Source organism: Thermobia domestica, chromosome 6, assembly GCF_964235325.1.
Source record: "Thermobia domestica chromosome 6, izTheDome1.hap1.1, whole genome shotgun sequence".
Lineage (NCBI taxonomy): Eukaryota > Metazoa > Arthropoda > Insecta > Zygentoma > Lepismatidae > Thermobia > Thermobia domestica.
In genome coordinates this window covers 242854207-242992256 of record NC_137459.1, presented here as the reverse complement: position 1 = coordinate 242992256, position 138050 = coordinate 242854207, and the positions used below count along the sequence as shown (strand labels likewise).

The following is a 138050-nucleotide window of genomic DNA, read 5'->3' as shown; positions in this document are numbered from 1 at the left end:
TCGTATATGGCTCGTTATTCGGATAACATTCTTCACAACCCATAACTTTATGTAACAAACATTCAAAATCAGCATAAATCACAAATGGCATTTTCATTGTGTATTGGTAGTTTTTAAATTCAACACATTTACCTTCTTCAGGCATTATTATTTTTACTGGCTCATTTAACGAACAATCTTGCTCATGTTTATTTAAAGCGTGTTGGGAGTAAAAGTATAACAAACATTTATCACATAAATATTTTCGAGCTCTCTTTTTAGTTAATTGTGTACATACTAGTCTGCTTAAATCCTTAATCCAACAATAATGTGTTTTAACTTGATCTTCATTTTGTTCTTTTATATATAATAAATTAACATGATTTTCTTTCTTGTTTTGCGTGTGATATAGTATGTAGATTGAATAGTCTTTATCATACGCATTGTAGTGGGCCGCAGATTCGCAAACTCTTTTTGCGAATAAATATTTCTTTTTTTCATTTTTAAAACTGCAACAGAATTCGTATTTCATTTACTTCTTTTAAAATACAAATTCGTGTTGAGTGTTCTTTTTTTTCTCTTAGTTAGAACGAAAGACTTCTTGTCTTCCTGTTCTGAGTAACCGAGTTCCCCCTTCTTGATCTCAGGGTCAACCGTCTGGTAGATAACGACATTCCCTCTGTAACAGGGAAATGTCTGGCTCTGTGTCTGATATATATGTATTCTTGTTATTATTATTATTATTATTATTATTATTATTATTATTATTATTATTATTATTATTATTATTATTATTAGTGGTAGAGTCCATATAATCTGTATGTTTAAAATCTTTTCATTTTTGCTTCTAAAAAGGAAGATTATTTTTCTGTCCTCAAACTGCAGATGTTTATATATGTTATCTTAGAAGGGTCTACATATAAATTATAGTAAGAAGGCCCTTGGTTCAATACATATAAAATCTTTGTTTCTTAGTATTTAAGACCATTTATGTTTTACATTTTAAGTGATTCAATATATGAATTTTAAATGATTCAATGTATGAATATTGTAATATCTCGATGTAAACTATTCTGCCAGAGTTTGGGGATGACACGTACAAGAACACGGAGTACATATACACGCATGCGCACAAACATAATCTTCTCTTCTCCTTTAGCGCCTCCCAAGGCACTATTGTAAACCAATCTTGGTGTTAGAAGCATGACGTGTTCCAATGGCTTTTCTCTCCGCCCCTCGGAGAAGCACTTTTCTCAGCTGACTTTGCCCTTAGTGTCGTGTGCACACCAATCAGCCTTCCTCTCAGATTGTTGGCTGCTCTCGGGTTCCTCCCCAGGGAACTTTTGGACTACCACGCATGTCCAACCTCTGACCTCACGGTCCGAGTGCACTGTTTGCATGCGTTACAACCATGCACACGAGACGTAAATTGGTGCCGTGTGCACAGCTGATCGAGGCCTTAAAAACTCATGTTTTTGGCTCGATCATCGGACAACGTCCCTCTCCTGAGGCCCCTCAAGCTCGTACTATCTAGACGGAGTCCGCAATGTCTTAGGTACGAGCTAGCCCAGGATTTCCGAGTAAGTTCCTAGTTGTCCAAGCCGTCATTCTGCCTCTACTCTCTCGGCTTCCACGGAGGCCAACCTACTCTCTTGGTTCCATCCATACCTTATCCTAGTGGCTAATTTGGCACTCTGTTTCTGAAAGCTTGACGACAGCCAGGTGTCTGCCCATAATTGCTGGTCGGCTTAAGAAACTGACGGTCAAACTTACCTCCTTCGAACTTGGCAATCTACTTCTGACAGCTAGCGCCAGCCGGGACCTGTGCGCCCAGAAACTGCTGGCGAGCTTAGGAAGTTGACGGTCGAAGCTCTGTCACTCCCCTATTTGATGCGTGTTTTGACAGACTCTAGGTTCATTGCCTAGCTGGGCTAAACACACGACCAATCAAATAGTTACACCTTTGCACCTAACCTTCTACTAGGACTGACTCGTGCCCTCCCAGTCTAGTGAAGTTTTATTTTATTTTGTGCTTCTCAGTGCTACGATAAAAGATTGGAACTCGTCACGTAAGTTATACTATTTACTACACATATAGTTACACTTAGCGCCCCAAGCTCGTGGACTTGTAATAATCCTAGGAACAATAAACTGCAGGCTTACTGCAAGGAACTTTATTTCTGAGTTTTGCTTTCAAGAGATATCCCAAAGGATGGGTAACTATCAAGTTTTTGTCGAGATAACGACTCCACCGTTCTCTAGTTAGAAGTTAAGTCTTGGCCGAGGCCATCGCTACCTTGTAAACGCTAAGATCTTCAGATTGGTTGTTAGCCGAGTTCCTCTTCCAGTATAACTTTGCCGCTTGAGTTATAATTGGTAGTTTGCAGAAACTTTGGTGACCAATTAGGAGTATTTTGGTTAATTACTAAACTCTCTTGTGTGGGTGCCGGTCTACGCAACCGCATACCGCCGGCCCGCCACAGCATAGACATTTATAGAAATATCAAGTATTTTTTCAGCTTTTGGAATATCGCTTAGTTTTACAGGATAATGAATATTTTTCAGTTCAGATTCTAAGTTTAATAAAAGTTCATTATTTTTTGGTACTCGTTCAGGATGTGAATTTGTAGGATATAAGGCTCTGTATAATGAATATAAGAAACATTTTTCATCTTCATTCTTTACATTTATGACAGCCTTTTTGTTTTGAATTTGTTTAGGTAATTCTATGTATGTCGATCCTCTAAATGGTGTATATTTGACGATTGCTAGTTGTAAAAAGTTAATGTTTATAAGAGCCCAGCCAGAACCTCTAGCTTGGAACTCATCCATTCTTGTTCTTAATCTTTGTTTCATTTTAGTTATTTCTTCTTTTAAATTACTTGATTGATATATTTCTTGGTTTTCAGTGTTAAAATAGAAGTTTTGAGTTTCTTCACTTTTTTATATGTACAACTTATATAAAGATTAGCTTTTAATGAACTATGTTTACTTAAGCTAATTTGTAATCTGTTTAATATAGCTTTAGATGTTGCAGTAATATATTGTTCAAGTGGATCTTGTAGTTTGCAATCTGTTGTAAATCTCCATGTTTCTAATCTTGAGTTTAATGCAATGTTCTGACGTTTTACATCAATTGGTACTGATTCAACTTTGATTTTTGGTTCTTCAATTATTTCTTGTTTAAATGGGAATATATCTCTAATCTGTCTCCTGCTTTGTTCATCATCATATTGTTTAAGAAGGTTTATTAGTTCATGTTTCCTTAATCGGGAATATCTTCTGATCCCCCTCTCTTTACATCGTCGCCTTAACTCCACTACAGTAAATCTAATATAATTACTCATCTTTTAATATATAGAAAATCTTACTACTCAATTTTTTATCTTCGCCGGATTATTTCTGTTCATTTTTGTACTATTTTTACTTCCATTTATTCTAATACAACACTTAACATTGTACACTCCTGCCATTGTCTACATATTACGCGTTGTATTAGAACACGACTTTCATGGGAATAACCCATCAAAGTTACATATACACATATTAAATCATTTTTGTAAACTTACTCATCATCGTCATAATCATCATCGTCATAATCATCACTACCATATTTATATTCATCATCACTACTCAAATCAGATGTTTTTTGTTGCATTATTAATAATTCTTTTTCCTTTAACAGTATTTGTTTCTCTAATAGCGCTGCTAAGAGTTTAAGATCATGATGAATTAGTTTAAGTCTATCATGTAATAAATCAAAATGTGATTCCATATTTATTATATAGAAAACCAACAAAAATGAAATAAATTTAAAAAATCTAAGAATAAAAACGAACAGGTGAATATGACTAGTGCTAAGGAAATATTATCTTACAAACCTATATTTGATTGTGTATGTAAACATCTAGATATTGGTGGTTATAATGATGAAGACAAAATAAATTTTAGCGTGTCCATAGGTATGTTAGATCATTTGTTCAAGAAAGCCGCTAAAGAAAACAACTCATTTCTTATACAAAACATTCTCTATGCAAACGTTATGAATTTGTCTGATGAAATATTAGATTCGCTGACTGATGAACAATGGTTATCTATAGGCTATGATGATTATGAGGAGGAATATAACTATGATCACATTACAGAAGACTTCATACGCAAATATCAGGAGAAAGTTAATTTGAGTAAAATATGTTCATGGAAAAAGTTATCAGAAGAGTTTATAAGAGAATTAGCTGATAAAGTTGATTGGGAGAATATTTCGGAAAGCCAAGACTTATCAGAAGACTTTATAAGAGAATTTGCAGATAGAGTTGAATGGAAAGGAGTATCGTTAAATCAAAACCTATCTGAAGAATTTATTAATGAGTTTATAGACAAAGTTGATTTTGATGCTATATCTTATGGAAGCAAACTCTCTGAAGCCTTTATACGAAAACATGCAGATCGAGTTGATTGGTGGAGCTTATGTAGAACTCAGCAATTATCAGAAAACCTTATAAGAGATTACGCTGACAAAGTAGATTGGGCAATGATTTCAATATTTCAAAATTTAACAGAAGAATTTATTGCAGAGTTCAAAGACCGCGTTTATTGGGATAACATTTCAATTTATCAAGACCTCTCTGTAGAGTTTATATATTTATTTAGAAATTTTGTGGATTGGAGAGTTATAATAAGAAAATATCATAATAATTCTGATTTAGGTAGTATATTGAATTTAGCATTCGATGTTACAACAGATGGTTTGTTTAATGTTTAACTAATTACCTTTTATGACTATTATATCATAAAAGTCGTAACCTTAATTATTAATTACCTTTAATCTGTTCGAGCCTTTTATGGTTATTATTCCATAAAAGACAACATTTATATTTACATTACAACATTACTTTTATCTATCCAGCTGTTATGTGAATCATCAAAACCTAGCCATTTAACGTATACTTTATCACCTTTCTTTCTTAACACGTTTTCCACCAAGTATTCATCTTTATGTTTCGTCTTTAATAGTTCTGGTTCGTAAAATCTACCTTGCACAACTTGTTCTTCTAAATCTTTAATTCTATATGTAGGTGGATTAGATGGAATAACTTCACTAATAACAAATAATTCTGTTGACCAATTAGGTGTATATCCTTTCTCAAATAACCCGTTCGATTTACTTATACGAACATAATCACCTAATTTGTATTTGGGTTTAACACGCTTACATTCTTTCTTATACACTTTCTCCAATATTATTCGCTCATTCTTCTTATTAACTTCTATAGGCTTTAAACCAATTGTTCTATGTACTCTATTATTATACTCACTAACCAATGTTGGTAATATCTCTATCCATTTGTAATTCCCTTGTGTTGTGAACCTTTTCCACATGTTTTGTTTAAGTGTTCTATTAAATCTCTCAACAACAGAAGCTTTCTTACCACTATAGGTTGAGTAATGATTAATCTTATTTTCATCCATTAACTTAAACTCTTTATTGTAAGACTCTTTACCTTGATCAGTTTGTAAGTTACTAGGTTTTCTTGCTCCTAATATGGATTCGAAGGATTCTGTAACATTTTTACCACTCTTATCTTTAACAGGAACAGCAAACGCATATTTCGAGAACACATCTATAATCGTTAGCAGATACTTATAACCTTTATTTAATTTGGAAACACCTTTTAATACTCCACTATCCATTTCAACAAGATCATCTTGCCAAAGATCGTCGATACCTTTTATAACTACACTTAATCTGTCAAAGTTTTTTCTAGATGGTTTGTGAATTTCTTCTACAATGTCTTCTCTAACACCTTTACCATCATATAGTCAATCATTCTTTTTAACGAATTGAGTTTTAGTAACACCCCATACAGAACAAATACCTTTCTTTAGATATCTTTCATTCTTTGTTAGTTCAATTCTACCTTCTTTCAATTCAGAATCTTTAGATAGTCTAATTGTTAGCGATCATGCATATTAAAGTGTAATGGAAAACTTTCAACTAAAGCGTCATTTAAAAAAGAGTCTATAAGATGTTTATTAAGACTTGATTCTATATGCATTAACCTACATCTATAAAGAAATTGGTAGGCAGCAGCTAAATCATATACAAAAAAGGCTGGTTTCCCGCCAACATCTACTATCAATCGACAGAGAAATTCAACAATTTATTTTCGTGTAAGTAAATTAAATTCTTCTTTCACTGATTCAAGCTGTTTTAATGTTATAACATCTTGTTTATCGATAGCATTAGATACATTAACCAATCTTTTGTTCTTAAAATCAAACCAGGATGTGTAATTTGATGTAAAAACTTCTCTAGATTCTTCCATTATACTTTTAACATTACCAAAAATATCCATATTTATTATATAGCAAACATCTTTAGGAAACCTCTCTTTCTATGTACATTACAACAAACAATAATTGATCTTCTTCCATAGCTGAATTTTTAGTTGGTTTAATTGTAATTAGATCATTCTTGTTAAAGCTAAAAGGTAAATTTTCAATCAAAGTATCACCTAAATATATCTCTAGAAACTATTTAATTCCATGTGCATTATTTTTCCACTATAGAGAAATTTGTGACCATTAGAAAGATTAAATATTCTAAAGATTGGCTCCTTAACGTTTTTTGCTCTTAATCGGCATAATAGAGGTATGGTTTCTTTCTGCATAATCAATTTAGTAGTATCCATCCTAATCTTTTGAAAATCTTCTTTCTTTATGTATGTATCTTGTAACGTTTCTAATGCATCTTCAAATCGTTTTCTATCGTTCTCTAATTGAGCTTCTATTGATCTAAGTTGACTTACGCTAACATCATCATTTAAATTCTCCAACAATTTTAATCTTTCTTCACTAATATCAACATCACCTTTTCTATCTTTAACATTACCAAATATATCCATACTCATTTATTATACAGAAAATGCCCATTCTAATTTTTCAAAACATTTCTTTAACATCTCTATTTCTTTAGGTGAATGTTTAAAATCAGTATCAACATGAACATCATGCTTTTTTAACAGATAGTACAATACACATTTTAAGTTAATAAACAATACTCTTTTCGGATACAGTTTTTAAAGGTTTCGTATAAGTTTTCGAAGTCGTTTATAAGTGTTTCTTCCATATGTTGTAAGTTTAATGGTTTTTGATCGGTAACGTGGTAGTGTATTAAATAGACATCATCATGATATTTTGTGTATTTATTTTTCTTTAGTACTTCTAGAACATCTTTTGTTGATATTAAATGTTTTGGTATATCTCTAAATTCATCATTTAACACCTTGAACAAATCTTCAGGAATAATTCTATCCTGTAAAGCTTGCAAACGAGATAGCTGTAACTTAAATCTTTTTGTAGTATCATACCATGGTTTTCTCACACAAGCAGCTTTCATTTCTTCATTAGTACTGTAAACCCAACCACTCGCTACAGAACAATCATCACAAATGTATCTACTCATACCTTTTGTTAATGACTTACTACCACAATTACTGCATTTTAATGGTCTAGAGCTATAATTTGACAACAACTCCTTTAAGGTAACTATTGGATATAACTTTACCAACTCTTCTTCCGTATACAAAAATTTAGGTATTAATATTTTCCATAAACCAATAACATTATATACGTTGTTTCTATCTTTTAAGTCTATCTCACTAAAATCCCGAAAATGCCAATAAAAATTATATTTAACTAGTGCATCTAGTTCATCCTTATGCTTCTCAAAATAATCTAAAAATCTATTGCGTATAGCTTCCATATTTATCTCAAAACAAAAACTTTTATGGATATAAACCATAAAAGCACTTAAACTTAATAATATTTAATCATTTTTAATCATATACATAACATCACTAAAAGAATACCCGTGATTTAGAAGATTTAAAAACCTTAACACAAAGATGACCACATATAACTGAATTAAAGTCTTGTATTCGTTCATCATTGTAAAACAAGTTTTTGGTACCAAGATATTGTACTAGTTGTTTAGGAGGAACACCACCATAAGAATCAAATACGTACTTTATGTTGTTATCTTTCCAATAGCATATCCAATGAGTACCAATGTTTTCTGATTTATCGAGGTTAACTATACCACACTCATTTACATAGGGGTTTTGTGGAAGTTCGTCACTCATAAATACACCTCTAAATCGTTTTATCTTTAATTCTCTAACCAACCTCTCTATATCGAAGTTGGTCAATGGTTTTAGTTTTTTGACTTCTTTGGTTTACCTGCTCCCTGCTTTTCTTCCATAGCCATATTGTGCCTTTTTTGTTCTTCAAGTTCTTGTTTATTCTTCTTAGCATCAAGTACAGTTTTAGTAATCGCTACTGCACCACCTGCTAATGAGCCAACTGCTCCTAAAGCTGCTAGAATGGCCGGAATTGTAAAAATAAAACCACCCATATGCTCTTTCTTAATATTTTTCATTTGTTTAGTAGTTAAAGTTAAATCCATTCCTTTACCTTCTTTAATTTTCTTAGATTTATCGCTAAGTTGTTTCTTTGTTAATACATGATCAATATTTAAATCCTTTAGTTCGTTGTAAGGAACACTAAACATACAACCTTTAATAGAACACATCTTCCTATTTATTTAAGAGAAAATCTTAGTTTGTAAAAGTACAGTTGTTGTAGCTCCACCAAAATCAATTAAAGAATCATTCTCATCTGTTATCCTTATCTCAAAATTATCAACCTTGTCTTTGGATATAAAGAAAAATAATGGATAAGTAGGCTCGTAAATAATACTATGTTTAAACTCAGCATCTGTTTTAAATGATGCTATAATTCCTGTTTCTCTGTGTATACTCCGTATCTTTAACAAACATACCATCTGCTATATTACAATGAACATTAATTGTATCGAATGGGTGAAACTTTGGTATCTTATCTCCAACATGTTCTGAACCTTTAGCTAAGTTTTTTTCACTAAAACCTAATACAGTATTAATGGTATCTAAGGTTATATTACATCGTTCGTTAAATATTTTAACTCTATTTTTTCTCTATCCTCAGTAAATTTAATTTCTAAACTAGCATTAAAAGCATCAGAGTATGGAAGATTTGATTTAATGTATTCCTCTAATTCTTTTAAATTATATTGACCAGGTTGAACTATAAGTTGTTTTGTAACATTAGGAAAGCCAGGAAAGTCACAAAATGTTAGTTTATTATTTTTCTCTGTAATCTTTCGTGTTAGATATGTACTGTAAAACCCAACTAGTCCTATACTTAAATAGTTGTTACTGTTGTCTAATTCGTAATGGAGTTTCTTCTTTAAAACAGAAGTATCACTCGTTAACTTAAATACCTTAGCCATTTATTATATAATAAATGAACGAGTTTGATTTACCTAAAGATATTCCAAGAGAGAAAGTAATCAAGTTAATAGAAGATATCATTCAAAAGTTAGAATACAGCTTAAAGAAGAAAAAGAGAAAACTACGAATTGTTAAATATGCATACTACACTTTGATTACGTTAGCGGTTATACTTTCTGCAACAACTGGGTTTATTAATATTTTTATACCTGTAACAATTTACTCAATATTAACAACGTCTCTTGCAACTGGAAGTGCTATCATAACAGGTTTGTCTTCTAAGTTAAACATAAGCAAAAGAAAAGATGAATATAAAACCATTGTCACTTGTATTAATTCATTTAAACAACAGTTAGAGATGATAATAACATTAAATGGCGAAAAGGATAACGAATATATAAAAGATACGTTGTATAAGATCAGAGAACAACTTAAAGATATAAGGACCTAGCGATTTATCGAGTCTGAGTCAAAATTTTCTCTATAATAAATGAGTAAGAAAACTATTAATTGGGATATAAAAGAGATGATAAAAGAAACAACAGTTAAGAAAAGAAATGGAGAGCTTATACCTGATGATATTCGATGTCTTATTGTGGGTCCATCTGGGTGTGGTAAAACTTTTCTGTTATTTAACTTCTTATTACAGCCAGGTTGGTTAAACAATAATTACTTCTACATATATTCTAAAAGCATGAATCAACCAGAGTATGAGCAATTAAAAGATCGATTTGAAAAAGCAGAACTAAAATTCAATACACAAATAGCAACGTTCTTAAGCAGTAATGATTGTATTGTACCTATTGATGAATGTGAAAAATACTCTGTCGTTGTGTTTGATTATTACATTTTGGAGAATCAAGATACTGTTAGAAATTATTTTACAAGAGGTAGACATAGACATTTAGACTGTTTCTATCTTGCACAGACATATTCAAAAGTACCTAAACAGCTTATAAGAGATAACGTTAACTTCCTATGCGTATTTAGACAAGATGATACTAATCTTAAACATGTGTATAATGAGCTTGTTGGAGGAGATATGTCTTATGATAAACTTAAAGAGATATGCTCAAAATGTTGGCAAGAAGATTATGGTTTTATAGTAATTGATATGACAAGGAAGGTAAACAATGCTAAGTATAGGAACAAGATAAAACACTTCTTAAACGTTTGATGTTTTTTCACGTTTGTTCGTTTTAACGTTTGACTTTTATTGCCGTTTTTTCACGTTTATTGACGTTTTTTCACGTTTATTGACGTTTTAACATTTGATGTTTATTAACGTTTATTGACGTTTGTTTCTTGTTCTAAATAATAAATGGATGAGAAAGAAATTAATAAGAATATTAAGTTAAAGGAGTTCTTGATAAAGGGCTTCAAATCATGGAAGAAAGAAAGAGCAGGTATATACGATAAATTTAAGACGCAAGAACAACCTGTAATTGATGCTATTCAAAATTTAGGAAGTGAGATCAAAGAAGTAGCAGAACAAAATAAAAATCTAATAACTGAACTTGTTCCAGCTGTACATAAGACGGCTTCAATAGATCCTAGTCTACTAGAAACACCTAAAAAGATAACTTATGATAGTTCTCCAAGTAGTAGTGATACGCCTTTAACAGGAGAAATAAAACAAATGAGAAAACAAATTAAAGACAAAGTGGAAGGAGTAAAACCTTTAACAACAGCACAATCATTTGGTAAGATTGCAACGAAATATTATAGTAAAAGAAATGATAGTGTATTTGGAATAAGAGATGGAAGAATAATAAATAAGATAGGAAATTCTGAAGTTAAAGTGAGTGGTGATGATTTGATAATTAATGGTAAAACTTATAAAGGAACAAAAGGTCTATGGGAATTGTTAACGATGAATACTAATAAAACATTGAAGATTATGATGATGACGATTTTGAACAGTACAAGGAAATAATAATAGAATCAGATGCTGCCTTCCAAAAATATAATCGAGATAAAAAAGTAGCATCTAATAGAGGTTCTAAGTACATTAATATTATCAAGCCTATTTGGGATGATTATATTAAGCCAAATTTACCTCCAACTCCTAAAAAGACTGGTGAAGTAATTAAACAATATGCAGAGATACCTAAAGAATATATATGGATGGATGATGTGAGAAAGTTAATTGATCGGTTAATAGTTATAGATGGAGAAGAAAAGGCTGGTAATAATAACTTTTATAATGAGAAAGTAGGTATAGTGAGTATGATTAATAACAAGCTTTCACAATTTATTCATAATGATCCGAAAGGTATAGGTTATTTGATTAAGATCTTAAATACATTACCACCACGATTCTGGAATGATGAGAAGCTTGGAAAAGGATTAGTAAATGATTTGATTAATAAACTCCCATTTGAATTACATATTCCAGGATTTTTGTATTGTGGTCCGGGTTTTAATTGTGTGTGATTAATAACAAGCTACAAGAAAGATTAGAAAGAGGTGATAAAGGTATTAACCCATTAGATGAGGCTTGTAAAGAACATGATATATACTACAGAGACAATAAAGATACAGAGTCAAGACAAATTGCAGATAAGGAACTAGAAACTAAAGCATGGAATAGAGCATTTAGTAGTGATGCATCAATTGGTGAACGGTTAGCTGCTTTTGGGGTTGGTACTGCTATGAATGCTAAGGTTAAGTTAGGATGGGGATTATAAGTTTTAAATGTTATTATGTATGATTCTTTTATGGGTATATCCCATAAAAGCGTTGTTTCAAGATTTTCTTTATAATAAATGGATAGTATTGAGAGTTACGAGTTACAGAGTTTTAAAGCTAACACAAGAACATTTAATAATTTGAATGAAGCTAACAAAGATATTGAGTTTGATTTCGATGTGGGGGATGGGTTCATACATCCACACAAAGCAGGTTGTCATATGACTTTTGAAGTTGTTGGTGCATCAGTTGGAGGAACATTTGGTGCAAATGATACTATAAAACTTGTAGATAACTTCTTACCATTCTTCTTTTCTCAAATTGAGGTTAGAAAGCATGGCGTTGTTATAGATAAGATTGAGCTACCAGGAATAACATCTACAGCTATTGGAACATTAAAGATTTCCAAACCAGAAGTTGAATATCTAAAACAAGCAGGATTTGAAACAGATGATAGACTTGGTCTACGAAAGGACTTTAGTGTTTTGTACCCATTAAGATTAATTCCAGGCTTTTTAAGTGATTATAAAGAGGTAATGTGGAAAGGCGGATTGAGAATAACATTTACAAAAGCTAATAACAATAACGATGTTTTGTACAAATGGGCTGGAACAGGGGCAGGTGCAGCAGCTCCTCATGATGGAAAAATAACAATAAAAAGTATGGAGATAAGAATGCATATTATTGAATATGAATCTAATTATGAAAGCAAGTTAAAGTTGAATATTCTTAAAGAACCTAAAATCATGTTTTCATTCCATACTTATCAATGTGTTCAAAAGGCTGTTATAGGTTCTTTCTTGGAGTTCTATGTTACTACTCAATTTAATTCTAGACAATTTGATATGCCTGATTTCGTAGTTGTAATGTTCCAAACTGATAGAAGTGGTAAACAAACAGCAGATGCAAGTAAGTTCGATCATTGTAAGATAAAGAATATCTATCTTAAGAATGGGAGGAATGAGGTATTTCCAAAAGAATCAAGAAACTTAGATATTGCTAACAGGGATTATTTTAAGATGTACGAAGATTATACTGCATTTAAGAGAATAACATGTGGTAATACCGAAATGTACTATGATCCTAAAGAGTTTATAGATAACAGACCAATGTATGTGATTAATTGTAGTAAGAGGAAGAATGTGTCAGTAAATGAGAGAACAAACATAAAGATTGTAGTAGACTTTGCAGAAGCTGTGGCTGATAATACTATATGCTATGCGATTTTAATTGGACAAAGGAACTTTACATATGATCCTAAGAATGAGAAAGTAGTAGAAGAGTTTTAGATACATGTATTTTTTGTAATGTTTATGGAGGTTCTCCATAAACATTACAAAAATAGTTAAAAAGTTTATAGTTAAAGATAAAAAATTAAGAGCGATTATTGATTTTCTATATAATAAATACGATGGCGAGTCATATTGAGGTTTTAAATAAGCTTGGAAATCTTGAGGAAAAACAAGTTATTGGATTAAGAGAATTGGAATTAGATACAGAATATAAGATTGTGAAAATGGAAAGGATTAAAACTAAGTTTGGAAAGAGCATTTTAGTTGAGTGTGAGGAGTTTAAGGTCTTTCTTCCACCTAGATTTACAAAACACTTAACAGATAAAATGATTGATGAGATCGTTAAAGATGGAATAAAAATCAAATACACTGGTCTAAAAGATAATAATCCGACTGTAGAGTTCCGTATGTAAATTTCAAATGAGGATCGGTTTTGTGAATCCAAAAAATAATAAAGATAACTAGAATATGTCTTCAGAAGTAAAAAATGGAGTGGTTATTATGGATCCTCAAAAAAATTCATTCTTATTAATAATTTCAATGTAATTGTGAAAAATGTGCAAACCGAAGTGCAAGTTGTTTTTGATATTAACGGCTGTCTATTCAGCTTGAATTATGATCAGTGGACAGAGTTTAAGAAGTCAGTTTCCTATAGGGAACAAAGTTAGCAGAATATTCCATTATCAGTATCCGAACTTGTAATTTTAAGTATGTTCTAAGTGTATAAGTGTTTCTATGGTTTCATTATCAATATCCGAACTTATAATTTTAAGTATGTTCTAAGTGTATAAGTGTTTTTATGGTTTCATTACTATAAAAACTAAGACCTTTGGGTATACAGAACACAATGCCGTTTGAATTTTAAAGATACATGTATAAATAAGGGATTTATTTGAGTTTTTTATAATTATATCCTTAGAGTTATGCAATCTACAATACATTCGATAGATAGTAAATTTATTTGTCTATTGATTGCCGTTTGAATTTCGAAAATCGGTTAATATTTGACGAATTTATAACAAATTCAAAATTTCGGGAATTTTTACGGGTTTATTTGTGAGTTTTCGGGAAAATGTTAATTTTTAAAAAGTCTTAGAATTTTGTGTAGATTATGCTAGTATTTTTTATTTTTCAAATATCTGAATTTTTATTTTTTGCAGTGTTCCAACTCATATTTTTTTCTGAAATTTGCCAACTTTTTTATTTGATGAGTTAGCACATTATAACTATGGAGGGGTAAAACTATCCTCTTAAAAATATTTTGTGTAAACACTATAATATTTGGCAAGTGGGTTGGCAACACTGACATTTTTTCTTTTTTGAACATTGATGTTTTAGCTAAATTTGCCGGTTAGGTGAACATATTCAAACAGTTACTCACTTATTCAATAGATGGTGTTGCATATCATTTAGTTTATCACAGTTCTGATGCGCAGGAAACAGAGAAAGAGACTAGAGATATATTTCGTCACGGATTCAATGATGGCATGTATGATGTAGTCTTCTCGAAGGAGAGTACGTCAGATAGAGCGCCCTCTTGACTGCTAGCTAGAAGTTCTGTTGAAGAAAGAGGCTAATGTATATATGTAAGTTGGTGTGAGGAAAAGGAAAGAAAATCGGATTGGACGGTCCTGTGCTGGTACTGGAATCGTTCAAATGAATCAGTGACAGATCACCTATTCCAGTAAATGCTATTTTATTATACATTCCTTCTCATCGACTTTTTAAAGTTAATTTTTGACGGATTTTAATGATTCAAGTGTCAAATGAAAGCTTAGGAACTGGAGATTAAGATGCAGTAAATATATTTTATGTAGGATTAAGAAATCTCTGTCATAAAATGGAATAAATACTCTACCATGGGGGCATTATAAGATAGAAGAGAAATAAAATATATGCAATCCATTTATATAAGAAATGCCTAAGCAAAACATAATAAAATTAGACTACTTTCGATATTATTGCACAACATGTAAATCAATTGCAACGCAAACTAAAAAAGAATGTACAAGTGACTTCTGTAGCTTTGGAAGATGTAGTAGATGTGAAGATTATGGAAATGATTATATTTGTAAATGCGTAGAATAATTTAGTTGTAGTTTTAGTTTTAGTTAGATGTAAGTTTTTATGATTTTAAATGTCATAAAAGCCTATGCGATCTCACTTTAACATTGTAATTATGGGAATACTTTGCGCCGTGTAACTTTGTATAATTAGCTGGATCCTTCTGCACTGGTCAAAAATATATCCGAAATGGGTTGGTCTAGAGTTTTGGCCCAGAAGGAACCATGTCCTACTACTCTAGAATGAATTGTTCCCAATAATCTAGAAATAATATTTAGTAAATTTACAAAGCTTCTGAAATTAATACTAACTGCAACTATAACGGCAGTAAAAGGAAACAGGCGTTTTTCCACATCGAAAAGAATAGACGCTTTTAAGGAATTAAATGTTCCAAGAATGGTTATCATCATTGGTTATACTTTCCATCGAAAAAGACCTGATAATGGGAATACCAGAGTTTAACCAGCATGTATTAGACAAATTTACTCCAATTAAAGAGAGAAGAATGGACTTCCTAATTAAATAAGATGACTAATCTAATAAAATGTTCTGCATTTTTTATTTTTTTTAATCAGAATTTTATTTAATTTCACATGTCACATAGCATTTCCATCCAGTTATGCTGATTAGTCAATGAGAGCAGTTTATATCTTCTGTCTCCGATTGATCGTACTGCAACACCCGAAACCACAATCCATCGGGCGCCACTGATATAGGTGATCAGCTCTTGGTAGCGTTATCTTTTGTGATTGTAACTCTTTTGACAGCTGAGCTAACCCTTGCAAGATGTCATACATTAGTCCTAAATCCAGAATAAATTTTGGACTAGCAAGTCTTTTCCTCAAACCTCGAAATGTTGCTTTCATGTTTGGATCTATTGTGCTATCCTGCAATGAGCTAGTGAATTGAAGATAGAATGCTTCGAATGATGTTCATGTACTTGCAACCCACCATATCCCAAGAACTCGTCTTACTTTCAGAAACTTTACACCGAGCTCGTGACAACAGTCTCTTGCAGAATATATTTTTCCCATTATTTTTTTTTAAATAAGCGAATAGTATTGAACAAAGAGGTAGCAATACTTTCTTGCATTTAAGAAAAAGCTTAGCCCGCCACCAATTATTACAGAAAGAAGAAACAATATGCCTTTGGGATACAACCACCAAATATTACGTAATAAGTCTTTGTACTTGTTTTGCCACCTACTACTTTCATTGCATGGTGAAGCTTAACAAGGTGTCAGATCTCATTGCATTTTACAAAATACTACAAACTGTTGGTTCATTGAGTTTTATTTTTACGGAACAAAAACAACAAGCGTGTTGAGGCAGGGGCGTAAATAAGGGCTCCGCAGGCCCTGCATTGAGGGGGGTTTCAAGCCATCAGGGGGCCCCCAAATCGTGAAGTGGGACGTAGAGAAAGGGCCCCGCTCCACGCTGTCTGCGGGAGGGCCCACAAGCATTTAGTTACGCCACTGTGTTGAGGAATAGAATGGATATATGAATATCACAGTTAAACGAAGGTTTTACACTGATCAAATTTCAAAGCCACACGTACTTGGAGAGCTGAAGTAATCCTTCCATTCTTTCTTTGCCTTTCGCCCTCTCTCTGATCTTTCTTTTCTTTTGTGTGTATGTCCGTGTGTGAAAGCATGATAATTAGGGAAAAAAAGGATTGTTTCTCGTGATTCATATATTTGAACACCTACTAAGAATATAAGAGAAAAAATGTGATATAATGATTTTATCATTGGAGTCATGGCCCGATTAAATAAATAAATATAAACGAAACAAAAGTAGAAAGTACTATACATTTTGAAGCAGAAGGTACACTTTAATGATTAGGATTAAGCAGAGGGTATACGGCGTGTACCGCCGTGTACCCTAGACTACAACCCTGCCTTTTTCTCTTTTGCGTCAATACCTGAGTTAGAAACACTACACTAAAAGAAATACCAATTTAGCATTTAGCAAGAAAAAATACATTTACGCTAAATTCAGAACGATAAACAAAAACTAAATCTCTTGAGAGACTTATGCAGGCTGTCCAAAAGTTTAGCTGGAACCAAATCCAGCATCAAAATCAAACTATACGCATGCCCTTATGCGTTTAATTATCATTTCTTGTGCTAGAGTAAGTAGTTACGGAATTTTAGCCTGAAAATTACTGAAAATTTTATCAGATAAAGGAAAAATATAAATCTAAAGTTATTGTTGCGTGCACAGCATCTTTAGAAATATATCCACACATGTGAAAATATATGAAAGACAACTGTTCTCAAACAAATTCCGCCTTATGCAGAGTCGTTTTGACGTATGCTTAGCATCATACTAAAGCCCTGACTACTACAGGAAATATATGTTAGTATAACGCTAATCATAAGTTAAAACGACTCTGCATAAGGCCTATTGTGTCTAAGAAGACGGCAGACAGTACGAAATAGAGTTTAAATGCGGTTATCATGCAGCGACTGAGCAATATCGACATTGTTAATTAAAGTTCCAACAATGAAGCAGTTTTGCGCTACCGAATGAATTATAACTTTCTTACATTGTTGCAGTATAAACGGGACTTAGATCTGTATCTGAAACATTAATTAATAAATAAATAAAATAGGTAGTACGTAAAGTCAATCATAAAGAAAAATACGTTCTTTTCTATTGAAAGTAATATTCGAGAAATTATTTACATAACATATGCCTCCTCTTTAATATTTTTAAAAATTCTTTTTCCTCCTCTGGAAGCTAGACAACCCATAGAACGAAAGAATGGATGTGATTTTCAAACTTCCTGTTGTTTGTTTAGTAAAATTAATTGGCTATACAAGTCTTTCGAAAACCCTCCGTTTTTAGGTGAGACATACTAGTTCTCGCAGGTTGAATTTTCATTTTCAATCTGAGGAAAGAAAACCGGGACAAACAGGCGTCCCGAAAGCCTCTTTTGGGACAGTTAATTCTTTCACTGAAAATCGGGACGTCTGGCAACCCTATGCTTACCTCCATGTCATTCAACCAGCACTAGGAGGTACCACACAGGCACCCAACCAATCACCTCCCGTATTCAAAGATATCCCTTAATCGCCCTTTTGGGAAGTATCCCGAAGGCTTTCTTCCCATGATAGAGACGACAGGGTCCCAGCCCCTGCCTACCCCATTTTACATAAGAGCTATACCGTACATTACCAGCACCAATGGGTTATGTAGTCGATCTGCATCAGGCAGATATTTCGATTTAGAGGGTACGAATCACTCCCCTCCGGTAGGTTTAGCTGCAATAGGCTGCCTCAAAAATACCCGTGGTGAGGTACCATGCACACTCCTGGACCCAATGATCCGTTTGGGAGGCTGACAGTCTCTTCTGATCTCTTGCCTCCCCCAATAGGGAATCCCATCAACTCATGCACCTGTGCCCATTGCCTTGCTACATCATCCTACAAGGAAGAATGATGTTAAGAGCACAGAGCAATGTTTTAATTCTCTCAAACCAGTTTATTTATACAACAATTCACTTTATAAAACGTTCTACTCCGAGCGGGACACATGCTAGTTTGAGTCCTTCCTCCTTTCTCAGCACGAACTCGTGATCTGTCATGGCGGGATTAACATGACGAACAGCCTGTTTCACTACCCTCGCTTACAAGCATACTTGCCGTTACTGACGTGCATGCTCCCTCAAAGAACCCTCGCGCTGATCAGGGAACCACTAACATGACCTGACTCTTTTAGAAAGCATTCGTGCTTTTCAGTGGCCACCACCTAGCACAGGTTGGTTCCTGTTTTTTGCATTGTAGTTTTATGGCATATATGCAGACGCTATATTTATAAGTAAATTGCGAAAGAATTCTAATGTTTCAACAATTATTACCGGTTGCCCCTTCAACTTTGTCTAGGTTAAGTGTGGTATTGTTATTACACCCGCCGCAAATATTTTGGATGACAATAAGAAGAAAATTATTATTATTATTATTGTTATTATTATTATTATTATTATTATTATTATTATTATCTTATTCAAATCCACTGGCGTCTCTGGCATGTAAAATTTGGAGGGGACATCGAAGAAAGTGATTAAAATGGTGCTACGTAGCCCACCCTTTTTATTATCTTCGATTCCATTTGTTACCTTTCTACGTACCTTCACGGATCCCCTAAGGTATATCAAGAACCCTGATATAATCGTTCCATAGCCTGAATAATATATTCCAAATAAATATAATTATTATTATTTATTTATTTATTTGTTATTCTGTCGTTAGTAAATAAATTAAATTAGAATGAAATATTGAATATATTGTACTTCAAAATATTGGGGTACGCGACCCCCTCGTCCCCCCCGCCAGAGACGCCTATGTTCAAATCCTTGGTTCAAGTTCTCTTGTATAATTCTGAGTCGCATGTAGTAAAATTCGATCTTATTTGCCTGGCAACGCTGTTCCTGCCTTGTTCGCTTAGCTCGGCAGCAAGCAAACACAATCAACTATGCCCTGTGGCGGAGAAGAAGGTGTGGAAGGAAAGTAGTAACGGGCATCAAGACTGATACAGGTGCGGCATGGCAGGTGCAATATTGGAAAATCTAAGTGGTAGAAAACTAGCCGTTCTCGTATCAATATTGTTCATATGTCAATTAGTATGCTTCCTTGTGGGAGGACTTATCGGTAAGTGTCAACAGTCTTCAAAAATACATTGTTTACCTAATGTTCTGTTTACATGTACCGGAATGGCGAAATTACATGTCTTTTATTTAAAGCTTTGTATTGTATTAAGATGTTTGCGCTTCATATTATCAAAAAGAAGTAACGCGTATTGAGTCATCTGACAAATTTAAAGCCTGGTTCGACACGGAGTTTCCCTATATAAACATTTACTTGAGCTATTGTTTGATGCATCCGCTTGTCTTGTAACATTCGCTAATGGAACGAATTGGAGTTTTGGTGGGAGATAGGAATCGTTCTTTGTGCAGCTAGTTGAACTTCATAGTTCATCATGCTCTGTTTCTCTTTTATTTGGGAAGGTTCTAGAATCCCGGTTCGCACTCATGTGAAGGTGAGTTAACCGAGTTGGCTCTTTATCAAAGCTCAATACTCAATTCACATAGTACTTTGTGGTGGACAAACACCGTGCTCGTGGGTTTTCTCGGGGTTTTCCCACTTTCTTCATTCCACCATTTCACTCATCTCTCATCATCACCGTCTCCTTTAGCCTAACCGGCATAACCGTGGGACGTAAAGCTTAAAGATTTCATTTCATTTCAATTCAATTCACATAGTAAAGCTGAGCGAGTGATGGTGAGTGAAGGCGGGTTAGTAGCCAGGTTGATTAGTTTATTACAATTTAATGGATGTAGACCAGTGTTGTAGAACCTTACCCTTAAATTTTTTTAATGTATTATTTTGCTTATTAAAAAAAAAAAACGCGAATGGCATTTAGTATCTCCCTAACTCTGTAATTTATCTATTGTGTTGTAAATGATCACTTATAATACACATACTGTGACTGAATAATGTGCCATATGACACACAAAAGGATATAAAGTGGCTTGAGAATTTACCCAATGACAACTTGTTATTTCATCTTTAATTACGAACGTGTAATTTCTGCAAAATCAGCCAATATTATGCGATCAGCCGTACTGCTTTACGTTCACTTGAGTACGCATGCTAAGCTTTTGATATATAGTGATTCTGTTTAAGGGGTAACAATTTCTTTTGAGACTTTCAGTGAATTCACTGAAACTCCATAACACTGTTTGTTAAGGTGCACTTTTCTGTACTCACCCCTATTTAACATTGACAGTTTCAGTCATTTCATTATTAAGCGTATCAATAATTTGTACACCAGGGCAGCTAGAACGCACATCCATCATACACTCGTACCTACGCATATCTCATGTCATTGGTTTTAACATGTCTTGGAAATGAAGATTTAGATGTGCTCCTTTTAACATGAGAGTGATATTTTGATTGCAAATACATGCAAACTGTGTCGGTACCCGTGGACTCAACAAGGAAACACCATTTAGGTCTCAAGGCACAAAATTTGGAGGAACTTATTTGCATCGCGGGGCACATCGTTCAGAAATGAACGAACAGCTCTTTCAAATTACACAAAATTAGTGGCTTTTGTCTGCTTTCCTTCACTCATTCACTTTCACTAAAATGCAGTCATTTTCTTGTGCAAAAGTTCTGCTATTCCCATAGAAGTGGTAGAAGTCTTCAACGGCTTTCATACTTAACTGCTTGCGTCCTTTCTTCTTAAGGTCCGGAAGAACATCATGTTTCCTGATTAGTTCCCTACTGATTCGCACAAGATGTTTCTACACCTGTAGTTCCGTGCTAACTTTAGACTTCGACCAACTTTCTGTTATTAAACCTATAATTTTGACTCTTTCTTCACTGGTAGCAAGCGCGCAGAATGGACATGCCAAGTTCCTTTGCAGTTTGCTATTCTCTTACACTTTTCTCGTAATGCACCCTTCTGTTTTTCAGCACTAAGTCTATAGCTTAGATAGTGGTATTAATTTCTGAGCACAGTTAGCATTTGAATCGAGCCGAACTTTTATCTTGTCACTTCCATAAAAAATGCGTATGCTGAAATGGAAGGGGTTCAAAATTTATGATAAAAATATGTATCTCGCGAGCCCTTCAGGTTGGCAGATGGAACTCGATATATAAAATTCTTACTGAAAATAATTCTAGGTTTGTCCCTTGGTTTAAAAAAAAAAAAAAATTACTTATAGAGGAGGAATATCTGTCATATTTTTAACTCTCTATTTTGTATTAATAAAATGGCGAAAGTGAGTTCTGGTCTCCGGCTTTATAACTCAGCAAATTGAACACATCATAATGCTATTTCTTAGTAGTAAGATGTGAAACTTAAGATATCTACTTTTTACTTTGTGTATTAATTTTCTACCTTTAATTCTTTTATTTATTTTTCTTCTGTTTCGTAACCGTGTTTCCCTTTGGATGTCATAAGTAGACATCCAAAGGGCAACATGATTTTATGGAAAGTTGGTGATGAACATGACGTTGATCGATGATGATATGAACAGTACAAGTGACACCATAACGCGAGGACGTGGGCATAGGAAGCTGAAGCAGTTTACTAGTGACAGATCAGCGATAAACGTCTGTGGGATTTGCATAGTGCAAAAATGTGCCGACTAATTGCCAAAAAGAAGTTTCTTACATGACAGTGACAAAATTGAACCACTGCGATATGCAACAAGCTTACAGCACCTTTAGAACGATGTTAGTTTCCGATAAAAGCTGATTCTTGGGCTGCGGTCAACATTGGATGTGGAAGCAATTAAAGATACAAAATTATCCATTCTCCGGTGTATTACGGTGTGGGAAAGGTCGCACCGTAACCTCATTTCATGCGATACTTACATCAATACTGTAGAATTTATTTCTACCGTTCTTTGAAACAAACGAACCGTAGCAGGACGTTATACAATTCATTGATGAGTAGACATCATGTTATATGACTACTCGCTGGAAGAGATGCAATAGGTTCAAACTGTATCTTTGCCCAACAGTGCCTGAATTTGATTGCGATGCAAGTTGTGTGGCACCCCCTACAGCTAAATTTTCAAAAACTGTCCAACAGGCCCGCAAACTACGTACTTCAGTTGCTTGTGACAAATTGTATCGCGAATTACAGGATGTCACCGATGACTTATTGGTTAGGATGCCACATACGGCGTAAGCTTGGTGCTGCCAAAGCTAACTCATCAAACACTAACTCCAGCTTCAGAAATGGTTCCTTCTGTGCACTGGTATATAATAATGGCCACAGACTGACTTTTCTGATGTCTTTTTACTCGTGTCAGGTGGTATATATATTTGTGATTTTCTGTTATCCAGTTTTTTATGTGAAATCTGAAATGAAGTTAATTCTTGCTATCACTAGTTAAATCGATAAGTACAAATAAGTCAGCATTTAACTACGTTTTGGAGCCTTTCAATATTCAGTTCGTTATATTCACCCTGCGATTTTAGTGTTGTGTACCCGCGGAGTGAGATCCTTTAAATGCAGAATTCTATGCTCAAATCATGTGCAGGGGTTCATAGTGGCTCAGTGGCAGACCGCTTGCCTCTGGTGCGTGGAGTCTCTAGTTTGATCCCCGGTCAAGTAAGTTTGTAGCGGATATCATGTCATCAGTTTTCTCGGGGTACTCTTGTTTCCTCTGACATCTCATTCTACGAATTCTTCCATCTTTATTGACTTGCCGTGACCATCTTCCTTAGCCTAACGGGCATGATCGTGGGACGTTAAGCTGAAAGATTTCATTTTCATGTACAGTGGGGGCTTTGAGATGTGCATTTTTCATAAACATGAGTGCCCCTGAAGTACAAAAGTTCTTTTACTTTCGAGCAACGAAAGGAGAAAGCAAAATATGGTGATCGTGAAAAAATAGAATTCGAGATTTGAACAGATTTACACATTTCACAGCCCCTAGAAGACGAAAAGCCGATTTTCTGACATCTCTTCGTCCTGATGTACGCTCTTCTAGAGTTCATATTGTTCAATGTATCGAGACCAAAGTTTAAAGGCAAGGTTTTTATGTGATTCTACAGGTGGAGTAGGTCGAACTTTTTTCCTGCCCCTAAAAATAATGGTAGTTTATTGAAGAGTGAAAATCAAGATTTGCTATTTTCTCAAACTGCGCTAACGATTTTGATTATATTTCATAAATCAATTATTCAATAACGATCCCATATTGTGTTGTAAGTCATTTCTCTGGTAAATATGGAGAAGGGGTAGTTTTCTCTTGGGGGCTGATTTTTTTTTTTTTACGATTTTGTCAATAACAATACAGTCGATTTTGTTCATACTTCAGAAATAAGTTTCATTAGTAACCTAACAATATGACATAACTCATTTGTCCTGAAAAAAATGTACGAAGGGGTAGTTTATTCTTGGGGATGAATTTTTCGGTATTTTGTCAAACGGCTCAGATGATTTTGTTCATATTTCATAAATTAACATTTCATTAATATTCTTAAAATGTTGCGTAAGGAACTTCTTGGGAATATCCATAAGGGCGGGACAGGACGTTTGGGCGCAAAGCCGTTTAGGCGCCAGACGTTTGGGCGCGAGGTACATAGTAAAAATCACAATTTACGACATATAAAGTAAGCTAGGCACTGAAAACTAAGCGCCAATCAAGATATATACATTTCCTACACTTCTATCTTTATCCCACCTCATTTATCTGTATATTTTCTATCTCTATCTTATTTATTCATCTAAATTAAATAGTTTAATGCGTTTGTGGCATTTGTTGCCTAACCTCGTCATGGATTGATTTTTCGCTTGTTCACGATTCTTGTACTTCTGATCTAATTTTTGTATTATATAAGAAAGCTAGGAAATAAAGGAATCAGACGAACTGTTAATTTTCTTAATGCTAATTAAAACATTGATTTAATTTTTGTATTTTTTTAAAGAAAGTTAATAATTACATATTTATGAATATTAAAATTTGTTTTCTTTCGTATTACGTTTGCCAAACTCTTCTCTTCCTTAAGTCCAATAATGAACTACCAATAAAAGATTTCAGCGTAGTCGCTAACACTCTCGCCTTCGGTGCGATCGGTCCCGGGTTCGATTCCCGGTGGGGGCACTCGGTCGAAAAAGTGTAACACGCTCTTTCAGGCCAGCCACCCTGAATGAGGTTTTCCTGGGTTTTCTTCATTCACACCAAGCAAATGCCGGGGTGGTACCTAATTTATAGGTCCAGGCCGCTTCCTTCCTTCCCTTTCCCCGGATAGTGTGCTCCCTCAAACGTGACGGGTTAAATGGCCTTAGATGCCGAGAGCCCAGAAATCTAAAAATCCTATATCCTAATCGAGTTGAGGGAAAGATATTTTGTATACATGGTGTCTGACATATTTTGCATACAGGATGTCTAACACATTGAGTTTAGGAACTGTAGTATGCCGTATTTCTGGTATCACTTTTTTTTTTTATTAACATTCCAATATAAAAATCAAAACTTAACACACATTTTTTTCGTCCCATTGTAAGCATTTAATCTGCATTAAAGAAAGTGGCGAAAGAAAAAAAAACAACGATTTCAAAGTGAAAAATAATAGTTAAGTGTACATATATTGGTCACTTAGCCACTAGAAATGTGTTTGACATTCACACTTATTGCGTAACTACAGTAGAAGGCCTACTTTAAGTTTTTTAATGGAATAGGCTCACTATGTATGTAATGCAGTCAATCATATGTAGTCTGGTCGACTTACATTTGGCTTGAAAAGTTATCAAATAAAAAGCACACTTAACTTTCGTTGAAACTTAAATTTACAAAATTTAATTGTTAATTCAGTTTTTATAATTTTGAAATTCCAGTATTTCTAGTATGTAAAACAAAATCCAGTATAATTCAAGGACTTCCACTACAGTAGACACTTTGTGATATCTTGATTCGAACTTAGTACTCAGCGCCTAACATAACGACTTTTTAACTCGCGCCCAAACGTCCAGTGCCCAAACGGCGGGGCCCAAACGTCACGTACCGCCATAAGGGGTAGTTTACTCTTGGGGTGAGTTTCGTTACAGTTTTGTGAATAACGGCTTCTGCAAGTTTGCTGTTTTATATACAAATATTTCATTAATAAGCCTAACATATTGCGTAAGTTATTTCCTATGGAAGAAAATAGAAGGGGATAATTTACTTTTGTGGGTAAGTTTTCTTTGGATGAGATTTTCCGGAAACTCTCTATAATTTTGTTATTTCACAAGAAAATGTTTCGTTAATATCTGCAGTACAAAGTGATTTAGTTCAAGGAATCGAAGCTAGAAAGTTTAATGCATTGGCCCATACCTTTTATTCTGGTTTTGTTGTTACAATTACCTTGTCATTCATTTTCATTCAAAATCATCCATAGATAACAGCAACATCAAGGTTGTATTTGCCTCTAATTTCAGTGACGACTGTAATTACAAAATACGTGTACTGCAAGTTTACGTGATGATTCTTCGCATATTTTAATTATTTAAATTTCTTGTGAGAAGATGGCTTAAGAAATTCTTATGTTTTGACATTAGTTCTTTTCTAAGTTGTAGAAACATGTCAAATCGGTTTCTTTGAAGTTGTTTAAGATGTGAATATACGTTTCTTCGGCCAGGTTTAAAAGTTAAATGTTACAATGTTAATAAGAGCTGCTGTGACAATTTTACTGAAATTAGTAATCAGTACACTTCGTTGTGGTAGCATAGCAGAAGATTTTCTGATTTGTGCTCTTATGAATCTACAATAATTTACTTGTTTTAATTAATTCAATGCCTTTTGAAGATGGTTCAGATGGCTTTTTTTTTTTAACTAAGTCTTTGAAGTATATCATCAAATAATTTTCCTAGGTAACTGGATAGTTAAAATAGTTTCAACTATGATATGAATTTTATTACTGATGAATTTTCTTTTACCTTAAGTATACTCCTCAAATATATGTGGTGTCTTTTTACAAGTATATATTTGTTGGGTTAATTTTAATGCTACACACAAAGAACGGTAGAGTTATTAGTAAGAACAAGCGCACTTAATGTCACACATTTAATTCCTTTTTGGATCAAAAGATCCAGTATATTTCAGACAGAAATTTTCTTGTAGGCCTTATACTTGGAGAACTACATATAAATTGCTTTTTTTTCAAAGGGCATCAGTCAACGAATATAAAATTTAGGAAAGCAGCAAAAAACTGTCCCAATGAAAGTAAAGATTTCGTAGCCTCTAATGGTTTGGGCTGGTGATTTGTTATCTTTTACTAGGCATTTTAACATGATTATTAACTTTGCATGCATGATGTATGTTATGCTGTGATGTAAAATTTGCAAAATGATGCCCTTTCAATACAAAAGACGCAAATTATTTTAAAACTTGACAAATTTGTTTTATTACTAAACTACACATATTATTTGTTACAAAATAGGCATACTATTTAGTAAAGTTCATATCTATAAAGACTAGGCCATAGGCAAAACAGTTTTTGTATATACAGGGTATTTCAAAACAAAACCGATAACGTTTAGGAGTTGATTCATGACACCAAGATGAGACGAAAAGTATAGACCAACCTGCGAGGACAAATGCTCCTTTTCGGAGTTATAGGCTGCCGAAAGCATGAAGAAATGAACTTTAAGGTCTATAACTCCAATACTATGGGACCTACCATAGTCGGGTCAAGACTTCGTTTAGGAACTAATGTGTGCCCTATCCAAATATAAATGTTTCAGAATCTTGTGGCACTTCCGCAACGACTTTTATAAAGGTAGTTGATGAGTACTTTGTTATATGCCCGTAGCCAAACAGCCTCTATAAAAACTGTTACTTGAGTACCTTGGGATTCAGAAACATAGACTTTTGGATAGGGCACATATTTCTAAGTGAAGTCTTGGTCCGACTACGGTAGGTCCCATAGTTTTGGAGCTATGAACCTTTAAACTTCATTTTTTCATGTTTTCGGCAGCCTATAACTCCGAAATGAGGCATTTGTGCACCCAGGTTGGTCTATACTTTTCGTCTTGTCTTGGTGTCAGGAATCACCTCCGAAACGTTGTCGGTGTTATTTGAAACACCCTGTATATAGAAAAAGTAAAAACCTGGTTTTGTGCTCATCCCTAATAAAACACAGTTCAGAAGTCACATAAAGTGATTTGTTGAACAAAATGTATTATCTAAATTCAGCATACCTAGTTATCATCTTTGTCAGTTTCTGATGTCAATGACTAACGCAGAAGTTCACAATAAAGCTACGTCTTCTCCGCAGGAACATGTCTTTCATTTTACATTATTTAATGGGAACTTTTCCTGTAGGATAAACCTCGTGTGCAGGTTGAATCACGTGATGTCGCTGGAAGTGTCATTTGAAATATAGATATGACGAATGAGACCATGATTGTTGTGTAGCCTGTGACAATCTTTACTTCTCTAAAACGAAGTGAAACAGAGTTGATATAGAAAATGACACTCGTTCAGTCCCTGGGTTTGTTCACTTTCAATGGAAATAGGCATCTTCTTGTAGTAATCCATCCACCACTGTTTGTAGTTGTAGATGTCTCAAGCTTCCTTAACTGTAAACTTGCCAGGTTTATATGTATTTAAGTAGCATATATTTGTCCTGAATAGTGCGACTCCTTCACCGGAAATTATTCAAAATGGTTGCGAATCATCAGCTCGATGTCACGTGGAATGGCATTAAACACACTTTTCCCTCTTCGGTCTTCTATTTTCTCACTGATTTTAAGTCACGATTTCCTTTTACCTTTACATGCATTTGTTACTCTCCTCCTAGTCTCTTCGAGATTACCTTCTGTTGCTAGACACATGAAAAGAACGACATTTTCGTCAGATATACTTCAGAGAATCTAATGTGAATCACAATTGCCAGCTATTAACAACTTCCGGTTTGCATCAGTTTCCAAATTTTGTGTTTTCATTTTTCCGTATTACCAACTGGAAATGGCCTTTTTTTGGGGGGCCACAATCTCTCATTCGATTTAAGTTTCATCAGCACAGTATCATACTTATCCTAATAATACATGATACTGGCAAAGAAAGCAATGAAAATGTATTTACCAATTAATTGACGCTTCTGAAAGCGTTATCTACTTTTGTGCTAAAACGGTATCAGTCAGTGACTGATGCCCTTTGAACACAATTTCGCTTTTTCCCGCCTTGTTTTTGACCATTTCCATCCATCAATTTTACGCCTCTGTAACACCACTATATGGACATGTGGTCGATGATTATGAATTCGCACAAAACTCAATTTCAGTATAACCTTGACTGATGCCCATTCAGAACAAAGCGATCCATATAGTGCAGCGAAACCAAAACTGCCACTTAACTCAGTATGATGTCCTTATTCCGTAAAAAATACGAAATCTTGATTTAGGGGCCATTCAAAAATTTTGTGACTCCTGATCCAAAAAATCCAATATATTTCATTCAACCAAACGTTTTCTTGTACGTCTTATATCTGGAGAACTGCATATAGTGTATCCAAACCAAAACGACCACTTAACTCAGTTTGAGGTGCTTATTCTGTAGAATATACGGAAACATGATTTATCTGGACCCGGGTTCGATTCCTGGCGGGAGCTCATGTGGTTCGGATTCCACGTTAATCAGTAGGTCCACGTCTCATATAGCCTCGCTGCTGAAAGGGACGCTAAACTAAAATCACCTCACCTCGATTTATCTGGAGGCCGTTCAAAAATTTTGTGGCTCCTGACCCAACATCTAATTATTGACCAAGATCGCAATCTTTTGATCCATTTTTTTGGATCATTCCTAAAATTCTTGTTTATGACTTTTTCAGCCGTGTATTTCTGCTACAAGAGGTTTCAGTGGATAATAATTTTCTCTTTTTTGTAGCTCCTACTCCTGCTTTCGCAGACAACTTCCTGAGTACGAGATGTAAAGAAACTATGAAAAATAATGAATCAGTATGGTATTATCGACGAGGGAAGAAGAGTAATTGTGTAGTAGTCGAAGACCATTACCGTGACATGGATGATCAACAAGCACTGAATGCAACGAGGGATTACAATATTGTATTTACATTTCAGGTGAATTGCTATTCTATGGTAATATTAATAGTCTTGGTTGAAATTTACTTGAAAGTTACATTTGAAAATTCAATCTATAACCTTTAGAGATCTTTTGACTGTGATGATGTAAATGGGAAAAGGTTACGCTAATGTGTAATTACCGATAAGCCATGACTTAGAATAATTCGTTTTTTTTTTGTTTGTTTGTTTGTTTGTTTGTTTGTTTTATTACTGTTTTTAATATCAATTGAATGAATGTTCATTTATTGCTCGGGAGTTCAGTAAAAAACTTCCACCATAATGAAACTTGTTACAGTAGTTCGATCCATAAAATGCTGAAATTTACCTAGGGGCCAGCTTTTGAGTAATAAATTATATATAACTTCCTGCATTCTCAATCGGATCAACTTACAAGTTTCTCTGTACATGGAAAATTTTGAAATAAATTTATTATGTATGTAGTTCGCTTATATGAAGAACTAAAGCTAATAAGGCTCAAAGGAGTGTAGAACAACTCAAAGGAGAAAAAGGACGTATGTTACTTCAGATAACACCTATATGAATAAACAAATATTTTTTCATTGTGGGAGATTTTCATAATCACGTTGCCATATGTGATGCGATTTATTCCTTGTGTGTGTGTGTGTGCTTGAGTGCGATTGATAAAATAATCATGGGCTTCACTACTATTGCTACTCTTTGCCCATAATGTTTTGTAGTTTAGCAGATACCTTTGAGTCTAGAAATATGTGTGGGAGTATACTGTTAAAAAATAATAAAATATAAATAAAACACTGTTTTCATACTTGTGTACTTCCACCCGTATGTAGGTTTTTGTTTAATTTTATATTTCCATCGTTCTTTCTCAACACCGAGGCTATGTAGTAAGAGACGTGCAGTCTGTATGTAGTGCGTTCCACTAGGATTCGAACTTGGAGGACCCAATGTGTCAAAGATGGCAACTGCATGTAAGATTGAAGAAAATCCTGTTTTGCCCATTTCTTATAAGACTGTTTTACTTTAGTAAATCGCTTCTATATGGCTACCGTTGGTTTTGCAGAAAACCTGACGGCTTTTATAAAGGCCTAACGTTTCATATAATACATAACGTTCTGTGTCTGAATGCGTAGCGCATAGTTGCTTCTATAGCTTGCGAGCAACCAAGCATCTACAGTAGAGTAGTACGCGTACTCTATGCATGTGAGCATAGATTAGGTTCCCTTGATAGCATGTGGTCCGAATCTATGTTAAACGTGTAGTATAGCCTAAGAGACGCCAAACTTGAATCATACACATACAGAACCTAATTGCTTATGTTGAAATAGCTCACGTTGATATAATTGAATTTACTATTTTATGAATAACCATAGACCGTGTGTGTTCAGCTGTGCTTTAAAATTGTAAACGGGAAATTCTTTGTGTGTATTATTAATCTTAACAGTGATAAGATTAATAATATCCTTCCGGAGAACAAAAGCAATATCCTTTGTTTATTTTTTCTTTCTTGTGTGTTTTGTATACTTTGAGTGTCAAGTGTGAATTTGGAAAGAACTTGTTTACACACGTAGATAGACATATCTAAGGCACGTGTGAAACTGAAAAGATAGATACGTAACTTTAATGGCTTATCAATTGGTAAGATAGTCTTCTAACATTGATTACGTATTATGTCTACAGTACAGTATTACTTTGTAAATACGTACTTGTGATGCCGATACCGTGTTTGGTGAAGAATGAAATATGTTTCAATAGTGATAAAGACACTAAGCAGTATTGAAAATTCTATATCTATCTCACTTTTTATTTTCTACTTTAAGATTCTTGCTGATTAGTTACAATTAGAACGATCTGCATGTAATAAGAAGTAAGAAATTGTAGCACAGGAACAACACATATAGGGGAGGCCGGGGTAATAAGAGACACGGCCAAAAATACCCTAAATATCAAATCAGAATTATAAAGAAAATAAGTAATGACAACGTCAATACCTTTACTTTCCTACCCCACTTGTACTTACGAACTAATATGAGTTTTTATATTGTTACGCCATGAAAAAATACCTTCACTTTGAACTTACCATAGAAGTTCGTGACTGTTTTAAAGTAAAATTTTATTGTGAAAAGTGAGTTACAAATGTGGAAATGGCTGCTATGTAACTTTGTGACTAAGATTATGTAGATTGATGTGAAATTTTGAAAAATGCTGAAACATTGCATTTCAGGTCAATTGAGTGCATGTCTCTTATTACTCCAGTTCAACTTTGTTTATTTAGCGCATGTGACGAGTATAACCTGCTATTTTTTGTATATAGAAAGTAAATAGGAATATTGCTACTCTGGCAATTGTCAGAGTCTGTGCATTGATAGTGACAGTGGAGAATATGCTTTGGATCAACTAATTTGATCATCAACTGGTGAAAGTTTGCCAGGAGAAATTGATCCAACCAGAGCAGAATCTTGCTTAGAAATGTATTACGCTGTGTACTACGATCTTGACTGTTATATTGGGATGGTTATTGCTTTTCCAGATGAAGGACCGTGCAAGGTTAAATTTTTGAAAAAGGAACTAAGTCGTTTCAATTGGCCTGCCTATGATGATATTCAAACAGTGACATCCAAATTTGTGTTTCATGGACCTATAAAACTGGATGGAAATGGAAATGGGACATTCCAGATTTCCAGCGGATAGCTCCCAAAAATTCGTTCTGTTTATAGCAAAGTGAAAAAGGACTTTTGAAACTAAAACAGAAAGATTAAATATGACTCCTCTTCTTTTGGTAGGCCTAGGTGTTTGTAGGACTATTCTTAATATTTGTTAAACTCACGCCTATATACCAACAGTGCATTTTGACCTATACATTATTCCTATATTTGTTTAAGTGTTCCAGCTTAAGATAATAAGACCTACTTACTATAATTATATTACACTAAAGTTTAAATTAGATTTATGAGGTTTTTAAATGTTAACTTGGAGTTTACATAGGCTAGCATAAAATTTCCAAACTCTTTTGTACATTTTTCATGTGATCGTTCGACTGTACATCGTAAAAGGTTTAATATTCATCTTACATATTTTTCGAAACTGTAGTTTTACATAGGCTACATTTTGCATAAAATTTGGACATCAATAGGTTTACAACATTTTTTTAATATTCTCTTCGTGTATGATTACAATTTAATAGCTCTTTCAATCCATTTAAGTTAGCTAAAACTATTTTTCAAATGCGGTGTTTTTTCTTCATTTGAGAATTTAGGCACTTTTTAAGTTCATTTTCAACATTCAGAAATTTTCTTGTCAGCATTATTTTTTATTTGGTAGTGTGAGCTTTATCCATGACGTATTTAGATTCCATAAAACGCAACTATACTTTGTTTCAATTGTGTTTGATATTTAATACTCAGGCAAATACATTTTCCGAACGGACTATTGAATTTCATTTTTTAAATCTTGATATTTCGGGAACATACGTACAGTCCGCAGCAAAAAACCTGCAACGTGAGCATGTAAGTTTATTGTGAAACTACGCCTAACAGCGCAGGGAATCAACATAACGTCTAAGTGGCATGAATCATGCCAAGAGAAACCTCGGCGTCCTCCCCTGCACATTTATTTTGGAACAAAAGACTTCGTCGTTTCACAATAAACTTACATGCTCATGTTGCAGGTTTTTTGTTATGGACTGTACATATTTCAGATCTGAAAAAAGTAAATTGTTCAGAATTGTCTGAAGTTTTTCCTTAAACCAGTACTCATTTTCTATTCTGTGTGTATGAGTACTGAGAGCCCTTTTTTACCATATACACCACATGGCGCAGAAAGAAATCAGATTGGGGCCATATGTTTCATTGACCAATACATGTATCAGTGAATTGCCATACACATTGTTCAACATAATGCTTTACAATTGAGCAATGCATCTTGACAGCATCCGGAAAGTTCATTTTAAAAAGGAAAATAATCCCATTTTTTCTTTTTACTATCGAGCGACAGCAAGAGAGAAGAAATTGGTGATCGTGAAGAAAGAAAAAATGAATTGTTGATTTCAACGGATTTACACGTTTCCATAGCCTCTACATTCTGGAAAAATAACTTTTGAATTCGTTCGTTCTTTCGTTCCGATGTATGTACACTCACCTAAGGGCCATACCGTTCAAATTTTATACTCAACATATTATAATGTTCCGTAGTGGAGTTGTCCAATTTTCTTTCTATCCCAAAAAGAAGGGTGTGGCCCCGCGCAGCGTAATCGGTAACGCTCTCGCCTTCGGTGCGAGCGGTCCCGGGTTCGATTCCCGCTGGGAGCACTCGGTCGAGAAACGGTAAAAAGCTTTTTCAGGCAAGTAATCTTGAATGAAGTTTTCCTGGATTTTCCTAATTCACACCAGGCAAATGCCGGGATAGTACCTAACTTATAGGTCCTAAGCCGCTTCCTTTCTTCCCTTTCCCCGGATAGTGTGCTCGCCGAGGGCCCTCATGCGTGACGGGCTAAATGGTCATAGATGCCGGAAACCCATAAATCTAAGATCCTAAATCAAGGGTAGTTTACTGAAAGATGGGAATAAAAGTACTTCAATTTGGTGAGTACTTCAAATTATACGCCCATAGCCAAACTCCCTCTTAGGAGTTGTTGCGTGAGTACCTTAGGATTCTGAAACATGTATTCTTGGATAGCGCACATATTAGTTCCTAAGTGAAGTCTTGACCTGATTACGGTAGGTCCTATAATATTGGAGCTATGAACCTCTAAAGTTCATTTTTTCATGTTTTCGGCAGCCTGTAACTCCGAAAGAAAGCATTTGTGCACCCAGGTTGGTCTATACTTTTGCTTATCTTGGTGTCAGGAATCACCTCCCAAACGTTGTCGGTCTTGTTTTGAAACACCCTATATATGAATTATCGATGCTATTTATATCAACTAATTTGCTTTCTAGTTATATAAAAGACCATTATATTGTATTTTTGAAGTTTATCAACTTTTAGGAAAGTTTAAATGACATTTTTTGAAAATTTAAATACTGTAATTATCTTAATGATGAAGAAATGAGTATTTTTGGAGCTTAATTTTCTGCTGCTACAATTTATTATTAGTTTGAATTAAAATGTTAATTTGTTTTACCTACTATGAAACAGTGTTTTATCACCATTGAATACGTACTTCTCTCTTTTTCCAGCTATTACAAATTTTTAGGTTCTAAATGACAGTTTTCTGGTGAATTCAGATTTATCTATTATTCTTATATATCAGACAGACGTCTTACAAGGGACAGATCTTTAAAATTCATCCATAATGTAAGAGATAAAAGAGTAAGCTTAAACTTATTTTCAAAAGGGACTTCTATCAACCCTGCGGATTGTGACCGACGCTCTAAATCACGGGTTAATGCTTTATACTTCGGTGACTATTTACATTCACAGTGATAAGTCACTGTGATATGTACTATTTTGCAAATGACGCAAATGTTGATGACATTGAAGTAGTTAGTAGTTTGAAATGCCATATGATGAAGCATAGGACATAAATTTTAAATATTCAGCCTCAGTCTATTGTCGTCTACGTATAAGCAGAATGAATTGTAGGTGTGTTTAACTTTACCAACGTAAGATTACTAGTCTCCATTAGCCTACTAGGAATAACATTGAACGTAAAGTCAAATGATTATAGTTAAATATTCTATATACTAATCGTGGTATATGAGACAAATTACAATATCGAGTTGAATTTGTATTACCTGTTGGAGTATATAAATATAACTTGAGTTAATCCTTTATTTTCCAAGACAGACATCGGGACTCATAAGTTTTCACAAATAATAATAATTAAAAAAGTATCACCTTTAAGTGCCGCAGTTTTGGGAGATATTGCTTATTAAATTGCCTGTAAAGTTTAGAACCGTAACTTAGGGTGTGTCTAAATTTCGTAACGATCGAAAATATATGTATGACACATGACTGTGAATTTTGAGGCAAACAGAATGGTAAAACTAAGATTTAACGAAATTGTTCTTCGAACTTCTTTGCGGCTATATGGTTAGCATACTCACCTTCGACTCAAGAGTAGTGTTCGATTCCCTGTGAGAACTCATTTACTTTGGATCCGACGTTAATTCGGAGATCCAAGAGTCATTTAGCCTTAATGCTGAAAAAGGGACATTAAACTCCAAATAAAGCAAATAATTTATTTTCGTTTGCATTAATTATTATTTGTGAATTTTCTTTCGTGTGAGAATGCGTATTGTGTATTTTCAGATGCCAGCACCACGAGACAATATAGAATTAGATTATTCAAGATGGCAGCAAAATTTGATTGGTATTTTACAGCCGGAGATTGAATATATACCTAATCTTGAGAAATGTAAGTATATTTGTTGTTTTATGTATATTATTCTGGTCACAAGTATTTTCTGTATTACAGAGGCAGTTTCGCGTATGCGACTTAAGTAGTAGTTACTTAATTACGAAAATTCGTAGTATGAGGTGCGGCAGAGCTATATATGTCTCCCTTTGTTCAAACGATGGACCAGCAAGTAATTTTCATTGCAGGAGATTTCGTAAGAGAATTACGATGGGAGATCTTGTTCCATTCCTCTTTTATAGTCTTCCAGATTTCACTCAATTGTCACGGTTCTTGCTCAAAGCCTTTCTAAGCAGTCCAGATCCAAAGAAGTCCATTGGACTTACATTTGGAGATTTCACGGGTATTTCATTGAAAGGTATGGTTTGTATTCCATTAGCCTTCTTCATATCCTTGTAGGTCGATCTTGATATATGTAATGAAGCTTTGCTTGCTTTGATGGATGCTGACTATGTTGATCTCGTTTCTATACATTTCTGGTAACTGCTTGTAGATCGGCCTCAGGGTCTTCTGGTAGTACTGCGAGTTGTTTTGGTTTGTCTCGGTGACAGTAGCCCTTTCGGGAAATCCACTGCATGCTTACTCACCTTGAAGCGCTTCGCACATTTGTATCTAAACAACGATGGTCCTTGATTTGCCGCAGTCGGAAAACTAGAACTACGTTTCATCCAGTGTAACAACGTACCGCCACCTTTGGTTTGTCAAATACCGCTCATACAGCTTCAGAGCGTTACACTTTAATTTGCGTGTATGTTCAGCGATAAGGTAATGAGGCTAGTGTTGAACACCTTTTCAAGATTCAGTCGTTGGCTCAAGGTGCGATTGGCAGCCCCCGAAACCACATTTAGACGATTCATGTCTCTTTTGGTTGGAGTATTCTCTTGCATGACCATTTTGTGAACTTTTGCTGCGCGCTGATGGCGGCTTGTATGCATGGCCGTTTTCTTAACACCTTTGTTCAGAACTGAACGCTGGGCCACGGAATCAATCATATTCTTGATTAAAGTCAAGCTAATGACATAACCCTTGCTCTAACTCCCCCCAGATCATTGAAACAGTTAAACTCTGTATGGTGAGTGAGTGTCCCTGGTTCTATCCCAGCGCGCGCCCAGTGTGCTTGTGGTGGACGAACACCATGTACTTTCGTTTTCTCTACACTCTCTTGTTTCCTCCCACTTTCGTCATTCCATAATTATCATCCATCTCATAATCTCCGTCTCTTAGTTTCGAAGCATAAACGTGAGACGTTAAACTAAGAAAACTTTGTGTTATAAAGGATTACAACATACTCGTCGCAACAGTGGCTCTGTTTGGGTGTCATTTTCGGGAGAGAGAAAAAAAAAAACACACATTACACACGCCTCGCGCAGGAGAAAGGAATCGCGTTTGGTCAAACATACGGGACAGAACTATAATCTATCCTAATGGAAATGCAGTAAATTGTTCTTTCTTTCATCTTTTTGTTAGACAAAATGGAAACTTGTAATCCAAATTAACACATAATGAATGCACTTGGAATGCTGCATTTTGTAGGAAGTATTACTTAGCAGTGACAGTAATATGCAGAGTGGGAAGATGCATTCGATTTATCATATATAGTAGCAGTGATAGTTCTTGAATCTGCAAGAAATGTCACATTGTCTTTTGCAACCGTTGCCTTGTGCTTCTAAAGTGCTCATTATGATGGGAAGACATAGTTTCTCATTCCAAACACGTAGGAAGTATATAATCTGTTTAGACTGAAGAAACCCTGTCATTGAGTAGTCTAGTTTGTTTCCATGGATTCGGATGAATCATACTGGTCTTATTACCTGTGAGGCTGCCGAAATACAAACTTAGCGCCAAGAAAAACATGTAGGACGAGCACTGATATCGTTCGGTAGGTCAGTTGATGGGTAAGTTGGAACCATCATACCTCGTGTTGAGCAAACCACCATTACTATCCAGTCAACGTGCTCTGTAAATTGTGGGACTTACATTAAAAATTATTTTAGAAACTAAAAGAACTAAGAAATTTTGATGTGGGGTGGTTATTGAAATTAATTCTTAATTTTGTCGAAGAAATATAGTTTTATTTTGATATCAAAATATTTAAGTATTTTATGCTGAAAAATTATAACACCAGATGAATATTGAAAACTGAAAGATGAAAGTACACGTTTTGATAATTCATTTTTTTTTTATTGGGGGGGGGGTCAGTGAAAGAGCGCTTACCTCTGGTAAAGTAAAACCGTCCTCAGGTGGCTTCAAAGGAAGCGGAACACAATTGAAGAAAACCACATGTTTCTTTATTACATGAGAGGGATATTTCAACAAGTCCTTCCGTTTGAGGGTGGCCTTCCAGTTGACCTACTGAAAAAGAAAGCGATGTTGCACTTTTCACCCTCTTGCTTACTGACTCTTCAGTAGCCTTCGCAGCAACACAGTGTGTATGTGCTTTTTGCTTTCATTGCATCCTCTTCCTTCCGTCTCCCTTAGCTTAAAGGACATAATTATGGGATTTTAAACTGAAATATTTCATTTAATTACAATTCAATTTGCATATATTGTAATGAAAAAAGAAATTAATCATTAGTTTCATGACGAGTGCTTATTTTACTCTTAAATATAGCATGTTGTTAATATCGCATAATCTCCATAACGCTAAAGTTCGTACGAACCAAACAAGTTAAGTTGTTCGCTCTGCTCTCCACACGTATAGGCACCAGTGCTGCAAAAGCCCGATGGAAAAAAAAAAAAATCAATCTTTCGTTGCCACCCCCAGAAGTCCGTCCTTGAACCGCCCCTGTCCATACTATTAAATAGGATTCCTTAATGATTGTTATGTTAGCGATATTACCATTATTATTATTATTATTATTATTATTATTATTATTATTATTACATAATGTATCCATCGTTAATACAAGTTTAGCAACGGCAACAACGCATCACATCGACACTATACACGTGCCTTTTATGGCTTCTTTGGAGTGTTATTTATGAAGGCTGTTAGGGTAGATTTTCTGCTTGAGTACAAAGGAAGCCGGTTGGGGACCAATAGAACGTCTCGACTTTACATGGGGTCCTTAGTTCGCTTCCCGGCCAAGTAAGTTTGTGGTGAACAACGTATCCATGGGTTTTTTCAGGGTACTCCCATTTCCTTCCACATTCTCATTCCACTAATTCTTGCATCATTCACTTGCCGTAATCATCTCCGGGCATAATTGTGGGACTGTAAATTGAAATTTTTCATTTTCATTTCTTGCTTTTCTCATCACATAATAATAAAAAGATAATAATCAGGTAGAAAAATGCATATCGTATTGTGCAAGCGTTATTTTCATACACATACACGCACACAAAGATGCCTGTTCCGACCCTCTTAACTAGTGTTTATCTGTCTTACATCTACCTTTCTATATTCTTTAAAATAATGCAAAATAATTTTGTACTTTTTTATATATAATTTTGTAGTGCTTCAAATTTATGTTGTAAAACATTCAGCATTTTCAGTGTAGTTAAGCTGAATTGTGTGATGTTATAGTTGGTTTTTAGATGTATTTCTCGACAGTTGTTAACAGCTCAACGATAACTATTTCACTAAGTAGTATTTTAAAAGTATTAGAAAATTGTGCATTATAAATTACAAAATATTTTGAGTTCTGCAAAATTTTTGAACGTGCAAAAAAGAGCCGATTGTTAATTGTTACTACAATAAAATGTTTTAGCAGTTACGCAGTATTTTCCAGCATTACAGTGAATTAAAAATGAATTTAAAGAAGTTGTAGTAGCAAATAGGTGGCAGCACATTTTCTCTATATTTCCACTTTATTTTGTTTGGAATGACAATATTTGCAATAATTCAAGCAAATTGAATAGATGGACTTCGAAATTTTATCCAAGGACAAATTATATCAATAGTGAAATAATCCGTCAGTTTTTAACATTTTGTTTCTTGCACTGTTGAGAGAGCTTTATTGTTGGTATGTTTCTGAAGAGTGAAATTAAGAGTTCTCAACAATGAATAAATCAAAATAATAATAATAAAAAAAACGGATTATACTCTGATGATTGATTTACAGTGGAGCCCACTTATAACGAACTTGGAAATAGCGAATTAATTGATATTACGAACATAAATGAAATCCATGTGACCACCTATTTAAAACATGGAAAAAATGACCGTATATTACGAACAATATTTTCCGTAAAGACCGCTTATAGCAGTTTTCAGAACGGGATCATGTTTTCTTTTCTGCTCTTGGTTATCTCAGGTACCGCAAACTGATTTTCATAGCAGTTGTCGTAGCCAGACATGACTCAGTCAGTGTTGAGTACGTCGCTGCAGATGATATGCTTGTAGCTGAGGATCCCGATGTTGATAACTCAATTGTGGAAAACGTGAGTTCCAAGGAAGTGATCCAAAGTTTGGATAACTTGCAACCCTGTTTTTTCGAGTATAGCAACACGGTTGCGGACAATATATTTCGGGCATTTGAGGAAGTGGAAGTAGCGGTGCTACGAACAGCGGCAGTAGGCACGGTTTACAAGAAAATTACAGACTTCAAGCGTTCTTGAACAGGTAGGAAGAACTGCAATATGTACGATAGGCTAGATAACATCGCAGTTAATAAAATTATCTTAGGTGCATTAACTTGGAACGCAACCATCCAAAATTCATTGTTTTATATCTGGTCGTTTTGCACCTTGATTTAAAAATTTTGTACCCTCACCATTTACTGAGAAATTCAAAACTCAAAATGGTGTTCCAAGTTAATAGGATTTCAGCAACCAACTCAATTTAAAGATTTAACAGTGCCACAATCTCCTCCTAGTTTTGCACCTTCTTTCAAAAATTTTGTACCATCACCCAAACCGAGAAGAAAAAAATTAAAAATTGGAAATTTGACACACTAACGAAATTTAAGTTTGAACTTGCCATAAGATAGAGCATGTTTTGCACCCTCAGAAAATATCAATATTTCATTTTGTACTCTCAGTTAACGAGAAATTCAAAATTCCGGATTACCGTTAACTTGGAACGCCACCAACTCGTTTCGAAGAATTAACATCAGCTTCTACGTGTTTTGCACCCTCAGAAAATGTCGATATTTCATTTTGTATCCTCACAGTTCATGAGAAACTCAAAATACTGAATTACCATTAACTTCGAACGCCACTAACTTGTTTCCAAGAATAACAACAGCATTGTTCTCCACAAATTTTGCACTCTCAGAAATGCCAATATTTGTACCCTTACAGTTACTGAGAAATTCAAAATGTCGATTTACCATTAACTTGTAACGCCACTAACTTGTTCTGAAGAAATAACAGCAATGTCTTCTACAAGTTTTGTATCCTCAGAAAATGTCGATATTTAATTTTGCTTCCCCGCAGTTAAATGGAATTGAGAATTCAAAATGCAGAATTACGTATCTAAGGCGGGAAAGTCACGAAGAAAGGATTTTTTGTTTTAAAAAATCCCTTTCTTTCTCTTTATGCCCTCTTGGACTTTCTGTGTTAACACAGAGATCTGAAAAAATCTGAAGAATAATAAGGGATGCACTGAACGGTGAAAGAGTAACCCCGCCGAAAAATAGTGAAAACAGGCCTAAGAAAAAAGTTGACGTCATCACCCCCTGTGTGTTTACGCAGAAAGGCGTGAAACTATACGTAACGTGTTCTACTATGCCTCCATACTTGCAAAAACTGAAAAAACTCTATCTAAAAAACTTTGTCAGTACTTTTTTAATCAAATAATGAACATACTACTCTATCGTAGTTATAACTACGAAAGATTTTAAAAGGGCTAAATATATTTTCCTTGTCTCGAGGTCCCCTGCGTCATGGCTCTCTTCGTTGTCACCATTATTTTAGGGCCAGGTAAATTTATAGAATAATAATTTCACTTATCTTCAATTTAAACTGACTCACCCTGAAGTAGAGGCGGATCTCGAAGGTAAAAACTGGAGGAGGCTAGCCAGGACCCAGACTATGATGGATATATCATGAGTTTACTATAAACTTTAAAAAAAAAAATGTATAAATGAAAGCTTAAATTATTTTTGTCATACAAAAAACTGGGGTGCTAGCCTCCCCGGCCCTGGGCTAGATCCGCAACTTCCCTGAAGAGAATCTGGCTTTGTTTTCGTCGACCTTCTATACGATCATTCAACCTATCTGAACTTCCTCGTAAGAATTAATTCACAAATGCTGAGCATGCTTTGTTTTAATACACTGAACTTCGTGATATATCAAAATTAAAATGTTCATTTTCATCACATCATCTTGTCACAACTCTTTCATCACACAGTGGCCCCGCATAGTGCAGTCGCTAACGCTCTCGCCTTCGGTGCGAACGGTCCCGTGTTCGATTCCCGGGGAGGGGACTCAGGCGAAAAAGTGTAAAAAGCCTTTTCAGGCCAGCCATCCTGAATGAGGTTTTTCTGGGTTTTTCTCATTCACACCAGGCAAATGCCGGGATGGTACCTAACATATAGGTCCCAGGTCGCTTCCCTTTCCCCGGATAGTGTGCTCCCCAAGAGACGTCATCCCTCAAACGTGACGGGCTAAATGGCCGTAGGTGCCGACAGCTCAGAAATCTAATTCCTAATCCTCTTAACCTTTTATGACACAGTAATCAGATTGGGAATAACATATTTACATGGTCACAGCTCATATTTCGCACAACGCTTCCTAGGGCGGAACTTTACTCTGATCTTTATTTCTCTTTCTACAGAATGCTAAAAGGCGGTAACAAACAAAACCGGGGAAAAGTAATGGAGGTAAATAAAGTTGTTTTAAGGACAAAAATTACTCTGTAAGCACAAACAAATATTTTCGGTAAATGCAACAATGCGTGACTTTGTCAAAAGTTGATTTGTGTTTATTTTTTCGGTTATAAAAGAAAAAAATGCTTTTAGAAGCAAATTTATTACGCAACAGCTACCCTTATCTCTCTCAGATGTATATATTAAGGCGCTAAGAGCGCCGAGAGGGGAATTATGATGTTGTGTTGTGATAGGCTATTTTTTCCATACACCCATGCAATAAACAGTTAGTCTCAATAAAAATATTAACACAAAATAATTAGGGTTATTTTAAAATGCAATACATTTCCAAACAGGTATACATATTTCTATAGTAACAGTAATGTATTTTGTGTCTGAAACTGAAGCAAAATTAAGACACAATGTTGCACTTTTGCGTAGTTTTTTAGTCAGATTATAACAATTGCCCCTTTCTCAATCTTTTTTTTTTTTTTATTTTAGCATCATTTGAATTTTTTTTTAAATTCTCTAGTAACACTCTCCTCACCTTTTTATCTAATTTTTTAAAATGAAGTGGAAACACGAATAAACGGTTTTCACTCTTGAACAAAGGCTAAAATTCCTTGTTTTATTTTCCGCAACAGATCAAGGGCTATTAAATGTTGTTCGAATTTTGTTCAAATGCTACCCAAAGTAAGGAGGTTGTGTGTTATTTACTATTGTTGAATATGGAATATTAATGTAATATATTTACACAAAAATAATAATTTTTTATCAACACTTTATTTATCTTTTCTTACATCGTTTCATTATTTTTTCACTCCCATTTCTGACTATAAATTTCCACATTGTTCTCCACTGTTTATTACTACTAATAAAATAATGTACATCATCAGTATACTTAGTCGCATTTTAACGGAATATTGAACTGTCTTGCGATTAAATATCTTCGGAAGTGTCTTCGGTTTCGTATTAGCACAGTTTAATTTATAATTCTTCATTACACTATCCTATTACTATAATATGTTTTATTGTAGACTCACCGTGACTTTTGGCATGTTGAATTTTGATTAGTCGTTAACTGTGAGGATACAAAACGAAATATTGGCATTTTCTGACTGGGCAGAACACATAGGAAACGCTGATGTTATTTCTTCAAAACGAGTTCGTGGTGTTCCAAGTCAATGATAATTCGCCATTTTGAATTCTGAATTTGTGAGGGTACAAAATGAAGTGTTGACATCATCTAAGCCAGCAAAACTCGTAGAACACGCTGATGTTAACTCTTCGAAACTAGTTGGTATCATTCCAAGTTAATGGTAATTCGGCATTTTGAATTTACAATTTCTCATTATCTGTGAGGATACAAAATGAAATTTCGACATTTTCTGAAGTTGCAAAACTTGTAGAAAAGTCTGATGTTGCTAATTTTTCGAAACGAGTAGGTGACGTTCCAAGTTAATAATAATTCGGCACTTTGAATTTTAATTTTTTCGTTAACTGTGAGAGTACAAAGTGAAATGTTGATATTTTCTGAGCATGCAAAACGTACTCTACCTCATGGCAAGTTTAAAGTTAAATTTCACTAGTGTGCCACATTTCGAATTTTGGATTTTGAATTGTGAAATTTTATTTTCTTGATTTGGGTAATGGCACAAAATTTTTGAAGGAAGGTGCAAAACTAGGAGATAATGATGGTACTATTAAATCTGTAAATTAAGTTGGTGACTGAAATACCATTGACGTTAATGGTGACTGAAATACCATTAACAACACCATTTTGAATTTCTCAGTAATGGTGAGGGTACAAAATTTTTTAATCAGGGTGAAAAACAGTGCAAAATGATGAGATATAAAACATTGAATTTTGGGATGGTGGCGTTCCAAGTTAACGCACCTAATTATCTTCAGATGTAATGCCGTACTGCTGTACCTAGGTATATTCTTTTTTAAACGTATCTGCTTTTTATCCAATTCTTTGTTTTTTCCATGATTCGGAAAAATACATGAGTTTGTTTTAACAAAACTCAGATGTAAAGAACTCTTGTGTTAGTCCCTTAAATTCGTTGTAAGTGGGCTGCACTGTATCTTGTTTTTGTGAAAAGTTTCATAATCATCTCTTGCATTTGATTAAATTATTGAGAATATTGTCACTCCCTACAAAATATAGCAACTTCCGGCTTCTCTACATCCTGCCATCTTTTGACAATAGTCGTAGTCTAGCCTTTACTCTCACCTTTAATGTAAATGCTGTCTCACAAACAGAATTAGAAGCCAAGGGAAATTACAACAGGAAACAGTCCGTTTATGTAAATTTAACTTCTTGAAATGCTTGGTTTCCCTCTTCTTGTAAGGAATTAAAAATTAAACGTAGTTGCCAGTTCTCTTAATATAAATAATAAAACAAGAAACAATTAATGAATAAAGCTCTCTTCTTTCAGTGGATGTACCGATTACTTTAAAGGCGAGGTTGGGCTACAGAAACAAAGGAGATCCTCCAGATGCGTGGAAATTGTATGCAGAATCAGTAGAGGAACGAAGATTGGATTGCTCCATTGAAAAAGTAAATTTAATTTTTCGTTCTTATTTTATTTATTAAGAAATTAGGTTTTCCAAAACTGCTTTATGTAGTTATCCAGTCGGTCCGTCTGGGAGACAAAATAATTGAAGAACTACCTTTGTACTTAATGGATCACAACCAAACTTGGTCAAGATATAGAAGGTCAAAAGTTCAGAAATGAGTTTGCCTATGGAGGAGATATTCAATCGGGAAGTGGTAGAAATCAACCATTTTCGATTTTTACGTTCATAACTATAGAGCAAAAAGATGGTAATTTATAGCAAGAAGCTGTTTTCTACAATGGATTAAGCGTTCGAAGGATACATTTCATACCCATTCCTAACTCTAAAGGAAACCAGAATTGGTAGAAATCTACTACAACTTCCAGTTTCAATAAGCTACATAGGGCAAGAAGCATAGATGAGAGACCGACAAACTCTTTTTAAAATCGATTTATCGTTCTAAAAATATATGTAATCATCTCTTTCAATCCTTTATTCAAACCAGAAGTGGCAGAAATCAACCACTTATGGTTTTAACCCTGATCGTTGTATAGAAAGAGTGGCAGCAGACAGCGAGAAGCTCTTTTCTACAATCAGTTGTGTCCGAAGAATATATTCAATCTGTACTTTAATCTCTCTATGAAAACCGGAAATAGTAGTCCCACGTGGCGTAGTCGCTAACGCTCTCTCCTTGGTGTGAGCGGTCCCAGATTCAATTCCCAGTGGGGACACTGTCGAAAAAGTGGAACAGCTTTTTCAGGCAAGCTATCTTGAGTGAGGTTTCTCCTGGGCTTCCCTCATTCGCACCAGGCAAATGCGGGATGGTACCTAACAATGATTCCAGGCCGTTTCCTTCCTTCCCTTTCATCGGATAGTGTGCTTACCGAGGGACGTCATCATGACGGGCTAAATGGCTTTAGATGCAGACAGCCTGGAAATCCTAATTCCTAAAACTGGAAGGTAGCAGAAAATCAAACACTTCAGTTTTAACGGTGTTTGCTATATAGTACTGTGATAGAGTTAAGCTGTTTCCTGCAATCAAGTGTTCTTAAAATCCATTTCATCTTAATCCTTAACTTTCTAATAAACCGAAAGTGGTAGAAATACACTACAACTTCTGATTTCGTATTTCTCTACATAGAACAAAAACGATAAGAGAGAGCGAGAAGCGATTATTGGGAATCTATTTAGCATTCTAACCATAGGTACCATCGTCTCCTTTAACCCATACTCAAACCGGAAGTGGCAGAAATCTGTCACTTTTAATTTTAACATTGATCGCTACAGAATAAAAACCATAATAGATAGCGAGAAGCGATTTTCTGTAAACAATTAATCATCGCAAGAATATATTCCATCTCCACTCAAATCTGTCTACTTAAAACCGGAAGTGGTAGGAATCTATTAACAATGCCGGTTTCAATATTAATTGAGAAAACATCACGCCATACAAACCCAACTCCTCTACGTATTGTAAACGTGATATTGCTACTGGTTTATTTCGTTTACTGATAGATGACATATAGTACAAACTAGTTGAATCATACTCAAATCTTATTTCATATTGCTGTTTTTCATATTCATATTGCTCTGAGAGATATTTGTACAGGATTATGTCAACGGTCGCCTTTTTTTTTTAATGATCTTTCAGTATTTTTATATCTAGACTTCATTCTTAAATATGCAGAGTCTTTACAGCTTTGAATGTAGATGTTGATTAATATCTATCAGTCGATTATTTGATTCAAAGGTGAATACTAACTGAAATGTATTATGATAATTGTTTCATAGTCATAGTTATAGGGTTGACAGAAAGTAAATTTGAACCATGACAATAAAACAACTTGAAAACGTTCTCACACGTCAGTTATATAAATACAGTATATTTTCTTCCACACATACAAATTACGAACTTCTACATACACATGAAAATATACTCATTTATTTCCATATTCATACAGTAGAGACACTGAGTGTAACATAATATTAATTATTGAGACATTTATGTGATATGCCTCCACGTTTATACAGTAAATTACATTTGTTACATTGCTCATTAAGCAACTAGGCGAACAAAAGATCGTACTTCAGATGGCAAGATTTGCACGTTTCATATATTGATTATGCGAATAAGATATTAATTTTTAATATTAGCATATATTCATTATAAGACAATGAATGGTTGCGAATTGAAGTTAGATCTAGATTTACTGTCGTGAACTTTCAAGCAAAAATACAATACACCATTTACAGATATTTTGTAATTTCGGCTATTAGTACCATTAAGTTTGCCATTAAATTTAAGCTTTCATGTTTATAGCTTTTTTATTTGCAAATAAATAGAATTTTGTGTTAAGAAAATAATTTACAAGCAGCAAATACTGTTCTTACCAGGAACACTAACATCGTTTTGGAAAGGAATCTAAAAGCATTTATAGTTGCAAACACCACTGAAAAATACATTTCTTGTGTAGATAAAAATAACCTGTTTACACTTCAATATTCTATCTAAATCTTTGCTCAAAATTTATTAAATGGTAATTTAATTCAATTTTAAACTTAGATGTGTACATGTTGATTTTTGTACTAAGACATTTTACTTTTACATGTGTATATATTCAATTAATTGCAAGTAAGCAACAGTAAAAGTGCGAAATATCAAATTAATATAACAAAACCAAAACTATATTATGACATTTGGTATAATATATAGTGATATTCCAGGATTGAGTAAAAAAAAATTCCTAACTGGTGTATTATTGTATTCAGTATCTAATATTAAACAAGGTTACCATTATACTTCGATTCTTCTTTGAATTTTAAGTTTCTTTGTAAGGCACAATAAGAGTAATCCATATTTCTGTGACTACTGTTAGAAATATAAATTTTATTCATTTTTAGAAACGTCGCCGATACTTCTATAACTGCTTCATTGTACCACTTTTTGAGTTGGGATCGTTGCATCATGACTACTATCTTCTTAACATTCGTGTACCTAATGGCCAAAGTGGAAGTCAGGATTTATTCCATGCGTTACACCTAGTTGTAAGTATAACTCTTTAACAGTTTTTTTTTTTTTTTTTTTTTTTTTTTTTTTTTTTTTTTTTTTTTTTTTTTTTAATGATAGATTGTGTAATAGATAATCGGATTTGAACTCAGTTCATCACTTCTGTTATGAATTGTTTTGTCTGTGATCATGTCAGTTTTTCTTTTCTTATGTTATATTTATTGATTGTGCAAAATTGACGTAGTGTTATATAGTTGTCTTGTACTCTTAACCCATTTTTCGCAGCAATTTTATCCACTTTGGAAAATGGTTAAATTTTGCATATGTTATTGCTATAGACTCATATATTAGAGAAATGGAAAAAAATTCATCAATATACAAGAGTGATACCAAAAACGGGGTGTTGCATTTATGCAACGTTAGCGTAATGAGGTAGTAAAATCTACTGATTTTATTAAACGTGTATATTTATATTTGGAATACTGTAATGAAAGCAAATACACACAATCTTGATGTCACGCCGTCCCACGTGCCTATCTTTTCCCATTGTAATAATTTTATCAAGTGGGGACGCCATATATATTTTTGGGAAGTGAGGGAAAGACGTCCGCCCACGTTCCTCCTCACTTTTACCCCCTGTGTATAATATGTTCTTTTCTGGATCATCTTTGCGTAATGTTCTACTCAATAGTATTCAAAACATTTATTATGTAAGTATATACATCTGTTATCATGAATGTAATTCTGCGAACTAACCATCCATTTACTGATTATGGAAATCGGAAATCTTTTACACACTCCTGGTGCTAGGGAACAACACAAACTGTGCATTCATATCTTATTTATCTTTGGCATTTTCGGCATCTTCATCTTTTCTCCTTCTCAATTTTCTTCAAATAATGTTCAGCAACACCAGCTAGCCAAGATCCATAATTGAACCGGCTTGGTCTCCGAGTAGACTTCCAGTCATCCGAATTGTTGAGTTCAGCAAGTCAGGTGCTATTGATCGCCGAAAGGACAGTATCGACATTAGGGTGGAGCGAAATGGAGGGTCGATTATCAAAAGTTGTCCAACAAAATAGCACTAGGCGTCAAAAGTGTGTATTGACTAGTATAACATTCGTGATTTTTTTCATAATTTTTTAACTTCATCTTCATTGCCATCAAAGACCTTAAAATTTTGCAATTTTTATCAAAATTTGATATTTTTTGAAAATATTTAAAAAATTTTAAAGCTGCCCAATGAAATCGAACTAGGTGACAAAAGTTGCATAATGACTAGACTAACTACACTGTTCATGATTTTTAAAATAATTTGCATCTTCATTGTCCGCAAGGGCCTGAAATTTTGCAGTTTTTATGGTAAATTTCGAAATTTCACTTAAAATATTATAAAAGTTTTAAAATCCGCCAAATCACTTCATACTAGTTTAAGGAAGAGTTGCGTTCACTACTATAACACCCATGGTATTAAAAATAATTTTCATGCTTTATCTTATTGCCCGCAGGAACCTTAAAATTTTGGAATGTATACGGTAAATCTCAAACCTCATTGAAGACACTGACAATTTGCAAGAACCGTCAGATAATATCTGCTAGACATCAAGCCTTGTGCGTGACTATACTAAAATTCACCTTTTAGTTCGGAACAAAGCGGAAGTGAGGGGAAGCGAAGTGCAGCGTTGCCGCTGCTTAACGCGAGAGAATGGTGTCGTCTGCTTCAGACCACGGAGTTCCAATGTCGCACACTGAACAGGCAGTTAAAAAAGAAAATAGTTACACTGTTTTGTTTTCAGAGACTAATAAATATATATATATATATATATATATATATATAAGGTCAAATAATATTAATTATGTTCACACTGTAACATTAGTTTCGTAGTAAGTTATCTAACGTGAACTGTGAATTTCATAATTTAATTGCATTCTGTGAGAAAGTAAAGCAAATTTATGGAAATGAAATGAGAGAAATAAAAATAAATTCGTCGAAAAACTTACCATGTAAGGTCAGTCTTGTAGAATACTAACTCCGAGGTCCTCTTCGTCTTCCACTGCATTATCAATTGCGCCCTCCCAAATGTCACAATCCTCCTCCCCTTCAGAACTAGTTGACGTGTCACTCTCGAGATTTATTAATATCTTGTCGTGTATTATTTCGATAAGACAGTCTGCTTTCCACATTTTCTTTTAAACATTTTTTACGTGTTTTACGAATTTCTGCAGTCTTCAGCTGTAACCTTTTCCATGCCCTCCCTAAATAATGTCTCTATAACACTTAAACTAGTACGATTTTGATTTTCCTCTGCTACGTATCCTCTAATTTTTCTCCAAACCATCTCTGGCGGAAAGTTCGCAATGATAGGGGGCAGCCGTAGCACTTCGTAACCAGCTTCCTTTGCTAAAATGTCAATTTTATACGGTACTTCAATTACTTCAAATTTCTTCCAGGTCGGATCACACGCAATTCCTTTACTTTCTAACCACTGAACGATTACTTTTTTTGAACATGATTTTGTAGGAACTTTTTTCAACTTTCACGGAATGCGTTGGTGCATTATCCATTACAATAACTGAATTGGGGGGGGCAAATTAGGCAATAAGGTTTCTTTGAAGTACTTTTCGTACGCAGCAGCATCCAATTCGCCGTGGTAGTCACCTGATTTTTTTTACCGTGGAACAATTTGGCAGCGCCAGAAATTAGGCCATTTTCGGACATTGCATACATTATGATGGCCCTTCCTCCCTTCCCCGACGGCGGTTTGAGACCTGGAGTTAGCCCCTCCTTCCACGCTTGTTCTGCCGTTTTAATTGATGTGTCTTTCCAAGATTTTGATTTGGTTATTCCGGCATTCGCCCACGATTCATCTGTATAAACAATAGTTCTCCCGTCACCTCTATAATTTCTTATTTGTCTCAGACAGTCTTGCGAAGTAACGTAACGCAAGTAACGCGTTACTTTTTAAGTAACGTTTCCTAGTAACGCGTTACTTTTTAAGTAACGTTTCCTAGTAACGCGTTACTTTTTAAGTAACGTAACGCAAGTAACGCGTTACTTTTTAAGTAACGTTTCCTAGTAACGCGTTACTTTTTAAGTAACGTTTCCTAGTAACGCGTTACTTTTTAAGTAACGTTTCCTAGTAACGCGTTACTTTTTAAGTAACGTTTCCTAGTAACGCGTTACTTTTTAAGTAACGTTTCCTAGTAACGCGTTACTTTTTAAGTAACGTTTCCTAGTAACGCGTTACTTTTTAAGTAACGTTTCCTAGTAACGCGTTACTTTTTAAGTAACGTTTCCTAGTAATGCGTTACTTTTTAAGTAACGTTTCCTAGTAATGCGTTACTTTTTAAGTAACGTTTCCTAGTAATGCGTTACTTTTTAAGTAACGTTTCCTAGTAACGCGTTACTTTTTAAGTAACGTTTTCTAGTAACGCGTTACATTTTTTCCAAAGTAACAACTAACTGTAACGCGTTACAAATTTTTAAGTAACGTACCTAGTTTGCGTTACTTTTTTCGCTTTACATTTCGGATGAGTAACTACAATTTTTTTTTCCCGGAAACAAGTGTTTTTTTCCTGTAAGTGAATTTCTCAGAATGTAACAATCAAGCATGAACTACGTATGTCAGTGACCCACAGTCACAAACACACAGAGAAACAGATAAGTTCGTAGTGCCACTTGTTGTTTTTTGAAGATGAGGACAGCCTTAGGGAAATCACGTGTACTGATTGCAAGCACCTGGAAGATTTTGTCGTAGATTTTGACAGCTCCAAATCAATACATTAAGTGAGTGAACTAGAAGTGCAATGATACCAGTAGTCTATTTTACTTCGATTGGTGTTGTTTTTATAAAGATAGAGAACGAAAATATTTTACCGTTCGAACATTTGAAAGAATACTTTTTTCTTAAGAGCTGAGGATGATGGTGGAGAGAATTTAAAAGTAAAGTGTCTGAAGTGCCCCTTCGGAAATTATTTATCAACAACTAGGGTACCATAATAAACGATTTACAGTAAGGTGTTAATATGAATAAACTGTGTTCTGATGAGCAGGCCTACTTTATTACTAGAAAATAGTTTGCTGATGGTATGTAATATTGGAGTTATTTCAGATCAGTTTGCTTATCCTAGAGTCCCATTGATTATAGAGTTTGAAACTAGCTTTAAAAAGCATGTATCGATTTTAGAGTTACTGGCAAGTTTTGATTCACTCCCAGTTCATGTGTTCTCATTTTATTAGTTGTAATGTAGTTTCTCTACATTCTGTATTTTTAATTTTACATAACATTGTTATAATTAGTTTAGCAGAATAATAATAAGCAACCACTTTTTCTAACGCATAGGGATGAGCACGAGTCAAGCTAAAACTCGATTCGACTCGAATTCAAGTCAAGTTTCGAGTCAAGTCAAAGGTAATATCCTCGAGTCGAGTTCCGAGCCGATTCAGTTTTTCGCGTCGAGTTTCGAGTCTAGTCTAGTTTGATAAATGGCTCGTTCGTTTTAACTTGTCTTGAAATCATGGTCTGATTACACTGGAAAACGAAAGCCATGAGAAATGTAAGCTAAACAGTAATATGGAATACTTATAGTGCTGCTCGCATCTCGTCTCGTCTCGATAGCGAGACCACAAGAGATTTTTTATAACAAGGTCAGCTCGGCTCGGCTCAACTGAGATGGCTTGAGCCGGCTCACGTGGGGTGAACCGTCGGCTCGAGCTGGCTTGGTAGGGATGAGCCATCTGCTCGGTTCGGCTCAACGGAGCCGAGGGCTCTAGCCAAGTCGATTGGGTGAGCTGTTGGCTCGGCTCACTTCTCGGTTCGGGTTGATAGTGAATGAGCTGTGAGCCGAGCTGCTCGAGTCATTGACAATTCTAAACCCGGGCCGAGCAGTTTTGAAGATATTTGGCAAGTGCCCTATAACTTTTAAGTGTTTGGTTTGAGCCGGAATACTCAATCTAGACCCTCAACCTAAATTCAGAAGCTCGTGAACAATGTCCTTGACTCCTATACTTCAGGACTACCGAGGTTGGCAATCAACTAGTTTTTTAGTATTCAAATACAAATCGCCTATCTTTCATTTTTATATACAGTGTTGTTATAATAATAATAATAATAATAATAATAATAATAATAATAGCGGTAGTAATAGTAGTATGAAAAATTGAAGTATTTTTTTTTTCACATTTTTAAAGTTTCGGACCTAAAAGTAACGCGTTACTTTCGAAGTAAAGTAAAAGTTACTTTTTTGGGGCAAGTAACGCGTTACTAATGCGTTACATTTTTACAAGTAACTTACCCAACACTGGTCTCAGATACCTATGCCTCCATGGTATTATGTCTTTTCTATCAATCAACGACGATTTGCGGCCACGATTTATAAATTTAAACCCCATATCAATGATGAATCTTCGAAGAGTAGAAATAGAAAACTTCGGTAGGTCACTATCTTCATTTATAACGCGCTGAATTTTCGCTAAAGTAGGGAGTTCGTTTTTTCTATACATGTTATGAATTTTGCGCCGTATTTCTGCTTGTGTAAAGGTATCATATTTCTGTAGCCGAGTCACTTTCCTATCATTCGGTCTCTTCTTTCTAGGAGTGGACACTTGACCATTATTACTCAAAAATTCCCGCTTCACGTTCATAATAGTGGAGGGAGAAATGAGAGTTGCGTCAGATGTTTTTCTCAAAGTCTCTCTAACAGTTTCCATGCCCCCCTTTTCCCCCTGATTACGAAAGTATGTATACACATTTAACAAGATTCTTTTCTCTCCTGCAGTGAGAGGTTTACCTCGTTTCCGCTGCTGTTTGTAGCACTGAGGAGAATTTGAAGCCATTGCGATTTATTCGCAAATTGAAAATCAGAAAAAGCAATTAAACACAACAAAACAAAATGTTAAACACCACCGCAAATATACAACTAAATAAAACACTTGGCACACCACCGCTCGATAACTAAAAAGACACCAAAATGTCAAAGTGAATTGACAACCCGTGGCAACGTCTCCGGTCGTTGTTGTCGGATTTCCGCAAAGACTGCGTGAATGCATGTTCAAAAGCCATATTATCACACACAACAACACGGGAAATCCGACAACACTGACACCCACCCCTAAAAGGGCCTACCCCTCGGTCAATGAACGGTTGCCAGTGCATGACCATCCTTAGAATTTGGCTAAAAGGGTGTGCTGGGATTCATCAGAGATTGCCTTACTAGGACAGTGGGATATTTACGGTTTTGTTTCAGGGGGCTTTGCTAACTTTATTCCTTGAAATGTGAAAATTGTAAACCTCATATTCATGCACTAATATTTTTCGAGAACTTGTACTTAGCATTGTCTAGTATTGGGGGGAGGAGGCTGCTTTCTCTTTCGTTTGTGAAATATATACCAGAAAAAATACATATGTATTTGTATGTTATTTAAGAGCTAAAACACTAAACATTTCTTTTTTATTCCACATATTTCTGAAAATGAAATACAAATGTTGAAGACAGTCCTGCTCCTCTGATCCTCCACTACATTGTTTTTGAACTTTATAAATATCTTAACCACTGCTTGCTTTTTTTTTTTAAGTAGATTATGCGAACGTCCTTGCCCGTCCCACCAATGTTGAAAACATATCTGCGTCCATAGTGCCATATGAAGTCCATTTACAACGGAAACGTTCCCATATTATTTACTATACATTTTTCAGAAGTATTTGTGTAGCACGATCTTAATTGCCCAGCAACCAATGCTATAGAAGCTCTATAATATTAATAATAATAATAATATCCATAAGGTTGAAACTCTCACAGCTTTTTTGTTAGTTGCAGTTCACACTTCAGGTTGATATATTTGGGAAGAAGGAAACTTTTCTTGATCTGCTATCTCATGGCTAAGGAATTCGGTTGTAATTTCAAACCGATTCCATTTAAATAAAATGAAATGTTTGAGTTTTACGTCCCACTCTTATGTCGGTTAGGCTAAAGGAGACGGTGATTATAAGAAATGAGTGAAATGGTGGAATGAAGAAAGTGGGAGGAAACGGGAGAACCCCGAGAAAACTCACAAGCACAGTGTTTGTCCACCACAAATCCATACGCGCGAGCTGGGATCGAACCAGGGACCCCAAGCACCGGAGGTGAACGCCCTACCACTGATCCCCCCCCTCCCCCCGATTCCATTTAATCTGGGACAAAATGAAAGGTCGAGTGCAAATCACATCACCAGTCCTTCTGTGTGATAGTTATTTTTCAGTTACACCTTGAAGAATCCCTTTCAACGTAATAACTCGTATATTGTCTAAGAATTTAATGTCAAAGTGGTGCAGAGATTCTCGGTTTCTATAGTAGATGTATGTGAATCAAGTTCCTCCGGAGTCGCACGGCATTTTGGCAAATGTCATGGCAAAGAGTTGAGAAAACTGCAGATCCGCTTCTACGTAAATTAAATATAAGGAATAATCTTAAATAAGTTGTAGATATGTCAACAAAGCATAATCCCAGATATAAAATAATGTTTATTTCTTGTAATCACTGATATCGTTCAAAGCTTAAAGTGACACTGCTTCATTAATACTTGGTACAAAGAAAACTGTCGTCACTTCCGTTCTGATCCTAACCTGAACTTTTGTATAGTATAATTTCGATGATTTTAAAAATATTTTTTCTTTGTCTTCATTGCCTTCAACAAGTTTTAAAATGAGGTTTTACACTAATATCTAAAAATACATTGAGCATAATATTAAGATACATTATATAAATTTAACAATTTTGCATTGAATTTATTTTTGATATGCAGCTTTTTGCTGGTTCCCAGAACTCACCAGGAGGAGGTGGCTGCATGTAGAGTTCCGCCCATCCACCCTACCTTCGGAAATTATCTCTTTAACTCTTTGGTTTATATTCAGATTTTGTTTCGAATGTGGGCATAATTGACCTATCTAAAAGTATTACTCTGATAAATCCATCTCGAGCTAAAACACCCTTCACACGAAGGTTACACACTTCAGACGAAGCTTCGGTAACAGTTTTAACGCACTTCTCGATTGCTTGGGTATGACATGGCAAATGCAAAACAGACAGGAGAACAGATGAATCTTCCGTTATACATTTCTGTAGATCCTCCTCCAACAAATGTCATGTCAATGGTGGCTCGGTTACTTCGCGTTCTTTCCAGTTTATTAAGTCAGTATAATCCTGAGCACTAAAGTGTATTGATGGAATACTGAACTTACGTACAGGAGGTGTTTCGTTTGAGATTCCCGACCTTGTGTCAAGGATTCTACGCATAGCTAGTTTTCGAATATGCTTTCGATCACCGGCGAGCATACCAGTAAATTCTCCGGATATGCGAAGAAAACACTAAGATGAATTTCCTAGCTCCAATGAGCTTCAGTTCATTGCTTAAGTACCGTTAAAAGGCTATAGTACGATATAAGTTCACAGGAGCATCCTTGATAGCAGGATTACATTTAATGTAAAACCACATCGGACCATACACTTTCATGGTAAGTGTAACCAGCTCCTTCAAGTTCAAAGATGGGTTAGCAGTGCTTATGTACACTCTAAGCACTCAGTTTGCAGCAGCGCCGTAATTTAGATTTTTTTCTGAGGGGGGCGTACGGCATTAATACGCGTATTTGGGCCCCTAAAAAATTTGTTTTTCTAATTCTTGGGCCCCCTCTTTCCATCTTTCTCTTACTCTTTATGGACCCCCGGAGCCTGTAGGCCCTAACGCATGGCAAAGTCTGCGGGGCCGTTTGTTACGCCTCTGGACCCGTTCCATACATAACAAATTAATTAAGAGGACAATATTGACAAATTTCAAAGCCATACAAATAAATATTATTTCTAGGGCCCCTAATAGTAGATATATTTTTTACTGAAATGGGCCCACGACGCATTTTTGTTTTATGTATCTTTTGTGTGATGTTTTGTTTATGTAGGTTTAATGTAGTGAACCTGTTTGATGCTTCATTTATAATTTCACGTTCGTATCGTATATGGAGTAAGAAAATTTTGTCTTAAAATGGGCCCCTCTCGAACGCCTCTAAGCTTCCCTGGGGGGTAGCTGCCCCCCACAAGTTACGGCCCTGGTTGGCAGTAGTTATCCATCTGGCATAGAATAATTTTCCCGAACTTCTTGATACAAAGTTTGGTGAAAACTCACTAGCAGAGATTGCTTTGCAAATATCCCACATACTGCTAAGGTTTCTGACGTCTTTTTCCTTCAATCGCTTGAAAACTAACGATTGGTAAATACAGTCACCAGCGCATATCTGTCTTCAGCATTGGGGGGAGGACGAGTAATACCTTTTTTTTTTTTTTTTTAAGCGATGTTCAAAATATTTATGAAGTTGAAAAACGATGCTCTGGAGGATCAAGGGAGCAGAGTTGCCTTCAACATTGGGAAGGGGCATATTTGAGGCTTATTCTGGGGGACATCAATTTCGTGTCACTTTCTTTGTGGCAATCGGACACTAATTATCACATTCCTCCCCCAAAAAACACATCTCAAATCATATTATTAGAGGGGACAGTCCCCTACAATTGCTTAAACGTTTTTCTATAGTTCTCTAGAATTTTAATGTGGACCCATTGTTGCGCCATCTAAATGCTCTTTAATATGCCTTAGAATATATCATAAAAATTGCAAAATTTCAGGCCCTTGCGGGGGAAGAAAATGCAAATTATTTTTAAAATCATGAATGGTGTAGTCAATCTACTCATAATGCAACTTTTGTCATAGTTCGATTTTATTCTGAAGCTTTAAAAAAATTCAGTATTTTCAAGAAAATTCAAATTTTCATCAAATTTGCAAACATTTAAGGCTCTTGCGGGGAATGAAGATGAAGTTCAAAAATTATGAAAAAATTCACGAATGTTATACACAACTTTTGGCACCTAGTGCTATTTGATTGCACAACCTTGATTTTTTTTCGCTCCACCCTAATCGACGTCGTTTCATCTTCTTGTATTATCTGCCAAAGCTTCCACCCATTTACCACTACTACATCAATGAAGTTCATAAAAATTGGCCACCACCATTCTCCCCCCCCCCCCCCCTCATCAACGCGTATTCTTTAGGTTGACACCAAATTGTCAAGTAGGTCGACTCCTCCCATATTGAGTACTACACTGAATTTTATATACCATATTTCACTGACGTTGCATATATGGTACACTACAAATATGACACCAACATGGTAAACATGAAGTGCACATTTAGGCTTACTACTAATATAATAACAACTGAAGGACTGAATAACACGAGTCACTTGTATTCAAGCGTAGAAAGTGTTGCCAGAGACTATATAAAAAATCATTGGACGATGACCTCAAAATTACTATTTTAAACAGAACAACTCCAAAGACACTAGCATATATTGAAAATTCTTTACTTCAAGAACATAAGGTCCAAACTCGACTTGAAGCAACAGTATAACGTTTTTAAAAGATATATTAAAATTGAGTAAAAAAAAGACAAACCATATTAAGTGTTGCATATATGCAGCGTCAGCGAAAAATGGGTTAATGTATCCATTGTTGTGAATTCTCTATTACTCCATCGGTTTTCATAATTAGTATATTCAAAATATTGATTTTAAAAAATGTTAGTGAAATGTACAAATGATTTAAGTAAATGATACACAAATTTCTTTTAGGTTATTATTCAGAATGGTGGGTTCACAAAAGTGTGGGTGTCACTCAAGACTGTTTTCTTTCCATTCATCGTGGCCATTATGATATGGTTCTGGAAGCGTGTTCATCAACTTGCGCGTCCTCCGGCTCTTCTTGAATATATGCTGATGTTCCTAGGCAGCGCTCTAACTTTGCTAAATTGTAAGTACATTGAATATGAAATATGTAATCCAGGTAGTTTCAAGTAGCTAAGGACAGACGATTCAGTCAGTCTTGATCGTGATTACGTACAGTCATTTGCAAATCAAATAAAAGTAAAATCCTTATCTGATAAGTTTTCAGTATTAAGAATTAATACAGTTCGGGACAAATATTGGAATAATAATAATAATAATAAATTGATATTATTATTTCGTTTTTACGTGTTGCCCCCGTTGTGTGTATGAGTTTTGTAGAGCCATTAGCAGACATGGGTAAATAGACCCTACATGTTCTTTAGTCAGTAACTCAGTAATTACATGATTAATTTTAATTCAACTAACTTTGATGTAGAAAGTTTCCAAAACTATTTCAATTGGTCAGTTCATTCGGAACTGATTGTCAAAACAACATTTAGATCTATTTTTGCTCCTGACTTGAAAGTATTGTTCAAAATAAGCTGGGTCCGAATTTTATCGAGTTGTATGTAAGATAAGAAAGTGTACAACTTTCAGTTGGGGTCAATTTAGTTAACACAATTTTTAAGCAGCATTGTACGTTTGTCAGCAAACATGGCTATACACATCCTATATGTTCTTTTATCTATGATTTTCGAATAAATTGACCAATTGGAAGTAATTTTCAATAAGGTGCAGAGAATTGCGTTCTCTACAAAGAAAAAAAAAAAAAAAACCTCCGAAATTGACAAAAGAATGTGTAGTGCGTGTACTCACTTTTGCTTTTGACTACATTGGTGTATGCTTTTATGGGCAAATGGTATGTAGAGAATGTAGAGTATTATGTATATGTATGGATATGTTTCAGTGATTGATGGAATAAAACTTCGAGTGTGTTATTGATGTTCTTGTAGTTAGAGGAAAAAGTGTAATTCTGTTCGCGCAACTGTTTATCTTTTTGTCCTTTTGAAATGGCTCTTGACAATTACATTAACAAGTAAGCCTAAGTAAAGATCAGCACAACGTATTTTTATCAGGAATCCTTCGTGAGTGAGACAGCAGACGTATTGCATTTGTGGCCAATTAGTCTAGGTTTCGAGTTCAAATGGAGGACAATTTCTTTCGGATGTAAGCCGAGAAGAGGTTTGGATACCGCTTTAAGCTTATGTGACCCCTTCCAGCATAACCCGGTTGTTGCATAACACCAAGGCGAAACAAACTTATTTCTGTCTATATGTGATATAAATACATAGAGCAAATTATTTAAGCCAAAAATTCTTTAAAAAGTTCTTTTTTCCTCAATAAAAACCATGGCTTTTAACTACCATGTTAAAGGATATAGTAATGAAGACAGGTCGTAGTTTCTTCTATGCATATATTGTCTAAAAGAAACATGCAGGAATACTGCAACCTGAACAGATAATAGTTTCTATATATCAATATCATTTCCTTATTGACTGTACAGTAATTTTACTTGAATTTGGTTTCCGGTGAGAGTACACATGATGCCACGTCAAGTCCGTCATTGCTGAAAAGAGGGTAATAAACTTCAAACAAATGCCACAATGTTAAGAAAATAGACAACTTTAATTTGAAAACTCAGAAGCTAGAACCTTAAGACGGATAGCAAAGTTTGATACAGGATTTAATAATTATTGAGAAATATTATATCACGATAGTGTCACATACAATGGAGAACATAAAGCTAGCGCAAGAACTGTGGTTTATCATTTTAAATGACAACTTACCTTAGTTTTACTATAATAGAAAGTATTAATAATTACGTCAACTTGATCGATGTTGGTGTTTCCATGTTTTGTTTCAGTGCCCCTGGAGTACTTAACTTTGGCATTCGATATGCCGTTTATGCTTCTGCTGGGTGATATCCGCCAAGGAATATTTTATTCAGCATTGCTGTCATTTTGGCTAATCTTCGCTGGAGAACATCTAATGGTAAGCATGCTGAAGTAGCTTATGTACTATTTCGTCATGAAATATTTAATACATAACATGATATTTTTATTTTTTTAATAAGAGTTTGCAATTCTTTCAAGATTTAAAATTAGATCAGTAGCATTCTTTACATTTCTGGATTTCATATATGCAAGATGTAGCAAGCATATTTTATAATATTACCGCAGTGACACTCCTTTTAGACCATACTACAGAAAAAAGGTTATTGATTGTATAATTTTGGAAACAAAAGACCCGCACTTCCCTTACGGATAAACGCCTTCCGTTAAATTGCTTAACTGTATGGTATTTCGATTCTTCACATCCTTCTGAACATAAATCATAATGGGCACAACCTCCAAAAAGCCCTTATTAAGGCCGTAAATAGAGTTTCCAGTCAACTAAACCTTTAAACTTCAATACAGTTCTCGCTAACTAAATGTCACTTTCATTTGACAAATCTTCAAAAACTGAAGTTGTTTAAGATGCTTCAACTAATTAAATAGTTGGATATTTAGGATCTTAGAGGACTTCGTAATCCAAAAATGGATTTTAACACACTCGTGTCCAGAAGATAAGGGAGACCATGAGAAAATGACACAAACGAAGACTAGGGACCGAGGCTTACCTGGAAACTCGAATGTATAAGAGACTTCCAGGGAGCACACTGAAGGCCATATGACAGAGAAATACAACAAATGGCCATTGTAAGACCTTATGTGGGTTCATCCTTTCGAGTACACATCGGTCCCGTTTGACGTTCAGCACTGAATGTGATCACTCCGAGCAGCTCTATACAGATTGCACAGCGTGGTCTCACACTGCGGTGAGGCCATCCAACACTTTTATGGTAATGCATCCCAATCTTGCACTAACTCCCGTCGAAGGTCATTCAGTGTGTTTCGGTTTCCAATCGTATGTTCAAAGGTATCCCAGACATGTTCAATAGAATGAAGAACCTGTGAACGTGGTGGCCACTTTCATGTGCATTATATTCTTGTTTTCCATGTATTTCTTCACCACCTGCTTCCTATGCTTGCGTCATTATAGTCCATTAGAAAAAACGTAGGGTAATATCTCTCACATATTGTAGGGTAAGGTCTCGTTAGGTTACATCCGCTAAAGTAGTCTGCAGGAACACTTGAAGTGTCTGTACCTACAGCGTGATGCCAGCGCAGACCACTATCCCAACATCACCATACCGATATCGTTTCATAAAATCGTCAATGTCAAAGTCGCCATGGTCCACGCTTCTCACACTGACAATTCTGTTGAACGTGATTGTTATGTCTGTGTCAGGATTATAATCTGGGGTTTCATCATGTTAGAGGTGTGGAGACCAGGAACATGTAACCCCGACCAATCAGTATGATATCTATGTTTCAGAGAAAAATATTTCCAAAGCTCCATCTTGATTTGCTGTCGCCCTAGCGGTGGAATGCATAACTAAACATCAGCTTTGCCAGCAACTAAAACTTTTTTGAGTATTTCTTTCATTTAACATAAGTTGCATGTCATTCTGAATAAACAAACGTGAGTCATTAAACTTTGGAAAACTTTTCTTTCTGCTAAGAGCAAGAAAGTGTTGCAGTAGAAGTTAAGATGTAGTCCTACATGTCAATCTCAATTTAGTAGGTAAATAATAGAGCCTCCTGTATTCAAGAATCTGAACAAACTTAATTTCCTTTTCATCTTAGCACTAACTTCGAGGATGATAACACGAACTTAGATGTCGAAATATTAGCCTGCAAAATCATACTAAGTATATGGAAATAATGTTACAGAAGAAGAGTACATAATACATAGAACCTTTTCAGTATCAAGGCTATATGAGAGGGAATTTGCTGCTCAAAATAACTCAGCCACTACTACTGTTTTTATCTGCGGTTTTGTGCTTCTACTAGAAAAGAATTATACTGTGACCTTGAAAGGTATTAACATAGAGATGTGTTGTTCTGTGTATACGTATATAATATAAAATATCTTACAGTAGCCTACTAATTGTGAACTTCAATAAAAAGCGGGACTACTACTGGTTCGAATGTGTTCCACCATTGTGGCAGCGGGTCACAAATGAAATTGATTGTTTTAAGATTGATATATTAGACTTCCAAACTATACTGTGCGTAAGTGTTGGAAGTCTTACAGAGCGGCTTTGTTCGTCTATCGACAGGTTTCAGAGCAAAAAGCCGAAAGAGATATCGAAGAGCGTTTTTTTTTTTTCAATCAATTCAGCGTCCTAAGGATATGTTCCATCTCTTTTTTTAACCTATTCAAACCTAGAGTGGTTCAAATTAGCCATTTCCGGTTTCAACGTTCATCGCCATAGAACGAAAACGGTAACAGATAGCGAGAAGCTGTTTTCTTGCAAACAATTCAGCCTCTCAAGGCAATATACCAGGATTATCTGCAACATACTACCAAAATCGGAAGTAGTTCCATCTCACGATTATTTCCGGTTTCAATACTGATTTACACAGAGCAAAAACTGAGATATTGAGATTAGTTCTTTTTACGATCGATTAGTCTTCCCAAGAATAGGTACCATCTCCTCCGTTAGCTCTATTCAAACTAAAAGTGGTTCAAACTAGCTATTTCCGGTTTCAACGTTTGTTACCACATAACGAAAACGATAATAGAGAGCGAGAAGATTATTTTTCTGAACGATTCAGCGCTTCACAACATCATACCATGACTATCTTGAACACTCTACCAAAACCAAAAGTTGTTCAAATTTACTATTTCTTCCGGTTTCGGTACGAACTTCCACAGAGTAAATATGGTGAGAGATATTGAGATGCTGTTTTTTACGATCTATTCAGCGTCCCAAGAATACTTCCATCTCTGTTGTTAACACTCTATTCAAGCTGTAAATGGTTTAAATTAGTCATTTCGGAGTTCATCACAGTACAAAATCGATATTAGTGGGAAGCAGTTTTCTGCGGTCGGTTCAGGATCTCAAGAGAACTTAACCACAACCCCCAACACTCTACCAAAAGCGAAAGTGGTTGAAATTTACTACTACTTTCGGTTTTAATATTGATTTCCATAGAGCAAAAACAATGAGAGATATCGAGATCAGTTTTCTTAGCAGTTGATTTAGCTTCCCAAGAATAGTTCTGTCTTTTCCGGTAATCCTCTATTCAAACAGGAAATGGTTCAAATTAACTATTTTCGGTTTCAGTATTTATCGTCATAAAACAAAAATGGTAGTGGAAGTCAACAAGCTGTTTTCTGCAATCGATTCAGGGACTAAAGCATATGTATCACAACCCGCAGCACTCTACCAAAAGCAGAAGTACGTTGAGATTTACTACTTCCAGTTTCAATACTGATTGCCGTAGAGCAAGAACTGTAAGAGAGATCGAGAAGCGGTCTATTGCAATTTATTCAACTTCGCAAGAGCAAGTTCTATCTTATTCCTTGACTATGTATTCAAACCAGAAGTGATTCCGATCAATAATATGCGGTTTCAACTTGTATCACCATACAGCAATAAGAGTAAGGGATAGCGAGTAATGGATTTTCAATACGGATTCAGCATTCAAGGAATAGGGATTATATTTGATCATATTAATCTATTGCAACCAGTAGTTACAGATGTACTACTTCAAGTTTGAATATTGAATTCACATAATTTGGAAGTCTGCTCTAGTTTCACACTGCGAAAGGAAACTCACCTGTTAAAATATTTGTACGAAAATATTTTTCCGGAATGTTTTCTCTCCTTTGTTTACATGTAGTCCAAATCAATCCAGTGTCTCCAATGGGATTTAAACAGTAGCAAATAGAGTAGGGCACTGTGATGTAATATAATACAAAACCCAGGAAAACTCCATACTTAAGTATGAGAAACCATTGTACAGAAGACAAAATAAAATGAGCTAAAAGGAGGTGGGAGAAAAATAGACAAGTGCAAGTGCTTTGCGTGTACGACGTTCTGGTTTCAATTGGGGCTTACGTAGCTAAAACCTAAGTTCAATCTTAGCCTTAAATTTAGCAGTATCTCAGTTACAAAATCTGACATCTAACCGTAGAGAAAGACATGAATTAGGCTGACATTTCGATCAAAAGGAGCTGGACCTCCAGTCAGAAAGGTGAGAGTAAAAATTCGTGTGTCACTAAATTTTCTTAAGAATTTCTCTAATTGAACTATTAGGATGGAGTATACTGGCGCTTTTATTAATCCTAGTTAGGTAGTAGATGGAATAGGCAGTTCGACAGTCGATTCCCAGACCATCTACTGAGGTCTTGCATTTCATCATACTTCTCGCTTGCTTGCTAGTAATTATTTTTCACTAATTGTTGTAGATATTAAAGGTTTTCTCGAAGATTAAGAACGAAAATCAAAGCATGAAAAGCGAGCAATGTAAATACGAAAATTAACTTTACGTAAAAGTAACCTCTTGATATGGGGAACAAAACTGCTATATTTGTATTGTGGTTAGAAAAGAAGAAAAGCTTTTAGTAGTATTTTTATTATTATTATTATTATTATTATTATTATTATTGAGAATATGTAAATAGGACAATACCTAAATATGTGAAGCTAACTGGAAATCTGTTTCTCTTTCCATGTCTGGTCGGGATGGTATAGATACAGGTAAGAGAAATTAATTTTTCCAAAAAGTAGTTTTGAGTTGGAATAACTTAATTCGAAGAGGATTGAAAATTTCGGATATTGAGTAGCGTGTGCAACATCAGCATGTGTATATATATATATATATATATATATACATACATATATATATATATATATATATATACATACATATATATATATATATATATATATATATATATAACTTTAAAGTATAAAGAATTAACTAACTAACATGTTAAGTGATAATCTTACAATACAAATGGTTTGAAAAATTGTCAAAAAAAAACCTTGTTTAAATTTTAGTTTTTGTCTTCAAACTATAATAGAAGTTAAAATAGTGGTATGATTTGTAGCTTTCTTCATAAGATGAGCGAAACTTTGACTTTTGTGACCCAATTCACATGGATTCACCAGCCCTGCACTGAAACAGTAGTTGACACTATAAAAGCTTAAGTGTTTAATTTCTATTACACAACAGTAGAAAATGTGTCAGGTATGAAAATAAGTGGTTAATCTAGTTGGTAAGATAGTGTAGGAAATAGTCTACATAGTAGTTTTATTTATTTTTTTCTCTCTCCCTCTCATTATAGATAGGCGTACTCTAGCAATATGTTTTGTTATTTGTACATATTGAGATACACTAATTCAGTGGCCTATGGTACCAAAAGTTTCAATGTCTAATTTACAAGAGTTCTCTATTGACGTCTGTCCTTAGCCAACTGGATATAGTTTTTACTTTTCATTCTCATTTCTGTGAGATCCGCCTTCATATTGTCCTCACATCTACGCCTAAATCTTTCTATTGGTCTTTTTCTGATCGGGTTTCCAGTTAAAATTTTCAAAGCATTTCTGCTTTCTTCCACTCTGGTTACATGACCTCCTACCCCCCTGAGTCTCCTAACTTAATGACCTAACAATATTACATAAACGGTACAAATTATGCGGTTCCTTGTTATGGACTTTCCTTCATTCCTCGTTCATGTCCGTTTTGGGTCCGAATATTCGCCTCAGAATTTTATTCTCGAATACTTTCAGACTGCGTTCTTCCCTCAGAGTAAGCAGCTATGTTTTGCAGCCATACAATCCTCACTCTTTGACACACTCGTCTTATAGAAATATATGTTATACACAAGCAAACATTATCTCCAAATTTACGTGCTTTTGTAACTGACACCCTTGACAAAACCAAGCCGGTATTAATTGAAACCAAAATTCCATTTTTCGTAGTCTTACACGTCTATAAACTTACAAATTTTAAAATGGCTAACCTGGAAAGGAAGAAACAATAACAATATTCCGCTTACTTTAGGTAGGATTAAAAGACAAAAAGTACGGACCACCACACTAAACTTTCAACGAATTTCTTAAACTAAAGCACGTTATGCTGCAGTTATAACTGAAATATTTATTAGTTAAAATTATAGGCGTTTTAGAAAGGAAACTTCAACCGAAAAAAAACGTACTCTCGAAAGTAAACTACCACTTGTGAATATTTTCATAAGAAATAATTTACACAATATTATAGGTTATTAATGAAACGTTTATTTATGAAATATGAACGTAACTGACTGAGATTTTTTTAGAAAATTTCGTGAAAAAACAACCTCAAGACTGACTACGACTTGATTTTTTTCAGGAGAAATTAGTACTGTCACAATATTGGTTGAGTTGCTTTTGAGAAAATTGTCCTAAGAAAACTCATGCCCAAGAATAAACTATATCTTGTGAAGCTTTTCGAAAGAAATGAGTCATGCCACCTTATGAAATTATTAATGATATATGAACAAAATCGCCTGAGTCGCTTTCGAGTTAAAAATTCACTCCAAAAATAAATTGCCCCTTGGTTATATTTTCAGAGCAAATGAGTTTTGCTATATTGTCAGGTTACTAACGAAATATACATTTTTGAAGCATGAACAAAACCACTTTAGTCATTTTTGAGAAAAATCATTCTAAAAGAACTCACTGCCAAGAGAAAAATACCTCTTCTGGATTTTTCCCAAAGAAGTGACTTAAACTGCAATATAAGATTGTTAAATATTGATGTATGCAATTAAAGCAAAATCGTTAGAGCTGTTTTCGGAGGAGAAAGAAAAAAGCCATTTTCAATTTTCATCCTTCAATAACCTACATCTTAATTTTGAGGCTAGAAAGAAAATTCGAAAAACATCTCTAGGAAATTTTTATAAAACCTTAAGTTTAAAATTTGGTGAGGACACGTTGATCGGTACGACTCCTAGGCGACTGAATACATTTACGTCGGGACGGACGGACAGACATCGAAAAAATAACTTTTTCGGTAAGTAGGGGCCATAAAAGTTGTAAATACATTGAAATTATGAATTCGATTTTTTTAATGATCATCATACTTATTTCTTCAATCGTCGCTCGAAAATGCATATATAAATTACTATACAACTACTATACATGTGTATCACTGGAAGGTAAGAGATATTCCATTTACACAGCAATTTGCACGTGGGAAGAGTATAGTTACGTAAACAAAATGAAAGATATACAAACTGCTTTATGAACATGATCTCAATGTAGCATATGTAAAAGGTTGAAGATTACAGAACCATGGAAACGTGTATTAGTACAACCTACAATTATTAGACTTCCAAACTATGCTATAGAACGTCTTTGTCCTTTCATCCGTCTGTCGACAGGTATCAGAGCATAAACGGTAATAGGTATCGAGATACGGTTTTTACAATCGTTTAAGCGTCCCAAGAATACATTCCATCTGCTCCGTTAACTGTGTATTCAAACCAGAAGTGGTTCACATTAGTTTTTTTTTTTTCGGTTTCAACGTTTATCACCATAGAAAGGAAACGGTAACAGATAGCGAAAAGCGGATTTTTGACCATCAAGACCATCTTGAACACTCAAGAGCATAGCGTCACAACCCACAGCACTCTACCAGAACCGAGAGCTCCTCCGTGGCTAAGCGGTTAGCGTACGCGCCTTTGGCGCGGGAGACCCGGGTTCGATTCCCGGTGGGAGCTCATGTGGTTCGGATTCCACGTTAATCAGTAGGTCCACGTCTCATATAGCCTCGCTGCTGAAAGGGACGCTAAACTAAAATCAACTCAACTCTACCAGAACCGAAAGAGGTCGAAATTTACTACTACTTGCGGAGCCTTAAATAAAGTGAAGACTCATTCATCTGTAAATTGTGTTAGTACAACAAATTTGTTCCCTCTCATGTTCACTGACAGTATAAAAAAATAAAGAAATAAATACACAAAGACAAGACGACATGTGTAGTTATGGGGATTAGGACTGTATTTTCAGAATCTTGTCTGATCAACTCTGACATGCTACATTTTTGTGTGTATCTATCACCGAAGAACATAATTTAGATTTCAATGGACGGTTCCAGTGTGAACATGAAAATGCTGCGTGATCTGCAAACGTTTTTAAAAGAAGAAAAGATTGATAACTGCGTTAGTTTTATTTCGGAACATGTTCAATATATTGTACATGGTACGTACAGAACTGCTTAGAAAAAATGTGGAATACTAATTAGTTTCTAAGTACAATTTACTATTTGATGGAAGATTTTCCTTCGAGGAGAGTAGCCTTCCTAAGAATAACGGCATATACTCAATTTATTTAAAAATTTTGTTGTATAAGATGGTTGGAAAACAGTAATGTCATAAAAAGACATCGGTCTAATTTCACATCCGAAAAAGTTTGTTCGTGAGATTGAGAAACATCTTCCAGGAAGCAGAAACCTCGAAAAGATAAAGGATCATTTTAAGAGACCTTTTGCTGTGTGCATAACTGGAATTTCCGTTACATTTGACAACAGAGTTGGATTGATTTTTAACACATACCAGTCAAATGATGTGCTTTTGCCTTTTTTGTATAAAGGTTTGCCTAATGTTATGCATAGTGTGACATCGCAGTTCGTTGATAAAAGTGTAATCGGAAAAGCAACCAATCCCACTAAACTGATGGCCTTTGTGTAACCAACCCAACGAATGTTAAAACAGCCCATACCATAAACATAGGATTTGGTATCCCAACTTACTGTAGAAAGTTAAAAGAAAGGGATATTTTCCTGTTCAAAAATGAGTGTAAACAGATATTACAAACTTCGTTTGTAAAGTTATCCGACAAATTTCCTCTAAAATATGAAATGGTAAATGATGCGACATATCGCCTGAAGCAATACAGAGCTTTGTTTTCGGAGAATCTAGAGTTTGTGTAACTGTAGGAGAGTTTATTTGTAGAAATCACATGATAGAATCGACAGTTATTCAAGAAAAGGTGAAAACTTTCAATAAGAGACAAGACAAACTTGAAACTACTATCCTTTCCGTAATGGAAAGTTCAAGTGTTAATAACAAAAATTTTATTTAGTTTGTGAATATTTTTTTCTGCATGTACAGTCCGCAGAAAAAAACTTGCAACATGAGCATGTAAGTTTATTGTGAAACTACGCCTAACAGCCCAGGGAATCAACATAACGTCTAAGTGGCACCAATCACGCCACGAGAAACCTCGGCGTCCTCCCCTGCACACTTATTTTGGAGCAAGAGACTTCGTCGTTTCACAATAAACTTATATGCTCATGTTGCAGTTTTTTTTTTTTTTTTCTGCAGACTGTATCATTGTAATGCGGCTGTTGAAAAAGGTTTTTACTGTTAATCGAGAATGCTTGGTGGACAACTTTGAAGGAGCTTCTCTAATAGCACAAAGAAGAGTTTATAGTGCAGTTATATCATCAGGAGCAATACAACGTGTAAATATTACAAAAAGCCTGAGTCATGGTTTCACGAACTCTTCACCAAAAAGAAAAGAAGTTTTACAAGGAAGAAGACGCAAAGAGGATGAAATTAATCGTCAAAAGGAAGAAGTTAAGAAACTAAAAAATTTGCAAGAAAGGTAAAGGAAGCTTCTCTAAAAAACTCAAGAAGAAGCATCAGTGTTGGAAGCTGAAATTGAAAACTTGACAAAGAAAGTGAAGTCATAAAAGCTTGTGTGTGTTCAAGGTTAGTAGGTAGGGTATAAGATGTATATATATGTATATACATCTATATATATGTATATGTATATATATGTATATATATATGTATATATATATATGTATATATGTATATATATATGTATATATATATGTATATGTATATATATATATAACGTCTGTGTGTTTTACTCATGACTTTTTTTTAAGAAGGTCATGGAAGTTATGAAAATGACCGAAGTCAATCCGTTAGACATCAATGTAGAAACTCATGTTTTGCAAAATGTAACTTTGAAAGTTAGTAACATTGAACATTCCAGCATCTTGGCAATCTTTGTGTTAGTGTCCCGTTGGGTGATAGTGAGTAGTAGACGAGATACTTTAATACAGCTTTACGTGTGCAACAACAGCCCAGACATTCATGGTCTCTGAAATGGGATACCTTTCCGATTTTTCAGAATACCAAGTTGTGTATGAATGGTTTAGTTGGAGGAAATGTACCCAACAGTGCCCAAGGTGATGATAGCATGCAGAACTCTTGACGAAACATCGTCAGAGTAGAGTAATAGACGGAAACCAAGTCTCGGTGAAAGATGTCACGGAATATTGAAGAAAATTGCCACAAATAACCGTTAATTTCATGCGGAACAACTGACTGCACAACTCAGTTCGCATCTGGAACTACCTGTTACCACAGTGTTCGACTAGAGTTCCATAACTACAACATCCGCGGTCGGTTTTCGATTTCAAGACCTCTTACTTTTTTTATTAAACTGATGTTTATTGATCAAAGATTTTGTGTCCCAATATACTTATGTGTTTTATGTGCAAGATACAATATAATATAAATAAATACAAAACTACTGAGGAACCCGGGTTCGATTCCCGGTGGGTGCTCATGTGGTTCGGATTCCACGTTAATCAGTAGGTCCACGTCTCATATAGCCTCGCTGCTGAAAGGGACACTAAACTAAAATCAACTCAACTCAAAACTACTGAGAAATAGTGTTATTTTATTATCGACTTGCAGAACTTTGCCTGTCCGCGAATATGGCCAAGATATAAAATAGCTGGTATAGGAGAAATATAAAATAAATATTTTAATGCTTTTCCAAATGTGGCGGAAGTGATCGCTTCTTTACTAGCGTATTTACGAAAGATAAGGCTTTAACTCAACACTTCTATGAAGAAGGGGGGGGGGGATGATTTTTAATTTTTTGTTCATGGTCCTGATGGTGTGAGTTAACACAATACTTGGACCGTATAAAATCAAAATAAAGTCGTTGGTAGGAATGATTCTTTTATGCTCGTATGTGTGTTACTAACGTAACAAATATTTTCGTTTGTCTTATATATATGAGAGATATTTTTATCAAATTTCAAGAATATATAAATTATTTGGGTGATCCTTATTTTTCGACATCCAAGTTGTTTGACTCCATAAAATGGTTCCGTATCAGACCAAAGTAACTCATGAGAAAAATTACCTTAATAATATTAAATGTTTCGCCAAGCGTCTTCAAGTTATGAATGCATTTACAATATACAATAAGAGGCAAACGTACCTTGTATGTTTGGAAAGGCAGTTGAAGTTAACAAATAGTTATTATGAAGGTAATAAGTATTAAATGATTAGGAGATTAGTTGGAAGCAACATCAGATGTATGTTTGGTGTGAAAAGCTATCCAAAACTGTGACATGACCCTATTCCTATTAAAAACTGAGGACCTGAATACAAGATTGTGGGTAAAGATAAACGCCATGATGGTACTGTAGTTCTTCCTCCATTACTCCTATCCAAAATGTGGTATCACTCCCTCTAGTCGTTTCAAACTTGCGGTTACTTGAGGAAGCATTTAATATGAATTTCAGTTAATTTTTCTCTTAGGTTACTTTAATTTTATATGAAACCATTTCAGGAGTGACAAAAAAAAAAAAAAAAAAAAGTCGAAAATTAAGGACCACCCTAGGATATGTTGTATCTGTGTTCATCGATTTTGATTATTCAGTTTTTCTTTGAAAGACGATACTTTCCCGATGGTTCTATTTAAATTTTATCAGGATGCAATGATGGATTCAGAAACATCTCAACGGGTGCAGTGTGGCCACCGTAATTAACCGACATTAATATGCATCTGTTTACGCATAAAGTTGACATTTTGATTATTATTTTTCGTTTTGTTTGAAAGAGTATTCTTTCTCGGCGGTCCCATATATGCTTCGTGAGGATCTAACAGTAGTCTTTGGGTCTAGACCATGAAATTCCTCATAGACTGTGTTCATGTCATAATGGTGAGTATGATCACACATAACTTTATAATATAGGTGCATTAATTTTGTTCACTTCTTGTTTGAAAGAGTATGCTTTCGCGGTTGCTTTCATATAAGTTTCAACAGGATTTGATAATAAATAGTCTTTGAAGCTAGATCCCGAAACTCTTGAACAGCTGATAATGGTAATACCGTATGTATGTTCACGTGCAATTACGTAACGCGCAGACCAATCTATATATATGTGTGTAACAGTGTGTAACAAAAAGGTTGGGACAGTGGAATATCTCGAGAAATACACTTGAGATTCAAAAACCGCGAAACACGTATCCAATATTTTAGAAAGGTCTATTCAACTAACATAAAATGAAGTTGCCCTCCCCCTCCCTAACGGGGGGAGGGGGAAACTTTAAAATTTTAAATAGAAACCCCCTATTTTTATTGCAGATTCGGATTTTGCGACCAAAAATAAGCAACTTTTGCTGGAAGTACTTTTTCGTTATCTTTCTAGATGGCGCTGTAATCGCAAAAAATGAACATCATCGAACCGACATCATCTAGCTTTATGATCTGAAATATTTCCAAAATGAAAAAAATGTGACAAATCTGGTTACGCAAAAATGTACCCATATCAAAGGCCTATCAAATTCTGTGAACAACAAATGCTCCCAGGGGCCCATCATAGGGCCCCAGGGGTCAACTTGAAAATTTCAAATGGAAACACCATATTTTTATCGCAGATTCGGATTCTGCGACCGAAACTAAGCAACTTTTACTTGAAACACTTCTTCGGTATTCTACTAGATGGCTCTGTAATCGCAAGCAAATGAATATCATCGTACCGACGTCCCCTAGCTTTGCGATCTGAAATATTTCCGAAATAACAAAAAATGTGACAATCTGGTTACGCAAGAACGTACCCATGTCAGGGGTCTATACAATTCTGTGAACAACAAGTCCCCCCATGGGTCCTATCATAGGGCCCCAGGGGCCAACTTGAAAATTTCAGATTGAAACCCGCTATTTTTATTGCAGATTTTGATTTTGCGACTGAAAGTACGCAAATATTATTTAAAGTACTTTTCGTTATCTACCTAGGTGGCGCTGTAATCATGAAAAAAGAAATATCATGTACTTTACCTGGGATTGATGATAACCTAAATATTTCGAGAAATACACGTGCAATTAAAAAGCATGGAATACGTTCCACTATTTTAAAAAGGCTTAGCATAAAACAAAATTGGTTTCATTTACCTTTTTATGCGACCGTTGTGAACCTTTACGATATGGAAAGGAAAGTGTTCGTGCTTTACAACAAGGCACATCTTCCGTGGAATTGTAAAGATCAAGTAGACCAATATGTTCGTTAAATATCACGTGACACGGACAGATTAAATAAAATAATTATTTCACACTAGTACGAAAACGCACAAAAATGACTGAGATTTCACAGGAGAACAAATTTACAAAACGTGGATAAAGTACAAAGAAATTTAATTGATATACAGGGGTATTGTAAATGATCTCGATTTCACAGGTTAATAACTAACGTTTACTTACTCACAATGACATGCAGCTTATGTTAAACCAGAGAAAACTCAAGACTTTTTTTTTGTTTGTTTGTTTATAAACACATGTGTGTTATGCTACTTATCAAAGATGCTCAAGATGAGTGCCATTTGTTATTCAACATACATCAGTCTGATAGTCTAATTCTTGGCACACGCTTTCCTACATCCCAGGGTCAGTAGATCCACCTGCTTTTTAAATGCGTTCTCGAAGTTCAGTTAAATTATTAGGGAAGTGTGACTCATACACTTGGATTTAACATAACCCTAAGTTCGTTGAACACTAACTACTTTCCGGTTCACATGAAATTCGGTAGTAAAGAACGTTGTCCTGTCTTCGTTTCCTGCTATTTTAATTTACTGTTACGCTAGCTGCGGAATGCGTAACTACACATCAGCTTTACCAGCCACGTACTGTCTTCCCGTTTTTCTCGAAGAATTTGGTTATCGTGAGTCCCCTTGCCTCTCACGACTTGGTTGTCTAGAATTTGCAGATGAACAAAATGTAACTGATGTTTCACAGCATGTGCTCAAACTGCGCACTTTTCTTGGTCTGACAGTGAGCAATTCGATTGTAAAAAGATAAATACTGCATTCCTGATGATGTTCAGTTCAATAAGTACAACTTCAACAATAACCCTTTGACGAAGATTATGCAAACTGGTTGGCATTGTTTTGTTTACTCGGACTTTTAGAAAACCCCAGAAAAAATGTTCTAGTGACGATAAATTAGGGTAACAGAGAACGAGCGGGCCACTCAACCTCGCCTCTTCTGCCAATCAGTTGTTTAGGAAATTCCGTGTTAAGAAATTGCCGCATATTTATAATGTAGTGTGGTCTTGCACCATCTTGCTGGAACCATCTGTGGGCAAAATTGCCTTCTACAGTGTCTCATTGATGGAGCTACTTGATTTCGAAGCATCTCCTCACACAGTTAAAATATCAAATTGTCATTAATAAAAAGGGGAACAGTTATTGTATTATTTAGCACTGCTTCTCAGATATTCAAGTTTTCAGGATTTAGAGTGTGTTTGAAAGGACCAATGAGATTGCTGTCAAATCGAAACCTGCAATTATATCTGTTAATGTAACCAATTAGGTGGAACGTGGCTTCATCAGAAAATACAATGGTGGTGGTGGTGGATCATCATTGATTTGTTTCATCATATCTTCAGAAAATTCTTCATTCAGCTGATATATCAGATGAATTTTGTATGGGAGGAACTTCATATTCTTCAACATTCTTTTCGCAGACATGTGACTAATCTCATGTTGTTCAGCAGCTATACGAATGCTAAAGTGAATATTTTCAACAAATGAGTGCAACATCAAGCTGTTTTTCGCAGATTTCGGTCGACCAGGAATGTTAAACTCTTTTATAGTTAGTTTCCTCGACGCGTCTTACGATACACTCAACAGTAGATCTCGAAATGGGATTGTGTGGAACGCTAATTTTTTTCGTTAAATTCTGCACATGATTTTTCGCGATTGCCCCATCCTTGTATCATCGAAAGTGTTACAACTTTAGTTTCAGAGCTCTAATACAAACCAGTTGAAATAAGTCTTGAGTGTTCAGAGATTTTCTGTAACTGATTACTGCTACCAATATCTAATAGCTTCTAGGTTACTGGACCGTAATTTACGACCAACGATAAATATTTATAGAACATGCCATAGGGATGACACATACGTATGTCTTCTGGTCAAATGTTTTGTTCCACTAATTTTATAAAAGCACATTTGCTCTCTTTTCTACTAATTGATCTATCGAGCAACTTTACATATTCACATTTACTTTCACTTCTCAGATGGAATTGCATGCAATTTCAAATCAAATCGTAATTATACACATCTACATAACCATAACAACAAACTGATAGTTTCATTTTAAACTTTAATATATTCATCGATCAGCATTACGTGTTCACTTTCACTTTTACCTCTCGGGTAAAATCACATGGTATATATTCAAATCAAATCGTCATTATATCTACATAAACATGACAAAAATGAATAACTTAATTGTCTTTTTACACTATGTCCGATTATTAACCCTGGAACTCCCAATGGGGTCCAATGGACCCCACGACTATGTTTGGAGTTTACCGTTCCTATAAATTTAACTCCAATTCAATGTCAAGCTGTTACTTTTCCTATTTTAGATTGTTCTTTTTGTTACTTAAGTATCATTTTATTTCCTTATTATTTTTTCTGAAAAATGAATGATATAGCATTGTTTAACAGATTGGGTCCAATGGACCCCATGATTTTGGATTTTCTCTCTCTCATTTCTTAACTATTCAGTAGTGGCACCATGAATGTGCTGGTATTATTAGTTATCAAATTCTTTATTTCAGACCATACAATTGCAAAATTACAATAAGTTATAATACAAACATTGTAAACTAGCACAATGTACTAGCCTACTAGAAAAAATATGGTTTTTACAAGTTTCTTTCAAAATGTCAGTAAAATACAAATTGTAGCAGCCGATTTGACTGTTTTATTTTTTAAATTGGAATAACCTTTCAATGCAACATAGTCGACAAGACGGAAGTGCGATTCCGGAAATTTTGGTAGTATTTTATGTACTGACAATACAGTGGGAGAAGAAAATTACTTGTGAACAAGTTGCTCAATTGCTTCATCGGAAGAAAGTGTGCACTCTGAAGACAGTGAAGGGCCGCGGTGGCTCCGTGGTAGAGCGTTCACCTCTGGTGCTAGGAGTCTCGGGTTCAAACCCTGCTCCCGCCAAGTGAACTTTGTGATGGACAAACACCGTGTGCGTGGGTTTTCTCGGGGTTCTCCCGTTTCCTCCCACTTTCTTCATTCCACCATTTCATTCATCTCTCATTATCACCGTCTCCTTTAGCCTAACCGGCATAACCGTGGGACGTAAAACTCAAAAGTTTCATTTCATTTCATTTCTGAAGACAGTGACTACTTACCTTCAGACGACGACATTGAACCAGTTTTTTTTTTTTTTTTTTTTTTTTTTAACGGAATGACAGTAATAGTGGTTCAAATCTAAATTATAATTAGCAAGAGACATTGGATCAACCGAGTGCATCAGGTAATGAAGAAAGATTATATGTCTCAAAAAGTGGAGAAATGTGGTATGTTCTACCACGTACAGCGATTCACGGTAGAATGCCAAGCAGGAACATTGTTAGTGAAAAGGCAGCATCTTCACGCTTTACAGCTAGATAATGTGACTGAAGTTCATCTGCATTTCCACTGTTTTTTTTTTTTTTTTTGCCTCCCCTAGAGAAATCGATATGTAAATAGACAAACACAGAAGGACGGATAGTTTTTGGTGATCAGTGGAACGAAATGTGAGAAACCAAACTGAAGAAGTTCATAGGTGCATTATTACTTATTTGTCTGTATAAGTAAAAAATTGAATCTAACAATCAATTGTCGAGTCGCTCGGATGGGCGTCCAATATTTTACAAGATAATAAGTCGCAAGAGATATCAATACATCCTTACATCCTAAGAGTTACGCGATTTGATAATGCAGCCGAGAGAAGCAGAAAAAATCCTCCGATAAACTAAGAGTCAATCAAGGAATTGTTTGAACGTGGAATTAGTACTTGAGAGAAGTATAATATGTGCCACGACCAAATATGACAGTAGATAAGCAGCTGTTGACTTTCAGAGGCAAATGTCCTTTCAAAATGTACATAACTGCAAAAGCAGGAAAGTATTGTGTCAAAACTTGGGCTATATGTTGCAGTATAACAAATTATGACTGGAAGATGCAAATATACATGGGGAAGAGTACAGAAGAGTCCTGAGAAATTGAACAAGGTAAAAAAAAGTGGTCATGAATTTCTCGGAAGAAATTCAGAACAGTGGCTACAATATCACGTGCGATATTTTTCCCACAAGTTTAGAACTTGCACAAACTTTGCTTTCAAAGTCTTTGACGTTAGTTTTTACAATACGATGGAATTGAATACTTATATATTGTGGAATTTTCTTCACTCCGTGCCTTCAAGGAACAACTCAAGAAGTAAAATAATAATAATAATAATAATTGCACTTGGAAAAGTGTTAGGAGGCGTTCAATATGAAAACATTTCTGACATTCCAACTACTTCAAAGAATATAGCCAAAGATGAACAAAAAGCAGCTCGAAAATAAATGTCGTTGTTCAGTTTGTGACTCTGAGAAAAGCAGAAAAACTTGATTAACTTGCACCAGGTGCAAAAGCTGTGTTTGCAATGAACATTCGAAAGCAGTATGTGATATATGCTTAAGCTCTTTGTAATGAATACTTTACTGGCTAAATATATTGGATAACTTACAGTGTGTTTAAAAATTTGTATATTGCGAGTTATAAAACAGTTAAAATGTTTTCTTTATGCAAAATAATGTATTAGGTATTACATTGAAATTAGTAATTATATTTCCAAAAAAAAAAAAAAAAAAAAAAAAAAGCTCTTTTAGAAATAAAATAATATTCTTATCCAGCATGTATAATTATGTATTTAAAATATATAAACATTAAAATTACTGATCATTAAACCACTGTTTTACTATGGTGACAATAAAACCAAAAGGTTGTTGTTAACTATTCCATTTCTCGTTTACGTAGAAACAAGTTGCACTTAAATAATGCACTTTGCTTCATGGGGTCCAATATACGCCAGTGGTACTTAGCGTCAATATTATTTTCCGCGATTCTAAGAGTTAATTGAAACTTCATGTCCCAACGGAGAGCTGGCGTTAATCAACTTTCATAGTGTCCACAATCTCACAGAAAAATCTTGGTTCTTGAAAAATATTATTACAAACATGTTCATAACTTTATTTGTTTGCAAGTCTTAGCAACATCATCATACTGCATATCCCGTTCTTGAACCAGCTTTTCATTTATCAACCTCAGATGACGTACAATAATATTATTAAATTATTATTATTATTATTATTATTATTATTATTATTATTATTATTGCGATTTATGTATTATCTAGGAGAATAACGAAAAAATACTTAAAGTAAAACTTGCGTATTTCTGGTCGCAGAATCCAAATCAGCCTTAAGGTACAGGGTTTATATTTGAAATTTTGGGGAGATAAAGGCAACTTCATTTTATGTTAGTTGAATAGATCTTTTAAAATTATTGGACAAGTATTAAAATTGCAAAGTATTTCTCGAGGTATCAACAGCCTCAGGTGACGTACGTGCATACGATAATATTCAATTTTTTGCGATTACAGATCCATCTAGCAGAGTAACGAAAAAGTGCTTCAATTGAAAATTTGCTTATTTTCAATAGCAGAATTAGGATCTGCAATAAAGAAGGGGGTTTCCATTTCAAATTTGAAGCTGTTCCCTGAGGCCCGATGATGGGACCCCTAGAGCACTTGTTCACAGAATTTTATAGGTCCCTGACATAAGTACTTTGTTGCATAACTAGATTTTTTACACTTTTTGACATTTTAGAAATATTACAGGTCGCAAAGTTAAGGGACGTCCGCGTCGGTAGGCTGATATTCATTCTTTTTGCGATTACAGCACCATCTAGCAGAATAACGAAAAATTGCTTCAAGTAAAAGTTGTTTAATTTCAATCGCAGAATCAGAATCTGCTATAAAAATAGGAAGTTTCCATTTAAAATTTTCAAGTTGGACCCTATGATAGGATTCCTAGGGATACTTGTTGTTCACAGAATTTTATAGGCCCCTGACATGGGTGCGTTCTTGCGTAACCAGATTTGTCATTTCGGAATTATTTCAGATCGCAGAGCTAGGGGACGTCGGTACGATGATTTTTTTTTTTTTTTTTTTTTTTTTTTATTACAGAGCCATCTATTAGAATAACGAAAAAGGGCTTCAATTAAAGGTTGCTTAGTTTTTATTGCAGAATCCGAATTTGCAATAAAAATAGGGGGTTTCTATTTGAAATTTTCAAGTTGGCCCCTGGGGCCGTATGATGGGACCCCTGGGGGCACTTGTTGTTCACATAATTTTATAGGCCCCTGACATGGATGCGTTCTTGCGTAACCAGATTTGTCATATTTTTTATTTTTTTGTTTTGGAAATATTTCAGATCATAAAGCTAGGAGACGTCGGTTCGATAATGTTCATTTTGTGCTATTACAGCGCCATTTAGAAAGATGATGAAAAAAAACTTCCAGCAAAATTTGCTTATTTTTGATCGCAAAATCCGAATCGGCAATAAAAATAGGGGATTTCTATTTAAAATTTTAAAGTTGCCCCCTCCTTTTTCCGTTAGGGAGGGGGAGGGTAACTTCGTTTTATGGTAGTTGAATAGATCTCTTTAAAATATTGCATACGTGTTTCGCGGTTTTTGAATCTCAAGTGTATTTCTAGAGATATTCTAATGTCCCGACCTTTTTATTATTATTATTATTATTATTATTATTATTATTATATATAATATATATATATATATATAGATATATATATATATATATATATATATATATATATATATATATAGATAGATAGATAGATATATAATGGTCACGCATGCACGAATGTTTCGTAGGCCGATCTGTTTTATAGAAAGTGTTCTACTTTTAGTTTAGGTATGTAGCTGAACTACTAGAGTGACTAAAAAGTGGAGAAACTAAATAAACTTAAAAATAGTCGACTTCAAAAATACATTATAAAGCACAAAATAAAAAACTTCAAAAAATATTAATTGAATTCAACAAATGCGCTAAAAAGCAGAAGATAATAAGGCATTGAAAACCAGAAAATAAGCCATTACTGTTATCCGTAATTATATATATATATATATATATATATATATATATGTACAGGATGATGATAAACTATTTGAACAAACTTCGGGAACTGATTCCCGACATCGAAAGCAGCAAAGACGTCCTGTGAAACTTTGGTCTGTGAGGATAGTTTCGGCGATATAAGGTGCCGAAAGCGTGGGAAAATGAACTTCAGAAAGCTGTAATTCAAAAACAACGCAACGTAGAGAGTGCGGTTTAAAACATGACAGTCGAAGTTATACCTGCTCGAATAAAAAATGTGTTTCAAACCCCCGCGAGATGTGTGCAATGGATTCCCTATAATCTGGCAAGTAATCTCTGTTCCTTTGAGGAATCCCTCACACACATACATTTTTCAATCGAGCGGAGGTTTGCGGAGGTTTGAAACATACCTTTTTCAATCGAGCAGGTATGACTTCGAGTTTCATGTTTTAAACCGCACTATCTAGGATACATTGTTTCATTTTCCCACGCTTTCGGCGCCTTATATTGCCGAAACTATCCCTTACAGGCAAAGTTCCACCGGACGTTTTTGGTGGTTTTGGCTTCGGGAATCAGCTCCCGAAGTTTGTTCAAATAGTTTACCATCCTGTATGTGCCAAGCCAGACATTTTTCTTTTTCTTAACAGATAATAGTAATGAATTATTTTTCTGATTTTAAGCGCTTTATTATTATTGTTTGCTTCCCTTTAAGTGCTTTTTTTTGAAGTGGGTTAATATTTAACTTTAAAATTTAACAGTTAACTTTTATACGTATTGTTTTATTATTTAACGATTGAAATAAACTCTACTGGATTGTAAATTGTTTCCAGGGCCGTGTCTACATCAGTTTTCAAAACACTCGTCCACGATTACAGATATCGCATGTTTTTTTGAAACTCCAGCGAAAGTCTTCCCTCTTCCTTTGTTCACAGGGACGGAGCAGGACAAAAACACATCTTCTTGTTACAAATGATAATAGTAATGGTAGTAGCTTAGAATTTATTTTATTATTATAGATTTCTTCGCCCACCGTGTGTTTACAACTTCTTCATCCAGCATTTTCGTATCTCGCTGCTCGCACATTCTCCAATCTTTCACATTACACCTGTTATATCTACACCTTTCTCTTCTCTTTTTTCCTAAGTGCCTATTTACGCTTTCTGTACAAAGCGTATTTGCTTGGCGCTGTCCATTTCTTCAAGGTAGAAAGTGTAGAAAAGCAACTCAGAACTTCTCATGAGCTTTACATGTATAGTCGAATTTACGAGAACGGATACACGTGTTTTGAGAAACTCTGTACAAGTGGTTCCTAAACTTGTGGTTCGATGTAATAACGACTATACTATGTAAATTGGTGTCATCCCATTATCTCGTATGTTGGTACCTTGTATAATCGAAGAAATAAAAAAAGAAAAAACTTTATTGGAAGCTCTTGGGAAAACTATAAGGAAAACTCCGTCATATGAGTCTGCTTCCTAATTGCTAACTTCTATAAATTTCATTAACGTGATACATTTTTGTAAATTAGTAGCAAGCAGTTTCCCTTGATTTATTTCATGTTTCATATTACATGTTCAGGTGGTGCCTTCCATTTCTATTACAAATAAGTTTCTTTCGACAAGAAAATCTTTCTTTAAATCGCATTGTAAGCATCTACCATATATACTCCAAAACAAGTAAGTCGGAAGGTTTATTAATAATATTCCCTATTTAATAAATCTCGAAAGTAACAAAAATGAGTCTTTGTCACAAGCGTCCAATGTGAACCGGTCATTTACTTCGAAATTTCTCTCCTTTATTCAGTAACATGTGCGCATGCCAGGTTGATCCGTTAAAATGTTTAGTTAATATGAAAGCTGATTTTTTATTACTCGTTTCTAATTCCACGAGTATATACAGGGAGTAATTTGCAAGGGTTACAGAAAAATTCATTGAGTTGGAATAAAATCTGCGAAAACTGTATGCTTAGTGCACCTGAGAAACCCATATTGGTTTACAAGAATACAAATTGGTTGTTGAGAAGATACGTATGTTATACTGGAATATCAGTCGTCATAGCGGAGATAACTTCGAGCATATCAATCAGATTTCGCAACAGATGTTTTCCATGAACTGGACTGCCCCATCCCACCCCCTCTGACACACAGGAAAATCAGGCTTTAGATTTTGGTTTTAGCTAACTAAAAACTACATTACACATAGATCCGTACCAATTTACCATTAATTTTATTGAACTCAGCTTCTTGAAAACAGTGTAATGTCGTAGTACATGGCCATATAAGCACTGTGTTAAATGCCAGTCATTTTATGCAGACTTTTTAAGTTAACAACTCTATTTTTTAACTACTTTGTATTCTAATAAAAGCGAATTAGTGTAGCGTTTGAGTGCTTTTATATTTCTGAGCATAGGTTATTTGTGATCCATTCATAGGAAGTCCATGATTATCATTTAAATTGTGTTGCTCATTTTTCCTTCATCTACCTGCTCTGGCGATTCCTAATGTCAGGATTGCACCTTAAAAATTAGATGAGACTTGCGTCCCTGCATTCCTAATTCTTGAGATTTTTGCGGTTATAATTTTGGCTCTGATATGTATATTTTGCTACTACTAAGGTAGATATGTAGATTAATGGGGAAAGTTTCACTATCTAAACTAAGATACAACAATTTCTCTAAGGGTCGATAGTGAGGCATCAAGCATTTCAACCTGTATAATTATTTTGTTCCGTAAGTATTGTAAGGATCCCTACATCATAATAGAAGCATATGTCAACACAACACGTGTTATTGAGTACAAACAATGTAGCAGACGAGAAGTCAACACGGAAGACACGAAACCAAGACGACCGAGGAGGAACGAATCATCAAGAGGCTTTCTATAAAAGCGCAGCTTGAGGAGGACCTGGTATCAGTCTGACCACTGATCAAGTAATCAACACCTGCTCCGAGGTCGCATTGGACTAGGGATCCTCACTACAACCCAAACCTCACGAAGCTGCCTAGGGCTGAGGGGGTCTTCCTTCAAGATTCACCAAAACATTGCAGGTGCCTTGGAGACTGGCTTGAGAGAAAGGGCACCGTGCAAAACACCAATCTCCTTCATCTGGTCTATAATAAGAAGAAATCCACTATTCTTTGTAAATCAAAGACACTGTATTGAGGAAATTTTATAATAAATTGGTGAAGGGGAAAAGACTCGCTTGGGCCGTTATTTTGCCTCTACCTATAAAATCATTACAATATAGTATCTATCGGGTAATTATGTTTACTTTTTGTAATTAAGGTAGTTGTGTTGATCGACACAGCATTCTTTCATATTAGTGTGAGTACACCAGACATCACTTAAAAATGAAATTGATAAAAACAAACACTTATTATTTATCTGTGTTGCAGTTTCGGCAATACATTATTGCCTTAATCAGATAGTGTTTGATGTAGCGAACTATATACTACGAAACCGCAATACACGTTACTAACAATAAACGTTTGCTTTGATCGGATTTGCTGAAGTTATAGGTAGTTCTAAAGCTAGAATGAGCAATACTAAGACTATGATTTTTAAGGTTTTTCCTTGTAGCAAAAAGATCATAGTAATCCATCAGTTCTTTCAGATACTGTGGATTCTTAACATATATTCCGAGGACACATGAAGTGAATAAACTAGATGTTCAGGGCGTACTTGCTTATTGCCTCTCCTTAGGATACAACACTGCTTTCATCCGTCGTGCGTATGGTGCAATAAATCCCTTGATGACTGCTGTACCATTCAGATCTTCTATTCACGTAGCTTGGCTAGTGAGGAGTTCATGCTAGAGTCATTCGTTCCACATCATCTCAGTGAGGTTGAAGTGAGGGGAACATGAGTAGCCACACTGCAGTAATGTGAGCGCTTTATCGTGCTCTTGAAACCACTGTGAAGTGAGTAGGTTCCCCTTCCCTTTGGAAATGCTAGTTGCATTAGCAGTGTACGTGCCACCATATTTTAAATGTGAACTGCATCCACACGCCCAGCTATATTACTCAGGGGATGCACTCAATATCAGTCCCCATTATTTCATTTCTATTATCAGCTTGTACTCCGGTACATGACCATTTCTATCTTGAGTTCTCTTTGGTTATTTTTGTTCCTACCTTTTGTACGGAAGACCTGATTCAAGATGGAAGCTCATGTAGTTCAGATCCCACATTAAACTGGATCCACATATCGTATAGCCTCGGACCTGAACAAGATTGTTAAAATATATATGTTGGATAATACGACCCTTTTGCACTGACTGACTATCCAGTGTCAATAGTCTTCGGCAAACTGCAGATATTTCATAATTCCGGTTGGCAGTATGAGGACATCGGGTAAGTAACACATCCATACTGTAATTGGCGAATAATGATAAGCTGTTCGATGTAACGTCAGTTGTTAGCTAGTTGGCTCTCCTGTTCACATACTCAATCGTACTAAATCACTTACGTTTTTCCGATTTCACGACCGAGGAGTTTCGTGCTGGTTTACTTCTTTTTGTTTTTTTTTTTTTTTTTTTTTTTTCTTCTTCTGATCCATCTAGTCACTGTGCACCGTGATATTATCGGTCCTGTATATGATGTTGATATCACTGTTCTCTCAATACTAGCACATCCCATTCGAGCAATGACAGTTATTAACAGTTCAAACTCCATTTAATCTTTTGATTAGTCATATAAACCACACAACATGCACTACAGTTGGATCAGTCTTAACAAGACGTCTGTACCCAGTTGCTTCGTCAGCGTACATAAGCTTTTTATACCTTTCACTTTGTAGGTGTTTTCAATTATTTGGACATTCCCTATGTCTAATAGGTTGTTCCTTTGTATTTTTCAGGATGACCTGGAACGTAATACTCTGAAAGCTTACTGGAAACATTTGAGTGCTGTTGCTATCGGATGCTTATCTCTCTTTATCTTTGACATGTGTGAACGTGGTATACAGCTGAGAAACCCGTTCTACTCCATATGGGTCACGGACATAGGAACAAATATTGCAGTATCCTTAAAGAAAGAAATAATTCGTAGTGTCTGCTAGTGCACTAGGGTATTATAAATTATAATAGTTCTATAATTGTTTGCATATCTGAATGCCAATAAAATATCATTTTATATATATATTTTAAATATAAATCACACCAAGTCTATGTACCACACAAAAAAAGTTGTATACTGTATCCTATTTGTCTTCAAATATTAATACAAAATTTCAATCGATGAGTAATGTAGATTCTGTTGTGTTGTATTGATCAGCAGATCTTTTATTTCTATGCAGTGATACTTAGAAAATCAGTAAATAAATTAATAAATAAATAATGCAATGTAAATTATAAATCTTTGCCAAAGTATTATAAACATTGGGCGGACAGTCATTTTGGTTGTTGTATGCAAAGCTGAATTCATTACTAAAATGTAATTAAACAACCTAAAATAAGGAAATGGATCAGTTTCCGTCAGGCACGGGGTGTGAACGTTGTAACATTGGTTCAAGAGAAAGGCATAATTATGTGCAGTGTGTAGCTCACGAACTTTGATTTTGACTTTGTCATCAGTGACTCTCGGCGGGATTTTGGGCGATCAAACAGCGATGTAAGAAGTATGCAAGGAATACCTTAGAAAACTTAATCTGGGTAGCGGACAGTGCAATCAACTTATTTCCTAGTATGCTTCTTGCATCCAAGTATCCATATTTTCGGTCACGAGATTGTCGAATGTCAGTCCCATCTCAAGTTATTATTCATCTTCCTCGGAAGGAAAGGAAATCCTTACAGATTACGGAGTGTTTGATTTTTTAGATGGATCACACATAAGTGTAGACATTGGAGGTAGAAATGAAGGACAGTTGCTTGACAGGCTGAATGAAGGTTCAAGAAATGAATCAGATCGGAAGGGAGTGAACAAAATTATCACGTTTTATACTGTGTTTTATCGAACTAAGAATCTCACTACAGTCCGTGCTTTAGTATTAGTGATTGTCTTGATATCAGTACAGAAAAAAGGACAAGAGAGAATTGGGATTTAATTAAAATGATTCCTAGATTTATGGATTTCAGATTAGCTGTTGCCAACAGCGTGCGCATGTAGTAGTAAGTAAGGAAAAACTGATATTTATAATGATTGAAGTTTAACCCATCTGTTGAAACAAGAGAGTAAAGTTAACAATATACACTTGTGATATTTATCAGTGTGCTACGTAGATAACGAACATTATTCTTTCAAACTAAACAGTTGATTAAATGGAGATAGAGTAAGCTTTTTAATAAAACGTTGTGTCTAAAAATGTTTGTTTACAACTAAATGAAATGTGGTTTCTTGCTCATACTTAGTTACTTTTTCTGCTAATGTTCGCAATCCTGAGACTTGTGATTACAACTAAATATTTAAATCCAAACTAATTTCGATGTTTTTTCCTTAGCTTTATACAGTTATCATTCATCATTTTGGCCGGCATATCTGCTGGTTTGTATTTTTTCTTTCTTTCGTATATGATCTGGAAGGTTTTCTGCAACATCAGCACAAAGAGAGCTGCTTTACCCAGTATGTCGAGTATGAGGCGCCAACACTATGAAGGAGTCATTTACAGATTCAAATTTTTGATGCTGGCTACGTTGGTGTGTGCAGCAATGACAGTAATCGGATTTATTCTGGGACAGGTAGGCTAATATATTTTTTGACTATAACAGTATTGAATTTAATTCATAGGCAAATTTTTCCTAGATATTACCTATGCATATTACATTTGAACGAAAATATACCACACACTGAACATTACGTATATGGATTTGTGGAATGAGATCTTCTGTCAGATAAGAATGACTGTAATAATTGTTATTCGTTATTTATACTGTAACAAGCATTACTTTAAAGAAAAATGAAATAACCAAATCCAATTTGATTCAGTTCAGATTTTATTTATTTATGTGTTCTAATTTGCTTTTTCGTATTTGTTTCGGTTATTAGCTGCAATGTATGGGTTACTGGAATAGTTTTGATGCATTTTCTGATTCCTCGTCTCGGGTTCAAGTTTGGTTAAAAACTACTACGATGTGGTGTAAAGTAAACGACTAAAAATAATTATGAAACTGATATCAGTATATTTCAGTTCTTGTCTTTACTTACGTTAGCTATAGAAATAGTATTTTAAAAAGTTGAGCTGGTTTGTTGCAGTAAAATATGTGAAGCTTTTGACCCGTAATCTCCATTTCAAGGTCATCATGCATTTTTGGGAGACATGGGATTGATCTCATTACTCTGGAACTAGAATTGTGCAGCCAACATGACCAACATAGACCGTTGTCACTTGTGAAATATATATCTTCTATATAAATAAAAGTGAATGTAACAATGTTTGATGGGTAACACCTCTGAGACCATTGATCAGATTTTGATGATTTTTGTTACATAAGTGGATCGTGGCCTAACTTAAGTTTTTAGCACTTTTAGACAAGAGGGAGATGATGGAGGAATGAAGGGATTGACTTGTAAAAATATTTTTGACGGCTGATTCGTTCTGATGTCAATAGATGTCGCTAGCGTGCAGACAATTTGCAGATGCAAAACTATTGTTATGAGTAAATTGCAACTTAGAAACTGCATTGTTTCAGTTCAGTTATTTCAAACTAGGACAAGGACTGCAACCCTATTTAGATTTCAGCATTAGTATTTGTGTATTTCTGCAATAATATATTAAGATGATTTAATTGTAACTTAAACTGTATTGTTTAAATTTAATTGATTGAAAATGGGTAAAGATGATAATGAACATTGGATTTTAGTATTAATATTTGTAAAACCGCATGTTGGTTGGTGGACAAAGAAAGCAAAAAAAGTGAAATATAATAATATAGAGCTCTTAAGTAAGATTATAACTTATAGAGTACAACGAACCGAAAGCTTGGGGAGAAACAACTAGTATATTTAACTTATAACAGATGTTCATAAGTATGGTAGTAGGAGGAGTAGTGTAGGTGAAAATATTTGTCAAGATTATCAGATTTGTGGGCGAAATTTATTATTGTAGAATATAGGACCAATGTTTAGGAAAATTATTTATGTAGGATATATACTTCTAACGAAAATAATATGGGTGAAATAACATAAAAGATCAGTACTATGTAATTCACAAGATAATTACACACTGTGTGTATATACTCCAATTACTTGAATTCATTTATCCATGATACTTTTTAAGTCATGACTTGAAATACCACTCCCTTGATCTTTCCCTAACTCTGTGTTACTGTCCTGCTTACGTTCAGACAAGATTTCCAGTGTTCACATTGAGTTTCTGAATAATCAAAAAGTAAAGCGTAGCTAATAAAGTATAATAACGAGTTTCTGAGATAGTATATAATAATGTAGTGGATTCCATATTTTTCATTCTGACTGGGATTATTTGTTTCAACGATGGATAAATTAAGAGAACTGGTTCCAACCTTGGGTAAAAGTATAAAAGAAAACAATTTTTACTAATATCGTGAACGTTACAAAGAATGTGATTATAGATTTCAGTAGTTACTTAACAATTACAAAATCAGTCATTTTGTAGTTACTAGAGAGTAGAAATAATTTGTGATAGACTGTCAAAAGAATCTTAGCACTTATAACAGTTAGCGTTATTGCTGCCTAAGTGACAGCCACAGTTCGAATCCGGTGGCCAGTTATCTTGTCTCAGCTTTTTTTTTAAACATCAATGCTACAAAAGTCACTGGTGTATCAGTTCCTACACTTAAGTGCCTTGAAGAACCATAAAATATACTAACTCTCTTCCACTCCCTTCCACCCCTAACATTTCTATTGTTGTTGCTGTCAAATAGTCTAAAAGGTGAGCCTTTTGCACACGAGATGGTGTTAGTGTCCCAAATTTCAAGGTATGAGTCGCAGTGGATCAAGCGTAACGTCATTTGACAGCTGACATTTGAAGCTACTAGATGCGCAAAAAGTGGTAGAGCTCTTGTAATCAGACGTACAGCATGATTGCTCCGTGAATATGACTGAACTTTCCGGAAAATGCATCGCAGGCCTTTGAAGAAATATTTACTGTGTATGGGCGAGATAAAGTATCAAAGGCGATAGCTAAAAGGTGGTTGAATCACTTTCGTTCTGGAGATTTGATGTCCTAGATGTTCCTCGTAGTGGGTGACCAAGCACAACAAAAGTGGGTGATATTCAGGCAAAAGCCTAGAAAGATCGGCATAAAACCAATCATGACATTGCCAATGACCTAAACACCCATTCACAAATAATGATAAACCATTTGGAGAAAGCTGGCTACAAAAAGAAGCTCGACGTTTGAGTGCCATATGATCTAACTCAAAAACATATACTCGATCCATTTCTGAAGTGGTTTATTATGAATAACAATAACTGGATAACCTACAACAACAGTGTGTAAAAAAAAAATGTGGTTGAAGCAAGGAGACTCCACAATTTGTGGCAAAGTCCACACTAACGCTCAGGAAGGTTATGTTGTCCGTTTGGTGTGGTTGGGAGGGCATCGTACATCACGAGCTGCTTCCTCCGGGCAGAATGATAGACTTGTGCTGTCGACAATTTGTTGGAGTCCATCTAGCAATTAAAAAAAAACGTCCGAAACTGGTCAACAGAAATGGGTCATATACCATGCTGATAACGCCAGATCGCATACATTTTTAACGACTCGACAGAAATTGGAGGTATTTGACTAAGAAGTTTCAGTGTAGCCCGAACCTGGAACCATCACACTCTCACTTATTTAGGTCTCTGCAGAACTTTAGTTTGAGAAGAGACCTGTAAAAATCACATGTCACAACTCTTTTTTGCCAGAAATCACAGAAGTTCTGTAGCGACGGAATCATGATGTTGCAGGAAAAATGGCAGATCTTCGAACAAAATGGTGCTTATGTGGTTTCATAATGCCATTTTCAAATCACAATAAATGAATCCGTCATTGCAGAACAGGCACATGTTACAAAATTAGGTTTTCGAGAAACTGTAATAAACTGTTCATTTTATTACTGCAGAGTTTATTCAAATAATAGCTATCATGGTTTGGACGGGTAGTTCCACGTACGTATTTACATTCTCAGTAAAAGTCGTTCGTACCTTCACTTTAAAAAAATAAATAAATAAATAAATAAAATAAAACAAAATAAAATATTGCACATGTGCCCTTTCTGTATTCAACGATAAAGGAACTATATATACTTGAATTCAGTTAACACTGCCTGAAATGTCCATTCCTCATACAGGGAAAATAGGTGTATGGAAAATATTTGAAGCCATCTCTTCTCCTTTAGGATACGCATTTCAATGATTGTGCGATAATAAAAATTCATATTGTTGCATCCTTCCCACCTCCGCCCCTCGCAACTATATTGGATGAATTTGGACTTAGACAGCATCAGAAGTGTTAATTGTTAATTTCGGCAACGCCAAAAACTAGAATTGGACACTAATATCGATAGTTTTCTATATTTTATGTCACCCCTTCCCATTCGCATTCCTTATTTCCGTTGTCGATCGGGTTGAAAATGGACATGCACGATATCAAAAGTGTCATCAACACCAAAAACTTTGAATTGGATACTAATATCGGTCTTTTTACATTATTTTACATGCCACTTCCTTTGCGCCCACCATAACCCCTCCCCGCATGCCAATGGAGGATGAATTTGGACTTATACGACATCAGGAGTATTGCTATTCACCTGATAAACCCTGAAAGCTGTGGATTGGACACTAACTTTGGCAATTTTTAACTTTTTTTTTAAAATTTAATTTATTTTTCTTTAACTGCACATAACTCTTCTTGTTCAGAATGATGAATATACCCTTGTAGACCGCGAATTCACCAATAACTCAATTTCGCCCAAAGTGTCGCCTTGGGTTTCCTTTCTGCAATGGCCGATTCAATTTTGACCCCAAAGAACTCAGTACTTCTTAGACAACCTGATATTAATTGTTCAAAATTACAGTGTAAATTGATCTCGTAGGATCTGTCTGGAATTTTGTTAAATACGTAAGTATAGAGATCAAATGATTTTCGAGAAGCAATACACAAACATTCTCAGACTGCTTATTGCCTTACAACTGTACTCGAAAGTTTGTTTGTCAATAGTAGTCTTATTTGAATTTATGTAAGAGAAAATAATACTACTAATAATAAATATTCGTCTTCAGTTGTGAATCTGAGTAAATTTCAATATAAATGTAATAAAAATATTCAGCAAGTGTTCAGTACCAATAAAGTTAGTCAGTACTGAAGTGACAGTAAATCTGAATTTTAATTTAGCCAATAGAGACTTCCTCAGATTAGTGTTTCGCATCAGTGACTATTAAAAAGTGGTATCGCATCGCATTGTGCTACACAAAATCAGAAATATGATGCAAGTGGAAAATTAAATAACAAAATGTAATACAAATGGTCTTGTCAGTACAAATAATAATAATAATAATAAAATAAATAAGTAAATAAAGTTTTTTCATGCCAAAACGGTTCTCATTTCTTTCTTTTCTTAGGTATCCGAAGGTCGATGGAAGTGGGACGAAGATATACAGCTGGAGTATACGTCTGCATTTTTTACTGGCGTTTACGGGATGTGGAACATATATATCTTTGCTCTTATCGTGCTGTATGCTCCATCTCATAAGCAGTGGCCGTCAGAGTCAGGTTAGCACTTCATTTTTGTAGACACAAAGTCTCACAAAAACGAGTTAGTCCTTACGTCGTAAAGTTCAAGAAGTTAACTAAAAAGGAAAAGTTGTGGACGATCTCCTCAAAATCATGAATTTATTTGCATTTGCGTTATATACGCCAGTGTGTAAATTCGTCGCGGCCAAATCATCTCCAGGCGGCTTCAAAGTTAGCGGAACACTATTGAAGTAACCCACATGTTTCTTTATTACATGAGAGGGATATTTCAGCAAGTTCCTCCAGCTGAGAGTGGTCTTCCAGTTGGCTGCTGGAAAAGAAGCTTTTTTTTTTTACCTCTTGTGCAGAAAGCTATGCACCAACTGAATCAACACGTTGTTCAGTCTTTTATAGCTACATATTTATTATGTTGGATTACTTTAGTGTTTGTTCTATGTTATTGGTATTATTATTGATATATATTAGCTAATTGTATCAATTTTTAACATAAGTTCAGCGATGGCAACAACGCGCCCTGTCGACACCACATTCGTGTCGTTTATGGCTTGTTTGAAGTGTTATATATGAATGCGCTTAGGGTAAAATTTTGTGCTTAAGTACAAAGAAAGCCGGTTGGAGGCTATTTGAACGTGGCAAGTATACATTTGCCGGAAAAAGTGGATATCCACATACTATGTAACATTTTTTTTTTTTTTGTTTTGAGATGAAGACAACTTGGAGTTGTACTTTTGAAGCTGAAAGAGAACTTAATTCTCAAGCTACAAAAATGGTACCAAATCGGCTCACACATTTAAAAGATTTTAAGAAGAAATTTTGTAGATGAACACCCACTTAACGACGTGGATATATAATTGAAATCCATATCTAAGCCATGTAGTATATGTCTAAAGTCATGGATTAGACATAGATTAAGTAGAGTAAGTGAATATGAGCATGTTTTACATATTTTCAAATATAGGAATTATCTTGATTGAATAATCTATCTATTAAAAAAAATGCTACAATAGCAATTAAAACGACTGAGCTCCAACCTATAACTTTGGCTTTAAATCTTTCATTTACGGTTATGTGTGATTTCACGTTTAACGGAGACAAACATAACATTTTTAGTATGTGTACTTTAAATAAATTACTTAAATACATCATTTTCATAAAGTTTGTTTTAAAATCATTGTTCAAAGCCTTTGTATTTTAATAAGCCTTCTCTAAAATCAACACGCGAATTGTGCTGCCATCTTCCGAGTTCTTTTAAACTATATGTTGCGGACGTTTATATGTTTTTGGTCAATCCTTTCGACAGTGAGATTTCGGAAACTACAGGCTCTAGAAAGATGACGTTTTCACTGATCGATTGCAAATTTCATGTAGATAGTCCACTTCTAATTGAATATTTAAAAAACATGGTCACTATTTCTTTATTATATTCGTATATTGGAAGTGTTGAAATTAAAAAAAAAAAAAAAAACATCACATCCTACGCATTATACATTCCAACACCACATTGTTGTATATAGGAGTTGTATATGTCTCAGGCGTTTGTTTCATGGCCAAATAATAATGGAAAAGGAAGGATAACCATTTCTCCAGTCTTTATTTTTGCAGTGTTTTGCCAAATGAACACCATATATAACTGACATTATGATTAATTGTGTATGTAACGTATTTGCTTATTACATACTGCATGCAAGAAGAAAGAGAACACTGGTCATACATGAATTAGAAACTCCAACCGGAAGTAGGCTCAAATCTTGCAAACGGTGCGAGATATTGAGAAAAAATAATCGAAAAAAGTCTCCCCTTTATGCTACCCCTTGGCTTTTTTTAATCAATACGGTGCCTTCCATTTCAACTCAGGCAAAAAAATATAAAATTGTACCATCACCATCTCAGATATTGTTGAAACTTTTTTATAGCAACTAGACATTTTTTTAAGAGACCCATATTTTTTTGTTTTGTCGAAAAAAAAATTCCCGCCAAGTAATGGGCCATCCAAGACGGGGAGTACAATTTATGAATTGTAGAAGACATGGAAAATGGTCAACTTCGGAGCCTCACCATTCGGCCATGGAGACAAGTAGAGTAATACTTCTTTGTGGTATGTACATAGGGATATAAACTATATTTTATTATAGTTTGGTTTGCGCATGCGTATCTTTTTGTACATAAATTAACAAATGAACGTAAATTTATCTGAAAAGTCGAAGTTTGCGAATTTTTTTCGAGCACTTCCGGTTCGAATTTTAAAATTCTGTTTTCACGGTTGGTAAGACCTGGTTACCCGCTTTCCGAAAAAAATTTTGTATCGCTTCTGTGTGCAACCGTTTTGTCGCAAAACATTCGAGAAATTGTAAAATTTTCAAAAATCGCCATTTTTGGGCGTCATTTTCTTGAAAACACCATCTTTTAAAACTCTGAAATTTTGTCAGATGGTTCAACTTTACATGAAAAATACACACACCAAATACCATTCTCGACCAAGGCTTCATGAATTAACTGCAGCCTTTTAAAATTAGCGAAGTTTCGTTAACTTTGATGTCACAGTTAGCAACACTGGGAACAATAAAAGTGCAATGATTTGATGATGTTTGTGGTTCACATTCATTAAATGAAGAATAAAAGGTTTTCTTGACTGTTTTTGTCATTGTTTTGATCAAGAAGGCTCTCTGAAATAGGAAACTGAACCTCCCCCTACTCCTCCGTTTTCTTAAACCGAAATAATCTGAGATGGAAATTACGATTACGAAACGCACAAATTTCAAGTTCACTTTCTTAAAATGGTCTTCGGAAACAAAATTTCACTGATTTGTTTTAAAATTTTTTACATGGACCAATCATTTACTTGATTGGTGTCTAATAGCATGTAACCGTGCAGGTGCTCCAATAGGTGTTGGCTCACTCACAACTTGTCCAGGAGTGGATCTAGGGGGAAGAAACTTTTTTATTTTATATATAAATAAAACCGATCTCAGAGTTTGGAGCTCGTAGCTCTAAGTAGCAGTATACCCCCCCCCCCCCCTTCCAGAAGTCCGTCCTGGATCCGCCCCTGCGTAGCACATTGTGTATAGTCACAAATGCTGAACGTCCATGTGGAAGCATAAACAGCACTTTAACTTCACGTAATTCATGATTTATTCATAATATTTCTGCTACGCACCACTGGTTATCATACATATATGTATGTAACAAAAGTTCCTTTTTGCAGATTTCTTAAATCTACACTTTGAATTGCAGAAGTTCGATTTTGGGGGAAGCATGAAGTTAGTTCATAGTGAACCGTTACTGCAATAAAAACTTTGCCATTTTCCGAAAGCCAAAGACGACTTCGTTGAATACCAGTTACCGGTCGCATACTTTCCCTTTTTTTCTTCCGGAAGTCGTCGAATGCAGTTCCAGGCAACAAAACTAGAGTAATACCCAGAGTTTGTACTTCACTATACTCACGAATTCTTCTGCGGTTTTAGTGGGGGCGTGGTGGCTCAGTGGTAGAGCGTTCACCTCCGGTGCTTGGGGTCCCTGGTTCGATCCCAGATCGCGCCATGTGGGCTTCGTGGTGGACAAACACCGTGCTCGTGGGCTATCCCGTTTCCTCCCACTTTCTGCATTTCATTCATTTCTCATAATCAGTCACCTTTAGCCTAACCGGCATAATCGTGGGACGTAAAACTTAAAGATTTCATTTCATTTTTTTCTTCTGCGGTTTTAATACTGTGTATATCTGTATTTGCCTAAGGTTATGCCCCGTTTCCACATTCTTTACACCTCCCTTCCCTCTCAGTACCATTGCAGAGACCATGCATGGCCGGTTTCTCTGCAAAACCACTGCTTTATTGGACCTGTCTGCATCTCGAACATCTTAAATCGATTTTTAAAGTGGGATGCAGCGCCATTAGAAATCACTGACATGGTTTGAAAAATTGTAGATACTTATTTTCTTGTATTCAAACATTTTTCTATAAAGTATATTTTCGCTTTTCTTCGAGTATTTTTAGAATCTTGTCTATGGCTATGAGTACATGAGCCGAATCGTGTGTTTTATCGTCGTTTATTACAACAAAACTGTAATTGTTTTATATTCCGGTGACAACTCTGAATTTCACTTTGCAGAATAACAGTCCAGTTTTCAGCGAAGTCCACATGAAGTAAAATATAATTTGTATCTTGAAATTTTATACGGTGCTTTTCGGTAGCAATTAATTCTTGATGTAGTCATGAATTACAATTCTTACAGTTAAACAAGCAATGTACGATACGAAAACAAAGTGTCAGTTTTTTATTTATTTTTAACGAGATTATTGTTTTCCAATATGACATACGTAACACTTTCATTTTCATCAGGATCAATAATTAGACTCCACACGTATTCCTTCCACTCCAGGACATTCACCACGTTCTTGAAGAAGAAAGTTGTCATTTTCTACGGATCATACTACAAAGGAAATAGGTCACGCATGACAGCTTCAATACAGGCTGCACCTTTGATTTGTAGCAACGTAGTAGCAGCTAACTTAAAATTTGCACAATACACACACACTTCCCTCGCAGGTTGCGGACTGACCCACTTTAGTCGAATACTGTAAAATTCCGAGTGACCCATTCTTATGTTGGGATTGTTCTGTTTTAAAAGTCAGTAAATTTCTTTGGAACGCGTAAGAAAACGTTTCCATTTTTTTAACTTTTTGTCCTTTTTCGATCACTGTAATGACATCGCACTTAATTGAGACTTTATCTGGAGCATTCCAAATCATCATTGAGATAATAGTTCAGGCTTTTTGTAGATCATCAGAATTTATTGGGTGGCCATTTCAAGTAAACTTAAAATTTGTGTGTTTCGTAATCGTAATTTCCACCTCAGATTATTTCGGTTTAAGAAAACGAAGGAGTAGGGGGAGGCCCATTTTACTATTTCAGAGAGCCTTCTTGATCAAAATAATGAAAAAAACAGTCAAGAAAACCTTTTATTCTTCATTTAATGAATGTGAACCACAAACATCATCAAATCATTGCACTTTTATTGTTCCCAGTGTTGCTAACTGTGACATCAAAGTTAACGAAACTTTGCTAACTTTAAAAGGCTGCAGTTAATTCACGAATCATTGGTCGAGAATGGTATTTGGTGTGTTTATTATTCATGTAAAGTTGAACCATCTGACAAAATTTCAGAATTTTAGAAGATGGTGTTTTCGAGAAAATGGCGCCCAAAAATGGCGATTTTTGAAAATTTTACAATTTCTTGAATTTTTTGCGACAAAACGGTTGCACACAGAAGAGATACAATTTTTTTTTTCGGAAAGCGGGTAACCAGGTCTTACCAACCGTGAAAACAGAATTTTAATATTCGAACCGGAAGTGCTCGAAAAAAAATCGCAAACTTCGACTTTTCAGATAAATTGACGTTCATTTGTTAATTTATGTACAAAAAGATACGCATGCGCAAACCAAACTATAATAAAATATAGTTTATTTATGTCCCTATGTATACACGACTCCAAAAGTGCATTACCACCTGCAATTCTCCTTTTCCTGCAATAGCAAGCAACCCAAAAAGCTCGGCGGTTGGGTTGGTTGGAAATTCGAAAGGCGTTGGACTAAACCTCAATTTTGTCACAAATATGTCAGTGTGGCAAACTGCAAATAAGAGAATAAAACAAATTGTTAAGAATGACAATTTTATTATTGTGACGGAGTTGGATGACATCAAAAGTTACAAAATGACTTACTTAAGCAGTTCAAACAAGATGAATGGTAAGAAACAGATATAAGAAGAAAGCATTTATCTCTCTTCCCCCTCCCCACCCCCAAAAAAAAGAAACTCATAAAAAAGGTTCTATAATATAAAGGTTTCATATAAAAGCCTAACAGCACAAAACAAATAGCTAAACGAAACGAAAAAGATACAAGCACAGAATAGGGGACACCAGTGGCGTAGCAGACTAGCGGCCCTCCCATGCAAGATAAAGAAATGGGACCCTAGTTGTAAACCCCATTGTTATAATAATATTATTATTATTATTATTAAAAAGTCGTTTCGTTTTTAAAATCTCTGACTGCCTAAGAGCATGAATGCATATAGCGATCATATGTGCACGTTTTGTCAATGAGTGGTCCCAAAGGCCAAAAGAGGTGGAAATATCCAAGAGAGAGAAATAAAAAACTTTCTTATGGTAAATTCTAGTTCAAAGTTCGAAGCACTTGCTTTCGCACGTGATTTCTGTTCCCTGAAAAAAGAAACAAAAAAAGTTCTGGCGCCTAAGAAATTATACCATATAATATTGCAAATTTGCAAGTGGATGTATTTACATTGCAATTTGTGGTAATAAAGATATTATGATTAGAAAACAATATTGTAAAAAGTAAGTTTAATTTCTTCATCCATCGCAAGTCTTAGGGGTCCCTTATACCTCGCCGTCCCCCGAATATCGATATCGAAAATTTAGAATGATATATTCTAGTCCACATATTCGCGATATCGAATGTTGATATAGATATCGACGATAGCGATGTATCGACATATCACATGTCCAGGTCCGAGAAGTGATGCTTCAAATATACTGAAATCAACAATCAAATTCTAAATAAGTTCTCCATTTCCGTATTCAATGTTGTGGGGGAAGGGTGTGAACCCGAATAGAAATTAAAGTGGAATGTTCTACAAAATAGTCATAATTTATTGGCCATATTTCTATCAGTACTTTGGTACGGACTAAGCTACCAGACTAACAGAACTAGAAATTAGAGATTTTATTCCTTTTTTCTCTCACACTAAAAGACTTCTGCATTTTCCTGAGGTTTTCATATTCTTAATATAAGTCCCCTATCCTGGGCTAATTCTGGTTCGTGATTTCGAGGTAATCGGTAAACGAAAGATTAAAGTTTGTCGACTCTCAACTCTCGACAGTTTGTGAGAAGATATTTCACAGTTCATGTTGTTATTTCTTCGTTACAAAAACACTTCTAGTTGAATCTATTCATGGTAAATTACTGAACTTATAAACATTAAAAATAATTATTTATTTTTCAATAATTTTAAAACATAAAAAGTCGTTACAGTTCAGTAGAATGCAGTAGTAGATGGAAGTGAATGTGAATAATAAGTGTTTCCCATTCTCTTGTCCAGAGGCGGATCTACGATGGACTTCTGGGGGCTCGGTGGCTGATAATACTCCTATTTAGAGCTACTTTTAAGGACTCCAAATTCTGGAATGGGTTTTATTTAAAATAGAAAGATTCCCTTTCTGGGGGCAATCGCCATGATCGCCCCCTGGATCCGCCCCTGCTCTTGTGTAGCAGATTTGAAGATATTTAGTTCGTGTATGCTTCTGACGATGCTGATTAGGGATGGCCACATCTGTATAAATTATATTCTGACATCGGATAGAAACTTATCCGGATTTGCAATATCCGGTTGACGGATAACAAAACGGATGACGCATAACGGATAATATCCGGATAACAGATGACGGATAATATCCGGATAACAGATGACGGATAATATGCGGCTGACGGATCGTATCCGGAAAACGGATGTCGGATAAGATCCGCATAACGGATGATATCCGGATGACGAATAACGGATAATATCTGAATGTCGGATAAGATCCGGATAATGGATTTATCCTGATAATTTATAAAATTAAGATAAAGGATAATGTCTGGGTAATAGAACATTCGGATAACTGATTACATCCGGATGACGAATAAAGGATAATATCCGGATAAGGTATATGGTTTTAAAAAGACATAAAAGGAGGGGGACGTATCAGACTTTTCTGCTCATGTACTTATTAAAAGACGATCATCGGGCAGTGGACTTTACCATTGAAAGATATTGCTTCTTAAAATGTTTCCTAGTAACTTCGAATTTCCTTGTTCTTGTGGGGTGCGGTGGCTCAGTGGTAGAGCGCTTTTACTGGTGCGTGTGGTCCTTAATGTTTCGATCTCCTGCCAAGTAAGTTTATGATGAACAAGATCGTATCCCTTGATTTTCTCAGGGTATTCCCGCTTCTTCCCACTTTACAGTCCACCAATTCTTCTATTATTATTGACTTGCTTCAATCACTGGGCGCAGTAGCTCAGTGGTAGAGCGTTTCCTCTGGTGAGCTAATTAAGTTTGTTCTGGACAAGATCGTATCCGTGGGTTCACGCAGGACACTACCGTTTCTTCCCACTTTTCATTCGAACAATTCCTGTATTATCATTGACTTACTTTAATCATTGGGCGCGGTGGCTCATTCGTCGAGCGCTTCGGCTGGTGGGCCAAGTACGTTTGAGATGGACAAGATCCTATCCGTGGGTTTGTCAGGGTATTCCCGCTTCCTCCCACATTTCATTCCACCAATTCTACTATTATCATTTACCTACCTTAATCACGGGGCGCGGTGGCTCAGTGGTACAGCACTCCCCCTGGTGGGCCAAGTACGTTTGTAGTGGACAAGATCGTATCCGTGGGTTTTGTCAGTACTCCCGTTTCTTCCCACTTTCATTCCACCAATTCCCTTATTATCATTGACTTGGTTCAATCATTGGGCGTGGTGTCTCAGTGGTAAAGCGCTTTCTCTGGTGGGGCAAGTAAGTTTGTAGTAGACGAGATCGTGTCCGTGGGTTTTGACAGGGTACTCCCGCTTCCTCGCACATTTCATTCAACCATTTCTATTATCATTGACTCTTCAATTATTGGGCGCAGTGGCTCAGTGGTAGAGCATTTCCTCTGGTGGGCCAAGTAAGTTTGTGGTGTACAAGATCGTATCCGTGGGTTCTGTCAGGGTACTCCCGCTTCCTCCCACTTTTCGCTCCACCAATTCTTCTATTATCATTGACTTCCTTCAACTGGGCGCGGTGGCTCAGTGGTACAGCACTTCTTCTGGTGGGCCAAGTAAGTTTGTGGTGGACAAGATCGTATCTTTGTGTTTTGTCAAGGTACCCTCACTTCCTCCCACATTTCATTCCACTAATTCATTTATTATCATTGACTTACTTTAAGTATGGGGTGCAGTGGCTCAGTGGTAGAGCGCTTCCTCTGGTGGGCCAAGTAAGTTTGTAATGGAAAGTATCGTATTTGTGGGTTTTGTCAGAATACTCCCGATTCTTCCTACTTTTAATTCCAACAATTCTTCTATTATCATTGACCTACCTTAATCACGGGGCGCGGTGGTTCAGGGGTAGAGCGCTTCCTGTGGTGGGCCAAGTACGTTTGTAGTGGACAAGATCGTATCCGTGGGTTTTGACAGGGTACTCCCGTTTTTTCCCACTTTTGATTCCACCAATTCCTCTATTATCATGGACTTGCTTCAATCATTGGGCGTGATGGCTCAGTGGTAGAGCGCTTCCTCTGGAGAGCCAAGTATGTTTGTGCTTTACAAGATTGTATCCGTGGGTTTTGTCAGGGTATTCTCGATTCCTTTCACATTTTATTCCACCAATTCCAGTGTTATCATTGACCTACCTTTATCACTGGGCGCGGTGGCACAGTAGTAGAGCGCTTTCTCTGGTGGGCCAAGTAAGTTTGTAGTGGACAAGATCGTATCCGTAGGTTTTGACAGCGTACTCCCGTTTTTTCCCACTTTTCATTCCACCAATTCCTCTATTATCATGGACTTGCTTCAATCATTGGGCGAAGTGGCTCAGTGGTAGTGCTTCCTCTGGTGGATCAAGTAAGTTTGTGGTGTACAAGATCGTATCCGTGGGTTTTGTCAGGGTACTGCCGCTTCCTCCCACATTTCCCACCACCAATTCTTCTATTATTATTGACTTACTTTAATCATTGGGCGCAGTGGCTCAGTGGTAGAACGCTTCCTCTGGTGGGCCAGTAGGTTTTGTCAGGGTACTTTCGCTTCCTCCCACATTTCATTCCACCAATTATTCTATTATCATTGACTTACTTTAATCATTGGAAGCGGTGGCTCAGTGGTAGAGCGCTTCGTCTGGTGTGCCGAGTAACTGTAATGGACAAGATCGTATCCGTGGGTTTCGTCAGGGTACTCCCGATTCTTCCCGTTTTTCATTCCACCAATTCCTCTATTATCATTGACTTAATTTATCCATTGGGCGCAGTGGCTCAGTGGTAGAGCGCTTGCTCTGGTGGGACAATTAAGTTTGTAGTGTACAAGATCGTATCCATCGTTTTCTTTCAGGGCACTTCCGCTTCCTCCCACATTTCATTCCATGAATTCCTGTATTATCATTGACTTGCTTCAATCGTTGGGCGCAGTGGCTCAGCGGTACAGCGCTTCCTCTGGTGGGCCAAGTAAGTTTGTGGTGGACGAGATCATATACGTGGGTTTTGTCAGTGTACTCCCGCTTTTTCCCACATTTCATTCCACCAATTCTTCTATTATCATTGTCGTTCTTCAATCATTGGGCGCAGTGGCACTGTGGTAGAGTGCTTCTTCTGGTGGACCAAGTAAGTTTGTGGTGGACAAGATCGTATCCGTGGGTTTTCTCAGCGTACTCCTGCTTCCTCCCACATTTCATTCAACCAATTCTTCTATGATATTTTACTTGCTTTAATGATTGGAGAGGTCTTGGTCCTTTGAGCATTGCGGTGATGTCAGCAATCAGATTCGGTTCCAAGCATTTGGGTTGTGGTGTAAACCTTTGCTGTGGTCCAATCTCAGTATTTTATTACGCCAGATAAAACCATCCATACAGCTATAAATGTTGTTCTATCTTGCACAACCAGGTATTGAGACTGAGCCAATTCGCAACCTCATTTCTGGCCCTTTGAGGCCAGGAACCAATTTCGGGCATTATGCTGTCCTCAAACAACTTCAACTTTCCAATGTTACCATCCGCGTCCAACAACCCCATGTTTAAAAGAGGAATAGAAAGAACCCGCGTCTAAAACTTCGGGACCCAGTTTCTTTAGGTTCAAGGCTAGGGATCGATTTCTGACATGTCAATTGTGCTCAACGGATCAAAACCATTCAAATGCCGCCAACGCCGTCCAACAACTTTGTTTAATAGGTGAATAGAAGGGACCGGAAGCCATAACATCAGGACCCCATATCTTGAGCTTCGTGGCCTGGGCCTGATTTCTGACATTACTACTGCACTCAGGGAACCCGGACCTTACCAACGCTGTCACTCGCGTCCACCAACTCCATGTGTAACATGGTCCCCCTGACGTAGGAGAATCGACTCCATGCTTTTTTCATAATTATTCTCGAAATGGATTTGTATACAAGGTAGTTTTGTCAAGTTTAGTAGCAGGTCTAAAATAAGCCTCTTGAGAGCGGCTCTTATTTTTTAAAGAATACATAACGATCACTTTTGGCTGTTGCAATGGTCTGTCCAAGCGGATTGGTAAAAAAAAAGAAAAAAATCAGCGTAGCATAACAACAAAAAGGTATTTCTCTTATATGTTAAAAATAAAAGCACATAAAGGAAAAGTCAAAGCTTGGTAAGTTGAGTATCGGGGAACGCTGAATTCTACTTCGCCCCGCGGAACGAAATTACTAGCTACGGCTCTGAGCTCGAACACTTAACGGTCTTTCAGTCTCTCATCCCTTATCTACAACAACGTAGTTTGATTAACTTGTTATACAAAACGTTTGGAAAGAACCTGTGAGTGTGACTTATTGATAGCTATGCAATATGTTGACAGAGTGCTAGTCTTCAGTTTAGCAACGAAGGTGCCCTTAGGCGAAATTTCACGTTGCTCTCTACTTTTGTCTCTGCCTTGTAAATCATGACATTGTGTTTAAAGGCAAACAGAAACAAGGTCAGTCAGTTGTTTAGTCCGAACAACTGATAAGACGTTTGTGTCTTTTACACAAATAATTTTTTGAAGCTTGCTGTTTGAAGACCTTTTGAATTATACATTATAAAACAACATACCCAGATTCAGAGAAGCCAACAAAAATTTTAAAGAAGGGTGAAAAAATATCTTTATTATTCAGATGCTTTATCATTATTATTATTTACCACAGTTAGTAGAACAGCTTCTCTTTGTTGATAAAAATCGTAATTTGGCATTTATTAAAAGTAATATGACTGGGTTTAGAGTAGAGATGTAAAAAAGCCGGCTTTTTTGAATCTATGGTTTTTTTCACATAAAATGCCAGCTTTTTTGGAAAAAACGAGAATTTTGGAAATTTTGGCTTTTTTCATTTTCATGAGTTTTCTATTTAAATAGCTTTCTTATAGTATATTCTATGGTTAGATAAGAATTCCATGATCTAAGTGACATATTTCGCTCTGAAATTCACCATCAAGATGGATGAAGCACATGTTTTACGAACTAAAGCCAACATGAAGAATGTAGTATTTGAGGGCAATTTTAGAGGGTATTTAACTTTATTTTAACTTTTGAGTTATCGACATTTTTTTATTCTCTAGATCATTTTAGTTTGTCATCCGTATTTCTTTTCTAAGAGCTTAGTACTCTAGTTTCAAAGTACTTTGGGAGGGGTTCCTCTGATTGTTTCATTTTTAAAAAATCCTTAATTTTTATTTGGGAGGAGCTTGAAGAGCTCTGCCAATGAGCCACCGCATCCAATGATTAAAGTAAGTCAATATTAATGGAAGAATTGGTGGAATGAAATGTGGGAGGAAGCCGGAGTTCCCTTAGAAAACCCACGGATACAATCTCGTAAACCAGAAACTTACTTGGCCCACCGGAGAAAGCGCTCTACCACTGAGCCACCGCGCCCAATCATTGAATCAAGTCAATGATAAAAGAGGAATTGCTAGAGTGAAGACTGGAAAGATGCGGGAGTACCCTGAGAAAACCCACATATCCGGTCTTGTCCATCCCAAACCTAATTGGCCCACCAGAGAAATCGCTCTACCACTGAGCCACTGCGCCGAACGATTGAAGCAAGTCCATGATAATAGAAGAATTGGTGGAATGAAATGTGGGAGGAAGCATAGGTAACCTCACAAAACCAACGGATACGATCTTATCCACAACAAACTTACTTGGCCCACCAGAGGAAACACTCTACCACTGATCCACCGCGCCCGATGATTAAAGTAAGTCAATGTTAATAGAGGAATTGGTGGAACTAAAAGTGGTAAGAAGCGGGAGTACCCTCAGAAAATCCACGTATACGATATTGTCTATCAAAACTTACTTGGCCCACCAGAGGAAGCGCTTTGCTACTGAACCACTGCGCCCAGTGACTGAAGCAAGTCAATTGGAGGAATGACATGTGGGAGGAAGCCGGAGTACCCTGACAAAACCAACGGATATGTTCTTGTCCGCCACAATCTTGGCCCACCAGAGGAAGCGCTCTACCACCGAACCATTGGGTCCAATGATTAAAGTAAGTCAATGATAATAGAGGTGTTGGTGGAATAAAATGTGGGAGGAAGCAAGAGTACCCTGACAAAAGCCACGGATACGATCTTGTCCACCACAAACTTCTACGCCCGGGGATCGAAACAGTAAGAACACCGCGCACCAGAAGAAGCGTTCTACCACTGAGCCACCTACCACAATGATTGCCGCTAGTCAATGATAATAGAGGAATTGGTGGAATGAAATGTGGGAGGAAGCGGGAGTACCCAGATAAAACCCGCGGATACGATCTTGTCCACCACAATCTTACTTTGCCCACCAGAGGAAGCGCTCTACCACTGATCCATCGCGCCCAATGATTAAAGTAAGTCATAATAATAGAAGAATTGGAGGAGTGAAATGTGCGAGGAAGCGGGAGTACACTGACAAAAACCACGAATACGATCTTGTCCACCACAAACGTACTTGGCCCACCAGACGAAGCGCTCTATCACTCAGAAACCGCGTCCAATGATTGAAGCAAGTCAATGATAATAAAAGAATTGGTGGAATGAAATGTTGGAGGAAGCGGGAGCACCCTGAAAAAAACCTACGTATACTATATTGTCGAGCACAAATTTATCAGGCAGGGGATCGAAACAGTAAGGACCCAACGAACCAGAGGAAGCGTTCTACCACTGAGCCACCGTGCCCAATGATTAAGGTAGGTCACTGATAATAGAGGAATTGGTGGAATGAAAAGTGGGAAGAATCGGGAGTACACTGAAAAAAACCACGAATACGATCTTGTCCATTACAAACTTACTTGGCACACCAGAGGAAGCGCCCTACCAATGAGCCACCGCATCCAATGATTAAAGTAAGTCAATATTAATAGAAGAGTTGGTGGAATGAGATGTGGAAGGAAGGGAGAGTACCCTGACAAAACCCACGGATACAATCTTGTAAACGAGAAACTTAATTAGCCCACCAAAGGATGTGCTTTGCCACTCAGCCACCGCGCCCAATGATTAAACCAAGTCAATGATAATATATTAATTTGTGGAATGAAAAGTGGGAAGAAGCGGGAGTACCCTGAGAAGACCCACTGATAAATCTTCTCCACCACAAACTTACTTGCCGGGATCGAAACAATAACTACCCCACGTACCAGAGTAAGCGGTCTGCCATTGAGCCACAGCGCCCAATGATTACAACAAGTGAATGATAATGGAAGAATTGATGGAGTGAAAAGTGGCAAGGAGCGGGAGTACCGTGAGAAAACCTACGGATACGATCTTGTCCACCGCAAACTTACTTGCCGGGGATCGAGACAATAAGGACCCCATGTACCAGAGTAAGCGGTCTACCATTGAGCAACCGCGCCCCACAACAAGAACAAGAAAATTGGAAGTTGCTAGGAAACATTTTAAGAAGCAATATATTTCAATGGTAAAGACCACTGCCCGATGATCGTCTTTTAATAAGTCCATGAGCAGAAAAGACTGATACGTCCCTGTCCTAATGTTTTTTTAAAACTATATACGTTATCCGGATATTATCCTTTATTCGTCATCTGGATATAATCATTTTTCGGAATGTTCTGTTATCCAAATGTTATCCGTTATCTTAAATTTATAAATTATAAGGATAAATCCATTATCCGGATATTATCCGACATCCAGATATTATCCGGATATTATGCGTCTGCCGGATATTACCCGTTATCCGCCATCCGTTTTGTTATCCGGCAACTGGATATTGCAAATCCAGATAAGTTTCTATCCGATATCAGAATAAAAAATTATCCAAATGTGGCCATCCTTAAACAGCATCGTCAGAAGCATACACGAACTAAATGTCTTCAAAGTCTGCTACACAAGAGCAGGGGCGAACATGGCGATTGCCCCCAGAAAGGGAATCTTTCTTCTTTTATATATAAATATAACCCATTCTAGAGTTTGGAGCTCTTATAAGTAGCTCTAAGTAGCAGTATTATCCACCACCGAGCTTCCGGGGAGCGGAAAACCTACTTTTATCTTAACATTAGTTTTTCTTAAAATTTCTATTCTGGTTCACACCCTTCCCCCACAACATTGAATACGGAAATGGAGAACTTATTTAGAATTTGATTGTTGATTTCAGTATATTTGAAGCATCACTTCTCGGACCTGGGCATGTGATATGTCGGTACATCGCTATCGTCGATATCTATATCAACATTCGATATCGCGAATATGTGGACTAGAATATATCATTCTAAATTTTCGATATCGATATTCGGGGGACGGCGAGGTATAAGGGACCCCTAAGACTTGCGATGGATGAAGAAATTAAACTTACTTTTTACAATATTGTTTTCTAATCATAATATCTTTATTACCACAAATTGCAATGTAAATACATCCACTTGCAAATTTGCAATATTATATGGTATAATTTCTTAGGCGCCAGAACTTTTTTTGTTTCTTTTTTCAGGGAACAGAAATCACGTGCGAAAGCAAGTGCTTCGAACTTTGAACTAGAATTTACCATAAGAAAGTTTTTTTATTTCTCTCTCTTGGAGATTTCCACCCCTTTTGGCCTTTGCGACCGCTCATTGAGAAAACGTGCACATATGATCGCTATGTGCATTCATGCTCTTAGGCAGAGTCAGAGATTTTGAAAGGGAAACGACTTTATTATTATAATAATAATAATTATTATTATTATAACAAGGTGGTTTACAACTAGGGTCCCATTTCTTTATCTTGCATGGGAGGGCCGCAAGTCTGCTATGCCTCTGGTTTCCCCCATTTTGTGTTTTTGTTCTCTTTTTCGTTTCGTTTAGCTATTTCTTTTTGTGTTGTTAGGCTTTTATATGAAACCTTTATATTATAGAAGTTTTTTTTGAGTTTCTTTTTTTGGGTGGGGAGGGGGGAAAGAGAGAAATGCTTTCTTCTTATATCTGTTTCTTACCATTCATCTTGTTTGAACTGCTTAAGTAAGTCATTTTGTAACTTTTGATGTCATCCAACTCCGTCACAATAATAAAATTGTCATTCTTAACGATTTGTTTTATTCTCTTATTTGCAGTTTGCCACACTGATATATTTGTGACAAAATTAAGGTTTAGTCCAACGCCTTTCGAATTTGCAACCAACCCAACCGCCGAGCTTTTTGGGTTGCCTGCTATTGCAGGAAAAGGAGAATTGCAGGGGGTAATGCACTTTTGGAGTCGTGTATACATACCACAACAAGAATTATAGCTCTACCTGTCTCCATAGCCGAATGGTGAGGCTCCGAAGTTGACCATCTTCCATGTCTTCTACAATTCATAAATTGTACTCCCCGTCTTTGATGGCCCATTACTTGGCGGGAATTATTTTTCGACAAAACAAAAAATATGGGTGTCTTAAAGACATGTCTAGTTGCTATAAAAAAAAAGTTTCAACAATATCTGTGATGGTGATGGTACATGCTCTGCCTGAATTGAAATGGAAGGCACCATACGTCTTTCACTTGTCTGTAAAGGAACATGTACAGATATTGTGAGGAATGAGATTTATGCTCATATGCGAATGATGCGCTGTGTAGAGAGCGCAGGTTCAGCTAGTGTGTATAATAAAATTTTATAAACTTTATTAGTCCTCCGTACATTCAGTTACTTTCATTTCAATAACTATGTATAAGTTCCGGTGGTCTATAATTGAGGGAATAAATATGAATTTCTTATTTTATACTTCCAAACTATGCTATGCATAAATTTTGGAAGTCTTATAGATATGCTTTGTCCATCTGTGACAGGTATCAGAGCAGAAACGGTAAGAAATATCGAGATGTGTTTTTTTGCAATTGATTTAGTGTCCAAGCTATAGGTTCCCTATTTCCGGTCTCAACATTTGCTTCTATAGAATGTAAACGCTAGTAGATTGCGCAAAGCTTGCTTTTTGTTTGTTTGTTTGTTTGTTTGTTTGTTTACTATTCAGTGTCTCAAAACAACATATAAAGTCTATCCACAACATTCTAACAAAATTAGAAACTGTTTAAATTGAGTATTACTTCCGCTTTCAATACTGATTTTCATATAGCAAAATCTGTAAGAGATATCAAAATACGTTTTGTTGTAATTTGACGGCCCAGGACTAGCTTTCGTTTTCCCCCATAACCTTCTATTCAAACTGGAAGTGATTCATATTATCCATTTTCGGTATCAACATCATCGCCATCGAACAAAAATGGCAATACATAGCGACAAGCGTTTTTTAACGATTCAGTGTGTAAAGGCAATATACAAGTATCTGCAACACATTACCAAGACCGGAAGTGGTTCAAATTGACCATTACTTCTGGTTTCAATACTGATTTCAAAAGAACAAAAACGATCAGAAATACCGAGATGCTGATTTTTGCAATGGATTCAGCTTTTAAAGAATAGATTTCCGTCTCCTCCTATAACCTTTTATTGAATGCAGAAGTGGTTCAAATTGGCAATTTTTCGATTTGAACATTTATCGATTAGGACAAAAACATTAAGAAATAGCGGGTAGGTCTAATGACTTTTTGATACGGATTCAGCGTCCGAGAAACTGTTTGTCTTTGATCTTATTACTCTTGCAACCAGTATTTATAGATGTACTGTTTCAAGTTTGAGTATTGAATTCGTATAGTTTGAAGTCTACCGTAGTTTCACACTATGAAACTCACTTGTTTTATTATTAGTCGTGGAACGTGAAACATACTACTAAGGCATCGAGGCTAAGGGAGACGGTAGTGATAAATGGAATGTGGAAGGAATTGGCAAAATTGCGAGAAACCTTTATACACACCGTGTTTTACCACCGCAAAGCTCAGTTGACTCGATTTGAAATCGAAGCAGGAATCTTACGCACCATAGATGAGCGTCCTACCATTGAGACGCTGAGACCTGTACATTATTCCAGCTTTCGATCACAAGAGATGCCGTTATGAAACGCAGTAAGTGTGTCTTCAGAATTACATATCGCGACTTTCTGTCCTAAGATCATCTCCAATATGTTCAGTATATTGGGCGAAAGTATTTTATTTGGTTTTTATTGAAAGAGAAAAAATAAAATCGTAAGTTAATGTCCGTAAGTTATGCCGTGCAAGCCCAAGTATAGTAATAAATACAGGTGAGTAACTAAATGATAAAGATTAGACATTAAGCCTGTCCCCGAAAAACCTATGAACATTGTATTGCCAGCAAAATCGTTGCGTTGTACAGCCATGATTTGAGCTCTCGAATCTATTCACTCTACAAGTAAGCCACTACGCTACTTTTATAGTAGTCATATACTGATAAGTACCTTCGTTTTCCATGTGATAGTCATTTTTGAGCGTGGTTATTCTTTTGTCAGCTAATACGCCAATTGAAAGTATTTATGTGTGTCCTATAAGTAATTTATTAAGAAGTCAAAAGTATATTTATATATTTTTATTTTTACAGAGCATCATAGCTGTTTGAACGAAGAAATAGAGTTTAGCCGCCTGCCAACTGAACCAAGCGAAATTTCTTCTCTGACGTCATTTACACGGAAATCTGCGATTGACTAAACCGTTAACGTTTTTTAAACTAGGAGATTACCGAAATTTGTAATATTTTGATGGATGTAGATAATTTTTGTAGTTCTTTTTGTGTGAGTCTGTATGTTTGTATGTAGTTAGCGCTATTGAAGCCGTAATTATGGATTTATATTAATATGTACAAATTCCTTGATGGTCTTCTTGTTGACAATAAGCTAATTTGAGATTGTTTTTCTTTTTTAATGGCAGAATGATCTGTTCAGGTATGCTTTTGAACAACCATCATTTATATGTATTTGATACTTCTGTATGTCGACATTAAATGATTCATTTGAATATGAAAACGAAAATACTGTATTACTAAGATTGAAAAAGAAATTAAAAATGTTTTTGATAGTATTTCCAGTTTCGTTACGAAGCACTTTTCAAAACAGCTCTTAACACCGAAAATTAGTAGGAACATAGTGTAACAGAGTAATGCATTTGGAATTTCTTCGAGAGTAATTGTATCTAGATTATCTCGGGTGAAGTATATCGAGGCCCAAGTTGGCCTCGAAAGTTTTGGTCAAAAGAATTGTCAGGAAGGAGACCACTTAGAACTTTCAAACTTGTAAATCAGACCAATAATAGAAATTAAGCTTTTCAGTCAGTATTAAACTTTTATAAGTATTATTGTGATTATTTTTATTGCGCAGCTTTTTCCATTATTTATTTTTTTTCGTATATTATTATTATTTTTGAGCTACTAAGAGTTTCATTTGATTGTGGTGAAAATTAACTTAATTGTGAAGCAGTTAGCATGTAATGAGGGTCCAGTTTGCTGAGTATTTAAAGGCTGTTTAAATAACTGCATTTATTTTTATAATTTTCATTGTTTTAATAGCAGTAATGAATGGTAATGTTAATTGATTCGCCTAGATCGTTCACATATATGTTATACTTTTTTCTAGATGAAATTGTTTTTTTCATTGCAGCGCAAAGCTGAAAAGCTGTAGTCTCATATCAAGATACATTTTGAGCCAGATAAGTCTTATACTTTCTGTGAACGAATTTTAATGTTGCATATTCCTAATTCATTGTATACGCTTTTCTTAAACTCAAATCCATGATCTGTGCACTTAGCTTAAATTTATTCTTCATATTGTATGATCCATTTATATTATTTTAAAAACTGTCATAAATCCTAGTAATAAAAGTAAGTCTTCTTTCGTTTGTTGCATAAGTTTCTCTGTTATGGTACATAAAATAATTCATGATAGTGAGACTTTAATTAGCATAACTAAATCACCACTTCGAATTTCTTAAAGACTATTGTTAACATGACCAAAGCATGTGATGTTAATATTTTTATCGTTCAGTAATTGTTGAGAAATATGTAATTTTAAACACTCCCAAGTGTTTCATATGTTCAAATGCATAATGAGTAGCTGTTCTTATAGTATGGTATTTTGTTACCTTGTAAGGTTAAGCTTTGTTTCCATTACGTGTACGTTCTTTCAGTTAATGAGAATTCGTGTGATTTTTCAACTTAATATTTAGAACTGTGTGAGTGTCTGGAGAGAGAATGCTAGGGAGAAAGTAATATTTTTAGAAGTTTTCAAGTATGCTTAAATTATAGCTAAAATTTATTTAGGGTTACCTAATGAATTGCTTCCATTAATTTTTCAAATTGTACAACGTACGTATAATGTAGGTGTGGACATGTCTTTCAGTGTCATATGTCTTTTATTAACATATGACCTTTTGGTAAATTTATTTAAAAGTGTTAATAAGCTATACTTGAGATATATATATATATATATATATATATATATATATATATATATAATATAGGTTACTTACAGAAGGAAATATGTTTCATATACGCGCAGAAATACGTGAATATAGAATCATTGCTTGAGAAGAAATCTGGAAAACAGACATATTCGCCTGCATATTTGGTTTATATGGACATTTAATGAGAATTGTGTCAGCAAGTGGGTACTACATTTTTCGTATAAGGGAAGGCATATGAATTAAATAAATATAAGAAAATATTCATAGTGCTTCGTAATACAACGCGCAGTGAGTCATTGTGATACCGATGTTCATTTATATTATGAAAGACTTCCGTTTTCAATATATTGCAATCACGATGATTAAATGTAGACGAGTCAGTGTGATAGAAAATAAATCATCCTCAATGAATAACTTGGAACTGCTATCAGTATTCTTTTGATGCATGTAATTTCTACACCTTTCATTATGTGGTAGATAATGAAATGTGAGCTTCGTTGTTTCCGTCTAGGTCTCGATATTTTTTAAAAATATTTCACAGGAGTTATTTCTGGAAGAGGGACAATAACCACTTTGGTGTAATGGTACATGAAGAGTGAGAATATGTACTCTTTGTGTATCATTGAATTCGCACCTATAGAGGAATTGGTGTTAAAAATCAGTTGTTTTCTCCATTTATCAATACTTTGGTGTAATTTAAATAAAACTCACCCTGTGGATATTGTAATATTGCCTTCGATTTCTCGTTAATAAGTAACGTAAATACTTTGCAGAGTACAGAGTTACGCCTGTACGATTGCCAGAAGAATTTTTTTTTTTTTTTCAAAAGTTACGTAAATCATATCTTATTAATTTTTAAGTATTTCACATTATAATTAGTGGTTTCCTAGAATTGGTGAATTTTACACATATTTTATGAATGTGTTACACAATAATGTTCTTTCGCCATTCTGAACATTGAGACTACCGTTGACAGGAACATATTTGATATAAATACGAAACTATTAAAGAAAAAAAATATGTTCACGCTCTTGGACTCATTTTTTGGTCTCTTCTAGTGTAGCACATGCAAATTACGACACGCAGAATAAATTGTTCCATTTTGAAGCCGATATCACAAAAAAGGGAAAAGAAATTATATTGTCTCCAGTGAATGTTGTAGTTCCGAATTTGTTCTGAGGTTCCATGGTGACTAATAGGCCTGCGTTATCGTCTTCGGTGCTGGAAACTTGGGTTTCATTCTCAGTCTGATCTCGTGTGGTTTGGATTCCATGTTAAGTTGATGTTGCATGCTGAATTCTGTATTGAAAAAGGGTGCTGAAGTCCAAAAGAATCAACCAACAAATTAACCACTAACACACTAATAGTGATACACAATTAGTTTTCATGATTTTCTGTTAGTGATCACTTGCAGTGTTCAATTAAGTCTGGTTCGGTGTCTTGAATTGCATCCCAAATTTCTTTTACATTTATTTTCAACATCAAGGTTTCGATGAAGAATCAGAACGGGTATAAAGATCCATAATAGTTTTGTTGTCCGTACAGAGGGAGGGAGCACTCAAATGTGATGTTTTAAAACATCACAAAATCTTAACCTAGCGTCCAGTGTAATAACGCAATAATAGTACGTTATCGAAAGAAAGTTGTGTTACAGGTTTGTGTAAACTTAGATAACTTTTCATTTCAGTAGTCCATTACTTCGACTCATGCGATATAAAACAATTAACTTGTAATTAAGTAAAAATGTGTTCTCTATGAAAGTGCATTCCCGCGACCTTCTTTATTAGTAAGAATACTTGCTGTATGTTGAGATAGGAGGCCTAGTCTTACTTTTATTTTTATTGTTTTTTACTAAAATTATTAAGTGGGCATGAGATGAAATTAATATTCATGAACGATAAAGTGTGAACATACTATTCCGATATCTATAACTAATATCTATCTTACATGTATTCAAGTCGCAAGATTGAACTACACTACGTGACTGGCAAGAGTAAATCGTTCTTGTGTTGAGACAAAAGGATTGTGTTGTTTTGTCATTTGTGACCACCTAGTGTATTTTTGGCAGCAGCAAAAAATTACATGTGATTGGTTAATACAATTTAAAATATAGATTTTCATAGAACGTAATGCACAGTCTCAAAGCAGGACTCTTCAATATATTTCTTTATTAATATTTTCTTGGATTGTGTATTTAAAAATGTCCATAAATTATGGTAAACTATTGTAATAAAATAATTATACTCTGTGCAACGTGAGAACATTTTGAGTATATTTCTTCATTGAAACTCAATAGATTCTTCTGAAGTATTTGCGAAAGAATTACGTAGATAACACAAAAAAAATGTGTAGACATTCGAAACATTTTATCTACTTTATCATAGAATTTCGATCGGAGTATGGATTCCTTAAGTTTTTTTTTTTTTTAACACAAATATGTAAGTGCTTGTACGTACAAGGAGTATTATTATTTTACTGGAAAATAAGATTCGCTGTATTAGAACTGCATTTGTATTTCAATAAAATTTTAAATTTAGGGAAATAGTAGTCAAGCACTTGATAAATAGTAACCTAAAGGTTGTGCTTAAACAAATTTCTGTATGTTTTCTCTATAACACCAAAGGAACATTAAAAAGGAGTTCTAGCAAACATGGGTTCGGAAAACTACAGTGTGAAGAAATCTAAGTACTTTTCAGAAATAATATGTAATTTGAAAATATACGGATTTGCTAACAGTGATTATACAACAAAAGAGTAAAAAAATCATATCCGTAGAATCATTTTGACAGATAGGGAGATGACATTCTATCTAGCACTTCAGTAATGCTGTTTGAAGAACCACATGCCAAATACCCATACAATTATCGTATTTTTATTTATATTTAGGACACGGTGAGTCTACTTAAGTATGATACTTTCCCTTGTTATGTTTAAGTCCCAACACGTTTTTAATATACAACTTTCGAAACATCGCTGAAAAATTTTCCTACACCTTGAGCTCGTTAATATTTCATAAGCAAGTTCATTCACGCATGTTAACATAAGAGATTAACTTCTGACGTTTGTGCTACATTCTTTTTATGTAATTTTGCCGCTCATATCAGCTGTACACGACAAATCAAACTCGTACGAAATTCTGGCAATTGAGGAAGATAATTATAACCATACAGAACCTTGATTAAGATAACTTTTCCTACTACATTTTCTCCACGTTCTTATCGTGATTCAGATAAAGTTAAAAATAATTCGTGGAATTAGTTCTGTTGAAACATTTCAATAGTAGTTTATTCTTACATATTAAACTGTATTCTTACTTATTGAATCAGAGCAGTGTATTAAAAAAAAAAAGAGAGAGAGGAAAAAAAAAAGTAATAACGTGGCAGTTTTGTAATTTCTACGCGAGCATTTATTCATGTTTAACGTCGGTGCTTGCAAAAATTATTACCATTGTTGAAAAAATCAAATTTTTAAAAAATTTTCGAGCTATTTTTAGTGTATTTAATTTTAGTTTGTTAAAATTAATGATTACTGTAGGTTAATTTTAGCACACAATGCAGTCATTTACCTCCTGGTGTTTATAACCCTCTTAACCGTCCATTCACAAATATAGTGAAAGTATGTTTATGTAATAATAGCAGTTATAGTTCCAGGACCAGAAACTTGTTCGAAAGCGATTATTTGCTGATTTATTTATCCCTTACTAACATTTAAATTGATTATTAATAAATTTAAATTTGCCAGATCAACAGCAGTGGTTTATGAAATTGTGTATCTTGCATTTCTTCCAAATAATAATTTTGGACCATGTACTTACTGGTCTGCTGAAACTACTAGTATGAATACAGTCCTAATGAAAAAAGTATTTATGGTGTGGCAGTACACATTGTTTTCTTTATATATACATAAAAGGAGAGGATAACAGAAATATTATGCCAGGTGGTTTTAATATTTCAAAGTCTAAATATATGAATAATAGATAGGAATTTGTAGAGAAATTGACTGAAACCATTCGTAAATATTGTAGTAACTAGTTTCCTGCCTGTGGTAGACTTGTTAAAAGAAAATATTATATAATAGAATCGAAAACTGAATTTACTGGTAAAATCCATGAAAACTGACTACTAATACTTAGTAACATGATGGAGAAGAAAGCTCTTATGTGCACCTTTGTGAGTTTTCGTATAAATTTATAACTTTTAGTCCATATACGAAAAGGAAACTTGATATACTATAAACTTTAAGTAAACTTAATATTATGTAAATGTCGTTGTACGAGTATAGACGTAGAAAATATTTTTTTCATATTGATGAAATCTCTTCAGAGTGGTGCTTTCGATAATCTTTTCGATACTTTAAGATATACAAGAGGAAGGCTATATTTTTCCTCAAGTATTCTTGTTCGTGATAGTAAAAGGCAGCATAATCATGAGAATGTAATGTAGTTTTAGTACTAGAAGTAACTATTCTCTGTTCTAGAAATTTGATACTTATTTTACTTCAAATGTGTAACCATAGTTTTACTACTGTTCATGTGATAAAGTATTTTTACACTGTCTTCAATGTTTGTCTTTAGTTCATATTGACAAAATAAATTTTTTTAAGTGTGCGTTCTTGCTGTTGTTGCTTTCCTCGGTAATACGAGGACATCCAGGACCCTATAGATAATGGTGGAAAATGCACATGCAAATATGTATTAGAATCAATAATCAGATTAATAAGGAATGCTGATGTGCATGTTTATTCAGACTTGAAGTCAGTCAAGTAAAAATATTCATCAAATGTAAACATTAATGACTATAAACATCAGAAATAATAGAGAAAAGAAGTTAACAAAAAAACAGTAAGAGATCATCTTCTGAACACTGGTGAATTTGTCTGTTTGACCTCCGTTTTTATTCCTTTTTTGTTTAATTCTATTTACTTGCCTGAGATAATTATATCTACTTTTGGATATTGATATTTCAGGCGCTTCCAGATATTTATATTTGTAATTGTAAGAATAGTAATAGGACTCTTTGCTTGCCTTTTGGGACACAGTTAAATTTTACACTTTTTTTTCTTTCATTTACGTTGGCCTACTTTACCTTAATATGAGACTTTCAAATTTTATCCTTTTTTCCACTGAAAAGTATCTGTAATTCAGCAAGGAAATAATTATATATGATAATTAAATTGAAATTCATCGTAATATGGCTCATGATAGACTACCAATTTATATCGTAAAGGTCAGATCCACCGGTATTGTAACAGAGCGTTGTTTGAGCGATTGGCCGTAGAAATTCAAACTCCGATTAGTGATAATGTTACATCTTTGTATTACAAGTATAAAATTTTTAATCTGTGGAGAGGAGGGTGTGGAACATGGGTCAAGTTTTCATTGACACACACCACCTCTGGTTTCGGCCATACTAATTTTTGTCCGTGAAATTTATGACGGTGATGTTTTAGCCGCAAGATGATGTCCCTTTAAGCTATGAATTGTTACAATTAAGAACTTCAGTGTCTTATTTACTTTGATCATCATTTAATTCATTAACGATTAGGGGAGCACCTACGGGAGTCCACAGATCCTACCTCTAAGAAAATTTCGTAATTCGTTACGCATTTGTACACTTTTAAAATAAAATTAGACTTGTTTTTATAGAGAAATGATTGATGTAGCATAAATACTTGATCTTACACTTCTGTACTTTTTAGGCCCTCCGAACATTAATGACAAAACAGATTCGCAAGTATTGCGTCGTTGGAGAGTAATCATTGCAGAAAACTGCTTCAATAATTTAACATTGAATCCTCCATAAGAAAAATGAACTTTAGTGTTCACGTCCCCAAAAGAGGGACTAGACAATCACTTTCTCTCATTTACTGTGAGAATTTGAAAAATTCAGACATTTTTCAACAAGAATGCAAAATTTCAAATTAATAGTGTTTAACCATCTTCCAGTGCTGAAGAATTATGGAACAGGCTGTGTGTATAATATATAAAATATGGGCGGAAATAGGGGACTATAAGAACTTTATCTCCGAATTTGCACTCCGTAATGGCAGTTGATTTCACGACACAATAGAAATATAAACTACAGTCTAGCCACTAGACGTGTTCCAAAACCCAGTTAACTGGTTTGGGTTCGGTGTAAGGCTGAAACAGAATGTGTCGGTTTATTTCAGTAACCGAATCATAATTTTGTTCAGTTTTGTTTCAAAACACACTATATTGCTATACATTATATCTATACATATTTTGGTAAAGTTCCGAAAATATGTAATGCTTTCTTTTTAGGTTAAGATGATATGAATCTGCTGTTTCACTTTTGAATGGAATTCTGATTCCCCATGTTTTTTTGCTCTATATATTTTTGTGAGAACACGTTAATGAACAATAGAAAATACAACTGTTTTCGTTTGGGTTCGGTTAACTGTTTGAAAGTGAAATGAAATCTTGGGGTTTAATGTCCCACGATTATGCCTGTTGGTTAAGGGAGACCATGGTTAAACCAAGTGAATTATGATGGATAAAGTGGTGGAAGCAGAAATTGGGAGGAATCTGGAGTGTCCCGAGGAAACTCACTAGCACGATGTTGTTCATTTCAAGCTTGCTTACCTTGGGAATGAACCAGGTACCCCATCCATCAGATAGTTCAGTGATCGGGGTCCCGGGTTCGATTCCCAGTGGAAGAGCCTTTGAAATATTAAATGTCCTCGATGTATCTGTGTTCGTGTCCCTGTCGTTCAAGGTTATTGAAAATAGCTATAAAACGAGTATAACCGAGTAGAAAATAGACAAGTTACGGAGATAGTTTCGGTGAATCAGAAACGATGTGGTCTTTGCGCCAGGTTCCAGTTAAGAGGTGTGCCATCTAAGGGTTCGAATCACTGTTAAGACCACTTTGTCCTTCACGTCCTTGCGGAGAAAGGGTTGTCGGCAGACAAAGGTGGTCAATCAGTGGGGAAAAAAGAAAGAAATATAGAGTAGGGCAATCACCTGTACACAAGAGATAAACCGTTGTCATTCATTGCAGGAAAAGGGAGAGGAGGAGAGAAGGGGCGTTTACCTGATCACAACAAGGAAACTGAGTATTTAGGGGGACAAATTAGGGAAGTGATTGACATGTGTCTACGTGAGCATCTCCCTGGTTCATGCAGAACACCTTAGTAATAGGTATGGTGGGGCGTGGCTAAACTGCACATGCGTTACCAATCAGATAGGATACTTGGTTTCTACGATCAGAGAACGTGCTAACCCAAACGTTTCTCAGTTGAGAGAGAGCAAGGCTGGAGGACGGATGGCAATATCTACGTTTCTGCAAAAGGAAGTTTGTTTCGCAGCGAAAAAAATAAATAAATATATATTCATTCATTCCTTTCTTCCTTTGCTGCACATCTTATTACTGTTAAAACATTTTTAATATTTTCAGAACAATTTTAACATATTTCTATTCGAGTTTTATAGGATTTTTTCTAAGTTCTCACTCAATGAGTGTTCTATTAGGCTAGTTTTAGACGGAAGAATTTCTCGTAGGAGATGTGCTGCCAAAAAATTCATATAATATTCTATGGCATCAAAAGTATATGGTGCTTTTAAACGGTAGCATTTTGATAAGCATATGTCGTGACGTAGCAAACAAATCACCGGAGAAGAGCGCAATTATGGCTCCGAAATTAAGCGTGAGGTAGCTAAAGCTATAGTAATTGTAACAACAGTTCCCGACGGTCATATTAGAAAACTAAAATCACAAAGAAGTATGTGGGCAAAGAGCATCCCTACTACAACTCATTTTTGTTTACTACAATTCAATTTCCCACACAAAACAAAGAGCATGGATATTTGGCACAAAATCTTTCGCTTCTTTTTAACACACCACGGCGCTGCAATCGGACCAGAAATGCTGGGGAAAATGCTACGAAATAGAGCAGGTCAAGAAATGCCATAGGATATGCCATGGCATGGGAATGCTATAGCATTTGCTACTTTACACGGTAGGATATCGATGATACGATTTTTGCTATGAGAAATGCTACGATAAATGCTTCCGTCTAAAACTAGCCTTAAGAGAAATTATTTAACAAAGAGTTTCTGCAAGAATTTTTAAGAACGAGTAATCTATTACGAACTTCTTAGTAGGATCACAATTTTAAAAAATGTTCATCGATTAAATTAGGGAAAAAAAGCTTGTGGGAGCTAGGAACAGTGTTTCAAGGCCTATAGTGGAGTTCTGATGGTCTGAGACACATTTTAATTTTTTATTCGAGTAATTTATTACGAGAGAAATAGTTTTTAAAATTTCGATTAAAGAAACGTGTAGGATCATGTTTCAAACCTTCAACCGTGTAGGATCATTCAATCTTCCAGGAACCCTTCTATCGCCAGGGTAATAAATCTTCCCCCTCCCAAGGCCCTCTAAGTCCCTGTCCGACTGCACCTGGCCTACTGACAAGGAATTACATCGAGTACCAGTTTAATTAGACACCCTGCTGTTCTATTCAGGTGTAGAATCACGTCAATCCCTACTTGCCTTCACTACTGAAATTAATAAAGTCATGGAATCAATAGAACTAGTTGATACCGAAACGTAAAATCAAAACCAAAAGATAATAGTTTTAAATACACAGTCAAGAGCAGACGCAGCCAAATAAGTGTGACGTTATTTTAAACCAGGGTGGAAAAAAATCATGATTTTTTTTATTTAAATCAAATCTTTCTCTTCGTATAATACAAGTCGCGAACTGAAGAAAAAACATTAGGAATTAGTATTAAATGTTAATTATGCCATTTAAGTGAAAGTATTGGGGTTGAATTTTGAATTAATCCCCAATCGTTAATCTAAATCAATCCCAAACAATGTTCTTTTTAACAATTTTAATTTTTTTTTTAGGTAAATTATAGACTTTCAGTCAAGCATCATTCCTGTTTATCCTAGGATCATGGTTCATACCTCCTTCTCTTCAGAATAGAACAGCCTTTAAAACGATAGCATTCACATCTTGCCTATCATGTCCCTGAAGCGGAAAATTTTGAGAGAAGTCGGGATTTTTTCTGATTTTTTTTTCAAATTTTGAACCCTTCTGGACTCCCCTATGTTAACACACAGATCTCAAAATCAACTGGAAAATACTAAGGGTGTACTAAATGTGTGTACAAAATTTTAAGCTTCTATCTTGAATAGTAAGAGCGGAAAAGATATTTAACAATGAGCTAAGAACATCCCCACAATACCCCAGATGACTCGGATGTAATATAAAAATTTCCTCAAACATTCTTATTTATTCTAGAACCATGATTTGTACATTATTCTCTTCAGAATAAAAGAAAGTTTCAAACGGTGCCATTCAAATGTCTCCATCGTGTAGGCTATCTGGGGCTGGAAAATAACGAGGAAGGGATTTTCTGTTAAGAAATATCCAATTTTTTAAATTTTTACCCCTCTGTACCGCCTCTGTTTAAAGGCAAAGATCTGAAACAAATCTGAAAAATACTAAGGGGTGCAGTGAATGAGTGTTCAAAATTTCAAACTTCTAGATGCAAAAGTAAGCCCGCGAAAAATAATATTCCCAGATTCCCGTATAAAACAGGATCTTAGGTAACAGTTTCCTGAGACATCCCTACTTATCCTAAGATCATGGTTCGTACATCATTCTCTTCAGAATAGAACAGCCTTTCAGATGGTACCATTCATATGTCTCCATGTTAGGCGGGAAAATCGCGAAGAAAGCTATTTTTTGTTAAAAATATCCATTTTTCTACATTTTTGCCCCTCTGGACCCCCCTGTTTTCACGCAGAGATCTGAAATCATCTAAAAAAAAATACTAAGGGTGAACTGAACGAGTATACAGAATTTGTCTTCTGAATGCAAAATGTAGGTCCGTCAAAAAATAATAAAAATAGACACAACAGAAAATATCTTTTTTAAATTTATGACGTCATCATATCCTATGTCTTGACCAGAGATGGGCATTTTTGCTAACCCTCACTTACTCTCAATTGACTCCCTCACCCTCAGCCACCCTCAGTTGAATCCCTCACAGTAACCCTCAGCCACCCTCACTCTCAGTCGACTCCCTTACCCTCACTCTGAGCCACCCTCAGTCGACTCCTTTACCCTCACGCTCACTCAACCTCACCCTCAGTCGACTCCTTCACCCTCAGCCACCCTCACCCTCAGTCGACTCACTCAACCTCACCCTCAATCGACACCCTCACCCTTAACCACCCTCAACCACCCTCACCCTCAGACACCCTCGCCCTCAATCGACTCCCTCACCCTCAGCCACCCTCTATCAACTCCCTCATACTCACAGTTTCTTTCATGTACTAAATAAACAATAAGTAAGGGTTAATATGATTCTCATTCAAGTTATTGAAATTTATATATTGTAATATATGTAGATATACATTATATCTACGGTATAATATTATTTATATTTTATATACTTGTATATATATATATATATATATATATATATATAATAGATGGCCACTTTGCACTAGGATCGCTCGCGCTCGGGTTCACCAAGACAAGAAAGAATATCAAAGGGTCGTGGACATAAGCTCACCGGCAATAAGCTCACCTTTGTTAATGCAAAAGCGGACAAAAGCTCCCCGGACATAAGCTCACCACTAATAATATTAGGTAATTATGCAATAAAGAATACAATAATGATAACTAAATACATTTATAGGTTAACTAATTTAATTGCAAAGGAAAATAAACCTGAATAAAATAAAAGAAGCAACTGAAAAATGGCAAACAGAAAATATGACAAAAATGAAAACCAGATTTTGAATGTTAATATGAAGTAGATCTTGAATATAAAAATATAAATTGAAAACGGATTTGGACAAACAAAATAGTACTACTTCCTTTTACTGAAGAAAGTAATCCAACCCTCTCCTCTATGCTGAAACTTTCGGTGCAGGAAATTTTGCAACACAGAAATATTGGTAAATGAAATTTTGGTGAAAGGGTGTCTCCTTGTTTTTTTTTTCTTACTATGGCTGAAATCAACTCAGAAATATTTCATTTTCCTTTAGAAAAAATGAAATCTTTTAAGTTTTACGTCCCACGGTTATGCCGGTTAGGCTAAAAAAGACGGATGAATAACGAATGAAATGGTGAAATGAAGAAAGTGGGAGAACCCCGAGGATACCCACGCACAAGGTAGTTGTCCACCACAAGGTTTACTTGGCGGGGACTGCTTTGAAACCCGGGACCGAAGCACCAGAGGTGAAAGCTCTACCACTGAGCTACCGCTCTGCCCCTTTAGAAAAACGTATAATGGGTATGAAGAGATATTAAAATCTAGACTTTGACTAGTAGTAGGCTTAATTCAGTAGAAAATAGAGCTACTAATGCTATGTATCAGTTGTCAGATATCAGAATAAAATAATAAGGATGTTGTAGGGTTTAATGTGTTAAACGTGGGTTGACTTTGAGGAACTTGTAATAAAATGCTCCAGATATTTAAATCTGGGCTTTGACTAATAGTAGGCCTACCTTCTCAATAGAAAGTAGGCTATATGACTAACGTCATATAGGAGTTATCAGACATCAGAATAAAATATTAAGAATGTTGCAGAGTTCAAGTCTTAAGGCTGTTATTATACTTGCAGACCAATACTCATCAAATGAACCTCTTTCTTATTTTATTTATTAAGAACAAAACAACAACTTATTAACCAAAATGAAAACCTTTGTGTTAGTAAATAAGAAAGAGATTTCTTTGAGTGTTAGGCTGCAACACGACGACAGCACTAAGAAGCAAGGCCTAAATATATCTGAGTATGATGAATTCGTTAAAAAAAATCACAAACCAGAATCACGAATCCCGTTAAGTAACCAAATTCTATTATGTAAGTATGCATGCCTAATCATGAAAATATTTTAATGCAGTAAAATTGATTGGATTGTCCGACCTATAAGAAAAATTTGGTTCCAAAATTTCCAGGGCAAAAATTACGCCTACTGTCGCCCATGCTTAACACATTAAACTTGCAACATCCCTATTTTATTCTGATATCTGATAACTGCTATACAACATTAGAAGCTCTGCTTTCTACTGAATTCTTAGGCTTATTTGTAATTGTAGACAATGTCTAGATTTTAATATCCAGGGTATTTTGTTACAAGTTCCTCCAGGTCTGTACACGTTTAAAACAACGCAACTCCCCAACGTCATTATTTTTTTCACACCTGATAAGTGATATAAGATAGAAGCTCCATTTTCCGCTTAGGAAGTAGCCAACGCCTAAATTTCAATATTCGGTGAATTTTATTGAAAGTCCCTGAAATGAGTTTGTTTGCTATCGGTGAGCTTTTGTCCGCCCCTGTAATATAAGACTACCGATGAGCTTATATCCGGTGAGCTTATGTCCGACGGGCGGCGGTAATTTTGTCACCTGAAACTTCTTCATCAGAAAGTTCGTCATGGTAATTTCGTCACCGGTAATTTTGTTACCAAAATATTACCATATAGGCAATTTCGTCACCAAAAATTTTGTCACGATAATTTCATCACCAGTGTCTTTTAGAACATAATACAAGTACAATGAATGAATCGAAAAAGCTTTTAAAATTGCTTTCTTTAATCTTCAACTGAAGCAAGTCGAAATATATAATAATAATAATAATAATAATTATTATTATTATTATTATTATTATTATTATTATTAAATAGTTACATATTTTAGATATCGTATTTGAGATAAGAGATAAAAGTTTCCAGTAATTCTATCACAGAAATACATATCATATAGGAAATTTTGTCACGGTTATTTTTTCACCTTTCTTTAACTAAGCAGAGGCAAAGTAAATGACCTAAACAGCTTACGTTATTTTAATCAAACTTGGAAAACAATTCGGTTGGTGTTGAACTCTGCAAAATTTAAGTTTCGGGTACTCGACGCAGGAGCAAATACAACAAAATAGTGCCAGCTTCAGGAAATGTTAAAAGCAAAGGCAACGTTGGGAACTAATGGGTTTATATATCACTATTTACAAACATTAGGTTTCGCCAATATCAAAATTTCAGAACAGAAAATTGCAAACCAATATGAGAAGATATGCCAATTCGTTAATTTATCCCGCAAACTAGACGAAAATTTGCATCGTTCTTGTACCGTTCTCCGAGCCCAAACTCTTGGACCTTCCTCCATGTTAACTGAGTCATGTGAAAAGAGTGATCTTTTTTAGAAGCTATTGAAAGAAGAATGTTATATTTCAACTCTGATTGAACATTGGCGAATTATTATTGGATATATATATATATATATATATATATATATATATATATATATATATATATATATATATATATATATATATATATGAAGAAAACAAATTTATATAAAGGAAGAAAAACATATAAATATTTCTAACAGTTTCCTTTAAATATAGCCTTATGGAACTATTGAGAAGTGAAACATGGAAGGTGGACGGAAACTTTTCAATGGCTCCTTAAAAAAGTCACGCAGGCCCTATATGTTATTTGAAGTGAGACTTCCTTTACTAGGTGTATGCCCTAATGCAGAGCAAGACACAAATTCATATGAAGAACTCTTTCGTGCGGTGGTGCATCAGTGCAGTGAATTTAGTGAATATCCGGACCCAGTAACTGTGGTTATGGATTTCGAGATAGCGGAAATGCAGACTGTAAAAGCAACTTTCGGAAACTCGTGTACAGCATTGCTTTTTTCACCTGACACACTCAACGTGGAGAAAGGTCCAAGACATTGGATTGGTGATGGGCATTTTTGCTAACCCTCACACACCCTCACCCTCAATCAATTCCCTCACCCTTACCCTCATTCACCCTCACCCTCAATCGTCTTCCTCACCCTCATCCACCCTAACCCTCAGTTGACTCCTTCACCCTCATCCTCAGCTACCCTCACCCTCAGTTGATTACCTCACCTTCACCCTCAGTTGATTCCCTCATATTCGCCCTCAGCCACCATCACCCTCAATCGACTCCTTCACCCTCACCCTCAATCGACACTTTCACCCTCAGCCACTCTCACCCTCAATCGACACCTTCACCCTCACCAACCCTCACCCTCAGTTGATTCCCTCATACTCGCCCTCAGACACCCTCACTCTCAATCGAATCCCTCACCCTCGCCCTCAGACACCCTCACCCTCAATAGACTCTTTCACCCTCACCCTCAGACACCCTCACACTCAATAGACTCTTTCACCCTCACCCTCATCTACTGAAATGAGGGTGAGTGAGGGTGAGGGCGGCCCTCTTGAGGGCAAAAATGAGTGAGGGTGCCCATCTCTGGTCTTGACGCAGAGAGGCGTGAAAGCATATGTAACATGCTGTACAATGCCTTCGAGAAAACGAAGTAAAAAGCTTTATTGGTACTTTTTTAATCGAATAATGAAGATTTTATCCATCACCTAAAAATAGGTGATATAATTTAAAAGGTTAAGCGTTAAAGAAAAAGTACAGCAACGCTTATCAAAGTGACACTTTTTTTCACAAAAGTTACTGATATTTGGCCGGGGCATATTTTTAAGGAAATTGTAACTAGCTTGCGGTACGAAATACATAAATTTTGCCCAAAGTTATAAAATCAAAAAAATTTTCGAGAGGGGATAGGACGCTTCTAAATACGCCCTATTATCTGGGAACAAATATATAGACGCGCACACAAAAGAATCTTCGTCTTAAATGTCGATGGTGATTTCCCCGTTGGAATAGTTAACGATTTTCAATATAAACCCTATGTTACGAAGAGAAGAAAACAAGATTGCCCTGTTACCCGTTCAAAACAGGATTTTCCCAAATCATCCTCTGCATTACACTTGTTTTCATACAATGTTGCACATACTGTACATTTGAGTCTCATTGTATTATGATTATCATCTTCCATAATCGAAATAACAGACCAGAAACGGGACTTCACTTATTTTCACTTTAAATTATTTCGGAATTTGATTTAAATCAACGATTTTTATTTAAAAAATCAAGTGATTTAAATCGTGATTTAAATCAGACTGATTTAAATCAATCCACCCTGTTTTAAACCAAGTAAACCTGCGCTTCCACTGTACAGACCACTTATCTATATCTTCACTTCTGCAGAAATCTAATTTCGATTGATTTAGTGTTTCCTTTTCCGAAAAAAATCTTCAATAAATGTACAGAGCTCTTTCCTGTTTTTGATAAAGATGAACTTTATACTGAACTTAGTGTAGTTTGTGCAAGAGAAGAGATCAGTAAATTGGTGGTGTTGTGAATTTCCTTCAGTATATTATAAGCAGTGTTTCTTTCAGAAACTATGTTCCGTGGGGCACACTTCGTATTCCGGCGGGGCACTGCTGGTACTATTCTATTTATTATTATCTTATAGACGTATTATTTTGGTCTCCTCCGGCGGGGCACTCTCAGAGCTTCAGGGGGCAGTGCCTCCCAAAAAACATGCCTGGAAGAAACACTGATTATAAGCAATAGTCTTTCTTTCACTTTTTCTGAAGTGCTAAAACTTTTGAAAATATTCATAACGCTGCCCCTAACTAGAAGTGAACCTGAATGATGCTCTTCTACCCTTAAAAGAGTGAAAACTTTTCTACGAAATACAATGGGAGAAGAATGGTTAACGGCACTTGCTATGCTATCAATAGAAAAGTTTTCAATAGAAATGTTTGAAAAGATCCCTAACTTCAATGATAGAATTATCGATAAGTTTACTACTGTACAAGGAACAGTGGCGGAGCCAAGGGAGGGCCTGGGGGGACAGGCCCCCTTGCTCAAATTCTTGGCCCCCCTAGTGGCCCCCACACACAAGTGAAACTAGTATCGAAGCATCTCTCGACAACAGAATTACCAACTGCAGAATACCGTATGTTGCAATAGTCTGTGTTCCGAGTAAAAAGCTCCAGGTTCGTTTTTGTTTGTAGTACACAAGATCTAATTCATCGAAATTTGTAAATTGCATGCATTCACCTCACTATCTGAACATTCCTTTTAACATCTGTCCCTTATCTGGTTATCTTCTTTTTTTGTTTTGACAAAGAACCAGAAAAAAAATCCGTCGGCATTCTCATTCGCTTCGATGTTGAGTCATACTGAAGTAAGAGATGCTTACAAATAGCATACACTGCAGTAACAGATTACACTTGTGTTGGGCGAAAGAAGTATTCGTACACTAAGTAGTTAACTGCCATTGATTATGGCAATGGCAACATAGAACAAATACATAGCATCCATTAAATAATTTTGTATTATTATTATTATTATTATTATACAATATCGCCGTCTTGTTTAATATGTTGCGACGGCATTTAAGAACAGCTGTAATATCATCTGATGTTATTGGAGCAGTGAGCTGATTTGTGGGACCAAGGTGGTAGTTGAAATCAGGTTGAAATGATGGCTGCACTAGAGAACCAGCGTGTAAGATATGGGTATCTGTAGGACAAGAGAACAAAGGTGTAGTGTGTGGAGTGAAGACTCCCTCAAGGTATGTAGCGAAAGCAGTTGCCTTTTCTGCATCTGTCGCTGGTACTTGGCCAGCACATATGGTGGGGTATTGTGGGCCCTGTTTCTGAAATGTCAGACGTTTAAAGGTATTCCAGAATTTAGTAGGATTTGTTTCTTGGCGCAAAGCATTACAGGAGGCACGCCAGTCTAGTCGTTTGCGGGGTACTATGTAGCTCTGTACCGTTCGTTGGAATTGACGATGCAGAAGAAGAAATCGACGGTCATGTGTGCGACGAAACTCTGTTAAATACTCGTGTGAGCGCCGAAGAAGATCGAGGGCGCGTGCTAGTAAACGAGATCTAGATAATTTGTTGGCACATTTAGGAACTGCATAATCCGTAGCGTGAGAGACTATGTCAGTCAGAGTATGTGAGGGTGTTTCAATAGATGCAACTGTTGTGAGAGGAGGTGCAGTAGCGGGCAGATTTTCGGTAATATAAGTGCTGTACTGATCCCACCTAGCTTTGCTAAAGTTATACCTGGGTATGCGTGGTGATGCAGATGCAGTGGATTTCAGACGTAGAGTTATAGAGAGAAGTATTGTGAGATGATCACTACCTATGGAACCAAGGACATCTATAGTAGTAAGTGGTAACAGATTATTGGAAATGATTACCACGTTGGGACTAGTGTCGCTTTCCGGACGAGTAGGATGCGGAAGCTGCAGTAAAGAACTATTAGTGGTTTGGAGGAAATCATGAAAGCGTTGTTTCTGAGCTGCTGTACGAGAATGGTAGTTGATGTCTGCTAAGAAGATGTATGTTTTAAAGTTGAGATCTAAGTACGTCAGAAAACGATACGGAAGTGTCTGTGTAGATCGAACATAGATGGTGGCGATGGTAATAGAGCTGGATAGCGATGGTAGCTGGAAAGTAGAGTGTCTGTATGACGTGTTCGGGATATTGCCCAGGAGAAGGTGGTATGATATGGCGCCAACACCAAAGACATCACCTTCAAAGTATATCACAATTAACTAATAATTGTCAATGATTATTTTACTTTTGGAGTTTATTATTTGCAACGAGCAAAGCTTTAAGTAGTATCTTTGACATGTTTGCCAAGTAACAAATAACGCAACATATTCTGCTGTAATCGGTCACGAAAATAATTTTGTAAATCTATGAACTCTCTGACAGTAGTTACAACAGTACAGTGCTGCCACCTGTTGATCTTGTAATCTAGCTCAGTGGACGTTATGGAGTTTTTACAATCATTCAGCTGTCATTCGTCGAAAAGTCTCTATTAACACCGCCTGAAGGAAAAACGACACCTACCAAAAATGGAGGTTACTTTATATTGTTAATCAGAATGAGAGTAAAAGAATGAAAGTAAAAGTATACACTTGCACGATATTATGGACGTCTCATACACACGTGCAGTAGTCGTGCGAATGCACGTGTGCACATAACGGCTTAAGCACGGGTTACGTACGTGCGCTGCATCCATGCAAATGCACATGTGTACATAACGGCTTAAGCACGGGTTATATAAATGTGTGCTTCATCCATGCAAATGCACATGTGCACATAACGGCGTAAGCACGGGTTACGTAAGTGCGTTGCATCCATGCAAATGCACATGTGTACATAACGGCTTAAGCACGGGTTATATAAATGTGTGCTTCATCCATGCAAATGCACATGTGCAAATAACGGCTTAAGCACGGGTTACGTACGTGTGCTTCATCAACGCAAATGCACATGTGCACGTAAAGGCTTAGGCACGGGTTATATAAATGTGTGCTTTATCCGTGTAAATGCATATGTGCACATGCACGACTTAGTCACTGGTTACGTACGTGTGCATAACCTACGCAAATGCACATGTGCAGATACACGAGTTATATATGTGTGCTTCATCCACGCAAATTCACGGTACGGCTTATGCACGGGTTATGTATGTGTTCATTATCCACACAAATGCACATGTGCACATGTACGGCTTAGGCATGGATATGGCACATGTGTCGTACACGTACGTGTTGTCTGGGATCATTGTTCCAATTCACAAGAAATCCGACAAAACTGACCGTAATAATTATCAAGGCATTTCTCTTCTGTCAACATCATATAAAATCCTTTCAAATATTCTATTAGCAAGATTGACCCAATATGCAGATGAAATTATTGGAGATTATCAATGCGTATTTAGATGAAATCGATCAACTATCGACCAAATATTTACCATTTGCCAAATACTCGAAAAGAAGTGGGAATACAGTAGCCCGGTACATCAAATATTTATTGATTTTAGAAAGGCGTACGACTCGGTTAGGAGAGAAACATTATACAACGTTCTTACAGAACTTGGAATACCGAGAAAGCTAATTAGATTAATTAAGATATGTTTAAATGAATCCCAAAGTAAAGTCCGGGTAGGAAAATTTTTGCCCATGAGTTTTCACGTCGAAAATGGCCTGAAACAAGGAGATGCGTTGTCGCCATTATTATTTAACTTTGTTCTGGTATACGCTATAAGGAAAATCACAGATAGCAACAAGGGCCTAGAGTTGAACGGTATTGACCAGGTTATGGCATATGCTGATGATGTAAATTTAATAGGGTATGATAGGAGAACAATAGAAAGAAATGCAGAGATCTTATTAAACGCTTGCAGGAACATGGTTTAGAAGTAAATGCAGAGAAAACTAAATACATGGAAGTGCGTTGGGACACTAATACAGCAAATTATGGATGCGTTAAAATATTAGATAATACTTTTGATAAAGTGGATAGTTTCAAATATCTAGGATCAATATTAACAGAGGAAAATCATATTCACGAAGAAATTATATGTCGACTAAAAGCAGGGAATTCGTGTTACTATTCGGTTCAAAATCTCTTGTCGTCGCGAATTCTGTCGAAGAATTTGAAGCTTAAAATATACGAAACGATAATGGTGCCTGTTGTTCTGTATGGTTGCGAAACATGGTCGCTTAAGCCTGTCTCAGACGGGACTGAAGTAAGGCTGCGATTCACGATCTAAAACTCACGACCTTACTTAACGATCGTGTGAGAGGTAACTTGCCCTTAGGTCAGGTTGAAATTTTCTGCTGTCTTTATTTGGATCCTGACTTGGAAGAAACAGAAGCAGTTTCTATTTTCTTCTGGACTTCCATACAACTACCAATCAGAAAAGAGTAGCGCCTGACGACATTCAACTTTATTTCTCGCTGTAATTTCAAAACAATGCTGCCTGGACAAGAGAAATATTAATAATATTAACAAAATCATATGAAAAATATGAATTTTTAGATAATATGAAGCACGATTTATATTATTTTAAAAAACTGCAAGAATAAAGACCTTAGAGAAGGTATGCAGTGAAGTAAGTAGTGTCTGCCCGAACAGAACAGATGTGAACAAATGTAATTAAATCTTTTAAAAGAATAAAAATAGATTATTTATAAAAATAAAATCATATGAAAAATATGAATTTTTAGATAATATGAAGCACGATTTATATTATTTTAAAAAAACTGCAAGAATAAAGACCTTAGAGAAGGTATGCAGTGAAGTAAGTAGTGTCTGCCCGAACAGAACAGATGTGAACAAATGTAATTAAATCTTTTAAAAGAATAAAAATAGATTATTTACGTATGTTGTGGAACTTGTATACCAAAAAAGTAACATGTTTTAAAATAGCGTTCAGATTTACTTTTGGCGTACCACTCAAAATAATTGTTCAAAAATTAGAATCCCTTTACTAATTTCCTTCTTATTGTTTTCTAAAGATTTGTGCTGGGCGACATGAAAATATCCACAATACATAATTAAAATTCAAGGGGCTATCATAAGCAATTGTTGAAAAATATAACTCTTTTACTATTTGCCTATAAATACAGCGTCCGGATGGATACATAAAAACTACAGCCCAAAAAACACAAAATAACCTGCGTTAGGTCGCTACTAAAAAGCACGAATGCTATGTAACCAAAGCTGGGGGGCCCGAGTGTTAGCGAGGGGGTGCGTCAGTGAAGGTGGGTATCCGCATAAGCGAGGGTAGTGGAAACGAATGGGTTTTGGCAGTGATACGAGTTTCAATAGCATTTGTCATGGTTTTATAATAATAGCGTTCCACTTGTAAACAAAATACAACTTCTGTACACTTGTGCAGAAATTCAACGCCGGTGAAAAATAGTTTTTATACAGGCATCTTTCATATGAACTCACTTATTTTATCCGTCGTAAAGCATTTGTAATAATTTTACACTAGTAATTCTATACATATAAACATAAAATTCAGGTGTGGTACGCGAAAAGTAAACCAGCACCAGAAACAGAAACAATGAGAGTTAATTGTCATCAATGTTGTGTGTCCGTCGTGCAATTTTAGGGAACAGTTCTACAATGCTGGTACAATACAGAAAGTCCGGGTGCAGTGCATGAGCGGAGCTCCCGGCGCGGTATAAGTTTACTTTATGGGCTATTTGGGTATTTTTTGTGGGTAGTGAGCCGAGCGGTAACACGCAGTACCTATACTAGTAAATTGCTCTTTCCTTTTTATTTTAGCTTTGATAACTACCCTCCGCCTGATAACTACCCTCATTTACATATGTGGACAAGTCATTTGATTTTCAGTTTTACAATCTGGTGGATACAAGGATCTACAGACCTTTTTTCAGCTGATACAGACTCCCTCTTATACGTATCTCGCTGCCAAATTTTCGGAGTTACTAATTTCAATAGCGTGTGGAATTCTGAATAGTCCGCTTTGTAGGTTTTTTTTTTTTTTTTTTTTTTTTTTTTTTTTGTAGGAACGAGGGTCTTCTGTCTGTAGTTCATTATTCACCATTGAAAATACGGTGCTTTACTGTGCAATATTGGGGCGAGGAATTCACTCCCTGACAGCAGCTCCTCTTTACTCTTTCTCTCTCGTTTTTTGGGGGGATGGGAGGGCGGATTTTGTCTCAACAACGGAGCAGATATCACCGCTATGGGTATTTCATCTTCGGATGAGCTCATATTCTGAAATAGATAAACAATAATATTTACAATTACGACAGTTGATTGCCCTGTGCGTAACACATTCTTCAAGTGTTTTTGTCTGTTTAACACACCGACCACGAGAGGCTCTGCTAGCAAAACCTACCTAGTTTTAAGGATCGTCTGAGACCCCTACATCACTTCAGGATAAAATAAATTGTATGGAAGTTTGAGTTAAGCAACAATGTTAAGTTGTAGCCTGGATTGAGGCCTGAGTTCAGATCCGTGTGAGACGGGCTTTACTCTGAGGGAAGAACATAGACTGAAAGTATTTGAGAACAAGATCCTGAGACGAATATTCGGACTCAAGAGGAACGGGAATTGGAAATGACGGAAACTTCATAACGAGAAACTACATAATTTATAAGGTTTACCCAACATTGTTAGGGTCGTCAAGTCTATGAGGCTTAGGTGGGCGGGTCATGTAGCTAGAATGGTAAAAAAGTAGAAACGCTTTCAAAGTCTTGACTGGAAGACCGATCGGAAAACGACGATTAGGAAGACCTAGACGCAGATGGGAGGACAATATTAAGATGGATCTCGCAGAGATTGGAATACAGAGTAGAAACTGGATTGAATTCGGTAAGGACAGAAGTCAATGGAGAGCTTTGATGAACGCGGCATTGAACCTCGGGTTCCATAGGCCACAGAGTTAGTTAGTTAGTTGTGTTAGATAATATGGGAACGGTTGATTGATGTACAGTCGCGTATTTAGGCAGTGACTGTTGGGCTCAATCCCCTCCCGAAATAAATCTCTGATCATTCTTTTCGCACTGCACACACGTACAACACAAATGTTTCTTACCCGTTCCTCAAGCCTCTCCAAAAACAAAATCCACTGCTGATGTATATAGAATTCTCTCTCTCTCTCTTTCTTTCTTTTTCTCTCCCTCTCCCTATAAATAAAATATAGTTTGTGTGGGCCTGAAGACTAGGCGAGTAGACCGAGAGTTGCCAAATTTTGGTCACGGGTACCTTGGTCCAGGTACCAGATCAAGACGAAGCTTTTTTTCAAAATTCGGACCAAGGGTCTCAGAGGAGGCGTTTACCGGGACATGTAAAATAAGTATAAAATAACGATGTTAATGTCGAATTGTTTTTGCGGTGGCTGAGATCAATGGTGAAACTCCGATTGCATTAAGTTCCAAATTTACCCTATTCGGCTGCGGGCTGAGAGTCACCAGGGTGGTACACCGAGACATGTAAAAATAATGCAAAATAACTAATATTAGTGTCAAATCAATAGTGTTCGCGGTCGCTGAGATTAATGGTGAAACTCTGATTGCATTAACTTCCAAATTCATCCCATTCAGCTGCGGGCTGAGAGTCACCGGGCGGGGGGAGGTCGAGACATGTAAAAATAATCCAAAATGACTTATTGATATTAGTGTCAAATCCATAGTTTTGCGGTAGCTAGGTTGAATGGTGATACTCCCACAGACGTTGCTTTCCAAATACAACACCCAGCAGCTGGGAACCAGGGGGTCTCAGGGGCATTTGGGAAAATGTAACAATGATTGCAGCTGCAAGTGCAATGGGAAATAGGGTGCCTTCTATGTTTATATTTCCAAGAGTGCATTTCAAATCCCACATGCTGAAAGGTGCTCCCCCTGGTTCTATTGGTGATGCAACACAGTTAGGATGGTCCAATGAAGACATGTTTTTTTAACTTTTTGAATCACTTCATAACCATACAAAACCATCACCAGAAGATCCTGTACTTGTACTACTCGACAAGCACGAAAGCCACATGTCTTTCAAGACAATCTGTTGTGCTAAAGAGACGGGAGTGGTTAGGGTCACCTTCCATCCTCATTAATCACACAAGCTCCAGCCTCTAGATAGGACAGTTTTCGGTCCTTTTAAATCGTACTATAACAGAGCAGTAGCAGATTGGATGTTATCAAGCAGTGGGACAAATCCAGATGATAAAACATCAAGTAGGCCAGTATCCATATGAAGTAGCTGAGTTCGCGGGAAAGGCATACCCATTAGCGTTTACTCCATCAAATATAAAGAGTGGTTTTTGAGTGACGGAACTTCATCCACTTAATCGGGACATTTTTCTAGATCACGAAATTTATCTTAGTCAGTGACTGATCGCCCAGAACCATCAACGAATCTCACGGAGTCTACTAAAGGTGCTGAGTTTTTGGTTGTTTCAGGTTCAGCCACTGAATTTACAGATTTCTCTACTGTAAATGAACCTTCAACATCGAAGAGTGTCACAAATCCAGTACCTTCAGAAACCATTAAAAAGCATCCTATTGTCACGCCGGAACAGATACGTCCTTTCCCGAAGGCTGGAGTACGTAAAACTGTAGGGGCCATTAAACGTCGCAAAGGAAGATCAAGGACTTTAACAGATACGCCCAAGAAAATGGAAAAGGAAGAAATGAAGAGGAAGAGGAAAGGTAAGCAACAGGGGTAGAGAAGTTGTAAATCCATACCGAAAAGAGTGAAGTCAAATCTTAAAGTACTACTTGATAACAGCTCTTCAGAAGAGGGAAACCTTGAAGATTTACTTCAACTAAATGAAGAAAGTAGTGAAGGAGAACTTGTTGACCTATTAACTGAACATCAAGACTTAGCCAAGGACCTAAAGGATGGTTTCAATCCACAAGAACTTAAACCTGGTGATTATATCCTAGTTGAAGTGACAGGCCAAAAAACATTCGAAGCATTTTGTGGCTAGAATAAGAGAAAAGTCTGGAGATGGTTTGTGTGCAGTGGAGTATCTTAAAAAGTGTTCAAGCGACGATTCACCGAAATTCAGAATTGAGAAACACTCCAACATTTATGATATGAAATAAAATTGAAGCTACCTAATCCTAATATCGCAGGTGGGTTGGAGAGGCAATCAAGGCAATTGTCTTTTCCAATCTCCTTTATGGGGTACAACCTTGGTTGAGTCACTCTATA

General features: G+C 35.7%; 1 protein-coding gene across 1 annotated transcript; it reads left to right on the top strand.

The window, feature by feature from the left end:
• Positions 1-19797: 19797 nt before the first annotated feature.
• On the top strand, positions 19798-118266 carry wls (Wnt ligand secretion mediator). The gene is made up of 11 exons (XM_081762685.1): positions 19798-20013; positions 29751-29944; positions 36173-36278; positions 45472-45593; positions 48494-48637; positions 59249-59426; positions 61206-61333; positions 86351-86512; positions 87939-88166; positions 93013-93163; positions 111808-118266. Exons 1-11 carry the CDS (start codon positions 19908-19910, stop codon positions 111912-111914), a joined length of 1626 nt encoding a protein of 541 aa, XP_081618811.1. The 5' UTR covers positions 19798-19907; the 3' UTR covers positions 111915-118266.
• The last annotated feature ends 19784 nt before the right edge of the window (positions 118267-138050 follow it).

What these genes read in the sequence shown, in the direction of transcription:
- wls (XM_081762685.1), top strand. Translation starts at nt 19,908, where the DNA reads ATGGCAGGTGCAATATTGGAAAATCTAAGTGGTAGAAAACTAGCCGTT. An exon ending in ATATTGTATTTACATTTCAG is followed by an intron (nt 29,945 to 36,172) that starts GTGAATTGCTAT and finishes GTGTATTTTCAG; the next exon opens with ATGCCAGCACCACGAGACAA. An exon ending in ACATAGGAACAAATATTGCA is followed by an intron (nt 86,513 to 87,938) that starts GTATCCTTAAAG and finishes AGCTTTATACAG; the next exon opens with TTATCATTCATCATTTTGGC.